At 36.7% G+C, this 144,179-nt stretch overlaps 7 protein-coding genes, 1 long non-coding RNA gene and 1 pseudogene across 10 annotated transcripts; 3 read left to right on the top strand and 6 right to left on the bottom strand.

The window, feature by feature from the left end:
• Nucleotides 1-60,377: 60,377 nt before the first annotated feature.
• Nucleotides 60,378-70,275, bottom strand: LOC122596741 (aspartate--tRNA ligase, chloroplastic/mitochondrial-like). 3 transcript variants are annotated; one of them, XM_043769381.1, is made up of 16 exons: nucleotides 69,484-70,275; nucleotides 68,739-68,882; nucleotides 68,545-68,654; nucleotides 67,973-68,084; nucleotides 67,785-67,856; nucleotides 65,967-66,058; nucleotides 65,738-65,858; nucleotides 64,984-65,106; nucleotides 64,698-64,893; nucleotides 63,976-64,163; nucleotides 63,818-63,889; nucleotides 63,618-63,716; nucleotides 63,112-63,192; nucleotides 62,956-63,013; nucleotides 62,572-62,743; nucleotides 60,378-60,670 (listed from the first exon to the last, which is right to left on the bottom strand). In XM_043769381.1, the coding sequence occupies exons 1-15, from the start codon at nucleotides 69,862-69,864 to the stop codon at nucleotides 62,574-62,576; spliced, it is 2,019 nt and encodes a 672-aa protein (XP_043625316.1). In that variant the 5' UTR covers nucleotides 69,865-70,275; the 3' UTR covers nucleotides 60,378-60,670; nucleotides 62,572-62,573. The 3 variants fall into 3 exon arrangements, 2 of the variants coding, with proteins under 2 accessions (XP_043625316.1, XP_043625308.1); XM_043769373.1 differs by having other exon boundaries at nucleotides 62,956-63,025; XR_006323372.1 differs by lacking the exons at nucleotides 60,378-60,670; nucleotides 62,572-62,743; nucleotides 62,956-63,013 and having other exon boundaries at nucleotides 63,818-63,861.
• A 13,128-nt stretch (nucleotides 70,276-83,403) lies between these two features.
• LOC122585493 lies at nucleotides 83,404-84,177 on the top strand. Its single transcript, XM_043757624.1, has 4 exons — nucleotides 83,404-83,488; nucleotides 83,594-83,844; nucleotides 83,936-84,085; nucleotides 84,172-84,177. Exons 1-4 carry the CDS (start codon nucleotides 83,404-83,406, stop codon nucleotides 84,175-84,177), a joined length of 492 nt encoding a protein of 163 aa, XP_043613559.1.
• A 35-nt stretch (nucleotides 84,178-84,212) lies between these two features.
• LOC122589609 lies at nucleotides 84,213-84,591 on the top strand. Its single transcript, XR_006322290.1, has 3 exons — nucleotides 84,213-84,277; nucleotides 84,349-84,441; nucleotides 84,519-84,591. It is a non-coding gene; the product is annotated as an uncharacterized LOC122589609 (long non-coding RNA).
• Nucleotides 84,592-85,274: 683 nt separating this feature from the next.
• Nucleotides 85,275-86,108, bottom strand: LOC122585504. The gene has a single exon (XM_043757633.1). The coding sequence runs from the start codon at nucleotides 86,106-86,108 to the stop codon at nucleotides 85,275-85,277; it is 834 nt and encodes a 277-aa protein (XP_043613568.1).
• Nucleotides 86,109-86,862: 754 nt separating this feature from the next.
• Nucleotides 86,863-88,564, bottom strand: LOC122585514 (protein FAR1-RELATED SEQUENCE 5-like). The gene is made up of 4 exons (XM_043757642.1): nucleotides 88,158-88,564; nucleotides 87,494-88,058; nucleotides 87,023-87,408; nucleotides 86,863-86,889 (listed from the first exon to the last, which is right to left on the bottom strand). The coding sequence occupies exons 1-4, from the start codon at nucleotides 88,161-88,163 to the stop codon at nucleotides 86,863-86,865; spliced, it is 984 nt and encodes a 327-aa protein (XP_043613577.1). The 5' UTR covers nucleotides 88,164-88,564.
• Nucleotides 88,565-94,314: 5,750 nt separating this feature from the next.
• Nucleotides 94,315-107,266, bottom strand: LOC122585523 (UDP-glucose:glycoprotein glucosyltransferase-like). Its single transcript, XM_043757652.1, is given in 28 exon segments — nucleotides 94,315-94,786; nucleotides 95,159-95,311; nucleotides 95,797-95,911; nucleotides 96,017-96,060; nucleotides 96,638-96,778; nucleotides 96,863-97,021; nucleotides 97,102-97,204; nucleotides 97,294-97,358; nucleotides 97,762-97,857; nucleotides 97,937-98,268; nucleotides 99,640-99,728; nucleotides 99,814-99,944; nucleotides 100,031-100,087; nucleotides 100,521-100,770; nucleotides 101,635-101,717; nucleotides 101,828-101,896; nucleotides 102,504-102,656; nucleotides 103,075-103,173; nucleotides 103,281-103,433; nucleotides 103,992-104,049; nucleotides 104,129-104,244; nucleotides 104,328-104,440; nucleotides 104,522-104,618; nucleotides 104,841-104,914; nucleotides 105,379-105,550; nucleotides 106,070-106,223; nucleotides 106,723-107,169; nucleotides 107,256-107,266. Coding segments are annotated over 28 exon segments (3,699 nt in total). The 3' UTR covers nucleotides 94,315-94,621.
• A 3,721-nt stretch (nucleotides 107,267-110,987) lies between these two features.
• On the top strand, nucleotides 110,988-112,388 carry LOC122585533. The gene is made up of 6 exons (XM_043757663.1): nucleotides 110,988-111,066; nucleotides 111,208-111,468; nucleotides 111,556-111,652; nucleotides 111,782-111,909; nucleotides 111,998-112,082; nucleotides 112,202-112,388. Exons 1-6 carry the CDS (start codon nucleotides 110,988-110,990, stop codon nucleotides 112,386-112,388), a joined length of 837 nt encoding a protein of 278 aa, XP_043613598.1.
• Nucleotides 112,389-121,485: 9,097 nt separating this feature from the next.
• On the bottom strand, nucleotides 121,486-128,780 carry LOC122606318 (annotated as a pseudogene).
• Nucleotides 128,781-133,497: 4,717 nt separating this feature from the next.
• Nucleotides 133,498-133,929, bottom strand: LOC122585543. The gene has a single exon (XM_043757675.1). The coding sequence runs from the start codon at nucleotides 133,927-133,929 to the stop codon at nucleotides 133,498-133,500; it is 432 nt and encodes a 143-aa protein (XP_043613610.1).
• Between the last annotated feature and the right edge of the window lie 10,250 nt (nucleotides 133,930-144,179).

Raw genomic sequence — 144,179 nt, forward strand, 5'->3', positions numbered from 1 at the left:
TTCCAGGTTATAGAGGACATACTGGTTTGGTAATACGTGATACGTATAAGCCGTCGATGTTTTGGGAGTTTGTCTCAGACAAGAATGCACCCAAGTACTTCTCAGTGATACAAAGTTGGATCTATGATCACAGAATCAAATTGTTTATTATCAAGAGAAAAGAAGGATGCCAGTACATGTCGATGAGTCAAAGACATTTCCACTTTCTCAGTGATTCCGACATGATAGATTTGGGAAAACGATGGTTTGTTAATCTTCAGAGTAATGGACTTGCAGATTTCTACTGGAATAGATTCAGAGATGAAAGAATTAGAAATTTCAGTGATAGAGGTCTGAAGCCAGAAGAAAGGTTGATTAAGCCAACACCTATGAAGAAGATTAAGAATCCAGATGGCACATTTCGGTTTGTCTAGAGAAGGATTAAATGTGTTAAGAAGGTTCCCGCTATCAGATGGGATCAAGATATGCTGACAGAGATGACATTTTGGCAAATAGATATCAAGTCAGGCGAAGCACAGATGTTCGTTGATGATTCATAAGAACAAATGTTGCTACGAAAGTGTGATCCAATGTAGGTTGTCAACTTGTCAAGAGGTGATAAGAGAAGACTTTTGAACACATCTTGCTCAGCAGTGGATTTTTGGAGAGTTGAAGAAAGGCGCTATCGCAACATTCTCGCACATTGCTTACAAGAGAGAATTCATGCGAATAGCACAAGACTTTTGTTTAATGGATAGCTTTGAAGTTAAAGTTTGAAGACTTTATAGAGATCTAGTTGCAATCGTCAAGGGGGAGTCTGTAGATGCAGATTCATTGTGACAATCGCAACATAGATTTGATTATCGTTTATGTTTTAGGAACTATGTTTGTAATCATTTAAATAAGAACTTGTGTTGATATTTAATGATTACGTTTGAACTTCAATATTATATCTGTTTATGTTTTGTATTGTGTTTGTGTGTTATATATTGTTTTACCGGTACAAGAACATAGAATCAAGGTTTATAAGTGTCATAGAATACTTAAACGATGATTGGATGTTATGTATGAGCCAAATGAAGCTAAACAAAGAGTCCAAGGTCGAACCTCGTGCTGACATCATAAGCATGTAGGAACAACCTCGTGCTGACGTCAGCACGAGGCAAGTCGATTGACTTATTGTTTCGGGCCTAATCTTCGATTAAGGCCTAAGCCCACACGATCCAATACATAAATAGTATAAATACAAGACCTAATCTATGAAATTAGGTGAATCTTTGTTAATTGTTTCTAATCATTTTAGATCATTTTGATTATACACGAATCAAGGTTATTTGCTCCTTCGTGTGACCTCCTACACGAACCACAAGCCTTGTGCATCACCTTGGGTTGGTTAATTGGTCATTAATCAGCAAAAGGCAATAGCAATCTAGTTATCTCAAGAGGATTCCGCACTCTTGACATAACGAATCACATCTTATTACGATCCATGCAACAATAGGGCACCTTACACTATACTACCCATTGGACACCGATTCTACGGGAGTGCTTGCCCCCTCCGACACCGGTGGAACCATACCTTGTGACATGAATTTTTCAGTTTCAGTAATATCTATTCCATCATCCATTACTTCCTCAAAAGGGTCACTTAAGGTAGAATTTGCCATCGGTTTTTTTTAATTTGATCTCATCTGTTTTTCATGTACCAGGCTCGGAAATTTGCTCACTATTATCATCAAGAACGCCAAAGGAATTACTAACTATAACATTGGAAGTGCTAGAAGAAGTCGTCCCCTCCTTATTCTTAGACACCGGTCTATATTCCACTTTGGATTTTGGCTTCGAAACATGAATCCCTTTCCTGTTATTAGCTTTCTTCTTTCCATTTACCATAGTAAAACCTTCCTCATCCATGAAATTATTCTGTTTTGGTTTCCGAACCTGCTTGGGGCAGTTGTCATTGGAATGAGCAAAAACACAGCAACAAGAACATCTTGGAGGGTTCCATTCATATTCCAGTTTAATATTTGAAGTAGATAAACCATCACCTTCCAAATTAGGTATCGCCACAGATAACTTTCCTTTAATCTCTTTTTCCGCATCTAATTAATTCAATCAAAGTTCGTGCAAAACTACTTCGACCCCAAGAATCAAGGCACATTGCACTAGTGTAACTATCTAACAGTTTTGGGTTACCCAATTTCGAGGCCAGCAAACTTAATCCATCATCGGTATAGGCTGCTAATGGAACATCATGAAGTTTAGCCCACACCGGCACCTTTTTAATGTCTTCCTTTTTAAGTGTCACATTGGGAGACCATTTATTTAGAAAAATAGGTGCATTACGAATTATCTAAGGACCATCAGCAAGTACCTTTTCTAGATCTCTTTAGTCGAGAACTTGAAAAAGAAAAAGTCCTTGACATTCATCATGATTTTTGTTAATCCATATTTCGCCCACAAATTCTTTGTAAAGTACTCAACAACAGGGTAAGCTAGTCGATCACCCAAGAAGTAACCATAGAGAACATTTTCATATCGACTTTGAATGTGTTTCACCGACTCCCTTGGGATAACCACATCAACATTATCAAGTACCTCATCAGATTCAAGCAATCTAAAGTTAACCTTTCTTTTATCAGAGATGGCATTCACCTTAGCTGCATATGAAGGGGGATGGGGATTTACTGGACTAGAAGTGCTTCCCAGGCCCGACGTATCTTCATTGACAACTTCCTTAACAGGTTCATCCACTGGTTCAGGAGCCGGTGGCATAGGTGGCATGTCAAAGCTTGGGTATCCATATTTTTCATACTCCTTTGGTTCAGTTATCTTCTTATTCACTTCATGCACATAATCTGATCCCTTAGTTGGACTTTGTCGACCTCCAGGACTAGAATGTGGAGCCTCCACATTCCTTTCAAGACCAGCACTCGAATTCGCAGGTGCTTTACTAGTGGAATCAATGCCACTAACTCTTGCTTCTGAATTATTTGAAGATTTTTTAGCTAGAGAATCAGCAATATTATCTTTCGAAACCCTATTGGGGTTTTTCAGAATAGATCGAGTCGGCTTAATCTTGCCATCAATATTTTTGATCTTTGATGCAAGACCAGAGGCGACCCCTTTAGTATCAACTCTCTCCATAACTTAAAAATCCATGCAGCACAAGAACAGGAAATCAAAAAACCAGGAAAAGCAGAAAACCCTAAAACCCTAGAAACCCTAATAGAATCTCAATCGCCTTAATCAATTAATAGGCTCAAGCGATCTAGCTAAACTACACTAGGTAGTCGCGACCATGAATCTGGTAATCAATCAGGGGAAAGAAGAAAACCAATTAGGGCTTATGGCGAAAAAAGAAAAAAGGACAAAAATCTAAACCGTAATATCTAACCAAAAATCAGTTAGATAGAACAGATTAGAGGATCGAAAGGAAGAGCAGGATGATCGCCATGGGTTGAGAGAGATTCATTTGGGATAACTCTATACGCACATACTCACTTTGCCTAGTTAGTACTTGCATTTTAGACTTACAAACATATATAGATAGAAGTCTAAAAATGCATGTTATATTTCAGAACAAATAGGAGGAATTTGTTAGGTCAGAAATCGACCAAGTGTAATTTGTTCAAAAATATTTGAAGTTCAGAGAAGATACTTGTACAGAAATTCTGAGGACTCTCTCAGAATTAGTTCTCTGAAGCTTCACTTCAGATCAAGATCAGCCCAACTGAAGCCATTCATTCTGAAGTCGAAGACTGAAGACTTTAGAAGAGAATCAACTAAGAAGCAGAGCTCTGAGGAGATTCTATCTGATTGAAGATCTAAAGCTGCTCAGTGTAAAGTACTTACACCACTTTGCACTGATGACGAAGAAGCCTTTTTTACTTTACCATGTTTTATCAGACAATAACCTTGTCTTTGGAAAGCTTTTTGGTTAAGTCAAATGGTTGGGAATAAAGTGTGAAATGTCACATCAAATGACTTTTACACTTAACCTTAAAATACACAAATTAAGGAATCTTATTGATTTCCTTAAATGTGTCCCAACAAAGTACTGTACGGCCTAGTCGACGTCATCATGGAGTTTTCCTATAGATACAAGGCTTCTCACACTTTGCAAACTGCTTGAAACTTTGGCATTGCAACTTGTGGGATATACTCTAAGTAATTCTTACAGAGTATTTCCTAGTTGATAGATCATTTGTAGTTCAAGGTTGTTTAGATATTTTCACAAGTGTGATTATCTTTGTTCCACAACAACCTTTGTATTTTGTTTATATCAATGAATAAAATACATTGAAAAGTACATCATGACTCTTTGCCTAATACTTGATCATACATATTATTTATATAGTTTCAAGCACTTGTTTCTCATATTTACTTCGTGTTCATATCCATATCTGGATCATAATTCTGAACTAGTCTTTATCTAGATCAGATATACTTGCTAGTCGGGTTACTTGTTACACTTGTATTATCTTGTTATATTCGACTAACATCTTGTGTAGGGACTCACAAGAAGTGTCCATTCTCAATTTCTCCCCGTCCTGCTGTGGAAGATGAAACTGCTCCTGTACTAGAAAGTGTACGTGAAAAGGAGTTTGTGTCTCATACATCGATGCCACCACAACCAAGAAGTTATACTGCCAGACATAATGATTTTTGTGCTAATGAGTTTGAGAAAAATGGTTATCGCAGTGGTCCTGCTTCATCAACACCTTTCCCATCAGATTCGCTGAATGGAAAAGAGTCAGAGGGATTTGCTGAACAAAAAGGTGGTGTTTCGACACCACAAACTTCGTCACAACCTCCTGGTAATCGACCATCATATGCGGCTAAACTTAAGAGTGGATCAATTAAGAGGGTTGTCAATTTCAGGAAACTTGAAGTACTGATGAATAAGAAAGGGGTAGATATTGTTTTACCTAAGGAATTTGTCCGTATTGTTCAAGATAGATTTGCAAATACGCTATTTGGCTATTTTTTGGAGATAGGCTTGATTTTCAGGTTGTCGAGTACTATGTTAAAAACAACTGGACAAAATTTGGTTTACAGAAGCTTAGGATGAATGCTGAGGGTTTCTTCTTCTTTAAGTTTGCAAAGAAGAAAGAGATGTGTGATGTGTTGGAGGGTGGTCCATGGCTTATTCGTAGTATACCAATTTTTCTTAACAGTTGGTCCCCAAAGGTTAAACTAAAAAAGGATGAAATTAAGGAAATTGCAGTATGGGTCAAAATTCATAACGTGCCAATGTTGCGTATATGGATGATGGGTTAAGCCTCCTTGCTTCTAAACTGGGTACTCCAAAACTTCTTGATTCTTACACCAGTACTATGTGTGTGGAGTCTTGGGAAAAAAGTAATTATGCTAGGGCATTGATCGAGATTTCAACATCTGATGTATTTATGGATGAATTAACGATCGCTATTCCCACTATGGATAGTGATCAATATATTAAAGAAACTATGCAAGTTGAATATGAGTGGAAACCCCCAAGATTTACTACTTGCTAGACATCAGTCTAATGCATGTCCGAAAGCAGTACGACCTGAACCAAAAAAAGCTACTAAGGTTGATGATGATGGGTTTACTGAGGTAAAGGGTAGAAAGAAAGGGCCTAATCGATCAGGGTTTCCTGTTAATAAGCAAAAACAAAGGTTTGAATATCGTCTCGTGGTTGCGTAGAAAACCCCCAAGGATATGCAAAGTACTTCAGGTTTGAAGGCTAGTATTTCACAAGGAAATGTTTCAATATATGATTCGTTTGGAGTATTAGCTGAGGAAACTTCTCAGAAGGAGAATGGTGCTGGGAATATAGGTACTAAAACAAAAAATGTTGAGAATTCTTTTTAAAGCAACAGTTGCATCAGATCGGGAATAAGGGGAAGGTCATGAACCAACAGGTAAACGAAAGGCTCCCTGGGATGATATGTCTGATGATGAGGGGGTGGAGGATGTGCATAATGAAACTATAAACTCAATGTCGGAAACAATTAATCCTAAAGGCGCTTCTGAGGGGGTAAGCACTCCCGGTTTTGGGGGTCTGATGGGTAGTCTGGCTACATGGAATATAAGAGAGTTGAACCACCCTCTCAAACAAAAGGAGGTTCGCCAGATGGTGTATGATAACCATTTGAATTTATGTGCTATCTTAGAATCACATATGGATGTATCTTGGCTGTATGATGTGTGTAAGAAAATATGTAGAACTTGGGATTGGACTTCGAATGGAATTCATTATGTAAAGGGTTCTAGAATTATCATTGGATGGGATACTGAAGTTGTTGATGCAATGGTGCTATCCCAATCAAGTCAAGTAATACATATGCGAGTTATTTTTAAAGTTGATCGAAAGGTTGTGTTTTGCTCTTTTGTATATGCCAATAACTATTATAAGAATCGGAGAGAGTTATGGGCTAATCTCTGTCAACACAAGACATTTGTAAGAGACAAACCTTGGGTAATTCTTAGAGACTTTAATTCATCGCTATACTTAGAAGATAATCTTTTGGTTCTTCGACAATTAGCATTGGGATGAGAGATTTCAAGGAGTGTGTGCAAGAGTTGGAAGTTTTTGATATAAATAGCTCCGGTATGCATTATACTTGGAACCAAAACCAGAGAAAGGAAGTAGGCATATGTAAGAAGATTGATTGAGTTTTGAGGAATATCCATATCATAGATGAGTTTCCTGCCTCATGTGCTATATTCCAACCTTATAGAATATCGGACCATTCTCCATGTGTTCTCAAGCTGCCATCTGAGGCTAGACCTCGTCCAAGACCTTTTAAGTTCGCAAATTTCCTGACTAATAAACAGGGATTCCGTGAGGCTGTTTTGACCGCATGGGACCAGGATTTTCAAGGCCACCATATGTTCCGTGTAGTCAAAAAGTTGCATTTTCTTAAGGTTCCCTCGCGCAAGCTATTATATAACCAAGGTAATCTTCACTTGAAGGTCACGAATGCAAGGAAGGAACTAGATGAAATTCAAGTTCAAATAGATAGTGATCCAGATAATATGACACTTCGGGAAATTGAAGTACAACATCTTAACTCTTTTAATGAAGCCGCTCTAGATGAAGAAAGATTCATTAAACAGAAGAGCAAAGTGTTTTGGCTTCAAGCTAGTGACTCCAATACGACATTTTTTCATAACTCAGTTAAATATAAAAATCATCGTAGTAGAATTGAGGTTATAAGGGATGCTGGTGGAATACTTCATGAGGCTCTGGTTCAGCATTATGAAAACTTTCTTGGCATTGAAGGCTGCTTATCTCAATTACCATTACTAGAACTTTATTCTAAGGTTTTGAATGAACAAAAGGCTGCCCATATGGTTCGAAATGTTTCTAATGATGACATTAAAGCTTCCATGTTCTCGATTGGGGATGATAAAGCCCCGGACCCTGATGGATTTACTTTAGCTTTCTTCAAGAGTGTGTGGGATATAGTGGGAAAGGATATTTGCCTTGTTGTTCATGAATTCTTTCGAAATGGAAAATTGTTGCAGGAGGTAAATCATACAATTATCGCCTTAATTCCAAAAGTTACAACCCCTTCCTTTGTTAATGATTATCGGCCTATCTCTTGTTGCAATACATTGTATAAATGCATCAGCAAAATAATCACTAATAGGATTAAAGAATGGTTAAAGGAGGTGGTTAGTATAAACCAATCAGCTTTTGTTCCAGGTAGACGTATTGCAGACAATATTATGCTTACTCAAGAACTAATGCATAATTACCACCGAAAAGTGGGTCCCTCGAGATGTGCCTTCAAAAAGATATTCAAAAGGCTTACGACACGGTTGACTGGCAATTTTTGGAGGCTACTCCTAGAGGATTCGGCTTTCACCGAAAAATGGTGAAATGGATTATGGTGTGTGTTTCTTCCACTTCTTTCTCGTTATGTATCAATGGGAGCGTGCATGGATATTTTAAGGGCAAGAGGGGACTTCGTCAAGGCGACCCTATGTCACCATATTTTTTTACTAAGGTTATGGAAGTACTAACATTAATTTTGCAAAAATCTATCTCTATTTCCTCTAATTTCAGGTTCCATAGTAATTGTGAGAAGCAAAAGCTAATCAACTTGTGCTTTGCCGATGATTTATTCTTATTCGCAAGGGGTGAAACTCAATCAGCAAAACTTATTATGGAGTCATTGGATACATTTAAGGAAATGTCGGGGTTAGTTCCTAGCATGCCTAAAAATACTGCCTTCTTTTGCAACGTTCCTGATCATACGAGACATGCTATTCTTTCTATAATGCCGTTTGAAGAAGGTAGACTACCGGTAAGATATCTTGGAGTTCCTCTTATTGCGTCTAGATTGTTGTATAAAGATTCTAAGGTGTTGATCGAGAAGATGGAGCAAAGGATCTCTAATTGGAGAAACAGGTTCCTCTCATTTGCGGGCAGGTTACAACTAATCTGGTCTGTTTTATATTCTTTTCAAATTTATTGGGCATCGGTATTTATCCTACCAATTCGGGTGATTAAAGAGCTCGAGAAAAAGATGCGAGACTTTTTGTGGTGTCAAGGACCAATGTTAAAAGGAAAAGCCAAAGTAGCATGGAAGTCAGTTTGTATTCCCAAATCAGAGGATGGTCTTGGTATTAAAAACATTGTTGAGGTTAATAAGGCCTTAATGGTGTCACATATTTAGAGCCTTCTCAATCATAGAGAGTCTTTATGGGTTCAATGGATACATCTATTTAAGCTAAAATAAAGAAGCTTTTGGGATGTTCTGGTCCAAAATGGATCTAGTTGGGGGTGGCGGAAGATACTCCATTTGAGAAATGAAATACAGCCTTTTATTTGGTCTAAAATAGGTGATGGTAGGAATACATCCGTTTGGTTTGACAAGTGGAATGTGTTGTGTCCGATTCGAGCTCTTGTAACACCAAGACAAATTTTTCAAGCTGGATACTCTCTTCAATCTTGCATTGCAGATATTTATTGAGATATTTCCTCTACGGTTCGACTTAGATTGTTGATGATATTTCGACTTAGATAACACCAACAATATGCTCTTCACCGGACCAGATTGCTGATGATATTTCCTCTACGGTTCGACTTAGATTGGCCACACTACGATTCAAAGATACTAATCAGGTGGCAAGGCTACTAAATGCTTGGAAACTACCCCGCAACTTCCTTGTCTATGATGTAAATCGGCAATGAAGTCGGTAGGTTGGTGGGATGATCCTTGCACGTTGTTTGCTGCTACGTTACATCACAACTTGCATGAATTACTTATAGTGTCGCGAGACTTTTACTTATTTTATTTGGCTTAATTTGTATGCTCCTTCTTGAGCTTGGTTAACACTCATATGGCATGTCATATGTGTGAACTAGTGTGACATTCAGTCACATTACTTGTATTTATTTGTTTTGGGTGTTGCTATAATATTCATCATTTACCCCAAAAAAACTGTGTATAGTTTTTCATTAGCTCTCAACTCTCAAGTAATATGTGAAATAATGTCACAAATTGTCATGTTTTTAAATTGCAAACTCTACAAGTTTTTTTGGTAAAAGACCGTGACCCTTGGTTCATATATTAAAATAAGTAAAATGAAGTTCTGACGCTCTATCTAAATGATAGAATGAAATAATACAACGACCTTGCAACATGCGACTCCGATGCTTACTGGAGATAGACTCCTATGCTAAGTTAAGTGTCTTTGTTTGGTTTTATTTGTTATGTTGTGTTTAGTTGTTTGGCTGGTCTATGTGTGTGTAAGCTTCCTATTGGATGTACTCCCATGTAACGAAATGCTTGTAGTGTTGGAATGAAAAAAAATCTGCTTTGTTCTAGTTCATTCTCTTTCCCTGTTTTGTGCAGAAAACAATACATAAATACTCCTAGTTCCCACCTAGACGTATAAAAATTACAAAAAAATACATAGGATATATATACAATACTTTTGAGCTCTAATGAGTAAAAAGTTAGAAGTTTACCATGTTTTGACTTTGTTCCTATGGATAGTATTTAAGAAGATTATTCTTGTTGTTCAAATCAAAGGATTTTTCATACTTTTCCATGAAGTCAAGTTGAATTAGCTTATTTGTCGAAGTAATTGCTCGACATTCATTAGACTTCATACATTTTGCAAAACTGATGGTTTAACCTTACATTTCTTCTATTTGTTGAGGTTTAAGCTCGACAAATATAACAAGATCTCAATTTGTTGCCAAAATCAATTTTTCCATAAAGTACTTTTCTGGGCAACATGTTTCTCCAAAACATGTTGTTTGCCGAGATTTTAGCTCGGCAAACACATGAAATCAAACATTTACTTTGTGTTTTCTTATGTCTTTCTTTACTTAGTATGTGTCAACTGTATTTCGCATAAGTACTTGTATATATGTGTTATATGTGTGTCTATTTATAGTTTTCATGAGTATTAGGGTAAGAAGCAAGGTATTGAATGCCTTTGTGTACTACCTTTGTTGTCTTATTTTTAATACTTATGAGATACTATAAATTGTCATGTTTCTTATATATATTAGGGTGAGAAGCAAGGTATTGAATGCCTTTGTGTACTACCTTTTTTGTCTCATACTTAATATGTGTATGAAACATAGTTTTTGTGAAAATAATGTGTCTAAGTTGTTCTAATGGTATATTTCTTTGTGCGGTATCTAAAGTTGTTTTTCTGGTCAAATGTTGGTCAATTTGTTTTTCTTTCAGGTTTTCTTATATTTATAAAAAGATGACAATATTTGAAGAAGGTGCCTCAATGAAGATGCAAGCTAATCAAGCTTTACATATTCCATTTGCATCTAAATTCCCGATCATAACCGAGATCCTTAATAATCATCCGTTGAATATAGCTCTCACTAATGGTGCTATAGTTCCAGAAAAGTATGTCTTCGATTTATGGGAATCCATTGAATATACAAAAGCTGATAAGAAAAAGAAATCTAAAGACTACTTTCAATACACCTTAGAATCAGAAGGAAAGTATTATCTGTGCAAGTTTAACTTGGAACAGTTCAGATCCATCTTGGGATTCCCTGAACGAGAAGAATATGAAGAACTGCCATCTGTAGAAGATATGTTGGCTGCAGTTCAAACCTTGGGCTATGAGTGAGAATTGGCATCTTTGAGAGATTTCAAGAGAATGAATGTGGCTACTTTATGGCATACAATGTATAATGTTTTGAGTACATGCTTGATGCCTTCTCAGAAAGGAATAGATGCTATGGCAAAACATTCTTTGTCATTATATTATGCAGTCACTTACAATATGGAGTGTGACTATGCTAAGATTGTCTGGGAGAAGATGGCTCAAGTTGTTAAAGCCAAAGACAAACAAGATAAGAAATACATCCCTTACATCAGATTCTTCACGTTGCTGATTGAAGATGTTCTTGATTTCACGGATGTAATTCACGGACGACAGCTTCAAATGTGTCATTGTCATGTACAAGTCAAACATCCGAGGCATAGGCAGTGAGATTGCTAAACCCTTTCCTATCCCACCATTTTTGTTGAACTTGGTACCAACCAATAGTCCCCACCTTAGGACTTATAGATAGTGGATAGACACAGTAATGGAGTCTGAAAGCCGACAGACTCCTACCCAAACTGTGCATAGGTCACCAAGTGAGGGCCTAGGAATATTAAAAGAAAAAGAGGGGTTAGCGGAGAGGGACTATTGAACCAAAGAGAAGGAAGCCTAAACGAGTATCTTTTGAAGACGAACATGTTCATGAATCTCCCATCACACCTATTATTCCATCTTCTCAAACAACACCACCACCATCTCAATCAACATCATCAATTCCATCAACACCTTCTACACCACTTCCATCTATTTCTTCTCCAATTCCACCAATTCTTTCTCCACCTCAATCATCAGCAATTCTTGCTACAACATCAAATATTCCTACTCCAATTCCTGGCAGAAGATTAAAAATGCGAGCTAGAAAGATCAAATCTAAACCTGGTTTGTTGAAGATCACAAAGAAGAAGCACAAAAAGAAACATTCTGCTTCTTCTAGCTTGCAAAGAGAGGAGTCGAGTATAGTTGATATTGATGAAACTTTTGGTACCTCGACGGATTTTGATGATGAACATATCACACAAACCATTGAAAGTGTGATATCTGACATTAATATTGAGGATCAGGGCATTGGAGATGCTGTTATGCCGGAGGAACAAGGAGGGAATGAGGGAGGAGTTGAAATTACCAGAGAGGTTGAGAGGTCCGGGCTAGGACAAGGGCAAAAAGAAAACGTTAGCCCTCCGATAGATGAAACTAATGAGTCTAGTCGGGATGACAACCCTAGGGTAGAAGTCGAGAGCTCCCCGCTCTTGCATGCACATAACTCTCCTAACCATTCTGACTCCTCATTTGGAGGATGAGAGTGTTAAAATAAGAGAGGACCAACCCTACCTCTCGCCTTCAGTTCGTGCACTTGAGTCTAGATCTCCTCGGGACACAAACCTGCAAGCTCAGTTGCGTACTGATGCCAGAACAAGCGAAGAGGGACCCACTTTGTGTGACCCTCTAGGACAGCTTAGAAGTCCTGCCTTAGCTAACATTATGCCAGCTCCGCAGGCAACAGTCCTCAAACAGAGACTGAGAGACAATATGAACGCCAAGGTGACACTACTGTTTCTCAGGATCAACCTGAGACTGTATTAACAGGCATTCTTAGTGACCCCGTTGTTTTTAGTGGTGTTGCCCAACAACAAGTCCCGGATAGTGATTTATCACAGTCTAGGACACAACCCGATTCTGGTTGCGAAGCCAATGAATCTGAAACTGCTGGTGAGGGTCTAACCCGAGGATCTTATAGAGAGTGGTTAGACACGGTTACGGGGTCTGAAAGCCGACAGACTCCTACCCAAACTGTGCATAGGTCGCCAAGTGAGGGTCCTAGGAGTTCAAAAAGAAAAAGAGGGGATAGTGGAGAGGGGACCGTTGTGCCACAGAGCAGGAAATCAAAAAGAGTATCTTTTGAATCTCCCATCACACCTATTATTCCATCTTCTCAAACACCACCACCACCATCACAATCAACACCATCAATTCCATCAACACCTTCTACACCACTTCCATCTATTTCTTCTCCAGTTCCACCAATTTTGAATCATCAACAATTGTTGCTACAACATCAAATATTCCTACTCCAATTTCTGGGAGAAGATTAAAAATGCGAGCTAGAAGGATTAAATCTAAATCTGGTTTGTTGAAGATCACAAAGAAGAAGCACAAAAAGAAACATTCTGCTTCATCTTCTAGCGTGCAGAAAGAGAAGTCAGGTACAATTGATATTGATCAAACTTTTGGTACCTCGATGGATTTTGATGATGAACATATCACACAAACCATTGAAAGTGTGATATCTGATGTTAATATTGAGGAACAGGGCACTGGAGATGATGTGGTGCCGGAGGAACAAGGAGGGAATGAGGGAGGAGTCGAAAATACCAGAGAGGTTGAGAGGTCCGGGCTAGGACAAGGGCATAAAGAAAACGTTAGCCCTCCAATAGTTGAAACACATGAGTCTAGCCGGGTTGACAACCCTAGGGTAGAAGTCGAGAGCTCCCCACTCTTGCATGCACATAACTCTCTTAACCATTCTGACTCCTCACAATAGGAGTTAGTCTCACAAATGCACGGGGAACAACCACGTTCACCACACTCTCCTCATTTGGAGGATGAGAGTGTTGAAATCAGAGAGGTGATGAGCGTCCAAATTGTGATAAAAACCCCTATTGAAAGGCTTCATTTCTATGTCTAAATGAGTTAATATTCAGGAACTTTTGGTACTTAATGAATTGCATGTTTATATAGGTTCACGGAAGATGCGAGAGAGGGTAAATGGCATCAAGTAACTCAGGAGGGAAGCCTATGATGATTACAAGACACAAGGAAGCAATTCGGAGCTGAACGAAGATGCGGGAGGTGCAGCAGGAGCCACCAGCGCCGCTGGCAACAACTAGCGTCACTGGCCAGTCATCTACTAGCGCCGCTGGAGAAATCCAGCGTCGCTCCCTCAAGCATCCCAGTGCCGCTGGTCCATCAGACCCACTCACCAGCGCCGCTGGTGAGCCCAGTTCAGGAGACCAACTCTGCTTCCTATTTAAGTCAAACTAACCCTCAAAAACCTAAGGAGAGAGCCGAAACAGCAGCCCTAGCCGCCCAGCAACACCCCTAGGTCGATTTTGCAGATTCCAAGAAGGTTTTGGAGCTTCTAACGCCTTTCGATCTTCATCCTCGGTCTGGATCTAGTTTTCTATTTATCTTTTATTTGTTTGAACTATGTCTTTCATATTTTCAGACTTTGTTATTCCATTAATAATGCTAGGCTAAGGGCTGGATACTTGTTTGGAATTGATGTGATCATGTAGACGTTTACTGTTTTATTGTGTTTGTTAGTTTACTGTTGGATTGTGATTTTTACTGTTCATCGTAGATTCATGTTTATTAGTAGGTCATGTTAATATTGGTTTTATATCTGAATATGTTAGTTTAATTCTAATGGTTGTCTATAATCATACACTAGGACTAACATGCTAGGACAGAAAACGACTAGTCGGTCTTTAACTAGAAGTAAAAAGTGATTCACTTGTAACCGAGGGATCCAGAACCATAATAACTAGATTGAATTGAACATGATGCTTAACAATGTCAGACAACATCCTTTGACTTGGAAACGAGCACTGTGGTCACCGGAGGGAATTATATCTGGTCATGGCTTAAGAGCCGGGTAACTAAAAGATGAACTAGTAACACATACTTTAGGTCGTTTAATGCTTAAACAATGAATCTAACGAGAATTTGTCTATAGAGTAGTGTGAGTCTAGCGACAGCACTAGTAACTTAGGTAAGGTGAATCTAATGAGAATCCGAGCCCTGACGAAGTTTCCAACAGTCTAACAAACCAGTAGAACTAGTATTTGGTCGTACCATGAGATCTGAGATGTCCAAACAATTATTTTAATTTAATTACTGTTATTTGCTTTTTCAATTCTATTTTCAGGTTAAGCCCCTCACTACTATTGTGTGGCTTAGAGTTAATTTTCTGCAATTAATTACTTAAAATAGGAAATCGTGACAAACCCCCAACCTTTAGGATTACACTTAGGTATAGATTTAAACAGTGCAACGCGTCCCTGCGAACGATCCTGTATCTTACCACTAGCCTATACTACATCAACCGGGTTCGCTGCCCGTAAGTGTGGTTTTGTTTAGTTTAGTTACTTGTACAACATATAAATTTAAAGACCCGTAAAACAAACGCACATCACAGTCTTTTGGCACCGCTGCCGGGGACGCGACGCATTGTTTTATTTAGTTTAAGAGATCAGCATCATCACCCGGCATTAACCTAGGAAACCTATTCGACTTAGAAGCCTCTTTAGGATCAACCAGCCTTAGATCAGAACCACCATCACCAGAACCGGAGATGAACGAATTCGATCGACCCATGATGGAAAGGACAAGAGCCGTTGCTCCAACACCGGGCTCGGCTATTGTCCTACCTAACCTTGGAGACTCGTTTTCGGTCAAAGGTCACCACCTGAAGCTCATTCAGGACCCACACAAGCATGTAAGCTGGTTCACCAGTTTGTGCAAAATGTTCAAATATGGAGATGTCACCGAAGACAACGTGAAGCTTAGCTTACTTCCGTAGTCTCTCACCGGAGAGGCACGTGCTTGGTTCGATGAGCTTGATGAAGGTACCATCACTACATGGAATCAACTTCGCGAGGAGTTTGTTTCGCGATTCTTTCCTCCGAGTTTGGCTAGGAAAATGCTTAGAGACATCAAAGCTTTCAAGCAAGACGAAGGAGAATCACTAGTTGATGCATGGAAAAGGCTTAGGGAGATTGTCAGGAACTATCACGGGAACGGGCTACCGAAGGACGAGATCATGGAAATCTTTTTCTATGGTCTAACCAAGACTTCCCAAAAGGACTTAGATCTAGCCGGCGGTGGTAACTTTTTGTACAAGACTACTAATGACGCGTACAAAATGATGGAGGATATGGTGCAAGCTAGCTTAGCCCGGGAGATGGACGACAAGGAACGAGATAGGAGACCAAGAAGGACCGTGGCTAGCATTGAGAGCAGCTCCGACAATGAGGTAATTCATGAACTTAAAGCTTTATCTAACCGATTTTCTAATTTTGAAGGTAGGTTGGAAGTTATGGACAAGGACCTCAAGGTGATTGCACACGGGTGCACCAAATGCGGAGGACTGCACTATACCAAAGATTGTGAAGACGAGGCTACTGAGCAAGTCAATTTTGTTCAATACCGAGGAGGAAGCTTTCAACGAGGACTATTTGCAAGAAACCCCGGTAATTCTAACTTTAATTCTAGTTATCCTAGAACTAACAATGGTTCTTTTCAAAATAGGTGGCAAAGGAGCAATGATCAACCGGAGAAGCCAAAGGTAGAAGGTGAAGCCAAGGAGGACCCCATTGCCAAGCTAACCCACATGATGGAGAGGTATATGGACATGAATGACAAGAGGCACGACTCTTTGGCAAGCTACACCAAGACCTTGAATGAGAAAATTAGCAATCTCAATCAAAAGGTCGATGAAGGATCAAGAAACCAACAAGCCGCATTTAAAGAGCTGGAGAGGAGGATTGATAGGTTCATAGAGCAAAATTCAAGGAAAAAAAGCAGCCCCTCTCTGAGGCAAGTAACTCAAGGCGGTTCAAGCTCAAACCCTAGTTCGAGTCAAAAGTACCAACCACCAATCGGGAGAAACTAGAGTGTGAACGCCGTGTTCACAGAAGGTAATGACTCAAATATGGTTTCTAATGATTCTTGTGAAGTGTCCAATCAGGTACAGGTCAAAGGGACGCAAAATGAAGACGAAATGGACAAAAACGCAATTCTGCATGCTGAACAGCAGGCACCAGCGTCGCTGGAACCTACCAGCGCCGCTGGTGACCCCCCAGGTAGCAACCAGTGCCGCTGGCTGCACAGGTAAGCGCCGCTGGGACCATCCCAGCGCTGCTGGCGAGCCCGGCAGAGATGATTCGCGCAATATTTCGTTCAGAGAAAGAGAACTGGACATCCAGCTCGCATCCAAATGCATAATAGAAGATGGAGGAGATCCGGACAGAAAGGAAGAAGTTGAAGATCCCGACAGACCGGATGACGAGAAGCCGGGAATGCAAGCATCTATATATCCAGGAAGTTTTCTAATCCCTTGCACTATTAATAATGAATATTTCTCGAGTGCATTAGCTGATTTAGGGTCAAGTATTAATGTTATGCCTACTGTGATTTTTGAGAAACTTACCCTTTGTTTGCTAAAACCCGCCAACATGAGTAGTCGGTTAGCCGATCAGACTTATCGACAACCCAAGGGGATTGTTGAACGAGTCCATGTTAGGGTTAAGGACTTGGAATTTTGGACTGAGTTTGTTGTGCTTGATTCGGTTAGTGAGTTAGTGACACCCCTAATCTTAGGACGACCATTTCTGCATGATGCAAATGCTACCATTGACGTGCTTAAGCGAGAGATATCATTGTCTTTTAATGGTTACAGGATTAAAGTGTCCAACTTAAAAAATGAGAAAACACCTCACCGAATTGAAGCCGAGAACGATGCCCTAAGTGAATTGAGGAATCTGGTAGAAATTAGGACAGATGCTTGGAATGATGGAGAGATAATCGAGTCAGAAGAAAAATTCGACAAGTGTAGTATGAATAGCTCTGTTGTATTTGACTTTGAACAAATTGAAGATGAAACCATTGGGGAAGCTTGGGATCGTATAATGGACTTGGCCAATTGTTTTCCGCAAGGAACGTTTTGGGATGAAGATATAATCAACTCATTTTATTACGGTCTAGGAGATGTAGAGAAGGGCACGTTAGATAAAGTAGCAAAAGCAAATTTTCTAAGCATCTTAATGACGGAGCAATTTCGCATTCTAGAAGAAGAAGATTATGAGAAGTTGAATTTGAAGGAATTGGTGGAACTTACAAGAAACCTAAAGTCAAATTTCAAGGTAAAGAGGTTCAAGCAAAAGGAAGAAGAAGATGTCATAGAAGCATGGAAACGAATGGGAGATTTATTAAGAGACTGCCCGGAGGGGACATTTGATGAAGAAGAAATTCTAGAAATCTTCCATTCCGGACTTAAGGAAGAAAGTAGGAATTGTTTCTATAAAAGCAAGCTTGAACCACACTTCTGTCCATCAAAAGGTATAGCAGCAATATTTAAGTTGACTCTGGAAGAAGAAACTGCTCAAAAGAAGGAAGAAGTCGAATTGTGCAAGAATCAGAGAACTGCACCTGCTGTGGAGCAACCAACACTGCTGGTACCATGCCTGGAGGAAACCAGCGCTGTTGGACCACCACCAGGGCCGCTGGTACCCCCTGCAGCCCAGTTTTTCGCGAATCTGAACCCATTTCCGTCCAATCCAGCCCTAAAAGTCAAACACCGATCGACGTGGAGATGGTTGAAGCTACTGGAGCACAAAGTAACTCAGAAGAAGTGGAGGAGAAGCAAGGAACGAACGTCAAGGAAGCCGTAAGCAACTTTGAGCGTTACTCCACGGGTGCCGGCCCTAGGCGTAACCCACATTCCTCACCTTAGTTCCTTGGCCGAGTCCGACTGAAGACTCGTTAAACTTAGCGCTTATTGGGAGGCAACCCAAGCTGTATTTTCATTTTTATTTTTATTTTTAGCTTTTTAGGAAACGATGTGACTAATTGCCATTAAGGAATTGTTTTAAATTTTATAATTTGTGATATTTTATGAGTTTGTTTTGAGTATCACAGATTCAAGCTTCAAGGATCAAAGAAACAAGTAACTTATATCAATCGTCATTTGGTCTTCATTTTTAGTTTTCATTTTTATTTTGTTTTAGCTCGTACTTTTCCATTTTGATATTTTGATTGAAGTGTGTAGGAGTATTTTGCTTTGTAGTCTGAAGGAAACCATGCATTTAACAAAAAGCTAAGTGTGCGGGAGTTCGAGCATCAAATCACTGAAGAAATCAGACTCTGGAACACGTACAGGAACTACAAGCGCCGCTGGAGAGCATCAGCGATGCTGGTAGTGCAACCTGGGCACCACCAGCGCCGCTACACACACACTAGTGCCGCTACCCACCTTTCAGCGCCGCTCAAGGCCCCGTCCCGCACACCAGATCGCCAAAAAATCCAAAAAAAATCAGAAAAACCCAAAAATCTAAAAAAATTAAAAAATCTAGAAAAGACCAAAAAGAAAAGGAGGTGGAAACGCATCAATGGATCGCCATTAAACGGAGAAACTCAAAGCATTTGAAGATTCAAGATCATTCAAGTATCTCCACAATTGCCACCTTCAACAAATTCATGCAACTTTAGACCCGGGAAGTTTCGTTAATCCTATTTATCTTTCATTTTTACGTGTTTTTCCTATTACCCTTATTATTCATTGTCTAGTACAACAAGGGCGTTGTACAACTTAAGTGTGGGGGGATGGAATAGGAAAAACCCTTGGTCTAAATGTTGATTCATTTTAAGTTTTCTACTAATTTCATGCAATTTCAAGTTTTTATGTGTCTGAAAACTGTTTTTGAGAGCATAAGCTTTGCAAGTAGACAAAAGATGATGATAATTAAGCAACATTAGCTTTGGTAGGATGAACGGTTAGTTAGGATTATTAGTTTAACTATAGATTTGTGGCTGTTCATGCTTCCAACTGAATTAGAGCTTAGACTGAAACTGTATGCGATTATGTTTGCCATAGCACACTTAACCGGACTTTAATATGCCTAGCAATTAGAGCTTTCTAGTCATTAGTATAGGTATGTTAATTGGACTTAATATACGTGCTTATGTAGGAACTAGTTTAGACGTATGGTTCGCCTTAATTCTTACACTATTTAATGTAAACTAGTTGCATGCGGAGTAAGAATATGAGTCATCTGGGATCTCTGATAAATGTCTATGCATGAATAATGTAGTATCTTAAAGAAAAGGCAATCAGTAGATTAATTAAAGTTCAAAGAACTATTAATGAGTAAAATCAATATACATCAAGTTATGTCGCTTTGCGCGTGGGGAACCACCGACCTGTCACCGCTGTCTTGATGTGAACTTTTAGTTGAGTTATGTCGCTCTGCGAGTGAGGAATCACCGACCTGTCACCGCTGTCTCAACTATTAAAGATGATAATATCATGTAATTGCTTTTGTATCTAGCTAGTTAGCATGACTGTAGTGTAGGAGTATGTCTAAGTAGTGACTCACAAGTACACAAACCTTGAAATGTGAAATGCCTTGCTAGTAGCTAGTAGTTCTGATTGCTATACAAACCTTAATTAAGTGCTTAACTAGTCAGCAGAAAGTAGTAAGATTAAGCTGTAAGACATGTGGATGTATGAACTGTTTTAGAGGTATTAACACAAGTACAAAGTTAGTTTTTAGTTCTAATTGACCAATTATCTCGCCTCTAGCTATAGCTTACTGATTTTGTCTAAAGCTTTCTCAAAACACTTTGCATGACCATTCTTTCAAATGAATTCAATATAGTAGATTACTTTTTACTTCTTATGGGACTATTTGCTTGGGGACAAGCAAAGACTTAAGTGTGGGGGTATATGATGAGCGTCCAAATTGTGATAAAAACCCCTATTGAAAGGCTTCATTTCTATGTCTAAATGAGTTAATATTCCGGAACTCTTGGTACTTAATGAATTGCATGTTTATATAGGTTCACGGAAGATGCGAGAGAGGTTAAATGGCATCAAGTAACTCAGGAGGGAAGCCTATGATGATTACAAGACACAAAGAAGCGATTCGGAGCTGAACAAAGATGCGGGAGGTGCAGCAGGAACCACCAGCGCCGCTGGCCAGTCATCTACTAGCGCCGCTGGAGAAATCCAGCGCTGCTCCCTCAAGCATCCCAGCGCCGCTGGTCCATCAGGCCCACTCACCAGTGCCGCTGGTAAGCCCACCAGCGCCGCTGGTGAGCCCAGTTCAAGAGACCGACTCTGCTTCCTATTTAAGTCAAACTAACCCTCAAAACCCTAAAAAGAGAGCCGAAACAGCAGCCCTAACCGCCCAACAACACCCCTAGGTCGATTTTGCAGATTCCAAGAAGGTTTTGGAGCTTCTAACGCCTTCCGATCTTCATCCTCGGTCTAGATCTAGTTTTCTATTTATCTTTTATTCGTTTGAACTATGTCTTTCATATTTTCAGACTTTGTTATTCCATTAATAATGCTAGGCTAGGGCTGGATCCATGTTTATTAGTAGGTCATGTTATTATTGGTTTAATTCTGATGGTTGTCTATGATCATACACTAGGACTAACATGCTAGGACAGAAAACGACTAGTCGGTCTTTAACTAGAAGTAAAAAGTGATTCACTTGTAACCGAGGGATCCAGAACCATAATAACTAGATTGAATTGAACATGATGCTTAACAATGTCAGACAAGATCCTTTGACTTGGAAACAAGCACTGTGGTCACTGGAGGGAATTATATCTGGTCATGGCTTAAGAGCCGGGTAACTAAAAGATGAACTTGTAACACAAACTTTAGGCCGTTTAATGCTTAGACAATGAATCTAACGAGAATTTGTCTATAGAGTAGTGTGAGTCTAGCGACAACACTAGTAACTTAGGTAAGGTGAATCTAACGAGAATCTGAGCCCTGACGAAGTTTCCAATAGTATAACAAACCAGTAGAACTAGTATTTGGTCGTACCATGAGATCTGAGATGTCCAAACAAGTATTTTAATTTAATTACTGTTATTTGTTTTTTCAATTCTATTTTCAGGTTAAGCCCCTCACTACTAGTATGTGGCTTAGAGTTTATTTTCTGCAATTAATTACTTAAAATAGGAAATCGTGACAAACCCCCAACCTTTAGGATTACACTTAGGTATAGATTAAACAGTGCAACGCGTCCCTGCGAACGATCCTGTAGCTTACCACTAGTCTATACTACATCAACCGGGTTCGCTGCCCGTAAGTGTGGTTTTGTTTAGTTTAGTTACTTGTACAACATATAAATTTAAAGACCCGTAAAACAAACGCATATCAAGAGGACCAGCCCCACCTCTCGCCTTCAGTTCGTGCACTTGAGTCTAGATCTCCTAGGGACACGAACTTGGAAGCTCAGTTAAGTACTTATGCCAGAACAAGCGGAGAGGGACCCACTTTGTATGACCTTCTAGGACAGCTTGGAAGTCCTGCCTTAGCTAACATCATGCCAGCTTTAGCCGCAGGCAATAGTCCTTAAACAGAGACTGAGAGATAGTATGAACGCTAAGGTAACACTGTTGTTTCTCAGGATCAACCTGAGACTGTATTAACGGGCATTCTTAGTGACCCCGATGTTGTTAGTGGTGTTGCCCTACAACAACTTCCGGACAGTGATTTATCACAGTCTAGGACACAACTCGATTCTGGTTGTGAAGCCAATGAATCTGAAACTGCTGGTGACGGTCTATCCCGAGGATCTGCAGGAAATCCTAAAACAGCTTCAGCTGGTTTAGTTCACACCACAAGTGTGCCTACAACCTCCGGGTTGGTTTCACCATCTTCTCAAACACCAACACCAATTCAAACAACACAAACACTCCAACAAACTTCATCCACTTCCCACCAACAACAAAAAGACAACACTTGCAATCATCTATTACAAATCTTGAGGTCTAAAGGTGATATGATTAACATGATTGACAGGGGAGTGTTGAATGCCTTGGAGTTAAGAGGTAGAGAACTTGATCATGCGCATCAAGTCAAAGCTTTGAAAGAGCAAGTACAAAGTCAGAAGGCTGAATATGATGCTAAACTTGCTGCTTTTGAGCTGAGGTTGATTGCTCTAGAGTCTTGCCGACCGGCCTCGGTTTCTATAAGACGGGATGATCCTTATTCTGATGATCACCCCGAGGGGGAGAACCAAGGAGATGGTCAAGCCAATGATGTTAATACTTCGGCAAGAGTTGAAGGTATTAGTGGTGATGTAGAAATGGGGGAAAGAAATGAAGGTGCAAATCAAGAAGTGATTGAAGATCAAGCAGAACTGGATAGATTAGCTTAATGTAGAGCTAAGTCTGATGAAATGTGGATAGAGCTTCGTTTAAATGTTAAAAAGGTTGAAAATGTTGAAAGCAGGGCTGAAATAAGAAGAAGATTAGAAGAAGTGTTTGGTATGGGAGAGATAGAAGGAGAAGAAGAAGAAGAAGAAGAGATATTTGATGAAGATATTGTGGATGAGGCGTTAGAAGGAGAGGCAGACGCAGAAGCAATTAAAGACAACATTGTGTTGAGTGTTCCGGAATTTGTAGAGACTCGAAGACCTACTGAAGAACCAGTGTTTGAAGAATTTGATGATCTTGATTATTTTACAACTGGTCCTTCATGTAGAAATGAAGCCAAAGAGTCAACAAATCCGTCTGTGTCAACTCCAAAGCAATATTCCTTCAATAATTTTGAAGGGTTTGATAAGTTGAGAAAAACTCCTAAAGCCGTTTCTCAAGATTTCAAGAAGTCTACTTTCAAGCAAGTGTTAAGAGAAGCAATCATTTCTGAAGAAGAACCACTTCCTGACTACTTCCCTATAGAACTGACTGAAGAACAATGGAACTTCGTGAATAGAGGGTACTTCCTAAGAGATCAAACAAGAATGGTTGCACTTGGTATTAAGCCAAAGCAAGCTGCAATCAAGTTAAGATTTTTGGAAGAAAGAGCATTTCCGATCTTCTGCGGAGCTACTAAGGTTGTCAAAGTAGAAAGACCAGAATTTGCTGCTATGTATAAGTTTAAGGATCCAAAGCAAGTTGAAGAATACAGATCTCTCCTTAAACTTACAGATAGCTACAATCCAAATATTCTTGATATCAAAGGAAGTTCAGGATCGTGGTGCTTATCAGAGTGATTTTGATAAGGAAAACTCACATCTCTATACCTTGTTTTCATGTAAAGAGAGAAAATGGCTTGATCTACAAATTCAATGAAGCTCACTTCAAACTTTTGCCTGTTGATGACATAATTTTTCTCTACAACCACTACGTCAATGCCATTCAAAGGTATCATGAGGATCTTATTGCTTTTGATGCAGTGAAGAGATACATGTCCAGTGTTGTTCAACATGCATCATTAAAAGATTTTCAGATCAGATTTGAATTGGTTAAAAGGAAGATTAATGTTCCGTACCCAGATCAAAGTCTTTATACAGAAGATATAGAAAAGCTTAATATTGGTCATGTTCTGGAGAAACCAACACTTGGAGTTTTTTTTCTTAACAACAGAAAGAAGAAGATATTTGTTAAAATGAGTGACCTTGCTTCTTACTCTGATGGAACCTTAGAATTTTGCAAGAATGTACTGTTATGCTTATATGAAGATGAAGAATTTGATTAAAAGAAAGCACTACTTGATAGGGTAATCAACAAGATTGATAAGAGACTGGGTTTCAGAGAAAGTATCAGAATGATAAGGGAAGCAAAGAATGTTAAGAAGTCCAAGTATGTTGAGAGAAGAAAGGGAAGATGTTGGATCAAGTATGAACCTAGTAATGTTTTGGGACCACATAATCTTCCTCCAAAAGACTATGAAGCAAACATGGTGGTCCCCGACGATAAACCAGAAGGTGACAACTGGTTCTGGCATACAAACAAGAACATACCAAATACTCGAGCTTAAAGACTGTTGATTCTCGGATACATTTTGGCAAATCACTACTAAGGGGGAGATTGTTAGAAATATTATTTCTAGTAGTTGATTTGTATTTGATCATATTTTGTACTTGTTTGTAATTTTCATAAGTATGGAAGGGGGTCTAATGTAAATTGTATAGAGGTATATAAAACCCCCTCCATAGCTTAGTATTGTAACCTTTAACATCAAGCAATCCAGTCTTTCAACACACACTCTTTCTCTCTCGGCACCTACACACACTTACACACACACAACCTCCATTAACACACACTAAAACACATACTTAAGCTCAATTATCATCATTACACGTTCTTTTGTAAGTCAACATCTTCACTCAGGAATGCCTTTGTGCTTCCTTCTGGGGAACTTTGTCACACCCCAACTAAGGCGGAAAACACAGGATGCGACGCATAGTACACGCGTCATGGATATTACGTAGAGTAGCTACATGGAGACAATAAAGCACCAGGTCCAGATGGTTTCTCTTCAGTTTTCTTCAAGAATGATTGGGATTTAGTGGGAAAAGATGTTTGTCCTGCAATTAAAGATTTCTTTCGTAATGGTAGACTGCCAAAAGGTACTAACCATACTAGTATTGCTCTTATCCCAAAGAAAACATCCCCAACTCTTATTACTGATTACAGGCCAATTTCATGCTGCAATTTTATTTATAAATGTATCAGTAAAATCCTTACTAACAGGTTGAAGGATGTTTTAGACGATATTGTGAGTACCTCCCAATCTGCGTTTGTTCCAGGTAGGAGCATCTCAGATAATATTCTTCTTACATAGAAATTGATGCACAACTACCATTTGAATAGAGGAGCTGCGAGGTGTGCTTTTAAAATTGATATTCAGAAAGCCTATGACACTGTAGATTGGAAATTCTTGCGAAATATTATGCTCAAATTTGGATTTCATCCAAAGATGGTTGCATGGGTCATGGCTTGTGTTACTACTCCTACGTATTCCATCAGTGTTAATGGTAATTTACATGGTTTCTTTGAGGGGAAAAGAGGACTCAGGCAGGGGGATTCTATGTCACCATATCTATTTACACTAGTTATGGAGGTCCTCTCTCTCCTCCTAAAACAGGCTGCCAAAGACACTAATGGGTTTCGGTTCCATAAAAAGTGTGAAGAACAGCATATCATCAATGTCTGCTTTGCGGATGATTTATTCCTATTTGCCCATGGTGATATCATATCAGCTAGAATGATTATGGAAACCATGAACAATTTCAAGAACATGTCAGGTCTGGTTCCTAGCATTCCTAAAAGCACCATATTTTTTTTTTTGTAACGTTTCGGATCAGGTGAAACAAGATATTCTTGATATTATGCCATTCGAAGAAGGTAGTTTACCAATTAAGTATTTGGGTGTTCCCCATATATCATCTCGGCTGCTATACCAAGATTGCAAAGTCTTATTGGAAAGAATGGAGAACAAAATAAATGATTGGAGAAACAAGTCGTTATCATTTGCAGGTAGGCTTCAATTAATTATTTCTATCCTTTCATCGTTATATAACTACTGGGCCTCTGTTTTTGTTCTTCCAACACGTCTTATGGCGGAACTAGAACAAAAAATGAGAAAGTTCCTGTGGAGTCATGATTCGATCCATAAAGGGAAAGCTAGAGTAGCCTGGAAAGCTATTTGTGTACCGAAATATGAAGGTAGATTGGGAATACGGAGGGTGGCTGATGTCAACAAATCACTTATGACAAAACACATTGTTAGCATCCTATCTAAGCATAATTCCTTATGGGTTCAATGGATCCATACACACAAGCTTAGAGGAGCTCATTATTGGCAAGTGCAACCGAAGGGTACTATGAGCTGGGGATGGAGGAAGATTCTGCAACAAAGACATACTATTCGACCACTCTTAAAACATAAAATTGGTGATGGCAGATCCACGTCTATGTGGTACGATAACTAGAGTGATATTGGTCCTTTAATCAATTGTATATCTACACGAGAGATCTATAGGGCAGGTTTCTCCTTGACTGATAAAGTTGCTGACCTCATTGATAACGGTGTTTGGAGGTGGCCTATTGCTTGGTATGATTTATTTCCTGTGTTAATAGATTGTACAGTTCCGACTCTTAACAACAACAAAAACGATAGGCTTATACTGCGCACTCTTGAGGGCGTGGAATTGGATTATTCAGCTGCTAATGTTTGGGAGCTGATGAGGTATAAAAGAGATCCTGTATTATGGGTTGAGTTGGTGTGGTTTTCGAGTTGTATACCTAGGCACTCGTTACTCCTATGGATGGTTATGAATAAGAAACTAAAGACCCATGACAGGCTCAAACCGTGGGAGGTAGGGGGAGCTGTTAACCTTAATCTTGTTTGTTGTTCTATTTGTAAAACAGGTAGAGACTCCCACGGCCATCTCTTCTTTGAATGCGCTTTTGCTACTCAAGTGTGGAATCTGGTTCGCGATATGGCAAATATGCATGACATCCCTGCTAAATTAAAAGATATATCTGATCACTTGATTCCCCTGGCAAGAAGTAAATCAGCAAACAGCATCATTGGTAAGCTGATCTTTGCAGCTACCACTTATTTTGTATGGCAAGAGCGGAATAATCGGATGTTTATAAATGATACTCGCTCTCCTGCTCAGTTGAAGAATACTATTCTTGATACGGTTCGCTATAAGATAGCGAGTATCCATGTGTTAGAGAAATGGAATTTGGCAAGTCAAGATAGATGAGCTTAAGAAATCCATGTGTAACCTATTAGTGCTTTTACGTGTAGTAATAGGCTGATAACTTTGTAGTTGTTTTGTTTCTTTTCGTTAAACCAAGATGTGGCATGTCACGTCTTGGATTTAATTTGGCATTCAGCCATATTACTTGTTATATTTGTTTGATGATGATATAAAAGTTGAAACGGGGTAACCCTTTACCCATAATAAGCAGAGAGAAAAGAGTAATTGTTGATGATTGGAATTAAATGAAGGAATGTGAAATGAAAGTGAATAAGTGAAAGTAAATACAGGGTATTTATAAGCTGGATTCACAATCCCAAAGAATAAACAAGAATATTTTATTATCAAAAATCAAAACTTTTAGATATTTTGTAAAAAATGAGTTTGAATTTTGATCCAAAACATTCAATTCCTAATGTCAGCATTAAATGCTACGACGGCTTATATATCCACTCGCCCACTAACTTTTCACAATCCCAATAAAAGTGCATCTTTTTACAACATGGTAATGACACGTCATGTGACAGTTGTGAGTGGGTTAAAACACTCGAGTATTATCATGTGTCACACAATTGACCAAGTATTCTTACCGTTATGAAAATCTGGTTAACCTCTAGTTTGAAGATGAGACAAAACATTTACACTGGAGGAACAGTCCAGTGCCAGTTTCAACTGGAGAACTCTCCAGTTGCAAAAGCAATTTTTTTGTTAGAAAAATGTTTTGAGTCTTTTCCCCCTAAACACGAGATCCATTTGATCAAGGACTGGTTTTTGAGTACATCAAGGCGTTCAATCTCCAACCAATCAAGGATCACCTGAACCATCCTCAACTGGAGGGTCTCACCAGTTTAATGAGGATTTAACATGCCCAGTTCGCTGATGAGATGTTTAAAAGTTTTCTCATCAAGAGGTTTTGTAAAAACATCAGCTAACTGTTTGTCAGTGGGAATGAAGTGTATTTCAATATCTCCTTTCATAACATGGTCACGAATGAAATGATACCTGATGTCAATGTGTTTTGTTCTGGAGTGCATCACTGGGTTGTGAGATATAGCAATTGCACTGGTGTTGTCACAAAAAATTGGGGTTCTTGAGTATTTCATACCATAATCAAGTAACTGGTTTTTGATCCAAAGAATCTAGGCACAACAACTGGCTGCAAAAATGTACTCTGCCTCAACAGTTGACATTGAGACTGAAGTCTGCTTCTTACTGGTCCAACTCACCAGTTTTCCCCCTAGGAAGTGACATCCACCAGTTGTTGACTTTCTATCAATCTTACACCCTGCATGATCTGACTTTGAATAACCCATTAGATCTAACCCTAAGCCTTTGGGATACCAAAGACCAAGGCTAGGGCACCCTTTCAGGTACCTGAAAATGCGCTTAACAGCATGCAAATGTGATTCTTTTGGGTTAGCCTGAAATCTGGCACATAAACATGTTGCAAACATTATATCTGGTCGACTTGCAGTTAAATACATCAGTGAACCAACCATTCCACGATATTCTTTTTGGTCCACTGGTTTTCCATTTGGGTCAGAATCCAAATTTAAAGGAGCTGCAATGGGTATGGTTTTTGATGGGATTGAATCAAATTTGTATTTTCTAACAAATTTCTGACATATTTTTCTTGGTTAATAAAGATACCATCCATGGTTTGTTTAATTTGCAGACCTAAGAAAAACGTTAATTCTCCCATTAAACTCATTTCATATTCAGTAGACATGATTTTTGAAAACTTTTCACACATTGCATCATCAGTTGACCCAAATATAATGTCGTCAACATAAATTTGTACCAGTAAGATATTACCTTTTTCTTTCAAGATAAACAAGGTATTATCTATTGCACCTCTTAGAAAACCATGTTTAAGAAGATGTTTGGTTAAAGTGTCATACCAGGCTCTGGGAGCTTGTCTAAGACCATACAATGCTTTGTTCAGTCTATATACCCAGTGAGGATGCTTCTCATTAATGAAGCCTGGAGTCTGTTTAACATACACTTCTTCTTCCAATGTTCCATTGAGGAACGCACTTTTGACATCCATCTGGTAGACTTTGAATTGTAGATGGGCTGCATAAGCCAAAAAAATTCGTATGGCTTCAAGTCTAACTGGAGCAAAAGTCTCATCAAAATCAACACCTTCTGCTTGACAGTAACCCTTGGCAACCAATTTGGCTTTGTTTCTTACCACATTACCATCTTCATCCATCTTGTTTCTGTAAACCCATCTAGTTCCAATAGGTTCCTTCTTCAACCCTGGTGGACAAGGAACAAGTTCCCATACATTGTTCCTTTCAAACTGGATAAGCTCTTCTTGCATTGCTTCTACCCAGCTTGGGTCTTCTAAAGCCTCGTCAATCTACTTTGGTTTAATTACAGATAAGAAGGTGACGTTCAAGCATTGTTCACTTGTGGCTCTTCTAGTCTGAACCCCACTACTTGGATCTCCAATTATCTGCTCAATTGGATGCGCTTGTGTCCATTTAGTGTATTGACTAGGCTGATGTACAACAATATCAGTGCAAGTAACCTGAGGAACCTCCACAGTTGTTGAAACTGGAGGAGGATCAGTCCAAACTTCTTCAACATCATCATCAGAGTCAATGAGATCACGATTTGCATCGTGGAATTCTTCAGTTGAAGGCACATCTTGAACAACTGGAGAACTTAGAGTCTGAACTGGTTCTGATATTGGAGTGGCACGAACATCAGATCCAATCACCAGTTTTTGTGGTAAATTAAAACTGATGGAGGGATAGAATGAAGTGTCACTAGAGCTTTTCTTCTGTGCAACTGGTTCCAAGTCTTGGTGACTGGAAACATCTTCTGGTGTAGAAACTGATTGATGAACTTGATCAGATACACCAAAATCAACTGGAATAACTGGAGATAAATCAAGGCTTGGTCGTTTATTGATTGCTTTATTTGATTCATCAAATGTGACATGAATTGTCTCATGCACCTTTTGGAGTCTATAATTATAAACTCTATAGGCCTTTCTGATATCTGAATAACCCACAAAGACACCTTCGTCAGCCTTTGCATCAAACTTACCCAACTGACTAGAATCGTTAAGAATATAAACTGGACAACCAAATACATGGAAATAACCAATATTTGGTTTACGATTCCATAGGACTTCATAGGCAGTCTTCCTATGTCTCTTGACATAAAGTGACCGATTCTGGGTATGGCAAGCAGTTGCTACAGCTTCAGCCCAAAAACTGGTTGGAAGACCTGATTCAGATAACAAACTTCTTGCAGATTCAATCAATGTGCGATTCTTTCTTTCAACCACACCATTTTGCTCTGGAGAACGAGCTGAAGAGAAGTTTTGGGAAATGCTAGTGTCATTGCAAAATGATTCCAATTCTTTATTTATAAATTATGTACCATTATCACTTCGCAATTGACGCACTTTCTTGGTATACTTGAGCTCAATTCTTTTGATGAGAGAGATGATTTCACCAGGTGCATCACTTTTTGATCTGATGAACACCACCCAACAGTATCTGGTGTATTCATCAACCACGACTAAAGTGTATCTCTTACCAGCTTTAGTTTGAACATTCACTGGACCAAAGAGATCCATATGTAACATGTGAAGAGGTTCAGTGATGCTGAAGTTTTGCCTGGTTTTGAAACTGGCCCTTTTCTTCTTGCCCATCTCACATCCTGGACATGGCCTCTCCTTTTTAAAAGAGATTAAAGGTTTCCCATCCACCAGTTGCTTTCTCGATAATTTATTAATGTTTTTGAAATTTAGGTAGGATAACCTCTTATGCCATAGCCAGTTGGTGTCCTCATCAGCTTTTGCATAGAAACAATGCTCTTTTGGAGCTGGTTCCTTGTCCATTATGTACACATTTCCCTTTCTTGGAGCAATCATTACCACTTGCCAATCCTTGTTAAAAATGGTGCCTTGTGCAACATCGAACAAAACTCTGAAGCCATCATCACATAGTTGACTTACACTGATCAGGTTATATATCAAACCATTTACAAATGCAACTTTAGTGAATTTGACTTGTCCATTGTTAAGCACACCATATCCTTCAGTTTTTCCACTACCATCATTACCAAAAGTCATTGTCGGTCCATCTTGGACAATGAACTCTTCCAGCAGGGGCTTACATCCTGTCATAGTCCGTCCAGCTGAGCTGTTCAGATACCAGATATGCTTCTTTCGATCGCCCTGCACACCCACAAAATTCTTAGTTGTTTTTGTGAACCCATCTTTTCTTGATGGGTTCACTGGACTTCACTTGAGAAGTCACAGTTGATTGTTGAGGGGTGGAACTAGAGGCTGAATCTGTAGCTTGTTCAATTGCTTCAGATCCATGAGTAACAACAATTGGTATTTGGTATTTGCTTCCCTTTCCTTTTTCAGTTTTGGTTCTAGATGGAGCCTTTTGTTTTTGTTTAGACTTAGAAAGGGTTTTGACATTCAGTTTTTCAACTGAAGGAGAAGAGGCTCCTTCCAGATTTTTGATTCTGGCAGTACAACTCTAAACCTGCCTAGACAAAAGTTGGAGTTGACTGTCCAGTTTCAGTAAAATGTCATTTTCTCCAGACACCTGACCCTTGGACTTAGGTTCAGTTTGATTCTTGGTCTTAGGATTCTTGGGCTCCTTTGACTTTTGAGGTAAAGGCTTTTCACAATCAACCTTTTTAACTGGAGCTTTAGCCTGATTGGCTCCAGTTTTAACCTCAACAGAGGTGATTTTAATAGATTCAGTTTTGAAATTCTTAGGTTGATCATAAGGTGTTTCAACCTGAAGAGATGAAGGCAATGCATGGAGATCTAGTATGGCAGCTGCCATTTGAAGATCTCCAGATTTCCATGCATTCTTTCGGGCATCAATTATTCTTGAAAAGACATCATAATTTTTCTCAGATGCATTAACCCAGGACTTGATAATCTTTTTCTCTTTCTCAAGATCAGATTTTAAACTTTGATTTTCAAGTTTTAAAGCTTCAATCTTCAAAATCGATTCTTTTAAAGCCAATTGGACACTCTGCAAGTCATTCAACTGGGGTTTCACATTGTTTAATTCAGTTAAGATTGTTTCCAGATATCTTTCACTGTCAGTTCTTACAATTTCAACAAACAATAAATCACCATTGAGTGATTCAACAATGTCCAGTTTCAATTCAGGGTCATTTGGCTTATCATAATCACATACCTTTTTCAGAATGATGTCCACCCATCTTCAAGTGCCATAAAACACATATCCCTAATCTCTTCTTCATCATCAGATGAATCATCAGAGAGTTCCCACTTCCCTTCAGGGTTTGCCATCATGCATTTATTCTTTTCTTTTTCTTTTTCAAGGGACAAGAGGGCAATTTGTGCCTTAAGCTTCTTATATTTAGCTTTATATTTATCATCAGGCACATCATAAGTTGGGATAAGGGGACCAGATTGATTGTTCATTTGACTAGACCTGCAATCCTTCAAAAGTGACCTTTCTTACCACACTTATAGCAGGTAAGATTGGCCTTGTCCAGAGAGTTGGTGCTGGAAGCATTGTTGGTACCATTAAATCGATTAGATTTGTGCTTAAACCTATTATAGGTTTTGGCAATCATGGCTACCAGATCATCATCGTCAGTTTCATCACAACCAACACTGGTCTCAGTGGTTAACCCAGGGTTCAGTATGTTGCTTAACATCTCCTTCATAGAATGTAACTGGACATTCTCAGTAGAAGTTAAGGTAGCACAAGGTTGTCCAGTGAAACTGGTTCCCTTGGAACTTTGAGCATGGTTTATGGCATCCTGTTCAGCCACAAGTCTTGCAGCATTGTTATCCTGTGAATCTAAAAGCTCCATAGAGAGATGCAAGAGTGTGACTGTACACGGTTTTACCTTGTCTTAGGACAAGAATCATGTTTTCCCATTCGGATGGAAGAACATCACAAAATTTCTCAAGAAGAATGTCCTTGTCTTTTTCAACACCCAACCCTCTTAACTGATTAATAAGACTAGTAAATATGGTATAAGTACCAGTTAGACTTTCATTGGGTAGAGCAAAGAAAGATTCATACTTCTTATTTACAGCAACCTTTCTAGTTACAATGGTGTCCTCACCTCCTTCAAACTGAATGACCAATTCATCCCACATAGCCTTGGCACTTGGAAACAACACAAATGTTGGAATTAAGTCTTCAGGGACAGCAGCAAGGATCATGTTTTTCAGTCTGGTATCCAAGTCTACCAGTCTGCGATCCTCATCTGACCAGTGGTCTTCTGGTTTTTCTCTAAACCCTCTTCTTCCAGTTGGATCAAGAAGAAGACTTACCCCGAGAGACATGGGTATATAGGGTCCATCCTTAAGGATTTTTAACATATACCTTTCTATCCCACCAAAATGCAGCAGCATTCTGGCCTTCCATGTCCCAAATGTTTCACCATTCCCATCAAATTTGGGAACAAGAGTATTTGAATAATGGACATCTAGTATTGTTATTAGCAGGAGGTGGAGGAGGATTGTTATTAGCAGTTTGGGGCATTAGGAGGAGGTGGAGGAGGATTGTTATTAGCAGTTTGATTAACATTTTGATTAGGTATAGTATTGTTAACATTAGTGTTTTCATCATTACCAGGACCATTCTCACCTTCAGTAGTAGACATCTTAGCAGATCTAGGCAATTATGTTAGCCTTCTGCTCTGATACCACTTATAAGTCCCAACTCAAGAGATGGTACTAACTAAAGACATCTCTATGTCAATGGTGAGAGTTCTTTGCAATATAAACGCTGACCTGGAGACTACCAATTACAGTGATTGTATACCAAGTCCTTGAATAGATTACTTAGCAGGTGACTAAAGGAAAGACAATGCAATAAGTAAATATAACAAAGTAAAATGGTGAGACCAAGTTGTAATTTTCAAATGTATTTTATTTATTGATGCTAAATAAAATACAAGGTTGTTGCGGAACCAAGATAATACATAAGTGTAAATATCCTAACAACCTATGAAATACAAATGATCTATACTCGAAAATTCTCTTTAACAATCGAAACACTTAAAGTTGTGAAGTGTTCCCTTTTATGATTGAGAGAATATTGCACAAGTACACCAAGAATATTGCAAAAGTCTGAATATGCAAAGTTATATTCTTGTTGTGCAAAGACCTCTATTTATAGACAAAGTTGGCATTGGGAATCTAACTTTGTCGTATAGATATGGTTGACAGCATTTAAGGAAACTAAGTGAGTTCCTTTGAAATGCTTGATAAGGTAAGTCAAGACATTACTTTATCTAACCTCCTTTATGCACTTTTGTACTTTAATCATAGACAAATGATATTGTCTTGTATAAAGCTGCATAAAGCAAAAAGGTCTTCTTCGTAAACAGTGTAAAGCATTGTAAAGGCTTTAAACTGATATTCTCCTGTTTTAATCTGTGTAGAATGCCAACTGGGCTTCGCTGCCATTGTCATTCTCTATCTTCCATTTGTTGTCTTCGACGTCAATTGGAATGTCTTCAGTTACATTAACTGTACGTTGCAACTGGACTTCAATATATTTTTGGACAAATCTTCTGGTCTCCAGATGCAACTGGAGACTGGCCAGTTTGGACGAAACTGGTTCTAATAGGCTTTACCAAAGGCACAATTGACCCTCCGTTGTTCATTCGCAAACAAGGTAAGCATGTTCTACTTGTCCAAATATATGTTGATGGCATTATCTTTGGGTCGACCAGTCAAACTTTTTGCCGAAACTTTTCATCCCTTATGGTTATTTATTTTGAAATGAGCATGATTGGTTCCATAAACTACTTTTTGGGTCTTCAAATCAAACAATCACCAAATGGTATTTTATATCAAAAGGTAAATACATACATGACATGTTGAAAAAGTTCGATATAACTTCATGTTCTTCAATTTCTACCCCAATGGCTGCTCGAACAAACATAAATGCTGATATAAATGGGAAACCATTTGACCAAAAGAGATATCGAAGTATGATTGGTTCATTGTTGTATCTAACAGCATCTCGCCCAGATATAATGTTTGCAACATGTATGTGTCCTAGATTCAAGCTGCTCCAACTGATTTACATTATCAAGCTGTGAAACTAATCTTTCGTTATCTGAAGGGTTCACCCAATTTAGATTTCTGGTATCCTAGGGATTCAGATTCAATCTAACTCCTAATTCAGATGCAGATCATGCAGGCTGTAAGCTTGATCGCAAGAGCACTTCCGGTACTTTACAATATTTAGGTGATAAAATTGTGAGTTGGTCTTCCAAGAAATAGAATTGTGTGTCACTATCAACGGCCGAAGCTGAATATGTGGCTGCGGCTAGTTGTTGTGCTCAAGTTTTATGGATGAAGACACAACTAACTGATTATGGTCTGAAATATGATCATATCCCTATCTATTGTGATTTTCAGAGTTTGTGATTTCAAAAACTTCCAAAAACTTCCAAAACTTCAAATGTATTTTAAACTTCCAAAACTTCAATATGCTCAAGTTTGTGATTTCAAAAACTTCCAAAACTTCAAATGTATTTTAAATATTTTCATACACACGTTTGATGATTTTCCAATGATTTTCAATCAATTGAAGTTCGGTGATTAGTTTGCACATGAGCGATTAATTCACTCCATGAACTTCATTATCGCCGATGAGTTTTAACCCCGGAGTATTCACTTCTTTCATTAGATAGTGAGGGTATTTTGTGTGATGATGTTTTCGTGCAAACACTTTTGAAGAAAAAAATAAAGAAGATCTTTTTGTTATTTTTCAAAATTTTATATTTTTGTATTTGATTTTGTCTTTTCAAATTTTGTATTTTTGTTTTTCAAGAATTTATTAAGTACAAAATAAGTTAAGGTTCAAGATTTAACATGCCAAGCTTGGAGATAAGAAAGTTAAACCTCTTTTCGTCCAATGGTTTGGTGAACAAATCTGCAAGCTGATAGTCAGTGCCCACAAAGTAGAGCTCGATGTCACCTTTCTCAATATGATCTTTGAGAAAATGATATCTAACATCAATATGCTTTGATCGAGAGTGGTTTACAGAGTTGACAGCAATAGCAATGGCATTCTGAGAATCACAATAGATAGAGATATGATCATATTTCAAACGATAATCAGTTAGTTGCGTTTTCATTCATAACACTTGAGCACAACAACTAGCCGTAGCCACATATTCAGCTTCAGCTGTTGATAGTGACATACAATTCTGTTTCTTGGAAGACCAACTCACAATTTTATCACATAAATATTGTAAAGTACCGGAAGTGCTCTTGCGATCAAGTTTACAACCTGCATGATCTGCATCTGAATAGGCAGTTAGATTGAATCCAGTATCCCTTGGATACTAGAGACCTAAATTGGGTGTACCCTTCAGATAACGAAATATTCGTTTCAGGGCTTGAAAATGTAAATCAGTTGGAGCAGCTTAATACCTAGCACACATACATGTTGCAAACATTATATCTGGGCGAGATGCTGTGAGATACAACAATGAACCAATCATACTTCGATATCTCTTTTGGTCAAATGGTTTCCCATTTTTATCAGCATTTATATTTGTTCGAGCAGCCATTGGGGTAGAATTTGAAGAACATGAAGTCATATCAAACTTTTTCAACATATCATTTATGTATTTACCTTGTGATATAAAAATACCATTTGGTAATTGTTTGATTTGAAGACCCAAAAAGTAGTTCATTTCCCTAATCATACTCATTTCAAAATGATTAACCATCAGAGATGAAAAGTTTCGACAAAATGTTTGACTGGTTGACCCAAAGATAATGTCATCAACATATATTTGGACAAGAAGAACATGCTTACCTTGTTTGCGAATGAACAGGGTAGGGTCAATTGTGCCTTTGGTAAAGCCACCTCTTAATAAGAAAGTAGTTAAGGAATCATACCATGCGCGGGGTGCTTGCTTAAGACCGTAGAGAGCCTTGTCTAACCTGTAGACATGGTTTGGCCTTTTAGGATCAACAAAACCTTCTGGTTGTTCAACGTAAACTTCTTCTTTGAGGTCACCATTCAAGAAAGCTGTCTTCACATCCATTTGAAACACAGTGAAGTTTCGGAATGCGGAATAAGCTAAGAAAATCCGAATGGCTTCCATTCTTGCAACTAGAGCAAAAGTTTCGTCGAAGTTAACACCAAGTTGTTGGCAATAACCCTTTGCAACAAGTCGAGCTTTGTTCCTTACTACCACTCCATTTTCATCCTTTTTGTTCTTGAAAATCCACTTTGTTCCGATTGGTTCATCTTTTCTCGGATTTGGAACTAATCTCCATACTTTCAGTCTTTCAAACTGAGCGAGTTCTTCTTGCATCGCTTTCACCCATTCTGGATCACGAAGAGCTTCAGAGACAGTTTTGGGTTCGATGTTGCTGAGAGAAAGTGCAACAAGACACTCGTTTACTGAAGTACGAGTAGTTACTCCGGCTTGTGGATCTCCAATAATTTGATCAATAGGATGATTTTTCAGCATACGTGACCATTTGCGATCATGAGGAATAGGATCTTGTTGTTGAACATCAACATCATCATCATTAAAACCTGAGTTTTGTTGAGAGATGGATTCATAGCTTGGTAGAACAGCTTCCTCATAGGATGGATGATCGAAGTCAAGTGGCACATACACATTTGGAGTGTTCATCGGGTTTGTTGTCTGAGTAAATTGGGTAGGTTGTTCTTGAATATTTACTTGAGAAGAATTATCAGGAGAGGGTGGTGAAGAAGAATCATTAGAAGAGGATGAAGAACTACTACTAGAAGATGTAGCACCTTGCTCAGAAGAACTTGATGATGATTCATGATTGTTGTCAGGAACTGGATTATTTGTCTAAATTGGTTCAATGATGACTCGAGGTTCTTCATCATGAATCGGTTTGGAATTGTAGAATTCTTCAAAAAGAATATCTAATTCATCACTTGTTGGAGTTGGAAACTTCTTGAATTTGGATGCTAAAGTAGAAGTCCTTGATGAAGTACTTGAAGCACTTGGATCATTACTTGTTGGTAGCAAACTTTCTTGTTCAAATATCATGCCCGACATCTCATCAAACCAAACATTCATTGTTTCTTGAATTGTATTTATTCGGCGATTGTAGATTCGGTAGGCAATCAATGTCTTGGAATAACCAACAAAGTAACCTTCATCACCTTTCTTCTCGAACTTTCCAATATTCTCCCGATCATTCAAAGTATAACAAACACACCCAAAGATATGAAAATAGTTGATGTTGGGTTTGCGTTTGTTAACAACCTCATAAGGAGTCTTCTCGAAATGCTGATTGACAATGGACCGATTCTGAGTGTGACAAGCAGTGTCAACAGCTTCAGCCCACATATTGGAAGACAACTTGGAATAAGCAAGCATTGTTCTTGCAGCTTCCACTAGCGTTCGATTTCTCCTTTCAACGACACCGTTTTGTTGTGGGGTACGAACTGCAGAGAATTGGTGAGTAATACCCTTGGATTTACAAAACTCATCAAAAACGGCATTTTTGAACTCAGTTCCGTTATCCAAACGGATGTAACGAACTGGAAGTTGAAGATTTACTTGAGTAGAGGTGATGAAATCAATCAAAATCTGTGTTGTTTCATCTTTGGATGCGAGAAACTTGACCCAAGTATATCTTGAATAATCATCAACAAAAACCAAGATGTATTTCTTCCCATTTCGCCTTTGTACTTTCATTGGCCCACAAAGTGTAAGGTGCCCTATTGTTGCGTGGATCGTAATAAGACGCGATTCGTTATGTCAAGAGTGCAGAATCCTCTTGAGATAACTAGATTGCTATTGCCTTTTGTTGATTAATAAGTAATTAACCAACCCAAGGAGATGCACAAGGCTTGTGGTTCGTGTAGGAGATCACACGAAGAAACAAATAACCTTGACTCGTAAATTCGTGAATAATTCGAAAACAATTAACAAGGATTAACCTAATTCCGTAGATTAGGTCTTGTATTTATACTAGTTAAGTATTGGATCGTGTGGGCTTAGGCCTTAATTGAAGATTAGACCCGAAACAATAAGTCAATCGACTGCCTCGTGCTGATGTCAGCACGAGGTTGTTCCTACATGCTGATGATGTCAGCACGAGGGACGACCTTTGACTCTTTGTTTAGCTTTGTTTGGCTCGTACATAACATCCAATCATCGTTTAAGTGTTCTACGACACTTATCAACTTTGATTCTATGTTCTTGTACCTGCAAAACAATATATAACACACAAACACAATATAAAACATAAACAGATATAATATTGAAGTTCAAACGTAATCATTAAATATCAACATTAGTTCTTATTTAAATGATTACAAACAAGTTCCTAAAAACATAAACGATAATCAAATCTATGTTGCGATTGTCACAACGAATCTGCATCTACAGACTCCCCCTTGACGATTGCAACTAGATATCTTTAAAGTCTTCGAACTTGAACTTCAAAGCTATCCATTAAACAAAAGTCTGGTGCTATTCGCATGAATTCTCTCTTGTAAACAATGAGCGAGAATGTTGCGATAGTGCCTTTCCTCCACTCTCTAAAAATCCACTGCTGAGCAAGGTATATCCAAAAGTCTTCTTTGATCAACTCTTGACAAGTTGACAACCTGCATCGGATCATACATGCGTAGCAACATCTGTTTCTGTGAATCATCAACAAACATCTGTGCTTCGCCTGACTTGATATCTATCTGCCAAAATGTCATTTCTGTCAGCATATCTTGATCCCATCTGATAGCAAGAACCTTTTTAACACATTTAATCCTTCGTTGTTTAAAACGAAATGTGCCGTCTAGATTCTTAATCTTCTTCAAGGGTGTTGGCTTTATCAACCTTTCTTCTTCAAGGGTGTTGGCTTTATCACTGAAATACTTAATTCTTTCATCTCTGAATCTATTCTAGTAGAAATCTGCAAGTCCATTGCTCTGAAGATTAACGAACCAGCGTCTTCCCAAATCTATCATGTCAGAATCACTGAGAGAGTGGAAGTGTCTTTGACTTTTGACATGTACTGGCATCCCTCCTTTCTCTTGATAATAAACAATTTGATTCTGTGATCATAGAACCAACTTTGTATCACTGAGAAATATTTGGGTGCATCCTTGTCTGAGATATACTCTCAAAACATTGATGGTTTATACGTATTACGTATCATCAAACCAGTATGTCCTCTATAACCTGGAATTAGTCTATTAATAATAAACTCAAGATCTTGCTGCACCGAAGGTATATTAAATCTTCCAAGATCAACCTCTCGCGTAGCATCTATTTTCCAGTATAGATCAAAAATATTGTCATGTCCTTCATCAACTATATTTGCATATACAGCAAATCTCATACTTGCAGCATTCTTAGGTTCATCTGGACTATCTCTGATTGGATTGAGATTGAGATGTTCCACTTTAGCTATTGGTTCAACTTGAATGACTTCATCTTCATTAAAGACACGATCAAAGTCATAAGGTGTCTCAAGCAACCTTTTTCAATCAGCTTGTGAAGTAATGAACTCTCCTTCTTCCAAATCTTCATCATTGATACTTTCTAAATCTTCTTCAGCATCAAGATCGTCCAATGCACCTATCCTTTGAAGCTTATCTGCAATTCAAACAATTCGCATATACAAAGATAAAGAACATGAATTCATAAGTCAAGACATAATAAAATAGTATAAATACATAAAATAAATAATACTATATCATAAATATAATGCAACAAGTACATTAATATTTATCTTATAATCTTTATTTATTTTAACTTACAACAATAATATTATATCATAAATATAATGTAACAAATACATTCATATTTATCTTATAATCATTACAAAAACAAAAATAAAAATCATTAGCACTAAGGTTCATAATCCGAATCTAAATCCGAATCTGACTCTGACTCTGAAGATGTATGAGTTAACCCTAACTGTTCTTTCATTTGATCCCTAAGTGATCCTCGATCATAATAATCATCATAATCCATAATCTATGCTCTAGCTCCCATATGAGCTTGTGGATCATATCCCAATCTCTTTTTTAGTCTATGCACAATTAAAGGGTACAAATCTGACTCTGTAGAGGCATTGGTAGTAGAATCAGTCTTAGTTGACTCACTATCCTGAGTAGATTTTCCTTTGCTAAGATTTTCTTTTTCTATATGATTATGAGGATCATTCACTATCTTTTCTCGAATCTCCCTTTCTATTCTATCAGAATTAGAATCAGAGTTACCTGAATTGGAATCTTCCTCATCATCATTGTTAGGATCATCAGGATCTGCATCTGGAGCGGTCATCACATCTTTTCCTTTATCTTGAGTCCTAGAAGTACTAGTTGTACCAGCAATCTCTAACTCTCTTTGTCTTGATGACTCCCCCTGAACATCTGCAGTCTGTGTATCCATAGCATCATCATCAGCATCTTGACCTTGAACTTGATCTCTATTCTCTGGCTCACCAACAGATGGTTGTGCTTGATTTGGACCTTGAGCTGGATCTTGATCTTCATGATCATCATCTCTTGACTTCCTTGCTAGCTCATCATCCTTACAACCACTCTTATCTCCCCCATGAACCAAGAATTGGTCAAGTCTAGAACCAAGAGAATGAACAAGAGCTGTCATTATGTCCATCTCTTCTTGACGGTTAGCAGTTTGGAGCTTTAGCTGACTCTCCAAAGCTGTGACCCTCATCTCCAACATCTTCTTCTCTGAAAACAAATGACTCAGTTGCACTTGAACTGGAGCAACTAGACGTGACGTAGAAGCAACATCAGATGTAGAGGCCTGAGGTGGCATCGTAGCTTCAAATGAAGGCATACGAGCACTAAAAGTCCCTGTGGGAGGCATCTGTAGTCTTTGAAGAGGAGCCAACAGACGTCCCATGATTGTAGAAACAGGAACTGTAGCCTGAATAGGAGCAGACGAAGGCCTAGGAGCAACAAGAGTCGGCTCTGGCTCTTGACGAACTGTAGACTCCGGAGCAGTAGGAATCGTAACAGTTGTAGCCTCAGTGACAACTTGTGCGCGAGAACCAATTCCTCTTATTATAAACTTTGGTCTCGACCTTCTCTCCCCAACAACAACACCAGCAGCAGAAGGAGCAGACACGAAAACAGGAATCTTAGAGATAGAAGCTCTTAAAGCAGCAACCAATGGAGTATCACCAACAGTAGGTGCATGAGACCTCTCCATGACTTCATTATAAGCAGCGAATTCTCTATCAACTTCAGCTTGAGATCTTGCATGTCTTCTTCTTCGCTTCGGCAGTCTTTCTTCCTCTTCTTCATCTTCCGAATCCTCAACATTAACCGGGACTTCAGAAGGACCAACATCAACATCAACTAGAGTAGAGGTAGAAGCAGAAACTCCAGTAGATGATGGTACAAGATTTGTAGGATCATCAATATCCTTCATGAGAGCATCCATATCTGAATCATGCTCTAGATCTCCAGCATACAGAGGAACATCATTTAGTCCCTCAAACTGATCAGCTCGCTCTTCTTGAGGATCTTCTTGAGCCTGATCATCAGCAGCAGCAGCAACAGGTGTTTCATCTTCCCAACCTTGTCGAGGAGCAAAATAGTCAGGATTTATGAGATGTCCGAACAATGGTGGATTGGCAACATTATTAGGAACACCATGACCAGCAAAGCGTTTCATACTCTCAACAAACACCTTATGAGTCAGACGAACCAAATTGAAAGTAGGACCATCAAATGGCAAATCTGCTATTCTGTGCCGAATGATTATCATCACAAATCTTGGAAATAAGAAGAATTTCTTATCATTTCCAAATGCTCTCAACTGCTTTACAAAATTGTTATAGATGTACTGGGAAAAGCTGTAGGGCTTGTTCAGCACAAGAGCAACCACCTGAGAAGCAGTAAAAATGTTCAACTAATCATGACCTGCACTCCGATGACTAAGAGACCTCAATAAGTAGTAGGCAAGCAATCTCCATTTGCCTAGAAGACGATTTTTGCGATAAGGATGAGAAATATCACAAACATATCCCATACGCCTGAGAGCACGGTCACAAAAGCTTTCTTCAACAGGACCTTGCTCCATATCATCAGTTCGTAAGTCCAAAAATAGTCCTTAAGTCTCCAGCAGTAAACTGAATGTTACGTCCAGCAACAGTAGTGCGAATCATAGTGTGATCACCAACTTGCACCAATCTGGCTGAGTTCCAAAATTCAGTAATAAGACTTATGACCAGCAGAGGATTCTCGGTTAAAGCAAAACGAATACGAGATCGTGCTAAGTACTGGAGGACACCATGAAACTCTGGTGTGCATCCCGACTACGTAATGCTGAGGTCAATTGCAGCATTATGTTCCTTGACGAACACGCGAGCACCTTGTCCTGCCATACCTGCATAAAAACAAACAAAAACGACAAGAAAACGAAAAGTTAGAATAAGCGAAAAACAAAAGTTAGGGTTTTGACATTCTGCTTCGTGATGATGTCATCACGAGGAGGATCTCCTTCGTCGTGACGTCAACACGAACCAAGCAAAAACCCAGAACACGAAATACAAAACATCTCCATATGATGTTAAAATTAATCTAAAACATCATCGTGGACTTGTTTATGGTTTGTGTATGCCCAGAAAAACTAAAAATCGAAACGAATTCAATTTAGATGAACATGAAGTGGATGTTCGTCGTGTTCTTCATCTGCTTCGTGTGAATAGTAAACGAGCCATAGATTCTTCGATTAATCTTGATTTTAAACATGTTAATGTGAACTTTTAATAGATTTAAAGTGTATAAACATCAGTTAATCTAATTTTATGTCCAATTTCAGTCCAAATCATCAAAAAAATCAAAGATTCAATCCTTAGTTCGTTCGTGGTACTGTTCACGCGAAGAACAAGTCAATCATTGGGCATTATAACGACTTGTAATCGTCAAACTTCATAGTCAAAACATCAATAATCTATCCTAGATCATGAATTTAACAACAAATCTGGATAAGAAACACGAAAAGTAGATGAAATTGATCGAAAAGGGAACGGATGAATAGTGTGCACGAGGAAGACGAAGTTCGTATGGTTATTTAGGGTTAATTTTCGATTAATGGTAATTAATGAATAGTAATAACCCATATATATATTCGAATCCACATGGGCCGGGCCGAACACTCAGTTCGTGGGCTTCTTGATGACGTCAGCATCACGTCAACACGAGGTGATTTCGAATTTTCAAATTTTAATCCACATAAACTTCATTCCTTAGCCAAATTTCGCGAATTTTCCAGAAATTTAAACAAGGAAAAATTCCATAAATTCCAGAAACATAAACCTGTAGATACTCGTTACTAAAAACAAAAATCATCCGTACTAACTTGTCATCACAATAATGTATCAAATAAATCTTACATTATTATCTTGACATAAAATCGATCATTTCTTCATTGATGTTTAACTCAACAATGCAAACTTACATTAAAACATATTTAATGTATAATGCATTACAATACATCAAAAATATCATATCAACAACCTATCACATTACATCTTAGGTTGTGATCTTGATAATAAAACTATAACCTATCACACTAAGTCTTAGGTTAAAAAATAGGCAATGATACATTCCGCATGTAGATTAATCGTGATATATCCAATCCAACTTGTTTCAACATGGTATTCAAATGAAATTTGATATCTGTAACCTGCACACTTAACAAACTTCATCAATGCATCAAAAACAATAAAAATATTATAAATATGCAAAACAACCAAAATCTTAACCTAGCAATCATTACAAGATCTAAGGCAAGTCCAATCGTTGTCAAGCATACTTAGCAACCAAAAACAATTGAAATTTCAAGAATTTACTCAAAACATATTCAAAAATATTTGACTTTTCAATTTCAAAAACATTTCATTTTCTAAATTTAACTTATGTATTAATTAGAAAATCCATTTTTTTTAAACATTTATACCGTAAGCAACAAGACTTATATAATTCACAAAGAATTATAACTTTTAATGCTTATCAAATCTCTCGTGCAATAAGAACTAGTTTGACACACAAACTGACACTTATTACAAAAATAAAAAATAAAAAATAAAAATGAAAACAAAACAAAATAAACTATAAAAAAAAATAAAATAAAATAAAAACTAAACTACTTTATTTATGTACAAGAAATTCTAAGTTTCTGCAGATTAGATCAGATTAGCATTTACATAAGTCTGCAAGTGAGAAATAATTCTCTTATTATTAGTTATGAATAGTGATTCAACCACCATTACCGGTATATTTGTCCTCTTAAACACTCGGTACTTCCAGTTTCCTTTGAGTTATGACACTTTCGACATACCCTGGCCAAGAACAGTCACCATGTAACCCGAGTAGCCTAATATGCCATTGAATAGTTTGCGAACTTATGTGACCCACATTCAGATATACTTTCGTAATCGATACGAGCACTAAGATAACAAATATTCAATATATATTTTAAAAACATCCTTAAACAAATCATGAGACACTTTCTAAATAACTGAATTTAAGTACTTTGTGATTTAACTGAATTGCTTTTGCATTTCATTATTTATAAGGAACCCGTGATTTTCTATGAGAACCATGTAGCGAACTTTCTGACAACCTATCCCAAGTTGGAAGCTTTAGGTAGGCTAGGTATACAAAGACACCCCGAGGACATACTTGTCCGAATCTCAAAGACCACATTAGCCCCTTAATTGACATTCATTTCATTTGCATAAACAATATCACATTTAACTTTCATGCTCATGATTGGTAGAGGTTTTTGCCTACATATTGAACAAATCTTATAGTAATGCTAGATCTTTCACAAAATTTAAGGACTAGATCAATTCATTACTGAAAAGCAAGCATTCTCAGCCATATATCTGAATATGTTTCCCACAAGAACCTTGTATAAATTAAGTTCAGATTAAGGAAACCTTGCTACTTTGTGTCTACCAATATATCCCAAATTGTAAATACTGAACTAAGCAGTTATATTACGATTAAGCAGACTTAAAAGTTAAGTATCCTCACTTCTAACCATCTGACAGCATTAACTTAAATCTCCCCCATATTTTTGTCATTTTCTCATTTTTCACATTTTTATGATTTTCATGACACTAAGAACTCTTTTTGTATTTTTATGACTCTAGCTCTTTTACAGACACAAACTTACAAAATTAGTTCTTTGAGAGATTTAATATGAATCAGCATTCTTCATCCCATTGAGAAGAATTAACTTCTCAAGTCGAGTCTTATCAAATGCTTTGGTATACAAATCAGCTAAATTATCATCGGTTATAACCTTTTCCAAATGAATTAACTTCTTTTGGGCACAATCACGCAAGAAATGATGTCTAATATCAATATACTTGGTGACCTTATGCATGACAGGGTTATTTGTAATGTCTATAGCTGACTTATTGTCTATTCTAATAGGAGTATCAAGAAAATCCATACCGTAGTCACGAAGTTGTTGCTGAATCCACAATACCTGGGAACAGCAGCTACCAGCAGCCATATACTCTGCCTCACATGAAGACTGAGCAACACATGTCTGCTTCTTGCATTGCCACGATACTAATCTTCCTCCTAACAACTGACAACCTCCAGTCGTAGACTTTCTGTCATTGTTACAACCGCCAAAGTCCGAATCAGTATATGCAACAAAGTCAAACGTTCCTCCCATTGGATACCATAGACCAAGCCCTTGGTTTCCCTTAAGATAACGTAGAATACGTTTTGTTGCAGTCAAATGCGACTCTTTCGGACTAGCTTGAAATCTAGCACAAAGACAAACAGCGAACATAATATCTGGACGCGAAGTAGTCAGATACATCAATGAGCCAATAATAGCACGATAATAAGTTGCATCTACAAGTTCATCTTTCGGATCAAGAACTCCTAAACCATGATTTTGCTGAATAGGAGTACCATATATCTTGGACTCTAACATTTGAAACCTCTCCAAGATGTCATCGACATACTTAGACTGGTGATTAAAGAATCCATCTTTCCTTTGATCTACTTGTAGTCCGAGGAAAAATTGTAATTCTCCAATAGCACTCATTTTAAATACATTTTTCATGCTCATTTCAAACTCTTTGCACATCTTTATATTAGATGAACCAAAAATGATATCATCCACGTAAACTTGTACAATTAGATAATCTCGCTTCTTCCGCTTAATAAACAATGTGCTGTCTATCGATCCTCTTGTAAATCCATTTGTCAACAAATGTGTCGACAACTTTTCATACCACACTCTGGGTGCTTGATGCAATCCATAAAGAGCCTTATCCAATCGATATGCTCTTCTTGGATAATTCGGATCTTCAAACCCCGGTGGTTGGTGAACATACACTTCTTCTTGGACTTCACCGTATAAGAAGGCACTCTTAACGTCTAACTGATACACCTTTATACCTTTGAAACTGGCATAGGCTAAAAATGACCTTATAGCTTCAATCCTAGCAACTGGTGCAAAAGTTTCATTATAGTCATATCCTTCTCGTTGTGCAAACCCCTGAACAACCAAACGTGCTTTATTTCTAGTAACGATCCCTTTGTCATCTCATTTGCATTTATATACCCAACGAGTTCCAATCGGTTTTTTACCTCTAGGCACATCTACTAACTCCCAAACTCCAATTTTTTCAAATTGAGCTAATTCTTCTTGCATAGCTTCAACCCAACATGGATCTTGAAGTGCTGCCTTAACATTCTTAGGTTCTACTTGTGAAATGAAACCAGAATATAAACACTCAGTTATCAATCCAGTGTCTTTCACTTCACAGAACAAACTAGTCAGGTCCTTATTCAACTGATTTCTAGTTCAAACAGGTTCTGTAGCATTTCCAAGAATATTTTCAACTGGATGATCCTTATTAATTCGATATTGAGGAACCGAATCAACATTCAGACTTTCTCCTAAATTTGTTCTAATCTGAAACTCAGGAGAGCTAAAATCATCTTCCGATTCTTTAGAAATAGGATCATCATCAGGCAGTGTAACCTTCGATGGAGTAAGTGGTGTAGTGTTCTCGGGTTCATTATTATCTGAATCTGGTGTCTTATTCTCGTCCTTACCACTTTCATCAACATCAGTAGTAGATTGAACTTTGGTTGAAGTAGTATCGACATTTCGAGTAGGCGGAAATGTAGGAGTATTATCCATGTGATCTCTTAAAATAATCACATCATCAACTGTTTCAGGATCTGAATAAGAATCAGGACCATGTAGTGAACTAAACACACTATCGTAATCGAAGTTTTTGCCACTTCCAGAATGAATAGCGGGCTTATGACTGACAATCTTGACATTTGTTCCCAAATCAACTTTGCCGGTCTGTTTGTTGTAAACTTGTCGAATTGATGTTCCTGGTTTATAACCCATGAGAAATCCCTCTTCAACCTTTGAATCAAACTTTGACTGAGGTAGATACTTCAAGAAAGTACACGGTACACCAAATGGTTCAACATTCTGTAAATTTGGTTTCTTCTTATGTAGAAGCTCATAACATGTCTTATTATGACGCTTAACTACAGTAACCCTATTTAAAATATGACAAGCTGTATTCACCGCCTCCGCCCAAAACATAGTAGGAAGCCCTGAATCTGCAAGCATAGTTCTGGCTATCTCGATTAGAGTCCTATTTTTTCTTTCAGCAACTCCATTCTGTTGTGGTTCATACGAAGAATTATATTGATGTTGGATTCCCTTTGACAAACAAAAGACATCCATCACATTATCCTTGAATTCAGTTCCGTTGTCACTCCTGATTCTCTTAACACGAACTCCATAAATGTTTTCAGTTTCGACAAAGAAATTTATCAAAATCTGCGGAGTTTCATCTTTCGATTTAAGAAAGAAAACCCATGAGAATCTCGAGTAGTCATCAGTAACCACCAAACAGTAATACATCCCACCGATACTTCTTACATTTACTGGACCAAATAAATCCATGTGAAGTAACTTGAAAGAATTGGCAATAGAATTTTCTTGTTTCGGTTTATGTGCAGACTTTTGTTGTTTACCTTTCAGACAAGGTACACATTTGTCTTCCATTCCCAACCACTTCATGGGAACGTCATCAACCAAACCATGTTTGACAATGTCATTCATCTTTCGGAAATTGATATGTCCCATTCTTCTATGACATAGTAACGATTCAGATTCGTTTGCTTTTGATAACAAGCAACCATTCTTCCTAGGAGCTTTTAGCAGGATCCAGTCTTCAGGAATAACATATCCTGGTTTCAAAATAAGTGCTTCTTTCTCATTAAAATGGACGGTGTTACCCTTGTCACAAATCTGAGAAACACTTAATAAATTATGTGATAACTGTTCCACATAATTGACTTTTTCCAGTGTAATCTTCCCATTGACAACATCACCTTGGCCCGAGATGTTGCCGCCTTTGGGACCTGCGAAACTAACATACGAACCATTTACATCTTCATAATTGGACAAAACGTTCTTGTCCCCTGTCATGTGCCGAGAGCATCCACTGTCAACATACCAAAGACAGATAGGCTTCCTTGGTTCTCCCTGCACATCAGACAATAAGATGGTTAGTTTCTGAAGGGAACCCAAACCTTTTGAGGTTTAGGTTTGCCGAATTCATCTCTAATGATCAATTCGGTCCAATATCCATCGCTCTGTAATGGAGCCTTGGATGAAGATGGTGTCACAGACTGTTTCTTAGGTAAAGTAAAACGAGTCTTAGGAGGTGAATTTCTTGGTGAGTGAGTACCAAATCTAGGTTGACTCCCTAATCGATCATAGAATTTAGACGAACTATTAATTCTAGAAGGAGGAGATCGATTTTGTTGAGCCATCTTCCTAGGTGATTTACTCCTTTGAGGTGTACGAGAACGACTCGGACTTACACTACTAGAAGTAGTATTCTGTGAAGGTCCCTGTCGTTTTGGAGTCTTAGATCTATTATTATGAGCAACAATATCTGAGTCACTAGATCCTCCAGAAGACATACCCTTTTCAGGACATCTCCGTTTCCTATTTGGACAACAACTATAAACATGTCCTACTTCATAACAATAGAAACAAGATTTTTTAGCTCTTGCTTTCTTAGCTTTAACATCAAACTCAGCTGAAGTCATGCCCAATCATTCCTAGTTCAATTGTGGCTGACTCCTCTTTTGATAAACTAGTTGACTCATTTTTATCCGAAAAATGTACCTTCTTCTGAGAATTCTTATGAGTCTTATATGGAGTTAAGGGAACTCCACTAGACGTAGATTCATCCTTATTCCATACTTTATCAATCTTGTCATGATCTATCTTTTCAAAATCAATTTCAGTGGATGTAAAAACTGTATCACATCCTTTCATTGTAAAACATTTAATGTTCTTATCTACAGGACAAGTTGACTTTACTTGACTAGATCCTTTAGAAGCACTAGCATCATAAAATCCATTCTTAGGATCCACTGGTTTAACAAATGAACTTTCAAGCTTATGTTTCTTGTTAAGCTCTTTAATTTTATCAATTGAGCTTTTAGAGCTTTTAGGGGTCTTAGGATCAACATTTTGTTTTTCTGAATCAATTGGACCAACTTCACCAATATCGATCTTTTTAGTAAGCTGTGTTAGAGACTCAGTATAATTATCATTGAACGGACCTCTAACCTCATTGTAACTCATACCCAAACCACTTTTATCTTTTGAATCCCGTGGTACAGGTTTTTGCATCTGCATTGATCTTATTAAATCAGATCCCCTAATTTGATCTAGTCTTATATTAAGTTTAACTATCTCCAACTTTGCGTCAACTAATTCTTTCTCTTTTTTAGAAAAGTCTTCAGTTAGTTGAGCATATTGTTCATTTCCCACTTTTTCCATCAGAACTGACTCCTTTAGTTTTTCTTTTAATGCAAGAATATCCTTATCAGATGCACGAATCTTATCTTGATAAAGACTTTCTTGTTTTACCAAACCAGAATTTTTGGCAAACAAAGAGTCGTTTTCCTTTTTAAACATGTTGTTCTGACTAGTTAAGTTAATAACTGACTTATTCAAAATAAACACCTCAAGTTTTAAATCTGACAACATTTTACACACGTCAATTATAGAAGATAAAGAACAAGATACCTTCTGATCTGCAGCCTTGCAATCTGCCATGTATGCAACAAAGTCCTCATTTGTCATACCTTCAGGTATCATGAAGTTCTTCATCTGTTCTTCAATGCTCTTCATGGATATGTCATCAACAGGACTTGATGACTCTTCCTTTTCTTCAGATGCTTTTACTGCTGTCATTTGTTCACTCTCAGATCTTACGCTCTCAGCAACATTACATATATTCTTCTGAACTATCTCAGATGCACTTTCTTCACTTGAGTACACAACATAATCAATTGTTGCAGCTACCTCATCATATAATTCTACCATGTAGGCATGATTCGAGGTATCATCAGATTGTGTATCCCATTGATAAGTACCATCTGGATTTTGAACAACAACAGCCTTTGACTCCGAAAATGGTGACGAAACTGGCTGTTGTGGAGTAGCAGGATATGTAATCATTGCTTGCGTCTTATGATTACTCGGAGTAATACCGCCTTGATTGTAATTTTGACGACCAGCAACGGTATTATCAATCCTCTTAGGTCGTTGACACTCTCTTGCAAAATGACCAAATCCATCGCAGTTATAGCATTTCACCTTGGATTTGTCAAAGCCTTTAGTGCCATTACCTGTCTCCCAGTTCTCTGAGTGAATCTTCTGACCTTAATAGTAAGCATAGCTAGCTGCCATTGTAGATCCATTTCCTCCAAATCATCAGGATCTATTTGATTGTAATCCTCATCAATTACTGCAGGATCAGTAATCTTTCCTCCAATAAATGCTTCATGAGCATTACAAAAGGCTGAGTAAACACTCATTCTACCTTCTGCAGAACTCATACTCATTGGCATAGAGTGGAAAGATTGTACATTGCTCTTGACATTCGAATGTGTATTGTCATAAGCATCATATCCAGCAATACCTTCAGCATCTACTATTGGTGTAGCTTCTGCACCACTTAGAAAAGCATTGTTTCCCGAGCTGGAACTTGCTAAATGAACAGACTTAGCATGATAAAAGATGGATCTTGTGTAAAATCCGAGTGAGTATCTTTAATCCTTCTCTTCATGTCTCTGTTCTTCAGCTTGGAGTCTACCTTTTCAAAGTCCCATGTACTGTATTCTTGATCATCTTGAAGTTGATGAACATAATCAGTCCATGTCTTAGGCAGTGAGTCCTAAAACTTATCAACTAACTCAGTTTGAGGATAAACAACCTCAAAGTACGACAACTCAGTGGTCAAATGACTGAATCGAATAATAATCTCGTCAAGAGATTCTCCTTTCAGTCCATTAAAGGCTTCATACTGGCGCTTCAGAAGCTTGATACGATTCTTCTTCAAAGTTACATCGCCCTCACAATATCTTTCAAGAGCGTCCCATAAATCCTTTGAAGTAGTGTACTTTTTGAACAGATGTACACTATCTTGAGGCAAGGCCATAGTAAGAGTGGACAATGCCTTTCCCTCAACAACGTATCTTTTACGTTCTTCAATAGGCATATCAGCATAAGTATACCTACCGATCACTCCATTCTTCTCATATGAAGGCCAATCAAAACCTTGAGTTATCACAAGCCACATCTCCATGTCAGTGAGACGAATGTAGTCTTCAAAACGTCTCTTCCACATCCAATAATTTTCCATATGGAAAAGCTTTGGAGGTGTATTGCCCCGACCAACCTCATGATCGTGCATGATCATCTGGCTGATAAGTAGGGCATTAGGTGAGTTTGCGGCAGCTGGTATAGTCGTCATTTCGAATCTTTTGAATTCAAATAAAATGAAATACTACTTAGTTCATGTGGCACGAAGCACGAAGTCATGTGGCACAAAGCTGTATGACTTCCACGAAGTACATGTCGCACGAAGCACGAAGAATACGTGGCACGAAGTATACGAAACACTAGTCACGACCTAAGTCACGAAGAGTGGTTCGCGCTGACATGGCACGAAGCTAACACGAAGTTGACAGATGACTTGAACACGAACACGAAGTTCAATTAGTGCTGACGTATGCACGAAGTAACACGAAGAAGAGCACAAAAATGCAAATTAACACGAATTTCAAACGAAATTACAATCAATAGCTAATCAAACGATCTTAAACCTTCTGGTAATCAATCTTAGGGCTCTGATACCACTTGTAAGGTGCCCTATTGTTGCGTGGATCATAATAAGTGCGAAATCCTCTTGAGATAACTAGATTGCTATTAGCTTTTGTTGATTAATAAGTAATTAACCAACCCAAGGAGATGCAAAAGGCTTGTGGTTCGTATAGGAGATCACACGAAGGAACAAATAACCTTGACTCGTAAATTCGTGAATAATTCGAAAACAATTAACAAGGATTAACCTAATTCCGTAGATTAGGTCTTGTATTTATACTAGTTAAGTATTGGATCGTGTGGGCTTAGGCCTTAAATGAAGATTAGGCCCGAAACAATAAGTCAATCGACTGCCTCGTGCTGATGTCAGCACGAGGTTGTTCCTACATGCTGATGATGTCAGCACGAGGGACGACCTTTGACTCTTTGTTTAGCTTTGTTTGGCTCGTACATAACATCCAATCATCGTTTAAGTGTTCTACGACACTTATAAACATTGATTCTATGTTCTTGTACCAGCAAAACAATATATAACACACAAACACAATATAAAACATAAACAGATATAATATTGAAGTTCAAACGTAATCATTAAATATCAACACTAGTTCTTATTTAAATGATTACAAACAAGTTCCTAAAAACATAAACAATAATCAAATCTATGTTGCGATTGTCACAACGAATCTGCATCTACACAAAGATCCATGTGAAGCAAATGAAGAGGTGCCAACGAATTTGGAGATTACTTAAGTTTATGAGAAGCTTGCTTAATCTTCCCAACAGCACAAAAAGGACAGACATGCTCACTTTCATACTTATAGTCTGGTAAGCCTTCAACAAGATGCTTGTTGATTAAAGTATTGATTGTTGGAAAATTTAGATGAGAAAGCCTTCTATGCCATAACCACGAATTCTTTGACGTAGCCTTTGAAATGAGACAAATATTATCAGTTGGTTGGTTATTATCGAGATTAACGGTAAAAAGGTTATCATCACGGTCGCCACAAAGAATGTCAACTCCATCTAGAGTTTGGACTTCGCAAAGAGATTGTCGAAAGAGAACTTGAAGATTGTTGTCACAGAATTGTCCAACACTGAACAAGTTATGACTTAATCCTTCAACATAATGAACTTTCTTGATGACAATTTCATTGCGTTCAATGTCTCCATAACCTAAGATAGGAGTGAAATTGTTGTTTCCAAATTGAACAGTTCCCATGAATCGTTCGATAAAGTTCTTGAGCAATGCTTTATTGCCAGTCATGTGTTTTGAACACCCGGAATCAAGTATCCAAACACAGATGGTTATTTCCTGCAATCAAAGAAATTTAACCGACTTTAGGTACCCACTTGAAGACGGGTCCTTTGTGGTTAGTTAACACAGGCAGGGTATATAACTTAGGAAATGCATACAAACATGCTTTAGAATCAACATAAGCATTAACAAACACATCATCAATAAGCACATTTGGATAAAAGGTACGTACATTCACATTAGAATTAAAAGTAACATGTCTATCAGCATTCAAATCATTCACACAAGCAAGAGAATTAAAATTGTTTACAGACCCACAAGGCATTGCCTTAGTATTATTAACATTGTTTTTCAAAGATGTATTGTTCAGATCAATAGGAACTCTCTTCTTCCTATTATGACTCTTTCTCCTCCTCCTCTTCTTCTTTTCCTCAACATGCTTACTAGTGATCTTAGGTTCTAATGACTTAGCAACCCATTTAGTATCACTAATTAAGCTCTTTCCACCTGTTGAATTGACACTAAGAAGATTAGAACGAGGGTTTTTGAACACTTTCATCTTTTTAGAGTCTTTTGTAGGTGCGGAAACCTCTTGTTTCTTTGGTTTATCGTGAGAAAACCACCCATATCTATCCTTATTTCTAGTTGCACCATTTGAAGTATCCCTAGTTAGCGAAACTGAGCTAGACTTAGATATCTTAGGTAATGAGCTAGATTGAGAGTTAGATGAAGAAACATTAGGATTGTCTTTCGGAAGTTTCACTTTGGTGTACTTTGTTCTGGGAATGGTCTCAACTTGTTTGGTTTTGACATGATTATCCGGGGTAAGACACTTTGGTTTTAACTTATTGATTTTTGTGATGGTCTTTGGTTCAGTCTTGACGAGTTTGGAAATAACTCGTTTCTTTGAATAACATGAAGTTGGAGCTTTGCAAAATGGGTTTTGAGATTCCTCATTTGTTTCAACTTTGATTTTGGTAGATTCAATCTTTTTCTCAGTTTCTAAATCAAATACATATTCTCCCTCCATGAATTTATCAAAATCATCTTTTGTGAAGAGATTCACCGGAGGTTGATTGGTAGTCTCAGAATTTAGTTCAACTTGAACTGACACATCTTTGGTTTCACAAAAAATTTGAGTAGAAGTATCAACACCTATACTAGAACTAAGCTTAGGGTGAACAACTAACTCATCAAGAGTATTACAAGTGAAAAACCTATAGAAGTACCATATCAAAACTAAACTATGCGCAAGTTCGTCATTAGATAAATCAGATTGCACATAATCATCAGCTATAACAGTAGCAACATTTTGACATGAACATTCAAGAGGATCAGTCAAGGTCTGAGTGGAGGAATTTGTAGATGAAACACAAGTAGTTTGGGTTGAATGTTCTACTAAATCAATTAGGTCAGTTTGAGTAGAAGCATTCTCACAAACTTTCTTAGCATGTACAACAACTAATTTATCCTCTGAATATGGACTTTGAGACTTGAGATGATCAATGACTTTTTGTTGAGAATCCACCTTTTGTTGTAAACCTTCTATTTGTTTTTCCAAAAATGTTGATGGAATATACATTTTAGTTGGTTTAGGTAAAGGACAAACAGATTCTTGGTTTTGAAAATTCAATGCAATTTCTTCCAATTTAAAAATTGAAGACTCTTTTGTTTCGTAAGAAGCATTTAGAGCATCAAATTAACGAAAAATTCATCTTTTGGTTTCTCAACTTCATCAGTCTCAAATTCGTTATCCAATGGACGAATAAATTGTTATACCATACCAAGTCGAAGAAATTTTTCATCATACAAAGGTTCTATTTCATCCTTGGCTTTTTGCAATGGTGTGATGTTGGTAGACTCTATGCCTAGATTTAGACCAGCCTCTTGATTCATATAAGACTTCTGCGGGTACCAAACTTGCTTTTCTTCTGTTTGATAGCTCCAACTCTTGGTTGGGATCTAGCTGACTTTCTATGGTCCTGTTGTAACTTCTGCTTCTTAAGGATCTTGGGATCCTCATTTGGAGTTGGTGATTGAGGCGACTTGACTGCCGGTAGTCACGAATTTGATCTTCTTGGTTGGATATAGGGTTTATTGTATTTCTTCCACTAGCAGCCCTTACTGCTAAAGATTTTGACCTATTCATTTTGAGGCCTTAGCAGATTTCTCTTTCTCCCTTTTTAGTATCTTGTAGGGGTCTTCAAATACGTAGAACGGGCTTTGCTTCTTTTCAACTAGTAGCTTACTAGTTTCTCCTGGCTTCCAATTCTCCAACTTTTTTACAACGTCTTCAAGTACTTCTATACTTTTACCTTGATCAAGGAGCTTTGTTAGTCCCCTTTTTACTTCACCAAGTTCTTCTTTTGTTCTATAAGTTACTCCTGCTTTGGAATTACCCTAGGTTTTCTTCCCCGTTTAGCAGGCATCCTTCCTTATATCTCCTGATAAGACGGAAAATATGAACTCGATTACGTTTCGAACAAATCTATAGCTCCAAGCACGTAGTACGTTAATAAATGATCGTCTTTAGCACATAATATGAACAAGAACAGTCGTCGGTCGTACGATAAGGACCTATAGTCGTATAAGCTCTAAGGGCTATAATCGAAGCACAAGCACGTATGTCTTAAGAGAACGAATGAACTAGAACTGATATGATCACGAACGAGATTGCACGGAGTTCTTAATAGAGCTCTATGAAGTGGATGACGCCTTTAACAACACACCTTGAGTACTAGGTACTTTTACCGTAATTAGACGTAGTTGATCAAGTTACGTCTAATTATGGTAAGAGTACTTACTACTCAAACCGGTCGTATGAAGGTTCACCTCGGAGTGGATTCAAGTTATAGCTTGAGTTTTCCCCTAAGAAAAGCTCGGTGTTCACTATAACCATGGCTACTGATACCAACTGTAACACCCCGCTAAAGCGGAATATACGGGATGCACAGATAAGTACAATTGCACACAGTACAAGTTCCAACACAACCATTATATTAATAAAGAACAGAAGTACGATAGTTAATACAGAACGTAAGAGTACTCAGAATAGTCAATGAACAGAAGACAGAACAAATTGTCTTTAAGTACCAAGTCTTGAACAGAACAAGCAAAGGGAGGTCTTCACAGCTCCTGAACTTGTACGCTTGAACAATCGCCAAAGGAGATGAGCTTAAGAGGAAGACTCCTATGCTAAAGATCTATGAACCTAGCCTGAAAAACATGTAAGTTCAAAAGGTCAACTACAAAAGTAGTTGGTGAGATTCACATAAAGTACGTTCAGTTTACATATACGTATATATGTATAATAAGAACAAGATCACAAGTTTTGTACGTTGAACCAAAGCACTTTGTAATAATAAGACCTAGATCAGGATCTGCACGTTAAACATAAGTACTTTGTAATAGTAAGAACTAGGTCAAGATCTGCACGTTGAACATAAGTACTTTGTAATAATAAGAACTAGGTCAAGATCTGCACGTTGAACATAAGTACTTTGTAATAATAAGAACTAGGTCAAGATCTGCACGTTGAACATAAGTACTTTGTAATAATAAGAACTAGGTCAAGATCTGCACGTTGAACATATAATGAACTTTAGATATAAGTTGTCACTGCTAAACCGATTGGCCAGAACTGATCTCTAATGTGATAATATGCTCATATAGCTCAAGTACTTCAAATAAGATCTTTGTCAGAACAATGACAAGAACAAGAACAAGTAATATGCATTCTCCTGAACTGTGGAGAATGAGGGTGGGCCTACCATAAACAGCGATGTCCATAATTACCTACGGTTCATTCCCTGACTGTGGGATATGAATTGATAGCAGTGAACAAAAACTTGTACAAGAACAATTTAGCACTAGAACATAGTAATCCCTGAACTGTGGGATGTACATTAATAGTGGTGGACAAGTACTGAACAAGAACGAATAAGAACTAGAACATGTTAAAGATCAAGTACAGTAGTATATTTGTATTTAAGATCATGCCCATTCAAGACTTAAATACTCCTTAAAATAGTTTAAGAATCATTTCATAAGTAGTTCAAGATCAAGCTCATAGTATAGTACGTAAAATAGTTCAAGAACATATGTACTAGTACAAAATAGTTTTCATGCTTTTCAGTCCCCGATAAAGAACTTTGAACAAATGTACGAAAGGGGGAACTAGTGAACTCACCGTGATCTGGTACAAGCACAGAGAACAAGTACAGGGATAGATAAGTTATATATATCACAATCCAAGCACGTCTTGATGAAAGCCTAAGTACATATCATTGATCACACACAAGTACGCATATTAGTTCATGTGATTATTCAATCACTGAAATGTCCTTGATGAACTGATGATTTGGTCCTTTGAAGATCTTTGAACGTTTTGACTCAAAAGAGTTTAAATGAACTTTAAGCATTTCCTCTAGCATCTAGCAACTTTAGCCAATATTATAAACACATTCATATCACTTACTAAAGTAAGGTAAAGAATCCAAATTTTTGTGAATTGGCACAAGATATTATTTCTTCATAACCCTACTTAGAATTATCTTTATGTAACTTATAACATATCATCATCATGCACAAAGAATATGATACAAATTACAATACGTCAAAAACCTGTTAATAACATATTTAAACCTTGTCGCAACGCACTGATAATAGTTCATTACTAATGTTTAGTTCATACAGCCTCGTTTTTGAAGAACTTCAATTTTAAATCTTATTCAATCATGAAAAATGTGAACATGACATTGAGAATGTGAAGCTGTAGAGTACCTGCCAAATAAGAAATGTACCTACTGCAAACTGAACATTCGTAAAACGTATGGTCACTTATTCAAAGATGTACGGCCTCGCTATCAGAGTATGTACAATAATTTACTTCCCTCCGGTTTAGAAGGTACAGATGAATTTAAGTATGGATTTGATAAACATTAATCATTTGCTATGTTTAATTTGTAAAAATATGCATAAACATGTTGCACATGAAACGTAACCAACTCCTGAAAATATGTATACTTATTTTCAGGGTGTTTGAGATTACTTTTTGAAAATAGATTATGCGTTTTGAATAATCATTATCAGATAATCAGCTTTTACAAAACGTACTATTGAAACATAATGTTTGAATTTGATTATGTTGTTTGATATCACATTAATTAGATAATCAGTTATTCAAGTGTTTGGCAAATATATATATATTCCTAAAAGTAAACAAGTAAAATGACCAAAAAGAACAGTAATCACATGGGTATTTTAACCATGTCAACTTATGGTTTTCTTAAGTTCAAGTGATAAGCATTTAGCAAAGCCTACTGTTCTTACATGTGAGGTTAAAACAAAATGCAATTCTTTTAGTATTCATTCACTGCTGTTTTGCTATGCATAACTTGGATCTCAAGATCAACCCTTCACCTTTTGGAATGACTTATATACAAAAGTGTGATGCTGTGTAATGCCTATACTACTTTTATTAGTGAGTCAGGTACAAAAACTTATGTTGTACCATTTGCCTTTTGGAATGAAAAGTTCAGCAATAGAACTCATAAACAGAATCTAACAACCTTTCGAATGGAATGTACTTTATTAAGACGAGTTCATAAGACGCGATAGGCACAACGCACCAATTATTAACCATCCCCAAAAAAAATTTAAAGAAAAGGGAAATAAACCAAGCTTTCTCTACACATTTGCAGCTAACTAAACTGGAAACAACCCATAAAAAATACTCCCAGCAGATTTCTAAATGCAAGAATGCCTAGTCACATATGTCATATTCTGCCGAAGAGACCAGCAGCTAATTCCAACTTGCTCTGAACCATGCCTACCACCTATGTGATGCTACCTGCAGCCAAATTGCATTTTCCATTGAAAAGGCAGATATGTAAAAAATTCCTAGCAATCTAGCATCAATCTGTATGATGCCAAAATAACTGACAGACACACCTCAACCAACCTACAATAAACATACATCTAAGACCTGCAACAGAAAGATGCAAAGGACAAATGAATTTAGTATAGCAATGCCAATTTAGTACCGAAGGAGGGATTGCAAAGGCAACGTATTGATGAATTTCAAAACATAATCTTTGTAATTATGGATTGCAACGATAACTATGTACTAAAAACCTTCACTTGAATTGCATTAGATATCTCACAATTTTCTCTCTTACTTAACTCATATATAGATCGTCATTCTAGCGATGTGTAGGATGGCCAACACGTCTAAAATTCCTAGTATACCTAGCTAATATAATACTACTCGTAAACAAACTTAACAGACAAAATATAACAATAACATCAACATGATTTGGGATTTTGTATAACTCTACTATTGATTATACCTATAAATCATCTGACGGAATATTTAAAAAAATTATACCTATAACAATAACATCAACATGAGTTGGGACTCATATAAAAAATTCTAATGGAATATTTAAATATTATACTCATAAATCAATCTGATGGAGTAATACAATAATCCTAAATTTTTTTGTTTATTATTGCTTTGAATAAACATATAAGCTAAGGATAATATAAAATAAGTATTGAATACATTACCTTAGTTCGATTATTACTTGAAGATCTTTTTTGATTAGTGGAAAGGAGAACAGGGATGAAAAACTATGAATTAGGTGATGATAAATTGTGGAGACGGTGGCTTTATAAGGGTATATAGGGTAAATAATATGGCGGGAGAACTAATATCATAAATCATGTTTTGGTGCAGTAAGGGGGGAGCCACTTTTAGATTTCTGCGTTTTCATCACACCAAAACGTGAAAAATTAATTTTCAATATTTTTTTACCAAACACTTAAAATAGATTATTTGTGATATCAAAACACAATAATCAAAAAATCAATCCCAAACACCCCCTAAGTATCAGAGTACAACGATTTTTGCATATGCTCTTTCAAATTTACTATTACGAATTTTCAGAAACCCGAAATTAGACAAAATGTTTTGCATCTTGCTAAAGCATAGATAGACAGATAGTATTGCATTAAAGCTTCAAGAAAACAAAACAACTCATCAATTTAAGTACACAATAAACTCCAACCACAACAAATTAATAATGTAAAGCAGAAAGCCAGCCATGCTTTCAGACAAACATTTTGGCAGATTTGGGCTTGAGCTAGTGTAGATCTGCCCCCACAGTCCCACACCAATAACTATCAATAATTTCCAATACACAAGTTATGTAAAATGGACCATTTATCAGTAAAGTTTTTGATAATAATGAACTGCTATGGGTTAAACGTAGAGAAATAGAAAGCTGTTCCAAATCATACTTTATTTGAGATGATACCTTTCTTGGCACTAAATGACATAATGTGACCAAAGTGACCACTTACCCTCTTCAAAATTTCAAATATATATCACCACTTGAGGATATAACATTTCACAAGGATACTAAACTAATTTGAAATGCTAAAGAAATTTGCAGATAACCAACTTTCAATGTCTTCTTTAAGAAAATCCTGAATCAAATCTATTTCTAGAATTAATGGTTTATAACTTTATATACAGCTAATATGAATTCCTAGATTAATTAAAGGTGAATTTAAATTCATTCAAAAATTCAATTATTAGCATATTTTTATTACTAAGATAAATAAGGGTCTCATTTAGATGTATACAAACTTTTTGCCGGTAACTATACTAGAATGAAATATAAAATTACAAATGATGCATGCTTGTAAAATGTATGATTTTCCTTTTAAAATAACAAAATGTCGTACCTCTACTGAAGACGATAAGAGAGGTCTCGGAGTTGTTGAGGATCAACCTCTGAAGGTGAATGAGTAAGAGCACATTGTGCCGTGGTGGTTTTGGGAAAGGCTATCACGTCCCTTATTGAACTGCTACCACTCAGTAGCATCACCAGTCGATCTAACCCAAAAGCAATTCCTCCTGGAAACCCACGAAACTGGATCAGCTCAGAATTCCCATAGCAAATAATAAATAGTTTACACAGTGATCCTACAACATGACTCTTAGTCAAGCATGTTTGATCGACAAGTTTCAGACGGGAAAATCGACCAATTCTTGAAGGCTCTTCAAATTATCTAAATGCCAAAAAGTAGTCATTTGACCCTAAAAGTCAAAGTGAAAGCCTTTCTTACCATGTGGGGGAGCACCCATGTCCAAAGCCTCTAGTAGATATCCAAACTTTGCTTCAGCCTGATATAACACCTAATAGTTAAAAGCGCTTCTTTCATTAAAAGACAGTAACTTTATCAGGTTCAATCAGCATGCCATTATAAGTTGTATCTCCTCACCTGCTCAGGGGCAATGCCAACGATCTCTAGAACCCTTTGCTGGACATCGCGCCTAAAAATTCTTAAACTTCCTCCACCGATCTAGAAGCAGAAATAAAACTAGTTAAAAGAAAACTTTCTTATTTAAGTGAGACTGTGGTTCCTGTTTATCATCTAGGGATCATATCTAAGGGAATAGTACATTACTTATTTACCACTTTCCCTTGGCCACATTTTTAAGACTTTAAACAACGTTTCACGAAACATCTCCGTTTTTTTATAACATGTCCTTGGCCATCTTTTCTATTATATAATCAAAAAGTTCCAAAGACTCATCTAATCATCCGAGTATTATAAGTTCAACAGAAGCACACTCGGAAACTGTTTTCTACATCCTGTTTTATCAAAACTGATTATCTGATTCTGGTTATTTACTGTCATATAATCACCCTCAAATCCTCAATACACACATTCAAACACCTCTTCAAACCTCATGCTACAGAAACATTTCCAACGTTAAAAATTACCTCGACTCCATTGTAGACCATGTCATAAGCTAAAGCACGAGCAGAAGCAAGATCGTTCATGTCTTCCGGATTTGGCGCAGTAAATGGGTGATGAAGTGCCTGAAAAGTTAATATGACCATGTTTTATAAGCATTAAATTAAACCTTTATGTTACTATTATATTTATATATTGACCAACACTTGTTCGCTATAGTACAAACCTCAAGCCTCTGCTCAATGTCATTCCATTCAAACATGGGGAAATCTGTTACCCACAAGATAGAGTGCTTAGACTGCATATGAAAATAACAGTTTACTACAATATTCACACATAAAAAAAGTATGAAGAGTGAGTCAGTGGATTAGCTTAAGAACTCACATTGTCAACCAAGCCCAACATGGTAGCTACATACATCCTGAGCCGGTCTAAAGTTTTGTTAACCAATACACTAGGACCCACGGCAAACAAAATAAGATCACCCGGTCCAGCCTCACATCTTTTTAGAAATAGTTCTTTTTTCGTGGGATCCAAGCTTGATGTTAGTGCAGGAACCCCTTCAAGTTGACCTACAAGAAAAAAACGTTAACCAATAAGCCAAAATATCCATCAATCCTCGTCTGTGTGACTTATAAGATTAGTATCCATATCCAGGGATGTGGGTATGGATGTTATCAATTTCGTCTCCAAATACATATAATGTATTTACCAAACATAATCTATTTGTATAAACTAAAGGTTATTAACAATACAATTTATTAGACTGACTTAGATTATAGTTTATCTCAAACAAGTCAAATAGGTAAAACTTCTTTTAAATGCCATGCTTTTCCAAAAAAAGATCAAATCTATCTAACAGGTGAAATGCAGTCCAAAGTGTACTTCAAATGCATTAAATCTCCTAACTCGATTAGTTCATATTATATCTTACACTGTAGCAATGATAGTAAAGTTTTTGACATACTTAAACAGAAATGTTTGAAAACAATCAGAATTCACCTGATTTAACCCCGGCTATAAAATAACCCCTAGGACCCAAACACCTTGACCCATTACCCAACCAACTTTCGCTGGAGCATAAATTACATAATATTAGCTATTACCATCTTCCAAGATCTTCAAAAATGGCAAACCCTTTGCCCCAGATTTGATTGCTTCACTTACAATGTCACCTTTCTTCAGAGCAGTGTTAGAAAAAGCTTTGGCTCCTGAAGGCACACAGATTACTTTGACAATTCCACCATCATTTATAGCATCTGTGAAAACTTTGAAAGAAGAATCTGAGAAAATATCAGATACCTGTAATTGTAACAATAACGGAAGGGGTTACATGAATATTTCTACAACAAAGCAGAAAACAAGTTTGTACAAAGAACTCGGTATTATTACATCTTTGAGTTCAAGATCAAAACGGGTGTCTGGCCTGTCAGAACCATAACGACTCATTGCTTCAGCATATGTAAGCCTTGGGAAAGGATTTGGTAGCTCAACACCTTTTATATCCAGAAAAACCTGAAACATTCCACGAGTTTATCCCTTAAGATAAAAGTAAAGTAGCAAATTACTAAAGAACAAGAGGTTTTTGGATGTGCATATTTTTAAGTAACTAGGTGATTTTGAAACATCAGTTGTAATAAAAGGGCTACCAGAAATGGTAATTGGATGTGCATTTTGTAATTTGAAGTCGTAACAATCAGCTAATCAATTGTTTGAATTTTTAACAGTTTCTGGAAATAAAGCATAAAATGACCAAAAAATAAGGAGAGTTGCATCTTGTGAGTAGAAGTCTCTGAAACTATATTACATGAAGGGGTAATTCGCTAATTTTATTTTTCTCTTAGGAGATAAGTTTTGTTGCAGCTAAGATGGAACCGCTTGTTTCAATATAACCAAATTAAACAGACAGAATCTGCGTATTGGTTTATCCAAACGTTAGAAACCCGTTAAGGCGACTAAGTCATAATAATCAGATAATCAGATTCAATATGAAACGGTAAGTGGGTTATGAACTGTTTGCTATTTTTACATTTCCTTCACATTTACAAAAAAAAAAGGAGAATCCCGTCTAACTTTGAGTAAATAATGGACAGGAAAAAAGGTCAGCTTCAAATCCATCTTTCATAGCATATAAAGTGTTCCTAACCTTTCTAATCAGATCTTCGTTGAGGCTTAACATGTCCTCAAGAGGAGTGAAAGCTAACTCCATATCCAGTTGTGTGAATTCAGGTTGTCTATCTGCCCTTAAATCTTCATCCCTAAAACACCTGTCATAAAACGATGGTGAATTAGTTGAACAATCAGAGTGGAGTAAAGTATGGGCACTGTCAACGAAAAGCTTATAATAAACAGAAATAAAGAAGATAAAAAGAGACCTTGCTATTTGATAGTATTTGTCAAAACCAGAGACCATAAGCATTTGCTTGAACAGCTGTGGACTTTGAGGCAAAGCATAGAACGTTCCTGGCTTCATAAAGTGAGCAAGTGTGATTCAGAATATAATTACCATAACAATCCTGAATAGATACAAATATCTAAAGATTTCTAACCGATAGTTCCAAGAAATAGAACATTTATAATTGTTCCCCTCTATCTTGATTGTACATTTTCAATCATTTTAAGCCCTTTGTGCAAAACAGAAAAGAACCTTTAATAATAGTGACCCCCGTGGACTTCCTTACAACTTTTTTTTTTTTGGGTAAGGGGGCATGGAATAACCCCGGTTAGTATTTTCCTTACTTACAACTTACTAACCTCTATTTTACCAACATTCACTAAATACGAAAACCTGGTAACTAAAACATCAAGAGATACTTTCTACTTTGTTCTTTCATTAAACCCCAAATTAGATGTTTCATTTGATGAAAAATTAGCCTTTTATATAAGCCATAAGTACCTAACTTACATCAAAATGATTTTCTATATTGGTGATTCACCAAGCACAGCCATTAGGTATGTTGTAAGCAAATAGATGAAGTCATCCTGGTAGAAAGAGCTAATGATAACTTCTTAGTAGCAAGAATAGAGTGCTTGACTAAAACTCTAAAGCAACAGCCAGGCAGATAGATTTTTCTTATACTTTTATAGTCAACCTTATAGCATGTGCCTTCTGGAGTAAGGGTGAAGACTACAGAGTGAGTGTAACCCAATGGACGATGTATAATAACACTAGAATGCAACTGTGTAAACTTATGGTATTTTGTAATCGAAAATGTTACACCAGTTTTGTTAAAGTTAAGTTCCTATTTGTGATGTATAATAACACTATAATGCAAACTGTGTAAACTTACAGTATTTTGTAATCCAAACTGTTACACCAGTTTCGTCAAAGTTAAATTTGGCAAACCCTATGTGCTCTAAGCTTTTATATAAGTAGCACTGTCTTTAACATATAAAACTTTAACCAAGCTGAAAGCTTTTCGTAAATCAAATAAGTTGGTTGAAAGATAAATGTCCATTGAAAATGCAAATATCGCCTATTGTGAATTTTAAGATGTAGTCACTTCATAGACATATATCCAAGACAAATAGTGCATTCTCTTCGGAGACACATTAAAAGGAAGAAATGTTTGGAATGCATCAAACAGACTGCTGAGTGAAAACCAATGACACGATTTCCAGGGGCGGGGCTTTATCGTGACTCGGGTTTCTATAATTGGCACGAGTTTTTTGACCTTCTTACAGTCTTCGCGGTTAAAGCCTCAGGAGAGATCTAGGATGAGTGGATTTGTTTTAGTTCTAGATTGTATTTGCGCACTTTTGCTTCTAGACTCTTGCTAGTGGCGTTTACTTGATATAATTTCAGTTAAAAAAAAAAGGAAGAATTGTTAATCATCTCGAAAATGGGTCTTCTGTTAGACACTCAACTGGTAATATATTATTGAAATGTTCTGTAATTTATCAAAGCATGTAGAAGCAATAATCTGTTAGACAATTATGTCAAGTCATTTATCATGAATTATAGCCTTTACGCTCCAAATGTTATACATGCTTTCAATAAAAAGCTGGAAGGCAGCGAGTCGTATAACATCAGTAACCACGACACTAGATAGACTTAACTCGTATGTTTTCATGAAATTCTTTTATCATATACCTAGTTGAATGGACATATAGAATAACAAATTAATCAGTTCACATCATATGCAAAATTAGCTGCAAAAAGTGCATGATGAATGTTTAATACAATGTAATACCTGAACTCTTGACGGAACCAAATAATCCCGAGCACCTTCAGGAGTTGACCTAGAGAGTATTGGAGTCTCAATCTACCTTACACCCATGAAAAAGTCAAGATCAAAACAAAGTGGATAAACACCTTTTTTTTATAAAAAAAAATGGTTTGTGTTTGAAGAGCTCAAACTTGAGGTTATCAGTAAAGTACCTCCACAAAACCATGCACATCTTCTAAATACCGTCGGATAAGCTTCACTACTTGATGTCGCAGCATGATGTTGGAATTCATTTGTGGTCGACGTAAATCAAGGCAACGGTATCTACAAAATTGATTTTAAAACCTTTAACCAAAAGAGTATCCCAAAAACAAGAATCCATCTTTAATATAATTTTGTCCAGATATTAAAAATATTGACTAGAAGGCATAGTCTGATTTGTCCATTCATGCTAAGTTTAGTTGGCTAAAAACAAAATTTTTCGAATGGGTGGAACAGTACAAATGCACAAGAATACCTTCATGTATAAAATCTCCTAGAAATGATGTTTATTAGAGTGTTATGAACATAATAAAGTCTTTGTAATCATATTTGATGCCGCTCGACTGGTACCAAAAGGTTCGTTGCTTTCACCAGTTACTCAATCAACCCCATATGCAACCTCCAGTAATCAGAATTACAAAGGACAGTGTATGAATGTAAATGAGACTAGCAAAAGATGCATGCTTTCTAACAATTATAAACAAGATATTCATGTGGACTTATAAAGATCTGTGATATATACCTCAAGCGAATCTCCTCTTTTATAGAATCTTTAGCATCATCTGAGCTGGTAACCAAAAACGGTAATTTAGCCCTCACCGAATTCAACACCTGGACTTGCTCTGCAGTGACCTGAAGCATATACCTACTATTAAGTTACAGCAAACAATTACAGAGATACTGATTTTACAGACCCTACATCACACATGAACCCACCTCTATCATGCCAGTCTTCATGTTTACATTAACCGAATCACTAGGACGCAGCCGTACAACACCTTCTATAGAAACTACATACTCAAGTCTCAAGTCATTCACCATAGAATGAGCTTCAGGGAATTCGTTCGGAAGTGTAGTGACCTGATGTTAACCAATCCAACAACATAAATAAATTCATGGAAATCTATATGAAACAAAAATTACGAGGCAAATAACTTATAAATTCAACGAAGTTTCATTTTTTACCGACTAATACAACTGAGTGGATTGGTATCAAATTATCAATTATGCAGCCATGTTTCAACTTGATAACGATTAATGCAAAAAAATGAAATTTGTTCTCGCAAAAACGTTGCACGTTCCACCCTGTCAATTTACAAATGCAGTATAAACAAGCTTTTACCAAAATTTTCACTTTACTTATCGAAAAAGTTTACCTTTTGATGTAATATATTTTAATTGTAAGTAACATTCTTCTTTTTTTAAAGCACATATCTAAAATGGGACTTCTATAGCAATTTAAATGGTGAGGTGTGGCAATTTGAATTCATTGCTAAAGCTATATAAATTTGTTACATTAAAAGAGAAAATTTGGTAAAATGTGTGTTTCCGTGATTTAGTTTTTCACTAAAAATGATTACAAACACATCATTTTAACTATCATATATATATAAACAACAAAATCAATACAGAAACAAAAACTATATTTAAGAAAATGTATCAAAAAAGAAAAACATGAAACCTGAACAATCCCAGAATGGTCTCTAAGACTAACAAAAGTAAGTCCACCATGACCTCTATGAAGTGCAACCCACCCACATAATCTGACCCGTTTACCCACATCATTTTCACACAGTTCCCCACACAGCCCATTTCGGTTGACCCATTCAAGATTACTGGTTTCATGAATGGATCTGGGTACGGATTCTCGTCTTTGTTCTTTGGCAGCTGTGGGCTGATTAGTGACCACAGGTTCCGTTATTGAAGCAGAAACAGAAGTAAAAGATTTTGTGAAAAGGGGTTTAAGGATTATGCTGTTGAGGCGAAATAGAGGTCGGGTTTGGGTTGAAAGATGTCTGGTTAGGATTGCTATGTCGGGTAAGACCCGGAGAATAACAGACATGTTTTGATTTGATTGGGTTTTTGCAGAGAATAAAGGGCTTATCTACTTTTTTTTTTTTTTTTGTATATATGTTTACAAGAGAGTATGAAAGGGTTTTGTGGATTGCAAAGTTAGAGCATGGGGTATGGGCTCTCGACGCCGACCCCGAATCCTACCTGTACAATCGGCGCCGACCCCTCAACCATACCGGAATCTTGGTTCTTGGTTCGTGGTTCGTGATGCGGCAATCAAACCCCGATGTCCGGCGTTCAGCTATTCTATTGTTTTCTTCCTTTTTATTACTATTCTATATATTTGGATTAAATGGTTATGGTTTTTATATCTACCTGCATATATGATTATTATTATTATTATTATAGAAAATTATAGAGATAGAAAGTTCTATGTATATGTAAAGAGAGGGAGATAAAGGGGTTGTTTTGGATGGCAGTGGTTCAACGAAAGAGATAAACATATTATCCCTTTACTGTACAAATTTATAAATTCAACCCTATACTACTAATATTTATAAAAATGGTATTTTAGTTTGTAATTTTAGATAATACATACGTTGTTAACTTTCGTTTATTCCTTATTTCTATACTTCTATATAGAAATTATAACCCCTATGTTGAAAGTTTACATAAATGGGACATACAAATTGACTATAATACCCTTAATGAATTAAATCACTATAAACCCTTAATATTAAATTACACTATTAGTCTATTATTTTACAAAAGATCTCTATTAACCATTTTAAATTAAATACTTTTACGTTTTACTTACACCAATAGATGTCGCCACCACTGTTATCGCCGACTCGCCGCCGCATTGCACGAGTACCATGCTCGTTAATAATTAATTGATATTACAAGCTAAGTGACTTTATTATTCATAGAATCATAGATTACTTTGTTTTCATTATTAATACTTTTTTATATGTATTTTTGAATAAAAAGTTACTTATAAATAATTTAAGTAATTTTTATAAGTAAAATAAAATAATAGAAAAAATAGTGTTATGTGTTCTGTTTCGTTCTGCGTCCATAATGACCTAAAAGTGGTGAAATAATGAAAGCTGATGTGGCATTGAGGTGGCGTTCTAGATGGTTCTGGGTCCATGAACCATACCTGATGCTCTTAAGGCCGTTTGTTTTTCATCATTCGATCAGACGTTTCTTGACGTTAAAATACGACGAGCCGCAAAGAGTAATTACGCAAACTGTAAAGTGGTCATCGTTCAAACATATATACATTGATTTATATAATTTCATTAACTTTTTTGGTGATTAGTTTCTATTTAACGTAATCATACTAATGATTTTAAGTTATCTTATTTTGATTTGTCAATTTTCATCTAAGTTTTTTTTAAAAAAAGTTTTGTTATTATGCGATGCATTAAAATTTATACTTTGTCAGGCAAAAATTAAGGAAGTAATTTTTAATGTATAAAGTACTATTTATTATGCGAGTAATAGCCTACTAATGACAACCTTTAATTACAAAATATGACTTAGACAACTTAGAGTATTTAAGAATAAGTTGAAAGAACTTTGAATGGTAATGGGGGAACCGTAGCCCCGGTACCACAATTGGATATCCATTGACTCACCCCGTATGAGCCATATGATGCCGGTAAAATACCTCCATCCTAATCCCCACATGATTTGGGCACCCCGAAGGATCGAACCCGCGTATTTAAACTTCACATATGGGTCTAGGCTTCATTGGTAACAGGTACCTTAAAGGAATTATTTTTTTGTGTCCAGTGGGGATCAAACCTGAGACCTCAAGGTCACAAAGTTGAAGGAACTTTGCTATAGTATTAGTTTTTTTTAAAACCACATTATTGTTACTATTGGTTTGATATAACTACTTACTATTTTTTATTTATTTTTAGTGACAATTTTTGGTGTATAATTGACATTATTTATATATTATCGAGTCAGACACCTAAATCCATGAAATGGGCCTGACTTCACTCCGTTAGTGCAGCGGCGCCGTGGGATCCGACGAAACACTTCTTCCGCCTTTCAACATCATCACTTTTTTCCTCACACATTAAACTTCAAGCTTTCCCAAACACATTAAACTTCAAAACTTTAGCATGTAAGAAATTTTAAGCATCGGAAGCTTTAAGAATTAGATATGGGAAAGAAAGAAAAAAATATAGTTAAAAACTGAAAGAAAGATACGTATATATAAACTTGAGAAGGTGGAAATGTGGTAAGTCACTACTCACTGTCACAAAGATTTGACATTTGTTACTAATTGAATCGACACATGTATGGATATATTGCATGGTACCCCTGCAATGCGGCGTGGTGGTCGTAACGGCGGTTTGGTGGTGTCGGGGACAGGTGATAATGGCGCGACTATCGGTGGTAATGGTGATATCAAGTGATGTAGGATGATGTAAATGTAATTGATATAGAGGTAATTGAGATAAAAAAACTAATAATATATATTAATTTATTAAAGGTATAATGCTCATTTCGTATATCTTCTTTTTCTAAGTAATCAGTTAAGAATTGGAAAACAAGTAAGAGAGAGATTCTCTCTTAAAAAGGGAGATTTTTTGCCTTTTGAGCTGAAACTCATTTCCGGCCAGACCTAGACCATAACACCGGCCAATTCAACTTTCTGAAATACAATTCCCACTCTACTTTCAATTCTCTTTTCATCTAAAAAAAAAGAAAGAAAAATTGGTGTTATGGTGACCTGGGTTTATGAAGTCTGCTGATTTCAACTTTTCTTTGTTGTGTGAACGTTTTAAAAGAATCAAAACTATGACCAATCTTAAAAAACCAATTAGGGTGGTGTCGATTGAGAATCATCCTGAAGAACAAACAAATCAGGAAGAGAGTGATGCACCTAAGAAGGAAAGTTATGCTCATTCTGTTGTGGATCCTGCTAGTGTAGAGAAACAGCAAAAGGGGTCGATCTCATATGCATCGGCTCTCAAGACTGAGGGTCCAAAGATAAAGCCCAAATTTCGTCGTCTTTCTAGTGAATCTGTTGAGGGTGCTGATATGGTTATTCCGAAAGCTGTTGTAGAAGAGGTAAATGGTCGATTTCTTAACACTCTTTATGGATACTTTCTTGGCAAAAGATTAGCTTATCCAATTGTTGAGAACTTTGTGACCAATACATGGGGTAAGTTTGGGTTACAAAAGGTTATGATGAACCAAGCAGGATATTTTTTCTTTAAATTTGCTACTGCAAAAGGCATGGAACAGGTCTTGGAGAAGGGCCCCTGGATGATCCGTTCAGTCCCGATTATGTTGAATCAATGGTCTCCAGATACTTGTTTAACTAAGCAGGAAATTACAAATGTTCCTGTTTGGGTTAAATTGCATAATATCCCTTTAGCTGCGTATACGGAAGATGGTTTGAGTATGATGGACACGATAATAGGGGTTAAATTGCATAATATCCCTTTAGCTGCGTATACGGAAGATGGTTTGATAATTGGTGCAATCAAGGTCCTCTAATAAACGCTATATCTACAAGGAACATTGCCTCAGGAGGGTTTTCTTTGAATGCAAAAGTTTCTGATATTGTTCAAGATGGTACATGGAAATGGCCGCTGGAATGGAATGCTATATTTCCTTTAGCATCGGTTCCTGCCATGGATGTTAATAAACCTGATAATTTGCAATGGAAGGATAGGAATGGAATTTGTCATGACTTCTCAGTTGCTGTTGCTTGGAATGATATTCGACCACGTGACTCAATTGTTAATTGGTACGACTTGGTATGGCACCCAATGCGCATACCAAAACACGCTTTCTTTCTATGGCTTGTAATAAAACGTAAACTTAAGACTCAAGATCTTTTAGCTCAATGGGATGTTACGACTCACAATATTCCATTGGTTTGCCCATTCTGTGAGGCACAACCTGATTCACACAATCACTTATTCTTTGAATGTGCTTTTTCGACTCAAGTATGGTTTGGGGTGACTAGCAAAACTGGTAACAAGCACTCGTCCTCATCTTGGGATGTTATAATGTCTGATGCACTCTTGTTGGCAAAGAAGAAGACCTTTAAAGCTGTTTCTTTTAAACTCTTATTTGCTGCAACGATCTACTTTATTTGGAGTGAAAGGAATGCTCGGCTCTTTAATAAACAGAAGAGGTCGAAGGAACAGGTTGTTGAGGAAGTCATATCTACTGTTCGTATGAAGTTGGCTACTCTCAGATTCAAGAAAAAGATTAATGTCGAAGCTGCTTTGGAGATTTGGAAGCTTCCTAGAGCACTCATGATTAACACGTAACTCATAGTTCAAATATGCTATCTACTTGGTTAGTTAGGTAGTATGCATGGTATTGGTATATTATTACCATTTGTTTATTATTTGAAGCACGGTGGTGCGTTGTATTTGTAATTGTCGATGTGATACTTTATCATATATCGCCTGAACAAATTGACAGGGTATACCTTTTACCTAAAAAAAAAAAAAATTTTTATCAAATATGGGTGTGTAATCTTTATATAGTAATATATAGAAGTAGAGATAAAAGTATAGAAGTATAGATATAAAAGTATAGAGGGTTTTTTTTTTTTTTTAACTGTAAAAATATTTTGTTTTGGGTATATTGAAAAACTAAAATCAAATAGACATGATCTGTTAAATATGTCAAAACATTTTACTAAAGATAATTAAAAAAATGATCAATTAAAAAAGTCACAACTTTTTACATAAAATAATCAATATAACTATAGTTAGAATAATTATGCTTTGCTTTTTGGAACGAAAAATAAAAATCATGTTTTACTGGAGTAAAAATTCACGTTACTCATAGAGTTTAGCATGATATAAGTATTTTTTAGGCAGTATACATTGTTATTTTATGAATTTAATCCTTTTTTTAGTGTGTTTTAAATAATATGTGAATGGTTGTGTAGAGAGGTAGTTTGCATTTAAAATGGACATTATAATTTACGGATAAAGTTCATGTAAAAACTATTTACATATGAAAAAGGTAATTTTATGTATAACTTGATGGTTTATACGTGAACGAATATGTTCACATATACCATTCACATATACATCAAGTTATATTATATAAGTTCTCATGGTTCTACAATTCAAGTGGTCATCACATGAACCTTTTCCGTAATGTACAAGCAAGTTTTTTTGGTTTCAAACACGTCTTGACTCAGTTTTTGTTAAATCGTTGGCTGTATCAAACTGTTCGGTTGTCTTGCTCAGAACTTCAACAAGCTCCTCTAGGCCCGCATCTACAACTGTATCTAGGATCTGGGAAAGCTGCATCGAGCAAGTGCCCATAGTACTTTCCATTTCCTCAGGACTTGATATCATTTGCTCCATCACGAGTGTTTGTCGAAGAACTAAGATACTGGAATGTAAATGTGAATTTCATTAGAGAATGCATATTGCTTTCGTCAAAGATACTTCAGATTATAATGAAAAAAGACCAGCGGAAAGCAGTGTGTGCAAATGCATATCAGCACATTAGCGATGTCAAAAAAGGTGGGAGGAGGGTGAGTTGGGCAATTGAGCTAAAACTGGTAACTTTTGTATGCCCACCCGCCTGGGTTGAGTTGGCCAAAAGCACTTCTTGACTGAAACTTTCAATAATTTCTATAAAAAGTAGTATGTCAAATACAATTACAACTCTCGTATTATGCAAATGATAATCAAACTTTTGAAGAGGGACGTGAAATGCACATTAAATCAGCCATACCCAATGTTGGACACCATTCAAGAAAACAACAATTTTATTGAAGATACATTCGAATTACAATAATTAAATTACAAGTAAATTAAGTAGTACTAAACAATACAAGAATACAAATAAAGAACATAACAGAAATAGAAAGAAAGGCAAAAAAACGGGCTGAGGATATGGTTAAACCAAGGTCCCTTAAAACTGATTTCGGGCCACCCAAGTGAACCCGACAGTTTCCCAGGGTACAACAGCCAAAGCAGATTGTACTGCCGGAGTTAACCACAACCCGGAATTATACCTTCAAGAACAAAACGAAATGAAGAAAATGAAAGAAAATCTGGTTGATGATCCAGTTTGAGAGAGTGTTTTTTATTGTAGCTGAACTACCAAAACACCACTAAGTATAGTTTATATACATATAAACTGGTTAGTGGATGTTTTAGTGGGACACATGTTGGTTTGCATGATTAAACAACATGTGTTACACTTAAGGCTAAGTCAAGTGTCCTGCCAGGTGCAAGGCCTGGAATAAGACCACCCACTGAGCCATAGACAACTACCCACTGAGCCATAATCAAGTCATGTAAGCCATAACCGAGCCATACAACTACCTGGAATAAGTGCAAAGTGCGCCACTAAAACGCCACATTACGCCTCATAGCCCATGCCCACGCCCACGCCCCCGATCCCGGGCACAGGCGCGTCGGGTGCTTCGTACCCTCCTAGCTCACTTGGGGTGTAGCCCCTTATAAGGAATTATAATTTCTCCAACACTCCTCCTTATAAACATACTTAATATTTATTCTTCTACCAATGTGGGACACACTCACATTAGTTAATTATTCTTCCAACTCCTTTTAACATATCTATTAACTTGGATATTCTATGTATTACATAAAATTTCCAACACACAATAGGTACAAAATTGTATACCCTGCAATATAGAACTGTGTAAAACATGAAAGTTTTGTTGTATACATAATTGAATAGGATGAGTCGAGAGATTTTATGCATTAAAAGTAAACTTTTGGCTGACCTTTAACTCGTTCATCCGGTTTCCTTTTAGCTAAAATTTTCATGTTTACACATTCGACCAGTTAGAGATCAAACGTCCTCAGCCAGAGAAACTTTTACTACCAGGTAGAAGACTCAGGGATATTTTTTTTTAGAACGGCGGAAAGACTCAGGGATATTAAACTTTTACTATCTGGTAGTAATAGACTGATACTCAAAGACTTGATGATATAAAACTTTTACTACCTGGTAGCAATTACGATTATCTTCTGAAGTTGGTTCTGTAGAGACCGCAGCCGGAGAAAGTCGAGTTTTAGAGTTTCGGGCAACTCCTCCTGTATCACTCCATTAACATTGCTCACCAGCTTAACCAGGCCCAGTCTCACTAGTAAATCACCTTTTTCTCCCTTGCACTCTGTATATCCATCATCTACTGTAGAAAATAATAAAGGAATCCAAGTCTCCCTTGGCATAAGTATCATAACCAGAATTAGTAATGGCAAAATGAACAATTTTCAGTGCGGGTTAAAATGGGTTGGACGGGTTAGGTTGAACCATGACCATTTTTTGTCCATTTTTAAAGAAATAGTTATACATATTGAAGGTGTAAATGTGATCAAAAAAATATATATGTTACTACAAAAGAATTTGAATAAAGCGATTTTAGGGGATAAATTTATCTAAAATACAATATGGTCCACTTTAAATCCATTTAACCATTCGACTCGGTCCCTGTCCCATTTTAACTTGAGATTTGACCAGTTAAGAATGATCTCTTTCATAACCAGACATTAACCCATAACAATCGGTTGTAACTAAACCTGTGGTATTAGTGAGAGACATGTTGGGTGAAGTTTGCGATTTACTAAGAAAGTGTCCACCAGTCCTAAGAGCAGTGGAGGGAAGAGCATGCCTTTCTAAAGATGAATCTTCTTGCAACCCTAAAAGCATTCTCTTATATTCACTCCATTCCTGATCTTTGGAAGGACCCGCGAATGAAAGCCACTGCATAGTCAGTGGAAGTTGATGCAAGGCATCTGATGGTGGACCGTAGAGCTTTGTGAAAGCTTTTCCCAAGTACTCCAAACCAGAGGGTCCTTTTAGTAACGGTTCAAGGATCTTAATACGTGCCATGCTGATTTCTTGCTTAAGCACCTAACGTAGAAACGATATTTTATATTGAATATGTATTGGGTAGTGTAAAGTAGAGATGAGTAGATGACGGATGACAGGTTCTAGTAGGTCAAAAGTCGAAACAAGCAAAACTTTCCGACTAATAAACAGTTATATTATACAACATTTACTAGACTTATTAATAGTATATGCGTTCATTATGGTTACAAATAGCAGATACAATATAGATGGGTAAACAGAGGAGTTTTGCCAGTTTGGGTTACCCGGGGATGGCGAGCCTTTTTGACTCGAATCTAAAAGGCCTATTGGGGATATCCCTATGACGGTTTCCAACCATTTCCCTGGCCACCCCCAAAATGTTTGCCTAGGGACGTTTCAAACTTGGACAACTTTTTAGGGAACATGACGCCTAACCACTAGGCCACCTTGGTGGTGGTTAAATTACAAATACAATAGTATTACAAATTTACAGTAATTATCCCACTTCGTTTATTTGCCATGGTGAAGCTATTACACATGAATACCCTATAGACCCATTTGACATGTTTCATTCTAAGTTAAATCTTTTAGTTGAACCCATCTGACTTGTTATCAAAACAATAACATAAACCGACCTCTAGTGTACGGTGATGGGGGCGACGATGGTGATGAATATAAAAATAATTAATGTTAAAGGTTGTATTGTAGTCATTTTGAATGTTAGGGTAATTATTTCATTAAGGATATTATAAATATATATATTTGACGCCCTACTAATGTTGGTATTTTTGGTTTTCAAATATATTAAGTTTAAGAAAAAAAGAATAGTTTGTTTATTACATAGTATAAATATGGATGTCACAAAAAGTTAATTAAGTTTATATGGTTAACAAGCTAATTAACGATGTATTAACACCATATATATATATACTATAGTGTATATGATATATTTGGTTTTTCATATATGTTGGTGATTTTGATGCTTTAGATAACTAGTTTTTTTTCTGAATTATCTGTACCAATTTATAATCTACAAATCTAATTTAGAATATGTGCAAAACTTCATTGTATGATAAGCGTCTACTAATGTTGAAGATCAGCTGAGTAAGTTAAAAAAAATTGACATAACAACTTTTCCATCAGGAAGCAGATGTATGGTTGGTTGGTAAAAAGCTTGAAAAAAGTATTAAAAAATTTTATACTCACCGACTTAGTTGATCTAACAAGAGTCGGTTGGTCAAAATGCTTGATAAAATGATGTGACAACGCTTTACAATGTACTGCATTTTTTAGTTTTTTTCTACCAATCCAATTTCTAATTTAATTTACTTTCAACTTTCATTTTTATCTAAAAAATAACATATATAACCTTTTAAAAATATTTAATATATATATGTTTTCTTTTTAAGCATTGAAAGTATTTTTAAAATACAATCATTTCATATAAGTTTCATCAAATAGTATTTTAACATAAACAAAATTATTTACGGTTAAAGTTGAAAATGTTAGACTTTGAAAATTAAAAAAAAATGACATTTTGAATAAAACAGGTGAGTATTTATCTATAATTATTGTCGTTCTAAAAAAAAATTATTTATCTATGATTATAAATAATTTAATGTTTTTAATTGAGAAATGTATTTAAAGTATAACTATTAAATATTATAATTTTATATATAAAAATAGTTGGTTAAGTTGTTAATAAGAGTATAAAATTTGAGCTTGGTTGGGTTTGACAGATATAGGAGAGGGAAATTCGTTTTTTAATAAATAATATGATTGGGTTGGTTTAAATTGGTCTGTGAATACAGAACAAAATGTGTAATTAATTTTTATTTTTTTCTAAAATTTGAAAAACAAGACAAACTTTTAAATATTTTAAAACATCCCTAATGTTAAATCTTTTCTTATATATAATCATTTTATGTTATCATGAATCTCATATCCATTGAAAGTTTAATTTGTAAATCTCACTACTTATACCATTATATAAAATTATTCATCCAACTCAAAATATCTCAATAGAAGATAATCATTTTGTTCTTAATAAATTAATTTCATATTAAATTATTATCTTATCAATTTACACCCTAAACTTTTATTTTTTTAAAATTTCTCCATTACCATTTTTAGACAAATTACATTTACATCAAATTACATCACTCAATCCCGTCACCACCATCAATCGTCGTCGTTGCCAACAAACTGACCGACGTCATCATCACCAACGTCTCATTACGCGAGTATCGTGCTAGTAATTCCTTATAAATTTTTTTCAAGACCTTAGGAATATAGATGAATTTCATTAGTAAAGTTTGAGATCTTAACTTTTAGACAAAATTAAAACTCAATATTTTGAGATAATTTTTTAGTTTTGACTTTTGATTTAAACCTAAGGTGAAAATGTTTATTACTTTACTAATAAAACTGAAAATAAGTTTAAAGAATTTCCAATACTTTAAAGATGGGTAGAAATAAGTTTAATCTCAATTTTTTGTCATCAAGAGCTCAACATGAAACATAAGATTCAATAAGTAAATTTAACAATAATTGTTTGTGAAAATTATTACTCCGTAATAGTTTCAATTCAATTATGTATACTTTTTGATTTTCATGAGATAACCGATTGTAGTTAAAGAAAAAAAATACGAAAAAATGACAGTTTTCGATATTCTTACAGTTCATCCTCACCTACGAATGAAAGTTGCATTGAAAAAAATGCATTCATTTAAAAAAGTTGTTTTTGAAAAATAACCCTTTAAATGATGACATCAAAAGAATTTGATCAATCGATGGTGATCTCGTATTGCCATTAGTAGGCCTTCGGGCTTGTAGATTTTTTTCAGGAATTGTGTCAGTTTGTGCATAGCTTTAGCAATTGGGACGTCACGTACGTAGTATCCAACATGGAGACATTATCATAGTTGTTCATTAAAATTTAATAGAAAAGTGTTCTTTTTAAATATCAATTTGTAAATTAAACTGTTCTCACATATTTAACAAGCTACTCTAAATAGAAGTCCACTCTCTTGGTTAGTTGGTGGGTTGGGAGTTTGGGGTATGCACGTAATCATAATTTAGCAAAAGAAAATCTAAGAGAGGCTCTTAATTCAATGATGCTACATTATGTTTCTTGGGTTGTAAAAAGTTTGAACACAAATTTTGACCCAGATTTCCTTCTCATTCTTCCATTTTGATTTGCTTTCCCCTTTGGAATTGAGTGCTTTTTTTTAACCTTTTCATAAACTCAACTTTCTATACATTCCCTAATATTAAAAGACCCAAAACTATATCATATTTAATTACAGCTACAAGTGTTAAAAAGGCAGGTTGGGAAATTAGGTGTATCAGGTCAAAAACATGTGTTTTTGGATATAAGAAAAGGTTTATGTTGTAGTACACCACTACATGTCATTTAAGATCGTGTCTGTTATGCCAAGCAGATTTTTAGTAATTCGATCGAAATGTTTTACATGTAAAATATTACTTTATTTTCACTTTTACTCTTAAACTATCCCAATATATTATTAAATTTACTAATGTCAAGTATTGAATTTTGATATTATCCAAAATAAAAAAACTAACAGTTTTTATCACAATTATCACCCACCTAATGTATGAATGACGGATAACCCAAGCGTATAACTTCAAATTTACTTGTATCCATGAAGTAAGTCAGATTGTTCTTTGTAACTATATTTTTTGGCAACTAGCGGCTTGCCAATTGTCTTCTCAATAATACTTTTATCGTTCAAAAGATATATGTATATAAAATTTAATCCAATTTTCTATATCTTTTTTGAGCCATCTGACTTGTTTCCTTTTCCTTTAAATGTGCAATATATTGAACATACGGTAAGTTGATATTTATTAGGTACTACACTCCATGAAATTTAAAAATCACCCACATAAAGTTTATTTCAAGCTAAATAACATATGCTAGACGAGTCCCATTAGTAAGAGATTGAAATGAATGATGTCAATGAATATCATTGTATATATGCTAATTATAACTATTATTGAGTAAGCTATTCTTTTTATATAAAAAAAGTTGGTATTGAATCTTCATGGTACAATGTTCCCATGAAGCATGGGGCATTTAATAATAATATTTTGTTTGCTTATATAAAGGAGATATGCATGATGAGGTTCCTATTGTGGTAATTATAACAGGCCACATACCCCGACCACGGAATATTCTGTAACCCGACCACCCCTCTTTAGGAGCGACTGTCACTCCTAAAGGGTCGATACATTTATTGCTCGCGGATACCTATGCATATACCGGTTGTATCGTTGACCCGTCCAACCCCCTCTTTAGGAGCGACAGTCGCTCCTAAAGGGGTGCATCGAATAAATAAAAACCGATCGATCCCCCTGCTTCTTCATCCGTCTTCTCCATTCCAATCTCCTTTTCTCTTCTCCATTCCAACCGATCCAACCCCCCTCTCCCCCATATTTTCCGGCCAAGATATTCCGGTGAGACTTTAGGAGCGACATAGTTTTTCAGTGAGGCTTTAGGAGCGACCCGTCGTTACCCCTTTCGTAAACCCCAACCGATCCAACCCCCCTCTCCCCTATTTTTTCCGGCCAGATATTCCGGTGAGGCTTTAGGAGCGACCCAGTTTTTCAGTGAGGCTTTAGGAGCGACCCTTCGTTACCCCTTTCGTAAACCCAACGTTGAAGTAAGTTTTTATTTTTTTTTTTATTTCGTATCTATTAATTTGCTATATAGTATATGTATTAGTTTGATGTTATTCTTGTTATGCATAGATGTATTAGGATCGATCTTATATGCCCATAGATTTAACGTATTGTATACGCCCATAAATTTAATGTATTGTTGTTCTTGTGTTCTTGTTGTTGTTCTTGTTTTTGTTATGTAAAAATGTTTGTAAAAAAGTGTAAAAAATATAAAATGTAAAAAAAGTGTATATTGAAAAAGTAGTAGTACAAAAGTCATATAAAAAATTAAGTTCAAAAAAAAGTTGTTAAAAAAGTTGATATAAAAAGTATTATAATACGTGTATTATTTATGTAGATATAAGAAAAATGCTAGGAAAATGTATAAGTAAAAAAGGTATTAAAACATAAGTATAAAAAGATATTAAAACATATATTGAAAAAGTAGTAGTACAAAAGTCATATAAAAAATTAAGTTAAAAAAAAAGTGCTAGGAAAATGCTAGGAAAATGTAGATATAAGAAAAATGCTAGGAAAATGTATACGTAAAAAAGGTATTAAAACATAAGTATAAAAAGATATTAAAACATATATTGAAAAAGTAGTAGTACAAAAGTCATATAAAAAATTAAGTTAAAAAAAAAGTGCTAGGAAAATGCTAGGAAAATGTAGATATAAGAAAAATGCTAGGAAAATGTATACGTAAAAAAGGTATTAAAACATAAGTATAAAAAGATATTAAAACATATATTGAAAAAGTAGTAGTACAAAAGTCATATAAAAAATTAAGTTAAAAAAAAGTAATTAAAAAAGTTGATATAAAAAGTATTATAATACGTGTATTATTTATGTAGATATAAGAAAAATGCTAGGAAAATGTATAAATAAAAAAGGTATTAAAACATAAGTATAAAAAGATATTAAAACATATATTGAAAAAGTAGTAGTACAAAAGTCATATAAAAAATTAAGTTAAAAAAAAAGTAATTAAAAAAGTTGATATAAAAAGTATTATAATACGTGTATTATTTATGTAGATATAAGAAAAATGCTAGGAGCTCACGGCGGCGACGGCGATGGGAGGGATCCGCACCGATCGTGGTGGAAGAAAATATCAGGCTGCAAAAACAGCGGTAAGAAAATTGACTTCACATTAAATTTAGTTATGCATTGAAATAATTGTATTCTTATCGTTTAAAGTAACTTATTTATGTTATTGTTACTTATTGGTTTTGTAGGCTCAAAGAAAACACCACCACCACCAAGAGGGGCAGCCAAAAATCTAAAACTTGAGGCTGCCTTGAAGAAAAATGGAGGCCCGTTACCCATGTACTTCGACTACAAATCAAAGACCTTTCAGTCGATCGGGGACTACGGGGCTATGTACAAATCTTTGTTAGGCTCGTTGATCGGAGATGTCCCCCAGTACTACGAGTCATGGGACGATGTGCCTGAGTCTATGAGGGACCATATCTTGGAGGAAGTACAGGTTAGAATATGTTTCTTTTTATATTTTTTTACTTAATATGTTTTACAATGATAACCCCGAAAATGCTAACTTGTATTTTTAAACAATGTAGCGCTATTTTGCGATGGACCAGTACTTAGAGCTTGATGAGGACGACCCCACCCGGAAGGCAGCAAAACTGGCTTTCCGTGCTGATGCAGCTAGCATATATAGGCAGAGAAAGTCAAAATTCAAATCTCAGCATTTTACAGCACGGAGGGGTGTAGGCTCAGCAGATACCCTGCAGACAGCACCGCCAGCTGGTATGGACCCGGAAGAGTGGAGAAAACTATTGCGTTTCTATACGAGGGATGACCGGGTCAAGCGGGCCGAGACAAACAAGACAAACTGGTCCAAACAGGCGGTGGGGACTCAGGGTCGGCGATCTATTTCTCTTGCCCACGATCGGGCGTTGGTACGTTTGGTTTTAACAAAAGTATACAATTCTTGTGTTTTTTTAATGCTAATTATTTGACTTGTTTGCAGGCCAAGCACCATAACGAAAAGAAGGAGGGGCCACCGCCCACGTGGGAGTCGACTTGGGCGGCAACCCACAGACTACAACCTCCGGAAGTTGCGGTATATACATAACTTTAAGTTAAATTACTTTTAATTACTGCTCCATTTATTAAACTTACCTTACTATTTATATGCAGTCCCGTCTGGAAGCTGCGCAGGAGAGACATTCACAGGATCCTGCACCGACACCTCCAACCCAGTTGTTCCCGGAAGCGTTTGGATCGCGATCGAGACATCAGCGCGGACTAGGGAGGATTCTCAGGGGTTTCGGATCCCATGATTTCCCTGTTGAGTTGCCGCAGCCACATTATGGACCTCCGGAAGGATCCTCCTCCGGCCCGTCTGGATCCTATTCTGGCCCCTCTGGATCCCAACCTTCCGGCGACCATGTTGACTTGAACCAGCCTGGTGATGCGTATTTCGACCCCAGGCAGTTATGGGGTGGGACATCGGCGCATTATGGACCTCCATCAGGGGAATTTGGTAGCTTGTCGGATATGAGTGGATTTTTTAGTGGGACAGGCTCTGTATCCGGACCAGGTGTGGGTGATGATAATGCCGGTGAGGACGACGACGATTCCGATGATTAGACTTTTTTTATTTGTACGAAGTATGGACAATTTTATAAATACAGTTTCTTACGTACATTTTTATTATTTGTGTTTGATATGGACATTTTTATTATTTGTGTACTGTTTGTTTATAATGATGGTGGACTATCCGGTTTGCAAAAATGTAACCCCCCAAATTTCGTAGTATTATTATATTATTAACAGTAATATAGCAAGTAAAAAGATGATAAAGTTACGAAGTAACACCCCAAGTTTTCTTTGATAAAAAAAAAGGAAACAAAAAAACGGGCATAACAAAAAACCAATAACTTTATTACAATCTTAATCAGATGAGTCCACTGTTCCCATATAGATGGGAGGAGGTTTTGTTGCATCTATATATCTATTGTAGGCTAACTGGCGGTGTCGGTACAAATCTTTCCATTTGCTCACGGGAGGCCTTACACGATCCTGTACCCAATATGCGATCTCCGGGGCCATCAGGTAGTCACCTTCCAACTGCACCATGATATAGTGACCGTGACCATGTACTAATGCTATTGATATGGGCTCTCTCCTAGGCATCTCATCAGGACCATAGGTAAATGGGAACGAAGTCCAACTGGAGGCAGTAGATAAACAGTGAATTACTATACCCATCCTGTTGGACAACAACATGGCCCCCATAGTCATGTGCATCCAGTAGCCAGTTGGTCTAAACACCCCTACATAAGACCTTGATAACCCCTCAAAAAACCTCGCTTCAACCTGTCCCCATCTTGTTAGTTCATCGTAGAATTGTTTGTTGTTTTCATACTCGGCCAACATATGTAGTCGGATCCACTCGTAACCTTCGTTTTCATCGTACCCCAATGCAACAGCAAGTGCCCGGAATCCACAGTTGCCATCACCACTGACATTAATAATCCCCTTGACGTATGGTCTAAATACATTCGGTATGTCATCAAGGTAACCCTTTATACCCGTCGTCTGCAGTGGGCGAGTGTTAGGTGGTGGTACTGGTAGAGCAGCCAATTGCTGCTCAGCTGATATGGGAGATATTGGTGATGGTGCTGGTGCTGGTGCTGGTGGCATCGGAGGTGATGGTGCTGGTGGCATCGAAGGTTGTGTGGGCGTACTGAAAAAATCAAAGTACGATGATGGTGCAGCTGGCATCGGAGTGCTAGGACCTGCAGGAAAATAAGTATCGGCACTGAAGAACTGATCCACTACGCCTGTTGGTGCTGTTGGTGGCACAGGATAGTACGCGGGTTCGGCTGCGCCGAACAACTGATCTAAGAATGAGGGTTCGGTTGTAGGCTCATTACTCGGCCCTGCTGCTGAAAATTGTGACGATCGGATCAACTCATCAATATAATCACGGGTGTCCTCCCGTAATTCGGTGTCAGGCTCCGCGAAACGTGACTGCGTGGGCACATGGTCACTGTGTCTCGCCGCCTGAAAGTCTCTGTAGCATGAGCCTGAGTCTGGTGCGGTATCCGGATACTTAGGTGTTGTTACGTGCACGGACCTCGACTTTTTCATCTTTGGTGGTGGTGGCATCGGAGGTGATACGTTCAAGTCTGGCATCTGCAATGAATGAATGAATAATTAAGTTAGATGTATACCCGTATAGTATTTAACAATTAATAATTTGCTAGACTATAATAATATACCTTTTTCTTTGACCCAACAGGTCTACCACGTGTTTTCTTTTGGACCTCTGGATCCTTGATTTTGGACCGACCCGGATAGATGAGGTCCTTTATTTTTGACATCAAGCTTTTCCTTTGTTTTATGGGTTGTCGTTCCAAGGCAGCAATAACCTCGCCACAAAAGGCCTCAACAGGCTCGTCATCATCCGAGTCTTTCTTCACATTTCCAGGCAGGCAGGTCGACGGGGTTATATCGAGCCTGCACCAAAATGCATCTATCTCATATTCTTGTACACGCCTTCCTGTGGGAATAAAAATATTACATTAAGTATTTTTAAGTAAAATGGACCATTTGTATCTGAATGAACTGTACTTACGTTCCTGCATGTATGTTAGAAGTCGACAACTACATGGCAAGCCACAACTAGCCCATACCGTACACCCGCACTTTGACACGTCCCCTTTTACTGTATTTTTCAATCGATCAATTTCGTCAACCATAATTTGCAAGGCTACATGGGAGGCTTTACCGAGCAAATCCTTTAAACAGGGATAGTTGTGTTTATTTTGATTGTACTGCCTGCAATGTTCCAGTGACCCCTTTATTTCGGTGTATTGCCCGCTGACAACAGAGTTAACACATTCAACGATTCTGTGGAACGTAAGCCGCTTTTGATGCATAACTGACTTCAGCAAAGAATGCTCGCTCTCAACCCTGTTGGTAGTGTAGTTACGATAGTTGCGGTGTTGGTCGACCCAACATGACACAAATAACTCCTTGTACGAGGCAAGCCACTGTATTTGTAGATACTTATAAAGATCTGCAGGAAAATAAAAAGTGATTTAGCTACATGGTTACATCGTAAGCGTTATCATAAAAACAGTATGGGGACGGGATGTATATACTTGGTTTATCTGCCAATAATACTTTTAGCCGCTGCTCATTCTCTGCGTATTCTTTAACCGTGATTGAGTTTACGAGTTTATCCCACCGGTGTCTAAACGAACCATAATCTTTTTTTGACCCAAACGATGGGTTGGCATGTAACTCAATATTCCTCCAAATGTGTATTCTACACAGTATCAGCTTCGTTTCCGGCATCACATCCTTAACCGCTTTCATGAGGGCCAGATCCCGATCAGTGAGTGCCACACGCACGACGAACCCTTCTTCGAGCGTCGACCTCAAGCACTGTAACACCCATGTGTATGCCGCATGTTGCTCATTTTCAATAAGTGCGTGCGCAATGCTGAATGTCTTGCCAGTTGGAGTGACACCCACAATCTCAACAAGCGGCATGTTGTAAACGTTGGTTTTATACGTGGCGTCTATTTCAATGATCCAAGGAAATGCACGCCATATGTCAAGTGATGTAGGATGTACGAAAAAAAGATTGGTCAAACATCCGGTTTTGCTATCCGTCGTGTACTGATACGTGTACTGATGGTCAGATAGTAATTGGAGCACGATCTGCAACGGGTAAACAACCAAAGTATAAGGAAGTCGTATTTTTTAAAAAAATAAACATATAGTTATATGATCCACATGCAGGTATGTTTCTTATTTCACCTGCATTCGAGTTTCCCCTCGTTGTTGGGCGTGCTTTAGCCGGTGTTGCCGCAGGTAGTTAGAAATGTCTTGTGAACGGGTCAAGATGCCGGGAAATGCATCCTTCAATTGGTCCCTTATGCTATTTGGCCCAAAACCTAGCAACGCCTTTTCGTCCACAAATTCTTTTTGAACATCGGTTAGTCGTCTTGCGTACACAATACCTTCCAAATTACGAGCTGATGGATGGTTATGTCGGTGATCTATAACTTCAACCCACCAACTATGGTCCTTTGTCAGACGGCCTACCAATTTGAATGGACAGTCAATTTTGGTACTCCCTTTGGGTGCCCCGGTTGACCGCTTATCTTTTTTTCCACCACGGTTGCAAATAAGGACCACCTTTTTAACTTCTCCGCCTTTTGTGACATTTGATCTTCGTGTAACTAACACATAACCAAGCTCCTTTGCCGTTCTTTGAGCCCAGTCTACCAAATCTATGTGTGTGTCAAACACCTGAAATATTTTATGCACTTTTTTTTAATACACTTTTTATGCACTTTTTTATAATACATTTTTTTTAATACACTATTTTATATACTTTTTTATAATCCACTTTCTTATACACTTTTTTATAATACACTTTTTATACACTTTTTTATAATACACTTTTTTATACACTTTTTTTTTTAACAATTTTTTAATAGCTTTTGTTAATCTACATTTTTACGTACATTTTTTAATATGTTTTTATAAACAATTTTTTATCCGTAGTTTTAATAATTAGTTTTCTTACATACTTTTATAGCAACTAATCTAATGAATAATAACAAAATACAATTACTCACAAAATAACAACACAAAAAATGAAAATGTTGGATTATATACATACCTCCTTGGTATAAAAAACATCGTGATCGTAATCAAATTCATCACGGACATCTGGGGATTCAAATTCGTCATCGGGCTCTTCGTACACAAACTCGTCATTTACACCTTCCGGCGCATTTGGATTTAAGAAAATTTCCTCCAAGCAATCCATCTAAAATAATAAAAACACTTAACAATATTAAATGAAAACGAATAAATCAAAATGAATGAATATGAAAACGATCGAATATCAAAACGATTGAATAATGATCAAAACGATTGAATAATGAGATTGAACTTATAAAGAATGAAGATTGAACTTATTGAACTTATAAAGAATGAACTTATATGAGAGTTATTACATTATGTAAGAGTACGTTTTAGAAGGTTTGGGCTCTTGTTCGTGATTGGTGGATGATATCAAATCCCGCAATCCCCTTGGTTATCGACCATTTGACGTGGGCGGACAAACTGGGTGCCCCTAACATTATGCAGTCCCACTTTGATGTAGTGATACAAACTGTTTTTTTGGATGCTATGGAAGAATCGCAATCTCAAATGTTTCCATCTCAAAGAAACTAAACCTGAAGCCATCTTCGACGATGTAGTTCTTTTATCTTTTAATTGGATATGTAATAGGCGCAAGAATTGTAAACTCGTTTGGCTTGATTGGCAAATCAATCCTTCAGCTTGCTATGTATAAACTCTGTAAATTTCTAGCACCTTGCTAGATTATGCAATGAAAATTTCTAATTTGCTGTTCAAAAAAAGAAAAAAAAAAAAAGAGTACGGTTTAGAATTTTTCAATAACTGTTATATACTTTCCTATTTAGACATGTATATATTTTGTCTCTTTTCATTTATAAGAAAATGAAATATGTGAGCAGCGTATGCAAATTGAAAATGTATTAGTCCAATTTTTCTAATGTAACGCTTAATTATTGTTTTTTGGCATCTTGCTAAAAGATTTATTAATTCAATTTTCTTTTTAAAAATAAAAGTACATCTACATGGTAATTCTAGTTTTAGTGTTGATTTTAAGAGCATATGACCAAAAAATAATATTAGGCATAATGAGGTAAATCCAAATATAAATGGAAAAAACTTGGCCACATTCGCCAAGTCCTTTCACTAGGATAAAAAAAAGTGCTACGAGCTTGAGAGTTGACTAAAAAGTTCTTGTATGTTGGCAACCTCTATTGTGTCTTTATATTAAACCATCACCAAATTGATTCAATAGTCAAATGTCTCCTACTCTCCTTGATGACTTGATGTTCTCATATGATATGATCTTGGACCCAAATATTTGTATCTAATTAAATATTCGTTGTACCAGCTGATAATCTGAATAGAAAAATCTTATTTTTTTTGAGAAGTAAAGTTCTATTATCACTTACCCCGACAAAACTACCGGCAGTATAAATAATTACAATAATTTAGTTGTCCCTCAATGTCATGAGTCTAGAATTTGTTCTCTCCGTTTCTTTTCTAGATTGTAATTTTAATTGTAACTTCTGCAGCTAGCATCTTGCTAGTTGTTCCTTTTATTAATATTTACTTCTGCCGTTCGAAAAAAAAATAAAAATAATTACAATAATTTACATAAGTTTGAAATTACACCAATCCTCCCAAGTAATACTTTTATTTTTTGATCTCGTACTAAACCATAGATATCCTAACGATTTTATATCTTAAACGATCTTCAAAACATTCTTTTTACCACTTTCGAATTTGATCTCGTTCCTCGCTTTCCAAATTCTCCAACAGCTAATCGTAATAATCCCTTTAATAAACTGTTTTTCTTCCTTGTTCCATGCCCGTTGCTTGTGAAAATCCATGAGATCATTGATATTGAAGATGTAGAAAGGTGGCAGCTTGCACCACCTACTGATGGCGTGCCACACCTTTGCTGCCACTTCACATTCGCAAAAAAGGTGATCCACATCTTCATTCCTTTCCTTGCAGTGGACACACACCTGGTTCTCCACACAACAGTTTCGTGCTTGAAGAGCAGCCATGGTAAGGATTCGGTCCATCGCAACTCTCCACATAAAAATATTGCATTTTTTGGGTACCCATTTGCACCCCTCAAACTTTTTTCTACTTCCAACATCCAAATTTCTCCAAAAAAACTCTTTCACATCTAATATCTGCTTACCATGTGTTATACATTAATGTTTCCATATCCATTATTTATGATTTGCCCAGCCCAGTGAAATTTGTTGTAGATTAATTAGATAATGGTGTTAACGTATTTAGCATTCTGCCTACTTCTAGCGATTTAATTGAAAATGAGTTCGAAAAGTGCAACGAAAATAACGTTTCACAATCAAAGATTATAAGTTCCTCCTAATTCCTTGATATATGTTCAATCGCTATATGATGCAAGCAAAAGTCAATATGATGTCATTAAACTACTTAATCTATATTTTGGTGAAATAGCTACATGATGTGTTGCAAAATGCAATGAAATTCTCACAATCAATGGAATTATGGGAAAAGGCAAATTAAGGAGCACTACTCATATTTTGAGATCGCCGAATTTGCGTCTTTGCTCATTCGAGGTCTTAATTATTTGTGTGATTTTTGGTAAAAAATTGTTTGTAATTTGTTTGACAAATATATAGTTAGCGGTCCTCAAACATAAATTATATTTCAAAATAGCCATTATTTATATTATACAAACACGGTAATTGACGGAATTTCATAGGGACCAAGGGGGGTTGTGACCCCTCCAAAATTTGTTTTATTAGGTCTAAATTTAAACAACAAATTACAAATTATTATAGAAAATCAAATAAAAACATAGTTTTAACCCCTCCAAATAAAAATCTTCATTCGTTAGCCCCTCTAATACAAGAGTTCAAGTTCTGCCAACAGAAAAAGTGTCTAAAAAAGTGATTATTTATATTGAATCACATGCTTTTTTTTTCCCATTTATATGTGAAATGATATAAAAAAAGTATGTTGTAAGAGAAACTTTTTAAAAAATCCTTCAAAATAGTCTTTTATGAACTTGTGAATAAATATGTTCACGTTTTCGTTCACATGTAAACAAACGACGACTATATATAAGGTTTTGAAAAATAATTCTTCTGCAACATATCCAATACATAATTTAAGAGTTCTCAAGTTTCTTTAAAAAACGGATTTTCAAAATAAGGCTCATTAGATATATAGGGGTGAGATAATTTGAGACCACCTCTTATTTTAGGACCAACTAGGACCATTGATTTTTGTACACCATCATGATCTACTACGATATACAAGACTTTTTTGTAAAAACACTAAGACTTTCCGGCGATGGATCCATAGAAAAATCATGTGTAAGTTACTTACACATGTGTAAATGTGTAAATAAACACTAAGACTTTCCGGCGATGGATCCATAGAAAAATCATGTGTAAGTTTTACACATGTGTAAGTGTGTAAGTTAACTTACACATGATTTTTCTGTGGGCCCGTCGCTTAAAAGTCTTAGTGTTTTTACAAAAAAGTCTTGTATATCATAGTAGATCATGAGGGTGGTGTGTAACTTACGAAAATCAATGATCCTTTTTTGGACTTTTTTTAGTTGGTCTCAAATTATCTTTCCCATATATATATAATTGAAGATATAAAAAAGAAAGGAACACAAGAAAGTGCCCATAAATCAAAAAGATAGTAGAAATATAATGACAACAACGAAAGGAACAATATATTCTTCTTTCCCGTTGTATCTTAACAATACAATTGTTAAGCATATACAAGTACAAGAGTTCTAAAAAAAGTTGTTCTTTTTTATGCACAAAAGGTTGCTTTCCTCAATGATGGGCGATAAAGAAGAGGGTAAGAAGGTGAATCTCATGATATTTCATTATAGCAACTAGATATAGTGAAATCTCTTAGCCTCTCATTATAACTTGGTTGAACCAAAGCCTTTCTTTCTTTCTTTCTTTCACATGTTTCAAAGTCTTTTTAAGTAGCAATTGGTTTTCCATTTCTTGCATGGTTGCAACTCAACTTCCATATTGCATATTTGATGATTAGTCTCATTTAGCTCTTTTAAGCATACCAATTAGGTCCCACTTATATACACTCACCATATATGCTTTCACATCATATGACCGGCCTTATGGAAATGAAACCATGGCCAAGAATGTCACCACCGTTTGTAAATGGTAACTCTAACAATCTATGAGAGAGATGTTACATTGGTTAGTTAGATAGAAGGTTGGCTCATTTATAACGGTCATTTAACGGTTATATATCACGCCATCACGGTGTTAACAACTTATTACCATCATTTAATAATAGAGAAAGTAACCTCAATACATAACAAATAATGAATAATATACCATTTTATCAACTTTTTGAGTTTTTACAAAATACAAGGAGCTTAATTACGAATTTGACTTTGGATGCTGGAGGAAACATAGGAGGAGGTGAAAATAAGGTTTAAAAAAATAAGATTTGCAACTTGCAAGGCTGCTTGCAATTCTGATGGGCATTTCCCACAAGTATTTGTACGATATGGTATATTGAGATTAATTTCTTTTATATATGTATATAGATTTCACATCAGTATTGTCAGTAATAATCGGACTATCTGTATGAAGCATAAGATGTCTGAAACATATCATTATTTTTAGCAGCATATGAAACATATAATGATGGTTAAGATTTTGACATTCACTCTGTACTATACTACTACTATATGCTTTTTAAGTCCACATGTACAAAGTTTACTATTCATAGAAAGAAACTAGTAAAATTTATTTTTTTAAATAATAGAAAAGAGGAAAAAGAAATAAGATAATGATTAGACTATAGGTGTATCTAAGTGGTCAGAGCATTAGAGGTCAAAAGTTCGATTCTCATATCTTTTCTTACCATTTAGTAAAATCTGAAAGTTGTTTCCCTACCTTTTAGACTATTAGCGTAAGCTTACTAAAAAACAAAGATTAAATAAAATTCAAGTTAAAATATTGACTTTCTTTTCTAAACATTGATATTGATATTACTATTAACATTAATATTATCATGAACATTCTGCAGTTTAATAATGGAAATGATACGTACAACTAGTGTTTTAGTGTTGCCTTTCACAATAAACTTCATCACGTGAATAAATAGGAAAAAAGAAAAAAGAAAAAAGAAAAAAGAAAAGAGCAAGTAGCACCATGCCGTTAGTTGAAGCATCTATGTTAACCCTTCTAATAATAAAGTTTAAAAAGTAATCAAAAACTCACTTGTCATATCATAGAAAAAGCAGTAGCAGAATAATAGAACTGCATGGTACCATACAATAAGATCAATGTACAAATAATTAGTACAACCTCAATAAAGCTGTCTTATTCTATCATAAAACATTAAAACATGACATACATTCAATTCTACATTTGGGTATACAATCCAATGCCACCAAAACTGATCAAGTTTTGTTTTTTGTAATCTAATAATATCTAAATTCTTAATTAGATTTCTGGGTGACAGAAAATCATTCCTGCATTTAGAAACGAAATCTTGTCTAAATGTCCTGTTAGAACATGAAGACCACCAAATGTGTTCTTCTTAATGAAATGGGTTGACAGTTTCAAAACACCTTTTAAGCTAAACACCTGACGGTTAAGTATTCACAACTCGGCTCTTGTTTCTAGGTCCTCTTCGGGTACTTGTGGTTGAGCCTCAGGGATAACAACCTTCTCTACTTGGCTCACCTCTTCGCCTAATATTTTTGAGGTGAAATGTCTTGCTTCCTGATCAAGATCTGGCCACTCTGTAACAATCCTTCTGGCACCCTGAGTTCATAAAAAATGCATTTAGATCCAAGAGTATTTGAGAAAACAAACATGTAAGATGTTCAAAATTTTGATGATAAGACAGTTACTTATTAATGTGTGGAAAACTCTAATTATTAAAGGAACCAACGAACAAAATTAGAAAAAATGATGCTTTTTGTGAGAGAACTAATATCCCTAATGCATGAAGTTTCTCAACTCTGGTCTTAAGTAAGGGCAAACCATAAATAGGTTTCTATTTTTCCCTTTGAGAATCAATACTTCGGTAAATATTTATATATTTGAAATGAAGGATCGAATGTGCTAATTCAAACTGAGACTTCACGTCATAATAACAAATTCCGAGATTCATACTCAAACATGAAGACTGACCTGCAGTTTTGGTTCCTTGGTCATTGGATTGTTGCAAAGATCGATGGTTTTAGCACGGGATTTTGTGGCGTTGCCACACCATGACTCGCACCATAGCCATTCTTGCGGAAGAGAAAAGATGGGTACAGTGTGTTGTGCGTAGTTCGGCAGATCCTGAAATATAGATTATCATTCTATAATAAGAGATTCTCAGGGGAAAAAAATCTATTAATCTCTATAGCAAAAAACTCCAATTTTTTACTCCTATACTAATACTTCGGTAATTATAGTAAAATGGCTGGGTTGGACAGATTGGATACATTCAACACAGGTAAACAAGTAAATCTGAGTACAGGTTGAAGTAGGTTAGGTTAGGTTGAGCATAAACACTTCTGTTTCCAATACTATGCTTACCCTTATTATTATATGTCGCTAGTGTTTCAAGTACAATAACAAAATACATATTATGATACATCGCTTCGGACTTTAACCCATTTGACCTGTTCCCTTCTAAGCAAACTTGTTGCAGTTTACACGTTTGACCGGTTAGAAGTAAAAAGTAGACTGAATTGACCCATTACAACTAAATGGGTCAAAATAGGCAATTATTAAATAAACTACTACAAAACATGTACAATTGTTCGTGGAGTTGCCCTTGCCTGATCAAGGTTAGAGAGACTGTTTGGATCTTTGCTAAGTGTTTCATAGAACACCCTCAGATTGTCTCCAGCTGCAGTTTCCCGAAACTTGATCAAATCGACTACATACAATGCACTGCAAGTCATAGAATATATGTTAAAAAATAGATTCAAGCTTTTCAATGGAAGTAAAGTTATAGGTATGTCACTGTGATTTTTGAAGAATAAATGCGGGTCTTACCTAATATGATATGCTCTTCCTCGTAAGTGTTCCTTCCAAAAACCCTATTTCAAAATTCCAAGGCATTATTGCATTGTAAACATTGGAAAATATAAGTGGATGATTATATGACTTTGAATAATCAGAAAAAGATAATCCGTTCTAGTAAAACAGGGGGTGTAATTTTGCTGTTGCAACAACAAAATAATCAGCAGTTTCAGAGTTTAACAAATATGGATTTTTTATTTGAATTATTCAATACATAAATTCCCAGACAATGGTGGGATTGGGTATCGTTGTTGTAATCAATACATAAAATTGTTCATAAAAGACATTTATGTGAAGAAATGAAACGATGAGGGATACTTATAAGTTATGTTCCGAGAATAGTAATTAGGCTTTTTTAAAATGTCCTTTTGATTCACTTCTACTGAGTTTCCAAAACTGACAATCAGAGGCATACTATATTTATTTTAACATGAGAATTGAATATGACAACCACTAATCCTACAATTAAATCAGTTTCACGCATTAAATCTGACCACTAATCCTACAATTAAAAAATCAGTTTCACACTTGCAGACCACATAGCCAACACCCATCCTCCAAAGAGATAATACCAGGAAACATAAGAAAACATACTTGCTTCCAAAATCAGAAACCATCCATATCCCGATTGTTGTCACAAAATGGAGTATAAGCAAGAGGTCTTCCTTTCAAATTCATGTCATAAAGTTCTCCCATGTCAGCTCTAATAATCTGATCCGCGTCAACAAATATATCCTGTAAAAAAAATACATACATTTTAAAATGCCGATAGTATTCCTTGGTTTTGAATAGAAGTTAACACAATTTTTCCTCAACTACCTTCTCGACAGAAAGGGGGAAAATGACGTCAAGAAAAAGAATTTTATATGCCCAAATAATTCGTTGTTTTTCTTTCTGTTTATGCAACCAACTAGGCCCTTTATATGTAACCAATTCATACTCAAAACCATATTCTCGTGCCATATGTGGAATCACATCCTGCATGAAAACAATTTAAAGATCTCAGTGTTTAGAAAAGTTTCGTAAACTGAAAGATAAAAACTTCGAGAAATAACAACCTTAAACTGTGGTGAAAGGTAATTCTTTATAAACCAGAATTTCACTGGGCGTTCTGTGTTCTTCAGAACACTTAGAATCATGATTTTCAGAAACTGCTCATATCTGCATATTCACACAACAAATGCATAAGAAAAATAGAAGGACCGTTCAAGAGCACATCAAGGAATCAAGATCAAGAATGAGTTACTTACAAGTGTCCAGAAGCAATAGAGAATATATTTATTGTTTTATCCTTTCGCCCACTGTTTATATTATCCTACAGAAAAAAAATACAGATCAGCTCACAAATTCAAAGATAGAAACCATACCATTTCCTATGAATGGTGATTTGCGTCATAACATTAGCGGTCAAATGGGTAAAGTTTATAATGATGGTGTCGAATCAAACAAGTCAAATCGGTTGAATGATTTGTAAGTGGTTAGAAGCATTTGAAAATTCAAAACTTCTAAGATCGCTTTAATCTACATACAAAGATTAGAATACTCATAATTATATAGTTAAGGAATCCACTATATATCTAAAGAGGGGGAAGGGGGGGGGGGGGGGTCATTTGTGGGCCAACCAGATCCTGCCCGGTACAAAATCACCCGTTCTACCATAAATTCACAACCAGCCCATTACCCCACCTCTAGTGTGACACTTAGAACCAAATATTTACCACTTTAGCGCTTCCACTGTTCTTTGACTGCACATTGCCACCAATAAGCGAAGATGCCCATTTCAAAATATTAGAATTCCAGGTATCCTTTTCACCCTGCAAATATCATGCAAACCTGCTTTGAAAAACACATAAACAAAAATGATTATCAACTAATAAATAGATGAAACTCAACTTGTTTTCTTGGAGAATCATCATCAGAAGGAACCAGTAGTTGTTCATGTTCTTTTCCTTTTTTCTTCACAACTCCAAGATGAACGGGTTTTCCTCGCAAGTAGTCTATGGTGATGCGCTTTGTTGGGCGCATTTCTGATCCATCTTGCAGAGTGTAAAGATCAGAGCTTCGACCAGGTGCCAGCTGAAGGTACCAAATTCCGGGTGACACTTTCATTTGCCAATAACCCAAATTGGCCATCACAAGAGTGTCAACCAAATGGGGATTATTTTTAGTTCCAAGTATCATTTGCAGGCCACGTGGAGGTTCATGATCCTTCTCTGAACAGTGGCCTGGATAAATAGTTCATTGGTCAGAAGAACATGTTTCAGGTCGTACATATAACGGAAAAAGGTGTGAAGATAAGTGAACTGGGTAGCAGGTCAAACGATTTTAATGCATGTCAAAAAGGATTGAGTTGGTCACAAGCAATTTTCATGTTTCTTGACAAGTTAAATGCAGCTTAAAAACCATGTAATGACAATGATACTGCTATACTTTTTAAAAAAAAAAGGGATTCAAACGTTCATTTGTATTCAAGTACACTTTGAGCAATTCTAAACCCATTTGACCAGCTCCCTATTTAGCTATATATTTCAATTTGATCCACTGTAAATAATACACAGGGGGATCAACCATTCATAAGCAAAAGACGTGAAATTGCCATTGCTACTACCATAAGGTTGTAACTTGTATGACACGTTGGGGTGTAATTGAGCAAGTCTAAAGTTCAAACTATCAAAAAACCAAATCAGATGGAACTTAATCAAACGGGTCAAATCGGTTCCTGGTTCACAAAAATTCAAAACCAAACCAAACAGTCCAAAATAGGTTAAACTTGAATTAATTGGACACTTACTGATATAGCTTACTTACTGATTCCAAAAGGGATTATAATTTAACTAATAACTAGAACGGTACCCGCGCATTGCGGCGGTGGTGGAAGTGGCGGCGGCGGTGGTGACGTAATGGTGGCGGCAGTGATTGGTGGTGGTGCCGGTGGCGCCGGGACGGCGGCGAGTAGTGTAGATTATTGATGTAATTTGATTTTGATGAATAGTTGAAACTTAAAATGTTAAACAAAGGCTATTTGATTTATAATATAGTATAGCTGAAATGTTGAAACTTAAAATGTTAAACAAGGCTATTTACTTTATAATATAGTATAATATAATAATACAGTATAGATATAGATAAAGAACAAGATAAAAAGTAAGGTCTAAGGTGGCAAGTTCAAACCAATCTTAAGTAATCAACTTATTTATAAAATCAAAAGGGCATTGTATGAAAGTAGCTTAACTATTATGCCACTGGTTTGTTTTTTTTTATGTACTTTTGGGTTCCAAAATTCAATTCCTATGTTTCAAAATAGCAAATATGGCAATTTCATCCACTTATCTACGAACTGGTAGATTTGGGAGTTGGTTTTGATCACTAATAAATCAAATGGGTTAAGCTATAAGCTTTAGCTATACATGAAACAGGTGATTTGGATCGATAGTCATCCAATAGGTGTTAAATGCATAATGCCTCTGGCCTCCCTCAACGCTTTACTAGATTACTATCGTAAAAATGTAGGGTTTTCTTAACCGCACTTAACACCTTTATCATTTATAAAATACGAACAATATAAAGAAATATAAATGAGAGATGGTTTGCATTACCAGTAAGAACAAGAGCTTCAAGTTCAAAAACCGCCTGCAGGGTCCTTGTGTCACCAAGATTCTCGAGCAATATATTGTCAAGATCATGACTAAAATCCATGGAACAAGCAACTAATAAGGGAAAAAGCCATGGGGAGTGACACTGAAAGATTGCACAGAATGGTAGAAACTTACACTGCAATCAGCGGTTCAACAAGCCACGATTCAGGAACATCGAGATTCATGGTTAGGGTTTTTGAAAGTGGCATATTTGCAAAAAATGCTTTAGGGCCATGTACTGTTAAGTCATGGTTGCTGAAATCTTCCTGGAATTTATATCTAATAACTTTAATTCCAACTAAATATAGATAAAATCAAAGCGTCATGAGCGATAATTGTTGGCAGATTATACCATTGTAGGAGTTACAAATCTGTAGTAATTCTTCAATGGAAGATCAACAAGGGAACTCTGTCAACAAAATATTTAATACATTCATTAGTTGGAGATTTGAATAGTCAAACAAATTCAAAGTTTTTCAAATACTTGCCAAGTCGGTTGATGAAAGGGAGGAATTTTAATGTTTGAAGTCGGAGTAGTAAAGTTAGCTATTTACTCGATAATTTTAATCTATATTGGGAGACTTTCACTTCCATTTGACGAAAACCTTTTTAGTTTTGTAAAATGCCCACTTTGATCAATGTATCTATTGAATCCTAGTAAAAAAAATATGGCAAACATTTTAACATCTGAGTATTACAACTTCAAATAATAAAAGCACACAAACACTACCTTCCATGACATGCTATGTTACAAACTATTACCTGAGTAAACATACATGTTAACCTTTCGACAAAAAATATATAGGTTTCTAAATGATTATTAAGCCACATAAGAAGCTGACCATTGGGTTGAACACAAGCCTCATGCTTGGTTGAGTGCATTTCCACAGTATCCGTAGAAGCGAAGATACTTTTTGACCAGAAGAGCTCAGAGGATCAATAACAGCATCTATATGAATGGTAGACTTCTCACTACCAATAACAACGGCACTGTGTTCTGAACTCAGCATTTCAAACCGGGCACTCTCGGAGCTTTGATCCCGTGTAGAAAGTGAAGATGTGACAGACATTATTATATCACTCAAGAACTTGCTGAACAAAGCATTAAGAAATAAAAAATTTTCAACTTCCCATGCATATAAAAATACGGTTGAGAATAAAAATACGTACGCGTAAAAGAGAACTGAGAAAAAACAAGGTAAATGGGTGGGAACCCTCTGGTCCCATGTACCATATTAGTATAAAAAAAGGTTGAGAGTTGTGCGAATTGTACTTTTGAAGTTTGCACCATTAAACCCTATAATTTATTAAAAAACTTGATTATTATCATTGTGTTACGATCGCACATCAACCAAGTATGGGATTGGTTAGTTGGTTGTTTATAAGCCTAGGTGTCCCCTCCTTTGAGCTAGCTTTCGGAAGTGAATTCTATACTTAGCTTATGGCTTGATGCGAGCCTATTACGGAATGGGTTTGTATCAATTGGTATCAGAGCCAGCCCTACCTTTCGAGGTTCCAACACTCGGAGTGGTGGCTTGGACCCGAAAAAAAAACTGCCAACCTTGATCAACATAGCTGTGACCCACAATCTCGAAGTGATGGCCTATGGAGTGGTGGCTTGGACCCAAAAGAAGAAGGGTGCAAAACCGTAACCAACGAGGAAGTTGGCACTTTAAAGGGTGGGGTATTGTTACAATCCCACATCGACCAAGTATAGGATTGGTTGGTAGTTTATAAGCCTAGGTGTCCCCTCATCCTTTGAGCTAGCTTTTGGGAGTCGATTCATACTTAGCTTATGGCTTGATGCGGGCCTATTATGGGATGGGTTCGTATCATATTGATAAGCACAAGAACTTATAAAGTTCATAACTGTTAGAGCAAGAAGTGCTTGGGTCAAACCAACCAAACCACAAGTGTTTCTTAAAGCCACCTCTAAAAATAATCTTCAAGACTTACAATAGTGTTTCTACAAATGCCCCCTCTACATGGTGCAACACGGGTTCATCTTCCTCCCCTGACTCCAAGCGCAATGTGTTTACCTATTAAAATTAAACCATTATTATATATATAGCTATGTAATAATTAAGAAATATAAACACACTGCGTATCTGTTGAAAAAAGAATGTATATCATACTAACAAAACCATACGTTGCTGAGAAATTCAAAAGCCTTCAGCATCCCATGACTTTCTTTGATATGATGGAAAAGGCGTATAGTCTGGAATACATTAGAATACACAGTTATACATTATTGTTTAGCAATATCACTGTCACAGAGTATAACCAAAAAGCATACAGACAATGAAACTGGAGGATGTTTTTCAGATACACAAATCATAGTTGTCAAATTCATACAATTCGGATTAGATTCTTATTAAGCTATACAATCCAGAAGGTACATAATCCAGTTAGTAAACTTGATATCCATGTGTATCATCAAACAAAAAGGATTTGCCCGTCCATAGTTTATCCAAAACTTATTTGCACAGCCATGAGACATGTAAGAGCATGATTATTTCTCCATGATTAAGACATAACAATTAAACGGACAAGACAGAGAATTACATTCTACACCAGCAGAATGCTTAACATTTGTGTTGCACTTTTCTTTTTACATACATACCCACATACCCACATACATATAGGGATGGGTTATTGTAAAAAAAAAAAAATATGGTAAAGCAGGTAGAAAACGAGATGATGGCATGTTGCAGTTACCTTAAATATAAACTTTGAAAAAAATCTCTAGTTCCAGACTATCCATACAAATCTGCCTATTGGATGAACGAAATCCATCTCATAAAAGAAAGGAAAGAATATATTACCAAGCTAGAGAGATCCTCATGACCATCACTTTCAAGAGAAGAAGGTTCTCCACCATTTGTTTCAAGTGTCTCAATCGACTTTTTAGAATACATTATCACTCCAAACCTTACTGGAAGACTATTCTCAAACAAAGTGACAATGGTATCAATTGTCTGCAAAATGTAGCACGATTAGTATTTATGACACATTCAGCAAACTCAATATCGATATAATCAATGGTGGCAAAATGGAGGCCAAGGCAGGTAACATGTAATTTTGTGTATGGGCGTAGTCAGAATGGACCCAAAATGCTCTATCTCCAAAACTAATTAAATTTATGAAAAACATGAATTTCATATGATAAAAAAATACTATGCAATTACAATACTACTCTGAACTTTTGAGAAGAACAGCTTCACACATGCATTAATAATACAGGTTGGTAAGTTTTGACCCGTTCAACCCAATTCCCTTTAAGCTTTTCTTCATTATACCCACATGAGCCATCAGTTATAAATCAGCAACCAACCAGATCAGTTCATGCTTATAAATAAAGGGACATATTGCCATCTCTAGATACAATTGCATCACCTCAAGTCCACAAATGGAGGCAGGATCCAACACATAGACTGCATGGAACAGGTTCTTGCGAATATAGCGTTGTTGTCCAGGGAAGACGGGCATTAAAAGCTATAGCATTAGAGCAGAATATGTTACACCATCATAGTAGATTATAAAATTTTATTTACTTCTAAGAAATAAAATAAAAAAAACTCTGATGCAAACATGACCTATACCTCATTTAGGTTACTCCGCCACTGCTTGCACCGGCTATCCACCTCTAAGTTATTGATGTGCTGAACGTGGTCTGAACGGAAATCAACACGAAATGCATTGGATTCAGGAGGAGGCAGAGTTGAAAGAAGCTTCCGAACTGTGGCTGAAGGAATCTAAAATATATAACAAATGTTAAAACAGATTTCACCATATAACGGATCAAAACGCATTGGTGCATGTCAATATGAGTCAGGTTGGGTTGATCAAAATTCAAAATGTAACTTTACAAACTACTTATTAAATATTAATGGTTTAAAATTTAAATTCTGAAAATAAACTGATTTTTGATGTTCATGGATTAAAAATACACTTTGGGTACCTTTTGGTCCATTTAACCTATTCTCTTTTAGCTAACTATTAAGAACATTAAAGTTTACCCTTTTAACAGTTAGACATAAAGCATAGCCGAATAGACCTATCATTAGAAAATGATTACAAAATCCATATTATTCCATTAATTATTAACTTTAAAAAATGATTTATAAGGTTTCATACATTAAAAAAGTACACTTTGGATGTCATGTGACCGCTTTACATGTAACTATTTTTTATGTTTGCCAGTTGACCCACTTGGGATAGAAGATCACTTGAATCACCCATTAACGAGTAATGAGTGATACCCATCAACTCTAATTTTGGTAATAGTTGTAAAGTATTAGAATCCCCGTTACCTTCAGTTTTGTATATTGATCAGCTAAAGATAACTCCTGGTGGACCATGTCGAGTAAGCTAAGAGAGAAATAACACCAATTTATAAGCTAACAGAAGACTTGCTCAGAATTATTATTAGAAAGGGAAAAGGCATTACAGAAAAAGGTCTAAATCGTCAATGTCAATTAAAGCCCCATTTAGAGCCATCAAGGATTTGCCAGGTGGGATCATTCGCTGATTTGCAAGTATTTCACCCTTGATCGAATCATTGAGCTGCATGAATTATCAACAAGTTAAATTGTTCGTCAAAACCACAAACTAGAGTGAAATGGTAAAAGAAAAAGAAAAAAACTTACCTTCATACGAGACAAGTAAGAGACAACACTAGGGAAATTTTGATTAATTTCTTGCATTGAGTGGAGAGGATCTGATGCATATACAATCTTCTGTACAGTTTGATGTCCTAAATCTGTTAAGAACATAAGGATAAGTAAATGACAAACATGAGAAATAAATGCACTTATTTGCTTTAAAGAAACCATATGGTTACCCTTCAGTTCCCACACATTAAGTGTATCAGATACTGTTGATGACAAGAGAGAATCCCTAAAAGCCATTATCTCAGATGTTAGTTCCTGTTTCCTTTCCTGCATTAAGAAAACATGATGATAAGCTCCAAAATTCAATAATGGGAATTTAATTTTAATTCACATAACAAAGCCTACATGTTCTCTAAATTGCCGATTAAAAGAGAAAGAATTACTAAAAATAATATGTTAGAATTCAACATTAACTCCACATGTAAAGCGACTATATAGAGCATAAGAATTGAAGATTAGTGAAAATAAAGGAAAAATATGGATCGATACCAGAATTTTAGAAAAGATGAACCCTCTAACTTCTTGGCTTAAATCTTCAGTATGAGGATCTTCTAGAGTCACACCTGCATTTTGGATTTAACTGTTTAGATACTACCTTTTAATAGAATGGTTTGACATTCACCCCTAGCATATCCAATTGTTTGCAATATCCAAAACTGTGCAACTTAAAGTAACGGACAGTTCTTTCTATAAAGAAATTTTATAATCATATATTATATAGCAGCTATATGAAACTAAGGAAAGGACAACAAACAGGGTGAACCATTCCCCTATTTTCCCCACCCAGAAACTGAAAGTCACACTTTCTGACCCATTAACCAACGATTCTGGCTAGTCCATTTTGTCACACCACCCTTATGGTTTATATTAAACTCTAAAGTAACGACTACACTAAATGATCACATTTCCAATTTGACATGAAATTAAATAGAACAAAAGTAATAAACATGTGCACTATTTTTAATCACCAGAGGAGTTCACTTTCAAGACAATCTACTTTGGTAAACAAAAACAATTTTACGCTGACCTTTTTTTATTTCACTGTCATCCATGGCCTTATATTCCATGTTCTTTAATGCAAGTTCTACACCATAACCACCCAAATTCAAGGGGTCTTTTGTCCCGGTTGCTCCACAATAACCAGTTTTTGATTCACACCCTGAAGGCAACACAGGCCTCACAACATACTTAACTTTTCCCTGTCAGTTTTATCAGCAGCAAATTAATCAACATCTTCATCAAGAATTCAAATATCAGTAAATACAGGACAGAAGGCCTACAGCCGACATGAATTGAAAAATTGAAGGAATGCACCAAAATTAATAGTAAAATTAGAGATAGCAATCACAACCGACATAAATATGTATGGGGCGATTGGGTTGTGGTTTATCTCTAGCGAGTCACAGGAGCTAACAAAAATGCATAAAAGTCATGCCAAATGGGTCTCATGCGTCAAATGCATAAAACCTTCTAAATAACTTTACTGCAGAAACTAGATTCTTATTGAAGCAATATATAGGTTGTAATCATACTTGACACACTAGTCATGTATAAAAACTAAAACAATTTTTAACGGAAAGTATTTCAGGTCAATTCAATCAGACCCATACAAAAATAGTGCCCAACTTGAACCAGACCTGTTAGACTCATTACTCAATCAAAACATTTTGCCACATCTTAGTAAAAGTAGTATCAAGCAAAAGATAATATTGACTGACCTCTTTGGCTGCTTCCACCAAGCTCCTATGAAATTCCCTAAAGCAGTCTGTCCCAAGAGCTCCATATAAGATAGCAACTGGACTTCCAATAGATGATTCAAAGTAAAGATGATCAAAACCAAAAAGTTCGGGTTGCTGAAATGTATCTCCATCCCTGCAATGGTAGAAGTCATCAGAAACTTGAAACGATCAAAAATGTGTCCATCCCAAATTATTTGACACATTATCTTTTTTTCATGATGTGGCAACTTTGTTTTCACAAACACTACATATTCCGCATAGCAAATACAAAGGGTGTCCGAATGTGTATTGTGAAATTTACAATGAAAGCTAAAATACAGTACCTAAATAACACTTATTCCAGCACAATTTGAATTTTTTATATTCTTGTTACACACAAACCATTTACTTGTTTTCCATAAGATCTGTCTCTGTTTTCACAAGGATAGCATATTAGTCAGTTTTTCACTCAAACAATTGATTTAATCATTACGGCTTCAAACAGCATAAGCACATTCAACCATGATATCCAATATCAAATAATCACCTTCAAAACAGTCATCCAAAGAACCCTTAAATCTTACAAGATTTTTGCATTAACAAACAGTTGAAATGTTCTTTAAAGTATTTGCATAACGGTTAGAATGACATACTTTTGGGGATTATGTAGCCATGATGAAAGCTCCTGGACATCAAAAAACAGGGCCCCGCCAGTGTCTACCCAACAGCACTTCCCTCCAGGACTTCTCGGATTGACACCTACAAGCAAAGAATCAGCCTTTTTGTCTTCTTTCACTTCATTTACTTCAGATACACCTCCATCCATATAACTGCTGCTAACGTCATCAGATAATGGATGTGAAGAAAGAGACTCTTCTGCTAATTGCTGATAAAGTACTAATCTTGGAGATGAAGATCGAAGAGTAAGAGACAATTCAAACAATGATGTCAATGGTCCGGTCACAAGTGATTTGCCATAATTAGTAATTTTCAGCAAGCAATCTCTGGCAGTGTATGCATCTGCATTTCCACTTTCATTATTCAGCCATGCCTCTATGAACTCCCAGTAAAGGTCTTTCCATTCTTTAGAGAATAATTCCCTGTGAAGCACAATTCATGATAGTGTACTAATATTGAGTACAATTTATAACACAACTACAGTTCAGGAATTATGTATGATACGTACTTAACGACCATCACTCACGGCCACCTGGATTAGATCATTTACGCTAAAGTATTGCATTTTCAGGCAAGACATATTACAATCAGTGTATTTGACTATGTTTTGTCTGTCCTCTCTAACAAGTCAAATATAAAATTTGGTTTATGTGTATTTAAAATGGGAAGGGACATTCTTACTACCTAACTTTATCAATTTATCACTATTATGCATTAACTGTTTGTACAATACGTTGTAATACTTATACTGTATGGTAAATTAATCAAGTTTGGTGATACAAATATCACTTCCCATTTAAAATGCATACAACCTCCTAAATTGCTTTAAGAAATATATTAACATTATCAAAGCATAGTCTCTCAGAACATAAAACACAGTAACCATAAAAAGCTAAAACAAAAGTGTTTCGGATCACCCTTACCCACCCTCGTTTGGAACCGTACTAAAAGTACTTATTCAAAAATTGGCAAGAGTGAAGCTTGCATAAATCACTATTCCTTTCTATTTTATCCTGCCTAAATCTAAATCCAAATCTATTTTCCAACGTAAGGAAAGGGACAAAATGAAACCACAGTTTCCAGTTTCATCGCTACGGGGACGCGGGTTGGGATCGCAGTTCGTGAGGCGCGATGAATCAGATCCGTGGGGGTAGGTTCATTTCTGTTCTCTATGGCACAATGTTTGTCTAGTTTGATAGGACGTACTCTATTAATAATAGTATAAGTTTTTTATTTTCAAATGTAATATATATTTCATTCATTTTAAAGAATTAAATTAATACTTGATATCATCTCATGCTTGGTTTTATGCATGTGATTATGTTTAATATGTTTTATGTTGTTTAATATGTTCAAATAGATTCTTGTATGTTCAACACCAATTCCCTTTTTTCCCCTGCCTCGTTATGTTTTATTGGATATGCTCTAAGGTGTGCCATGTTGTATGTTATGTTATTCTACTATATTCTTAATGTAGCCAGGTACTTGGCCGACAGGTATGGATACCAATCTCTTACACTCAGTGGTTCTTTCCTCGTTTGGCCGGAGGCCCTTATACTCTTATAGTAGGAGTCTCTTTACCTTTGGGTAGAGGCAAGACTGTCCACATCTCACCTCCCCAAACCCCGTTTATGCAAGAGTTGGGTTCTGTATACTTTAGTCTCATAATGATAGTCCAATATTCCAACATAATACTCAAAAGACAACAAAAAGGTATACTGAAACTTAATGACATTGCTCACATCAAAAGATCCTGATGCAATACTTTGAGAAAAAATAAAATCTAAGATTGTAAGTTTTCCCATTGCATATCTCCCAAACGAGTTTGAACCTGATGCAATAGTCTGATTTAAATATTAAATATTAAACATGATTATGATGCAATAGTGTGATTTTCAATTAATCATATGGAGCATCAATCTGTATTTAAACAATTTTATGAGAGATTTTAAGTATTAAATTAGATATAAATCGTAAAGATTTAGTTGCTGACTTTTGGTTTCCCCATAATAATTTTATTGAGCCTTCTTTTTACTAGTTAAAAGATGTTGAGTTGCTTTGTTGAACTAATTAGGAGATACATTTTAAAAAATAATTGCAAAAATTCGAAGTAATTCTTGCTGAATCGCCGATTCTGACAGTTGAAAACACCGTCGTTCGAAGTTGAGTTCGCGTACCCAGAATAACTCGGAACAGATAAGAAAGAACTTGGGAATGTTAACTTGGAACCACAATTTGCGATTCCAACTATTCCTGATTTGGTTTGGAACCGCGAATCGGTTAGGCTAAACCTGGAACGTGGTCCGTGGCAAGATGAGCGAATCTAATATTGGAGAAATGAAACTATCAGGTCCAAAAAATGCATTACACCACCATAAGATGAGTCAGGCACCAGTGAAGCTACATGATTGATGATAGATCTGAGTCATGACCTTAGTTTGGGTACCCGGATTGTCCCAAAACACCGTCTTTCAGAATTGCATGAGCAGATGCACATTACAAAACTTACTAGCTAGGACTGGTTCTTAAAGAGTAATAATAGCAAGCTAATGGTCAATGACAAGTATTTGTTTTTGCTAAAATCAAACCTATTAACAACTCCTCAATTAGGCCAGACATTCCTCAAAGTCAAATTGTCCACATTCAGCTACAACTACTAAGATCTACTCGAATACACGACAATATGATTATTAGGTCAGTTACTCTTCCTGCAAGTTTCATGTAATTGGTGCTCATAAGGGCCCGTGTTATCTAGTTAACTCCATACACCACTAGCGGCGGATCTAGAAATTTAGTTTGTCCCAAAATAAGTCTACTGTCGTAAGTAACATATTAACTTTCCCATTCTACCCTTAATACAATTTAAAAAAAGTTAGAATCCTAAGGTCCTGTGCAAAGAGTCAGTAACCGAAAATAAAAAATATGTGCAAAACCTAAGAATATTACAGTCATCTAGCTAATGCAATAATAATGTTTCCCAAAACGGCATGCCTTTGTCTAGTTAACCTTCATTTTTGGACGAAAAGAGCATCCGTTTTCTCATCCAATACTCTAATAAAATAGTAAAATATTGCTACAATTCATCAGGATACTCACTTACATCCTATACTAAATCTACAAAAATATTTACCGAATGGGTCAGTCCCTGTAAAGATCATCAAATAACTTAGTTCAAACTCACAATATGCAAGTTTAAAATAAAAACAAACATATGTGACACAGTTTCTACCTTTTATAACACATCAAATTCATAATCAATTAAAGTATCTCTTTACTACTCACTATCACTATCATGGCATCAACTTGTACAACAAAATCAAAATCACAGCCCACTAAATATTATACAACAAACTGCAATCAAAATCACTAAATATTATACAGCAAACTGCAATCAAAATCACAGCCCAAAACCCAGATCTTATCCGGGTCTCCATTACTTCTATTCTTTCTCTTTATTATATTATTTTTTAGATCACAAATTTTCAAGAATCTTACACATTCGATAAAGATTGCAACTTTATTTCTGGGTTTTTTATTATTGTTTTGTGTGTTAATTTTTGTAGTGAGATTTTGGGTTTTAAGTCAAGTGTTGAAGTGATTTTGATTAGGGTTCTTGTTATCTAACTATTCTATTAAAGGAGATTATCTGATGACCTCACAACGTGTTGTTGTCAAGCTTCTACATAGGCCACGTTAGTGTTTTTGGCTTAAAGTTAGTGTTTTGTGACATAATGTTTAGGTAAGCATCTTAGTTAGACGACTTAGTTTGCTCCTAATTATGTAGTTAGCACTTGGTTTTTTTTTGCAGGAACAATTGGGAGGAGAGCTTGGTCAAGCCGAAGGAGTTGCAAGAGTTTTATACCCATTTCCCATGCACAAAAGTTGGGCAAGCTGAATTAGTCTTCCCAATAATTGAAGATTTAACCTCTTTTCCTTAAACTAATACATAATGTTAGATTTAAATGGTACTATTAACCTGCAAAAGTTTGTATATCAAATCATAAGTTCAAACAATATTTCAAAATTTGAATCTTTCCCTTAAACCAATACATAAGATGGACTATCAAATCATAAGGTCAAACAATGCAAATGCATTCTGGTGGTTTTCAAGACAATCCTTGTGAAATAAGCTAATCAAATACTACATTGTTGTTTCCCTATAAATTGGGCCATAAACAAGAGGTTTTACAACACATCTTCTCTTGCTTATTTCTTTTTAATCTGAATTTATACTCTAATCATGGCAAACGATGGTTTTAGTTTTGTCGAAGATCTCAGTGTGGCTAGCGACTTTTTCAACATGAAGGCCCGAATAATACGTAAATGGGAACAAACCTTCAAGATTGACATGGTAATTAAGCCTAATGTTGTTATTGTTTCTTGATAACATGTATCCTTGGCAATCCCTTTTTTTAAATAACCAGCTACATAAAATTACTATTTTTTCTTTTTTTTTCAAGGTAAGAAAATACAAGCACAATGTAAGAACATGTTGTTGTCTGATTTTGGGCAATATCTTAAAGAAGACTCCACCATTGTCATTCGAAGGTTCGGTGTGGCTGAGCAAAGAGATCGTGTGCTTCCTCTGAATCATAAGATAAACTTATTCAAGTGTTCCTCCATCCAATCAGTAACTTCCTTCCAAGGCCATCTCTATGACTTTGATTTTGTTCCTTTTGAAGAAATCAATGACAACAGGGCACGTGACAGATTCACTATTGGTTAGTAGTCTCTCTTTGCTAGCTTACGCATCTTTTTTTATTATAATTTATGAACTGACAACCGGTATTTATCTTCCTATGTTGTAGATGTGATTGGAAGGATTGCTTCGTGTGGTGACCTTGACATCTTCAAGAATAAAGAAAAGGAAAGCAAAAGGATGAACTTTGAGTTGCAAGACTTAAAGTATGTATTTTTTCCTAATATGTTGCCTTTAAAAAATATGAACCTTAAATTTTAGATTATTTCATTATTAATACTGCATGGGAAACACCATATGGGGGATTTATATTAGTTTAATTCAAATAATTTTAGTAGCCAAATTATCAAGTGTATTCTATGGGGAAAGTATGCTGAGCAAATGAACAAGTTCATTTGCAACAACAAGTCAACCGAGATGGTGATTGCTATCCTTCAACATGCTAAATTGAAGAGATTTAACAGTAAGTTTGTTGAAGACATACACATACAATATATGACAGCAGCCTATATACTCACCTGAATGCTGCTGTATAATTTCTTTTTATTTAGGAGAGCTCAGTGTCCAGAATGACATGTATGGAACTAGACTATTCCTTAATGAAGACATCCAAGAAGCAAATGACTTGAGGAGGGGGTACACTGCTCTCTCTATAACTTATTTTTTTCAGGAAGTAAATCAAATGTATGGAACCATGTTTTGTATTATAAGAATTAGGTCATGTATTTATATTATTCAATGATTTTTTGTTTCAGCCTGATATTGAGAGATGGTGTTGGTGCTGCTTCACAAACAATCCTTGAGTCCCAGACTGTTTATCCTTTACATAAAGAGTTTGTTATCAACACTATCAAAAAGAATGTGGATGAGATTGGGGAGTGTCATGAGGTATGCGTTATTGTATTTGTCAATAAAGATGGCATTTTTGTGTTTCCATACTGATAGTGAGACTTGTTTCTTTGCTAAGTCAGCATCCGAGTTGAATTGGTTATGGCACAAGCGTATGTCGCATGTGAATTTCAAAACCATAAACTCACTGGCCAAAAAGAACCTTGTTCGTGGCCTTCCTCCTCTGTCTTTTGAAAAGGATAGGCTTTGTGGTGCTTGTGAAAAAGGCAAATGCCATAGAGCTACTTTCAAAACTAAACAAGCCAACTCTGTTAAGGGTTGCTTTCACCTTCTTCACATGGACCTTTTTGGACCAGTGAATGTCCAAAGTCTAAAGGGTAGTAGATACACTTTAGTGATTGTGGATGAATATTCACGATATACTTAGACAATCTTTCTTAATTCTAAGAGTGATGCTGCTAATGAAATCATTAAATTCATTAAGAAAATGGAAAATCTCAACAGCATAAGGGTCAAAGAACTCAGAAGTGATCACGACACTGAGTTTAGAAACCATACTCTTGAAACTTTTTGTGCTGATCAAGGGATCGCACAAAACTTCTCTTCCACTAGAACTCCTAAGCAAAATGGCGTTGCTGAAAGGAGAAATAGAACTCTTATAGAGGCAGCACGTACTATGCTCAGTGAGTCCTCTCTTCCCAGTAGGTTTTGGGCTGAAGCAGTCAACACTGCTTGTCACACTCAAAATAGATGTCTCATTGTCAAAAGACATGACAAAACTGCATATGAAGTTTTAAGAGGAAAGAAACCTCAAATCAAATACTTTCATGTATTTGGATGTCCTGTCTTTATTCTTAATAATAAGGATCATTTAGGGAAATTTGATCCTAAAGCTGATGATGGTTACTTTGTTGGAAACTCTTCTATTAGCACAGCTTTTAGAGTATTCAATACTCGTCTTCAAAAAGTGGATGAATCCATTCACGTCACTTTTGATGAAAGCTCATCTACTCTTAAAGACATCCAGCCATCTTCTACTGAAGAGATCTTCAATGAGTTCATTAACCCTCCTGTGGAGGATGCTGACTCATTTGTTGATGCCTCTTGCTCACCTCCTATTGATCAGCAACTCACTGAGGATAGTTCAGCAGACCCTGAGTTAGAGCAAGTCGCTGCTCATATCTATACGATTGAGCCAGTTGAGCCTATCTTAAGGTCAATCCATGCAGCATCAGCCAAACCTAGATCACTGGCTGATGATGTGCAAGTTGATGACTCTGCTGATGAAGAGTTTCATGATGCTTCAGCTAACACTGAAGACATGGTGTCTGCTGATGACCCCATCATTGATAACTTAAATCAGTCAAATGGCTCCACTGATCAAACTCCTCTTGATCCTTCCATTACCATTGATTTCTCCTCTTATTCTTCTCCTGCTGATCCCATGCAAATATCTTCCGCTGCCACTCTAGGTTCATCAAGTGTCCCATCACTTAAATGGACTTCAAGTCATCCTGCTCACCAAATTATTGGTGATCCTCAGCAGGGCATTATGACTAGATCAGCGACGAGAAACACATGTCTATATGTTAACTTCTTGTCAATGATCACTCCTAAGAATATTGGAGAGGCCATGGTTGACCCATCGTGGGTAGCTGCCATGCAAGAAGAACTAACACAATTCCAAAGACAGCATGTCTGGTACTTAGTTCCTCTTCCTCTTGGGAAATAACCCATTGGAACTAAATGGGTTTATAGAAATAAGATGGACGAAGATGGTGTTGTTATACGCAACAAGGCTAGGTTAGTAGCTCAAGGCTACCTTCAAGAAGAAGGTGTCGATTATGACGAGACCTTTGCTCCAGTGGCTAGACTTGAAGCAATACGCTTATTCCTGGCACATGCTGCTTATCAAAACTTCATTGTATATCAAATGGATGTCAAGAGTGCTTTCCTAAATGGAAAACTCGAAGAAGAAGTTTATGTGGAGCAGCCACCTGGTTTTGAAGATCTAACCAAGCCAAACCACGTCTTTCGTCTTAATAAAGCATTATATGGTCTTAAACAAGCTCCCAGAGCTTGGTATGACACTCTCTCTGAATTTCTTCTTTCTCATGAGTTTCAGCGAGGATCTATTGATAGCACCCTCTTTATCTATAGAAAGGGTGCTCATGTTCTCTATGTACAAATATATGTCGATGACATCATATTTAGATCCTCTAGTAAGAAACTTTGCAATAAATTTAGCTCACTAATGTCTTCTCATTTTGAAATGAGCATGATGGGTGACCTAACCTTCTTCCTTGGTTTACAAATTCGCCAGCTCACTGATGGCAACTTTATAAACCAAGAAAAATATATACGAGACATGCTGGCCAAATTTGATATGTCTAATATCACCACCAAGTCTACTCCCATGTCTCCTCCAAACAATCTTCATGCTGACCCTGATGGTAAACATGTAAACCCCGCTCTCTATTGTGGAATGATTGGCTCACTGATGTATCTCACAGCGAGTCGCCCTGATATTATGTTTGCTACTTGCCTTTGTGCAAGGTATCAAGCATCTCCCAAGGAGTCTCACCTTCTCGTTGTCAAGCGTATATTCAAATACCTCAAAGGGACTTCCTCCTTAGGTCTCTGGTATCCCAAGGAGTCTACCTTTGACTTAGTTGCATACTCTGACTCTGACTATGCTGGTTGCATGTTAGATAGAAAAAGTACCAGTGGTGGATGTCAACTGTTGGGGGGAAGGCTGACTAGTTGGTCTAGTAAGAAACAACATACAATATCCATCTCCACTGCTGAAGCAGAGTATGTGTCTGCAGCAAGTTGTTGTGCACAAGTCCTTTGGATGAAAAACCAACTTGCTGACTATGACCTAAATTTTTCCAAGATCCCCATCATGTGTGATAACACTAGTGCTATTGTCATCACACATAATCCTGTTCAACATTCCAAAACTAAACATATTGACATTAGGTATCACTTCATTCGTGATCATGTCATGAAGGGAGATGTTGAAATTTACTTCATTCCCACTGATGACCAACTTGCTGACATCTTCACTAAACCTTTAGATGAAAAGAGATTCAAGGATCTCGTCAGCAGGTTGGGAATGTTAAATGGTGATTTTACAAGTTCAACATGATCACTCATGTTTTGCTGCCCATATTCCTCTTATGAAAATGAGCAGCGACTTCTTAAGTCAAAGTCATCAGCGAGCTCTTCCTTTTACTCGCTGATCCCTGATGCTTTGGGAAAAAGCATAACAAAAGTAATAGGGTGCTAAAAGTCCCTATCTAGTCCAGCAGCAAACGGCTGCTGGTAAAGACATCTAAAATCCGTTGATCCCTGATGCTTTGGGAAAAAGCATAACAAAAGTAATAGGGTGCTAAAAGTCCCTATCTAGTCCAGCAGCAAACGGCTGCTGGTAAAGACATCTAAAATCCGTTGATTCCTGATGCTTTGGGAAAAAGCATAACAAAAATAATAGGGTGCTGAAAGTCCCTATCTAGTCCAACAGCAAACGGCTGCTGGTAAAGACTGCTAAAATCCGTTGATGGCTGACAATTTGCCAAAAATTGTTTAATGCTCATCAGCATCTACCCTTTCTGTTTTTGTGGTGCTGATTAAAACTTGGTAACTATTATTTTTTTTTAAAAATAATACAACTCTTCAGTGAATACCTCAAGCCATCTGAGTGTATTCCACTACATGTTTTATTAATATTATATTATGTATGTCTCAAACAGTTACCTCGATTTCCTCCCAAATGGGCTACTTGTACACTATACAGCCGTATACACTCGAGTGTATTCGGCGTATTGGTACATGTCTCATCAAACTATTTATTTACGTTACTCACATAAGTATTTTTGATTAATAAATAAAAACGTTTATTTGCACTACCATTGGTACAACATAAGCGTTATTTCTAGTTTTATTCATCAAATATCTTCATACTACGTATGTGAGAGAAAAAGTGACGGTTCACTTTTGCATACGTAGGGCCCACTCCCATACCATATATATATATCCAATCATGTCTATATCCAACCTTTTACGTTTCATTCTCTCTAAACTCATATCTTTCTAAACTGCTAAAATCTCACAACTTCTTAAAGTTCTTTCAAATTCTCTTCAATTTCCTCTAATCTTTCATTCTCTCTAAAGTTCTTTCATTCTCTCTAAACTCCTCATATCATCTAATCACTCCTTTCAAATCCTCACTTATAATATCTCAAATGGCTTCTTCATCTACACAATCTCCTCATGCTGAAAACATTGTTTCTGAAAGTGTTCCTGCCTATCTCACTTCCAAAGTATATGATCTTGAAGGGATTTCATCTTCTCCTCTCGTTTTTTTTCAAGCTTCAAAGCTGACAGTCAAAGCAAATAACTATCTTGGATCTCATGGAGTACCCAAGAATGTAGAAGGGTACTACTCTATGATGGATTTCATCATGGGGTGTGACGTCAGAAGGGCTCTGTACAGAGACCCTGGTGAGATGCCTCTTCATCTTTTAAGAGAGTTTTGGTGGACGTGCACATATGATAAGGTGAATGATACCATTACTGGCACGGTACTGAAGAGAAAGTACAGTATTGACATCATTGTTAACTCACTGAGGAGGGCTCTTCGCCTCCCTCAGCAATCTGAAGAGCGTCCATTCGTTGGTGGTGTTCCAAACCAAGTATGGAAGGATTGGCTAGCCTCCATTGGATATGGTACAAATATGGAGCCAGTGCAAGCTGTGCACAGCAATCCTCAAAAGAAGTTTCTGCCGGGGATATGGAGGTTGCTGTTCACCTATGTCATACAATGTCTCGGTGGGAACAGTGGCTCATTCGATCAAGCCACTGCTGGCCAGATGCAGATTATCTATGCTCTGGCACATGGACGTTTCTTGGACTTTGCTGCAGTTATTTTTGAAGATCTTAAAGGCACGGTCACTATTAAAAACAGATGGAGTTCAGTGCCTTTTGCTCGATTTCTCTCACTTATCTTCAAAATTGAGTTGGGAAATGAATATATCATTGGTGGATCTAACTACATCAACTCTCCAAGGATCGCCAACACTGTCTATAAGACTCCAGCATGCGATCCTGAACTATTTGAAGCAAGATATGCTGAGCTCACTCCTGCAATGTATCAGGTAGTACTCACTGTCTATCCTGAGCAGTATGCCCCTAACCCTGCTGGAGCTAGTGTGCTGGTAATCCCCCCAGCAGCCTCCAAAGCTCCCAAGAAAACCAAAAAGAAATTGAAAAAACTCTCTTCCATCTCACCTCCTGCTGTTGTCCCAACACAGCAGCAGCGAGTATCAAAGGGCCCAACCACTAAGGTTAAGAAGTCCTCATGGCCCAAGGACATTAGAAACCCAGCCAACCCATCAGCAGTCTCCCAACAGACTGCTGACGAGAATATGGGAAACAGTGAACAGCCACCTCAAACTTCTGTAGGCGAGGTTGGTGTAGATATTGGGTCAACCCAGCCCACTAGAGTTGAGTCAACCACTCCTATAATTCCTCCCTCTTCTCAACCTTCTGAGTCGCTGACAGCAGCCAGATCACAGGTGTTGCTAGAGTCAGCAAATTCTACGGCCAATGATGAGTTGGTGTAACAACACACTGACTCTGAGGCACCCGGTTCCCCTAACCCCTTAAATTTCTCTATTGAAGAAAGGTTGGTTGAAGGTGAAGGTGGTGCTGAAGTTGTTGAAGGTGAGAATGTTGTTGAAGGTGGTGTTGGTGTTGGTACAAATAATGAAGAGACAATTGCTGGTGAAAACCCTAAAGGCACAAATGACTATATGGATGAAGGTGTAGAAAGTGTTGGATTTGATGTGGCGGATGATGAGATGTTTGATGATGAGGAGAGTGAGTTTGAACTAGAAGAGTTCACCATTGATGAATTCCAGCTGGACTCCTCCACCCATGCTGATGAACAACTTGCTAGTGACTTGGAGGAGGATGCTGACGAGGACACTGCTGCTGCTGCTAATGATAATGCAGTAGTTGTCTCTCCTGAACTGGCTGCTGCTGATGACAATGCAGCAACCCCTATTGAAACTCAAACTGAAGTAGCTGTTGGAATAAGCACGGAGGTTATGATTGATGCACCTGCTGGTGGGGCAAAACCAGCAGTGATGGCATTTGACAATATGCCTGCACTAAGGATGCCTTCCTTCAGCATGCCCTCTTCCTTCCCTAGCATGTTTGAAAGTCAACCTGCTAGCAAGTCTGCCAATATTCCATTGACTGCCAAAGAATTGAGCCTTGCTTACAATACCCATTCTTCTGAAAGGCTTGCCAGGATTGAAGAAACGTTGAATGACATATCCAAGGTTGCTCATCTAGCTATTGAAATAAAAGATCATGAAGATGGCGCCTTGGTACGTACACTAAAGAGCTGGTATGTCAGGCAGCAGGAAAACAGTTCCAGCATCGAAAGCATCAAAGAAAAATCTATCTCCCTAGCTGCTGATCAAGAAAAACTGCCCACTTCTCTCTCTTCTATCAAAAAAGATCAGCAGATTATTCTGGGGACAACTCGATCGCTGTGCAAATCAGGGAATGCCACCAAAGTTATGGCTATGAAGGCATCCACAAACAGCACCTCAGCAGCTGCTGAAGTTGAAAAGCTTGCTGACCGGTCTCTCCACTTATCTCCCAAGTTGAAGACAACACCAAGGCCATCCATGCCTTGGATACTCGTGTGGCCAGTCTTCCTCCTCCTCAAGCTTCATTCACTGAGCATGATCGTAAGTGCCAGCAAAAGTTGGAAACAGAGGTTGCTAAAATAAAGAACCTGCTGACCTAACTTCTGAATAAGAAAGATGCACCAGCAGCAGTAGTGGAGGTAGTTATCAATGATACTACCTCCAAGGGGGAGAAACTTGATGCTGCTCTCTATGATCTTGTCTCTGAAGCAGTTAAGAAGGCTGCTAATGATTTTATTGAAGAAACTGTTGACAAGATCATCGATGAAGATGACAATACTTGTACAGCCACCGAAACTACCAATAATGAAAGGGCAATAGTGGTTGTACAAGACGTGGAAAGTGATGTTGTTCCCCCTGCTGGTGCTGAGGGGGAGCAACAATTAATGGTGATTAATGCTCCCCAAGATGATACAGCTGCTGAAGAAGTGCTCAGCCCTCGTACTATCGCAGCAGGTCAGGAAGCTGCCAGACAACAAATGTTAGAAAGAATGGGGGCTGAAGCAACAAGGGTTCCAGCCAGTATGAGACTGGAATATTATCTCAATGCTGACAATCTCTCCATCATCTCCCCAGCAGGTAATCAATTCCAAGTGATTGACATTCTTGCTCTAACTGCTGAGGGAAAAACTCAACAAGAGGCACTGGAGGAGCTTGATAGAAAGAAAGTGAATGAAGAAAATGAAAAGAAAAATTTGGAGCTCATTGCCAGGATGGCCCTTGCTGAAAGAGATGAGATGGATGGTGAGCAGAGAATGCTACTACTCACTGGTGGGCCTGAGGCTTTGTACAGACAAAAACAAGCCTATGTTGAACAGCAGGTCAAGGAAAAGAGGGAAAATTTTGAAAGAGAAAAAGCCAGGTGGTTGGGAATCATGGAAGAAAGGAAAAGGCCTGAAAAAATTGTTGCTGTGGAGGTTAGAAAAGCTGCTATGGGAACACAGACAAATCTCAAGTTCAGGAGGGAAGGTCTTCCCACTCCAGTAAAACTAATGAATGTGAAGCTGAAGAACCTTGGGGTGTCTGAATGGTTTGAAGTATATATGTTGATCAAAGATAAGAAGGCTGCTAGCTATGATCACCTTCAAGACATGCTTAAGAGATTTTTCGAAAGGGTACTGGAGTATGAAACTAAATTCAAGGAAGATCTTCCCTTTCTGAGAACTATATTCGGCACTCCAGCAGCTGTTTCTCAGACAGTAGGCAGAAGGGCACCCAAAAGGAAGCATGCTAACAGACCCCTGTCTGCTGACCTCCCTCCAATTCCCACCGATGCTGGCTTGAACCTAAGGCTTCCCCCGAGAGCTTATTTTGAAGAAGGAAGGGTATTGGAGCAACCTGCTGGCATCTTCTTCAACAATTTTGCAAATGATCAACTATTTTTTCGCCTTGAAGAGATGGAAAGGGCTTCTACTGGATTTCTGGTTGGATTAAGGAAAAGATTTGCAAAAATGGCTTGTGCCAGACCAGTAGTCAGCAGAATAGATGAAGAGCTGATGAAGCCCCACAGGTTGAGTGATCCAGTGCTGAGGATAGCAAAGCAAGAAGAAGCATTTGAGATTGAAGCTGCTATGGCGTCCTCGAGTACTTTTCATATGTAAATTATAAATGATGTAACATTACTTTTGTATGAAATAAAGATCCTTCCTCTTCCACTATATGTTTTCTTAAGTAATTTCCATCCAGCAAGTCTCCTCAGCTAATAGGGGGAGATTGTTAAGTCTGGGATTCGTTGAAGAAGACTTGCTCGCTGACACATGTCGTCAGCAAGTCTTTAGCAAGTCATTAGCAGGTGAAGTGACGCCTTCAGCAAGTTGAATACCACAACATGGTCATGGCGGGAAAAATTCAAATCAAATGAAGACAATAAGTCACATGGTGGTTAACCAACTGTAATTTGCCTTGAATGGCAAAGGTACATGTTGGGACCAAAGCAAGGGTTCTCTCTCTCTCATACCCGATTTGGTATAGAAGACAAGAGCACATGATTCAAGTACCATGAGCCAATTGGATGTCGACAAACCACCATCAAGTCACCATCAAAGAAGGCTGTGTTGCCCTTATTCTTCTCTATATAAAGCAACACAGGCACATTGTATCAAGCGTGTTAGTCACCTTGAAAGTGTGTGTCACTTGTAATTGCTTAAGTTTTTAGTGTGTCTAGATTTAGCAATTATCTTTGTTCTTTTGTATTCTTGTAAGTCAAGTGTTTAAGATCAACCATGTATTCATCGTTTAATCAATGATACATATGATTATCCTTGCATTGATGTACTACAATTGAACTTCGCATTGTTCTTGTTATTTACTTGCTTACTTACTTTCTTGTCTAATTAATTAAAACCATAAGTTGTGCATTCGTGGACCATTACATATTGAATCGAATCGATTTCTACAAATGTCTTTACTAAGGCTCATGTAAAGCTAATACCAATTCGTAAAGTAATTGAAGGTGAATTCAGATATATCCAAATACTCAACGATTGACATATTTTTATTTTCCAAGATAAATATGATCTCATTCAGATGTATACAAACTTTTTGCCGATAACTATACTATAATGAAGGATAAAATTACAAATGACGTGTGCTTCTAAAATGTACGATTTTCCGTTTAAAAAAATGAGCAAAATGTCGTACATCTATTGAAGACGATAAGAGAGGTCTCGGAGTTGTTGAGGATCAACCTCTGAAGGTGAACGAGTAAGAGCACATTGTGCTGTGGTGGTTTTGGGAAAAGCTATCACGTCCCTTATTGAACTGCTACCACTCAGTAGCATCACCAGTCAATCTAAACCAAAAGCAATTCCTCCTGGAAACCAGTGCAACTAGATCAGTTCAAACTTCCCATACCATATAATAGGTGATATATGCAGTGATTCTACAATATGACTCTCGAAGTCAAGCATATTTGATCGACAAGTTTCAGACTGGAATATCAACATATCCTTGAAGCCTTTTCAAGTTATTCTAAATGCAAAAATATAGTCATTTGACCTTTAGAAGTCTTTCTTACCGTGTGGAGGCACACCCATGTCCAAAGCCTCTAGTAGATATCCAAACTTTGCTTCAGCCTACAAATAAATAATTAAATATAACATGTAGTAGTTAAATAATAGACAGTAAATTTATCAGGTTCAATCAGCATGCCATTATAAGTCATATCTCCTCACCTGCTCAGGGGAAATGCCAACAATTTCTAGAACCTTTTGCTGGACATCGCGCCTAAAAACTCTCAAACTTCCTCCACCGATCTAGAAACAGAAATATAACTAGTTAAAAGAAAACTTTCACATTTTAATGAGACTGTGGTTCCTGTTTATCATCTATAGATCATATCTAAGGGAATAGTACATTACTTATTTACTACTTCCCTTGACCACATTGTAAATAGTGTTTAACAAAACGTCTCTGTTTTCTCACAACATGTCCTTGGCCATCTTTTCTGTTATATAATCAGAAAGCTCCAAAGACTCATCTAACTATCCAATTATTATAGCTTGAACAGAAGCACACTCGGAAACTATTTTCTACATCCTGTTTTAGCCAAAACTGATTATCTGAAACTGGTTATTTAGTGTCATACAATCACCCTCAATATACACATTCAAACACCTCCTCAAACCTCATACTACACAAACATCTCCAACGTTAAAAATTACCTCAACTCCATTGTAGACCATGTCATAAGCCAAGGCACGAGCAGAAGCAAGATCATTCATGTCTTCAGGATTTGGCGCAGCAAATGGGTGATGAAGTGCCTGCAAAGTTAATATGATCATGTTTTATAAGCACTAAAAATAAACCTTTATGTTACTATTATATATCTATATATATTTACCAACACTTATTCGTTATAGTACAAACCTCAAGCCTCTGCTCAATGTCATTCCATTCAAACATGGGGAAATCTGTTACCCACAAGATAGAGTGCTTAGACTGCATATGAAAATAACAGTTTACTACAATATTCACACATACGAAAAGTATGAAGATGAGTGAGTCAGTGGATTAGCTTAAGAACTCACATTGTCAACCAAGCCCAACATGTTGGCTACATACATCCTGAGCCGGTCTAACGTTTTGTTAACCAATACACTAGGACCCACAACAAACAAAATAAGATCACCCGGTCCAGCCTCACATCTTTTTAGAAATAGCTCTTTTTTCGTGGGATCCAAACTTGATGTTAGTGCAGGAACCCCTTCAAGTTGACCTACAAGGAAAAAACGTTAAAATATCCATCAATCCTTGTCTGTGTGACTTAAAAAGGAGTATCCACATCCAGGAATGTGGATATGGATGTGATAAATTTCGTCTCCAAATACATATAATGTATATAGCATACATCATCTATTTGTATATACTAAAGGTTATTAATAGTACAACTTATTAGACTGACTTGGATTATAGTTTATCTAAAACAAGTCAAACAGGGAAAAAATTTTTAAATGCCATGGTTTTCCAAAAGAAAATGATCAAATCTGTCGAGCAGGTGAAATGCAGTCCAAAGTGTACTTCAAATGCATTAAACCTCCTGACTCGATTAATTCACATTATATCTTACGCTTTAGCAATGATAGTAAAGTTTTTGACATAAGTAAGGTTTGCGAACAACCAGAATTTACCCGATTTGACCCCCACTATAAAACAATCCCTTTGACCCAAACACCTTGACCCATTACCCAACCAACTTGTGCTGGAACATAAATCACATAATATTAGCTATTACCATCTTCCAAGATCTTCAAAAATGGCAAACCCTTTGCCCCAGATTTGATTGCTTCACTGACAATGTCACCTTTCTTCAGAGCAGTGTTAGAAAAAGCTTTGGCTCCTGAAGGCACACGGATTACTTTGACAATTCCACCATCACTTATAGCATCTGTGAAAACTTTGAACGAAGAATCTGAGAAGATATCAGATACCTGTAATTGTAACAATAACAAAAGGGGTTACATGAATCTTCTACAACAAAGCAGAAAGCAAGTTTGTACTAAGAACTCAGTATTATTACATCTTTGAGTTCAAGATCAAAACGGGTGTCTGGCCTGTCGGAAAGCAGAAAGCAAGTTTGTACTAAGAACTCAGTACTATTACATCTTTGAGTTCAAGATCAAAACGGGTGTCTGGCCTGTCAGAACCATAACGACTCATTGCTTCAGCATATGTAAGCTTTGGGAAAGGATTTGGTAGCTCAACACCTTTTATATCCAGAAAAACCTGAAATATGCCACGAGTTTATCCCTTAAGATAAAAGTAAACTAGCAAATTACTGAAGAACAAGAGGTTTTTGGATGTGCATATTTTGAAGTAATGAGGTGATTTTGAAACATTAGTTATAATAATCAGATAATCAGATTCAATATGAAACGGTAAAGTGGGTTATGAACTGTTTCCTATTTTTACATTTCCTTCACATTTACAAAAAATTTTAAAAAAAAAGGAGAATCCAGTCTAACTTTGAGTAAACAATGGAAAGGGAAAAAAGCTTAAAATCCATCTTCTTTCATAGCATATAAAGTGTTCATAACCTTTCTAATCAAGTCTTCGTTGAGGCTTAACATGTCCTCATGAGGAGTGAAAGCCAACTCCATATCCAGTTGTGTAAATTCAGGTTGTCTATCTGCCCTTAAATCTTCATCCCTAAAACACCTGTCATAAAACTATAGTGAATTAGTTGAATAAGCACAGTGGAGTAAAGTATGGGCACTGTCAACGAACAGCTTATAATAAACAGAAAAAAGAAGATAAAAAGAGACCTTGCTATTTGATAGTATTTGTCGAAACCAGAGACCATAAGCATTTGCTTGAACAGCTGTGGACTCTGAGGCAAAGCATAGAACGTTCCTGGCTTCATAAAGTAAGCAAGTGTGATTCAGAATATAATATAACAATCCTGAATAGATACAAATATCTAAAGATTTTCTATCTGATAGTTCCAAGAAATAAAACATTTATAATTGTTCCCCTCTATCTTGATTGTACATTTTCAATCATTTTAAGCACTTTGTGCAAACAGAAAAGAACCTTTAATAATAGCGACCCCCGTTGACTTCCTTACAACTTACTAACCTCTACTTTTACCAACATTCCACTAAATACGAAAACCTGGTCACCAAAACATCAAGAGATACTTTCTACTTTGCTCTTCCATTAAACCCCAAATTTGATGTTTCATTTGATGAAAAATTAGCCTTTTATATAAGCCATAAGTACCTAATTTACATCAAAATGATTTTCTATATTGGTGATTCACCAAGCACAGCCATTAGGTATGTTGTAAGCAAATAGATGAAGTCATCCTCATAGAAAGAGCTAATGATAACTTCTTAGTAGCAAGAATAGAGTGCTTGACTAAAACTCTAAAGCAACGGCCAGGCAGATAGAATTTTCTTATACATTTATAGTCAACCTTATAGAATGTGCCTTCTGGAGTAAGGGTGAAGACTACAGAGTGAGTTCTTCAATGATGTATAATAACACTCGAATGCAACTGTGTAAAATTATGGTATTTTGTAATCCAAAATGTTACACCAGTTTTGTCGAAGTTCAATTCCTATTTGTGATGTATAATAACACTAGAATGCGGCTGTGTAAACTTACAGTATTTTGTAATCCAAAATGTTACACCAATTTTGTCAAAGTTAAATTCCTATATGGCAAACCCTATGTGCTCTAAGCTTTTATATAAGTAGACTGTCTTTAACATATAAAACTTTAACCAAGCTGAAAGCTTTTCGTAAACCAAATAATGTTGGTTGAAAAATAAATGTCCGTTGAAGATGCAAATATCGCGTATTGTAAATTTTAAGATGTAGTCACTTCATAGACATATATCCAAGAAAAACAGTGCATTCTCTTCGGAGACACAATAAAAGGAAGAAATGTTTGGAATGCATCAAACACGCTGCGGAGTGAAAACCAATGACACGATTTCCAGGGGCGGGGCTTTCTCGTGCCTCGGGTTTCTATACTTGGCACGAGTTTTTTGACCTTTTTACAGTCCTCGCGGTTAAAGCTACAAGAGAGATCTAGGATGAGTGGATTTGTTTTAGTTCTTGTATTTGCAAACTTTTGCTTCTAGACTCTTGCTAGTGGCGTTTACTTGATAGAATCTTAAGTTAAAAAAAAAAGGAAGAAATGTAAATCATCTCGAAAATGGGTCTTCTGTTAGACAATCAACTGGTAAAATATTATTGAAATGTTCTATAATTTATCTAAGCATGTAGAAGCAATAATCTGTTAGACAATTATGTCAAGTCATTTATCGTGATTTATAGCCTTTACGCTCCAAATGTTATACATGCATTCAAAAAAAATCTGGAAGGCAGCGAGTCTTATATCATCAGTAATCACGACAGTAGATAGACTTAACTCGTATGTTTTTATGAAATTCTTTTATCATATTCCTAGTTGAATGTAGCTTTAGACTAATTAGATGAGCCTCAGAAATGCCCTTATTTTAAGTAATTGAGGTTAAAATGTAGTGTTAAACTAGCATCATGTCACTTATAACTGACTTTTTCCAACTCACATAATATAACATATAGCTCAAGTAATGTGGAGTCCACAATGAGGAAACGTATGAATACAAGAGTATATGGACATATGGAATAACAAATTAATCAGTTCACATCATATGCAAAATTAGCTACAAAAAATGCATGATGAATGTTTAATACAATGTTATACCTGAACTCTTGATGGAACCAAATAATCCTGAGCACCTTCAGGAGTTGAACTAGAGAGTATTGGAGTCTCAATCTACCTTACACCCATGAAAAAGTCAAGATCAAAACAAAGTGGATAAACACCTTTTTTTTAAAAAAAAATGGTTTGTGTTTGAAGGGCTGAAACTTGAGGTTATCAGTAAAGTACCTCCACAAAACCATGCACATCTTCTAAATACCGTCGGATAAGCTTCACCACTTGATGTCGCAGCATGATGTTGGAATTCATTTGTGGTCGACGTAAATCAAGGCAACGGTACCTACAAAATTGATTTTAAAACCTTTAACCAAAAGAGTGTCCCGAAAACAAGAATCCATCTTTAATATAATTTTTTCCAAATATTAACAATATTGACTAGAAGGCATAGCCTGATTTGTCCATTCATGCTATGTTTAGTTGGCTAAAAACAGAATTTGTCTGATGGGTGGAACAGTACAAATGCATAAGAATACCTTAATGTATAAAACCTTCTAAAAATGTTGTTTATGATATTAGAGTGTTATGAACATGGTAAAGTCTTTGTAATCATATTTGATGCTGACTGGTACCAAAAAGGAAGTTGCTATCACCAGTTACCCAATCAACCCAATAAGCAATCTCTGGTAATCAGAATTACAAAGGACAGTATGTGAATGTAATGTGGGAGTGGCAAAAGATGCATGCTTTCTAACAACTTTAAACAAGATATTCATGTGGAATTATAAAGATATGTGATATATACCTCAAGCGAATCTCCTCTTTTATAGAATCTTTAGCATCATCTGAACTGGTAACCAAAAACGGTAACTTAGCCCTCACTGAATTCAACACTTGGACTTGCTCTGCAGTGACCTGAAGCATATACCTACCATTAAATTTCAACACAGATTGACAGAGCTACTGATTTTAAAGACCCTAAATCACACATGAACTCACCTCTATCATGCCAGTCTCCATGTTTTTATTAACCGAATCACTAGGACGCAACCGTACAACACCTTCTATAGAAACCACATACTCAAGTCTCAAGTCATTCACCATAGAATGAGCTTCAGGGAATTCGTTCGGAAGTGTAGTAACCTGATTTTAACCAATCCAACAACATAAATAAATTGACGGAATTCTATATGAAACAAAAATTACGAAGCAAAAAACGTATTAGTTCAACCAAGTTTCATTTTTACCAACTAATACAACTGAGTTGATTGGTATCAAATAATCAAATATGCAGCCATATTTCAACTTAATAACGATTAATGTAGAAGAATGAACTTGGTCTCGCAAAAACGCTACCACGTTCCACCCTGTCAATTTACAAATGCAGTATAAACAAGCATCTACCAAAACTTTCATTTTACTTATCGAAAAAGTTTTTACCTTTTGATGCAATATATTTAATTGTGACAATTTAAATTCATTGCTAAAGCTATAAAATTTTGTTACAATAAAAGAGAAAATTCGGTAAAATGTGTGTTTCAGTGCTTCAGTTTTTCACATAAAATGATTAGATACACTTGCAATCATTTTGATTATTGTATATAAACAACAAAATCAATACATACAGAAACAAAAAACAAAATTTAAGAAAATGTATCAAAAAAAAAAAAAAAAAAAACCTGAACATACCCAGAATGGTCTCTAAGACTAACAAAAGTAAGTCCACCATGACCTCTATGAAGTGCAACCCACCCACATAATCTGACCCGTTTACCCACATCATTTTCACACAATTCCCCACATAGCCCATTTCGGTTGACCCATTCAGGAGTACTGGTTTCATGAATTGATCCGGGTACGGATTCTCGTCTTTGTTCTTTGGCAGTTGTGGGCTGATTAGTGACAACAGGTTCAGTAACTGAAGCAGAAATAGAGGTAAAAGATTTTGTGAAAAGGGGTTTAAGGATTATGTTGTTGAGCCGAAACAGAGGTCGGGTTTGGGTTGAAAGGTGTCTGGTTCGGATTGCTATTTCGGGTAAGACCCGGAGAATAACAGACATGTTTTGGTTTGGTTTTTGCAGAGAATAAAGGGCTTATCTGTTTCTGTTTTGTATATATGTTGAGAAGAGAGTAAGAAGGGTTTTGGCTTTTCTTTTGCTACTAACTATGCATTCTCGAATTTTTTTTTTTAAGGATAAAAAAGGGAAAGATTAGATTAGGAAAGAAAAGAAAAAAATTATATATAAAAAAGGCATTGTCGAGTTACTTGGAAAATTAATGAAAAGAAAACAAAATATAAAGTTAATAGCGTTCTTGAGTTAGAAAGAAAAGAAAAGAAAGGGAAAAAAGTTATAACTTTACAATTATGTCCTTTCATCCTTAAGGTTGTCTTTAGGTAATAAGGGTAAATTGATAATTATACACTTAAGTTAAAAGTTTTTCCATCCGAATCCTCCCAAAAATGGGAGGAAAGTTTTTACATCCAAAACACCTTTGTTTTCTTTTCTTCCCCGAATGCAAAATGAGAGAATTTTCTAATCTTTTCTTTTCCTATCCTTTATAAAAAAAACTCAAGAATGGAGTGTAAAAGGTCATTACAAAATAGATTATGTGTTTTCAAAATAAAATATGCGTTCGTTTTAAAAAAGCAGGTACGTGCATGCTTTTTTAAAACTGCGTTTCCATAGTAGATAGTCACTTTTTACACAAACACTTTTTTAGATTATTTGCGTTTTACGAATGTAATAATCAAATAATTACTTCAAAACGCATTCTCAAACACCCTTCAAAGGGGTCTTTGAAATTTCCTCATACAAATAAGATATGTGTTTTCAATAATTATAATCAGATAATCAATAACTTACCAGAACAATAATGTTGTTACAAAAATAATAATGTTTGAATTTGATTAGATAGTTTGATATCTGTTAGAAAGTATTGATCTTGGATCACTAATAGCCACGAACAATGATAATATACAAGATTAAAAGATGATAAAGAAGATGATGGTAATGACACAATAGAGAAGGAAGGAGAAAGGTTTCTGTATGTCTATTCTCATTAACAAGAGTTACAATATATAGAGTATTGATAGGTACATATAAGGTAAATAGAGGGAAATTAGGGATTTCCCTTTGACTACAAGATAAGGATAGTATCGGAGTATATTCATATATATTTGTTACATAACACTCCCCCTCAAATATATATGAGTAATCATACACTAGTTATGTTGCCTTGTTAAAACCTTACTAAGGAAACCCAGTGGGATAAAACTTAGTTAAGAGAAAAAGAGTACAACGTGTATAATGCTCCCCCTGAATTCAGCATAGGTCTTTGAATCTTCAAAGCCCGATCTTGTGTGACAACTGCTTGAAACTGCTTGTAGCTACTGACTTTGTCCCTCATTTGATGTAGCTTGCTAGAGTTTGTTCTTGCTCCCTTGATGTAGCTTTCTCTAATATGATTCGTGCAGCCAGCAACATTGTCTTCATAAATGGTCTTCAAGGTCTTCTTGATTGATTCAATTTCGCATGTATCAAATATCATCAACCACTTATCGAATATGTGTTTTATTAGATTACTTGGGACTTGTTATTTTGATAGAGTAGATCTAAGTCTTATGTCCCATAATAATGTAAAAGCTTTATATTGATCACATGCACCTCTTTCATGTTTCAACTCAGGCCCAAAACTGTAACACCCCGCTAAAGCGGAATATACGGGATGCACAGATAAGCACAATTGCACACAGTACAAGCTCAAACACAGCCATTGATAAATCAAAGAACAGAAGTACGATTGTTATTATAGAACATAAATGAACTTAAAATAGTCAATATCTGAAAGACAAAACAATTGTCTTAATGGACCAAAGTCTTGAACTGAACTAGCAAGGAAAGTCTTCATAGCTCCAGAACTTGTACGCTTGAACGATCACCAATAGGATGAGCTTAGAAGGGAAGACTCCTATGCTAACAAGATCTTACTTAACCTATCCTGAAAAGCATGTAAGTTCAAAAGGTCAACTATGAAAGTAGTTGGTGAGATTCACATAAAGTAATTTTAGCTTACATATAAGTATATATGTGTAATAAGAACAAGATCGTAAGAACAAGATCATAAGTTTTGTAAGTTGAACCAAAGTACTTTCGTAATAATAAGAACTAGGTCAAGATCTGCACGTTGAACATAAGTACTTCATAATAATAAGAACTAGGTCAAGATCTGCACGTTGAACATAAGTACTTCATAATAATAAGAACTAGGTCAAGATCTGCACGTTGAACATATAATGAACTTTAGATATAGGTTGTTACTGCTAAACCGATTGGCCAGAACTGAACTTTAATGTGATAATATGCTCATATAGCTCAAGCACTTCAAGTAAGATCTTTGTCAGAACAATGACAAGAACAAGAACAAGTAATATGCATTCTCCTGAACTTTGGAGAATGAGGGTGGGCCTACCTTAAACAGCGCTGTCCATTATTACCTACGGTTCATTCCCTGAACTGTGGGATGTACATTAGCAGTGGTGAACAAGTACTGAACAAGAACGAGTAAGAACTAGAACATGCTAAAGATCAAGTACAGTAGTATAATTGTATTTAAGATCTTGCCCATTCAAGACTTAAATACTCCTTAAAACAGTTTAAGAATCATTTCATAAGTAGTTCAAGATCAAGCTCATAGTATAGTACGTAAAATAGTTCAAGAACATATGTACTAGTACAAAATAGTTTTCATGCTTTTCAGTCCCCGATAAAGAACTTTGAACAAATGTACGAATGGGGGATTAGTGAACTCACAGTGATCTGGTACAAGCAAAGAGAACAAGCACAGAGAACAAGTACAGGGATAGATAAGTTATATCTATCACAATCCAAGCACGTCTTGATGAAAGCCTAAGTACATATCATTGATCACACACAAATACGTATATTAGTTCATGTGATTATTCAATCACTGAAATTTCCTTGATGAACTGATGATTTGGTCCTTTGAAGATCTTTGAACGTTTTGACTCAAAAGAGTTTAAATGAACTTTAAGTACATGAACTGGACTCGAACTGAACGTCTTTGAACTCACACATAAGTACTTATCGTGTTAATGAGTTAAACTTGTCTTTAATAATGGACTTTAGCATTTAGAACTCAATTTGGTTGTTCATAGAACTCGTAGTTTAGTATTTTAGATAGAACATTCCTTATGTGTACTCAATTAGGGTTTGCACTTTGTACGTCGTTTTAGATCGATTCGTGAACTAGTCTTGATGTTAATAAGTAGCCTTTAATATGTTTCATCAAGTGATAATGATGTTATGAACTGATTTGGTGATTAGGGATCAAGTGTGGTATGATATAGAACAAGTACATGTTGTTTTATGATTGAACCAAGTCGTCCTAGGGTTTGGAAGTACTCAAGACCACCCCTCTGGCTAGCAATATCGTCCCATTGGCTTTGAAATTCAAGATCGTTCTAGCTGTAGTATATAAGATCATCCTAGTGACTAGGTAGCTCAAGATCGTCCTAGTGATTAATTAGTTCAGAATCGTTTCAAAGTAATGGCTCAAGATCGTTTTGAATTCAATCAGGTTTAGGATCGTTTCAAGGTACACAAGCCCAAACTCATTTTAAGTACATTGAACAAGATCGTCCTAAAGGACTGGGAACAAAATCGTCTTAGTAGACAACTGAAAATCGTCCTAGGTTTTCAAGGGTAATGAACAAGTACAAGATCACTTTAAGAACAAGTGTTTGAGCAAAACCGATCCAAAGGATCAGTTACCCATTAATGTACCAACAACATTCCAACACCACACAAGATCGAACAAGCAAGTACGAGGAACCAAAGATGGCAGCCTAGGACGATGTTGGGGACCAAGATCGTCCCATTTCAAGACCGTCCCACTGTCCAAACGGGCTGGAACAAGAACTGAACATAGCACGAAGATTTAGATCGATTCCGGGACATGTTAGAACATAGAACTTGTACATATATGCACAATAACATTTACCATTAACACTTGTAATGCTTTTCAAGATCAAATAACACATGAACAAGTCATAACCTCAAGAACAAGTTTACTTTCACTTTCACAAAATGGGTTTTGTAAATTAAAGCATGTTATGACCCAAATTTGTTCACACAAATGTTATTAAACACCTTTAGACACAAACCCATTAATCATTAACACGATTTCATAACAAAATTGGACCAAATCATCAAGAACATAAACTTGAAAAAGTTTAATTTTATTTTGATCAAAAACTCATAAAATGTTGTTGTTAACTGAGATTTGATTCCGGAAATATGCTTTGATTATCACAAGGATGCTAAAAGTACAAATGATTTTGATTTAACAATCCAAAATCAAAGGGTGAATTTTGTGTGAAAATGGTGGCTGCAACTATGTGTTTTAGTGAGAGAAAGAAAAGAGATGAAGAAGATGGAATGTGTTTTCTTCTTTTACAAGGGTTCTCATCCTTTTCTATATAAACCTTTCCCATATTAATGAACTTCAATAAATGCAATGACCATTTGCGAACATTTTGAACTAGAACTTTTATGAACACGAACGTTTATGAACCAAACTTTAATATCTCATTGAACATAATCATGAACTCGTCTACTAAATCAAGATTTAAGATCAAATTGACATTCATATAAGCACATAATTTAGGTCTAAAGTACGTCAGGAACTTAGGTAAATTGAACTGTCTGGCTGATCAAGTGGCAAATGTACATTTTTAAGAACTTATTAAGAACATTTCTAAGACGGTTGTTACATTCTCCCCCACGTGGAGGATTTCGTCCTCGAAATTAAGAGTCTTGCCAATCGAAAAGATGAGGGTACTTCTTCTTAATGAAGTCCTCACGTTCCCAGGTATCATTATACCCGTGTCTAGCGCTCCAACGTACACGAACTAGTGGTATGCTGGTCTGTCTAGTCTGTTTAGCATCCTTATCAATGATCTCGATGGGCTCTTCAATGAACTCGAGCCCTTCGTTTATATGAACATCCTTAACAGGAATGACAGTCGTGTCGTCAGCCATGCACTTCTTGAGATTGGACACGTGAAAGGTGTCATGAACATTGCCAAGTTCTAACGGTAGTTCCAGTTTGTACGCTACTGGTCTCACACGTTTAATGATCTTATAAGGTCCAATGTATCGAGGCGCCAATTTGCCCTTCTTGCCGAACTGGGCAGTACCTTTCCATGGGGAAACTTTTAATAGAACTTTATCGCCCATCTCGAACTCTAGAGGTTTACGGCGTTTGTCCGCATAGGACTTTTGTCTGTCTTAAGCAGCCTTAAGCTTTTCTTTGATAACAACTATTTTGTCTATATTGAACTATACGACCTGGAGCTTCATCCAGAATCTTTCACCGGCGTCTAGCCAGCAAAGTGTTGATCTGCACTTACGACCGTATAAGGCCTCGAATGGTGCACACTGGATACTAGTGTGATAGCTGTTATTGTACGAGAACTCGATCAATAGAAGATCTTTATCCCAACTTCCTCTGAACTCTAATGCACAAGAACGGAGCATGTCCTCCAAGGTCTGAATAGTGCGTTCGCTCTGTCCATCCGACTAAGGATGATAAGCGGTGCTCAAGTTAAGTCTAGTACCTAACGCTTCTTGAAGTGACTGCCAAAAGTCAGACGTGAAGCGTGGATCTGGATCGGACACAATTGATAAAGGGACACCGTTCATGGTCACAATATCGTCTATATTGATCTCAGCGAGTCTCTCCAGTGAGTAGTCATCACGAATTGGAAGAAAACGTGCTGATTTAGTCAGTCTGTCTACGATAACCCAAATGGAGTTGTGGTTATCTTTTGTACGAGGTAATTTCATAATGAATACACCGGGACTTTTAACTGTTTCAACAAGCAGGAAGGTTTCTGATGTTCGATCTTTACTTTAGAACATGTCAGACATCTGCTGACGTACTCAAAGGCCACCAATAGTCTAGTTTCGAGTTCTTATACATCTTGTCTGCGCCCGGATGAATCGAGTACCTTGAACTATGAGCTTTCTGCATGATGATCTCTCGAACACCATTGACAGCTTCCTGACTCCTTCATCATCAATTTCAAGCTCTTGAGCGATTGGGCCTAACCGCTCTGCCTTTATGCTCTCATTTGACCTTAAGCCGATCTCTTGGCTTTCGATCACACGTTGTCTTAAGTCTGTACGATCTGCTTCTCGGATAGATAAGATTTTGACTCGTTCTTTTCTTCTTAAAGCATCGGCTACCACATTCGCCTTTCCGGGATGGTACTTGATATCACAATCATAATCACTTAGTAATTCCACCCAGCGCCTTTGCCTCATGTTTAGTTCTTTCTGATTGTACACGTGCTGCAAGCTCTTATGATCGATGAAGATAGTACATTTAGTTCCTTACAAGTAGTGCCTCCAAATCTTTAAGGCGAACACAACTGCCCCAAGTTCTAGATCATGGGTGGTATAGTTCTAGATGCGTAGGCGATCACTTTGCCTCTTTGCATCAATACGCAGCCTAGACCTTGATGTGAAGCGTCACAGTACACGACAAAGTCTTCGGTGCCTTCTGGTAAAGCTAGAACAGGTGCTTTACACAGTCGATCTTTTAGGGTTTGGAAGGCTCGTTCTTGTTGTTCACCCCAAATAAAGTCTTTAGTCTTTTGAGTTAGTTGAGTCAAAGGTAATGCGATCTTATAAAAGTTCTTGATAAAACGACGATAATAACCAGCTAATCCGAGAAAACTGCAAACTTCAGTAGGAGCCTTCGGGGCCTTCCACTTTTCAATGGCTTCAATCTTGGCCGGGTCGACATGAATGCCTTTTTCGTTTACGACGTGGCCGAGGAACTGTACTTGGCGAAGCCAGAACTCGCACTTAGAGAACTTAGCGTACAACTTTTCTTCTCGAAGAAGTTGAAGGATAGAACGTAAATGTTGCTCATGATCAGTCTTGTTTCGAGAGTACACGAGTATGTCGTCAATGAACACGATCACAAATTTGTCTAAGAACGGACGACAGACACGATTCATTAAGTCCATAAAGATCGCTGGAGCATTAGTTAGACCAAATGCCATAACGAGAAATTCGTAATGACCATAACGAGTACGAAAGGCTGTCTTTGGGACGTCACCATCCTGAACATGGATCTGGTGGTAACCCGAACGTAGGTCGATCTTAGAGAAGTACGAAGCACCTTGCAATTGATCAAACAGATCGTCTATGCGAGGCAGGGGATACCGGTTCTTAACGGTTAATTTGTTCAGTTCACGATAGTCTATGCACATTCTCATGGAACCATCTTTCTTTTTAACGAACAAGATCGGTGCTCCCCAAGGGGAAGAACTAGGACGAATAAAGCCTTTGCTCAAAAGTTCTTGCAATTGGTTGGACAGTTCTTGCATTTCAGGAGGAGCTAAACGATACGGTGCCTTAGCGACTGGTGCTGCACCGGGAACAAGATCTATATTGAACTCGACTTGTCTAACAGGCGGGATGCTTGGTAAGTCGTCAGCAAAGACATCTGGATAGTCCCGAACAATGGGATGTCTTGGACTTTCAGTTCTTTAGCACTTTTATCAATGACATGAGCTAGGTACACAAGATGATCTTTCTTGTCTAAGTACTTACGGAACTTCATGGCTGTGACGATTTTAAGCTCGTTCGTGGACTTATCGCCTTGTACGATCAAGATCTCGCCATTCGGAAGCGGTATATGAACTGATTTCTCGTGGCAACAAATCATCGCGTGGTGTTTGGATAGCCAATCCATTCCCACGATAATGTCGAAGCTACTAATCTCGACAGGGATTAGATCAATAGTAAAGTTCTTGTCTACTAAGATCATAGGACAGTCTAGAGCAATTTCGTTAGTGTCGTACTTATGGCCATTTGCGTACTCTACCACATACTTATCATTCAGTTTGCCAGTTATCATGTCAGTCTTAGCTTTAAAGTCTAATGCAACAAAGCTACGTTTAGCACCGGAGTCAAATAGTACGGAAGCATAATGATCGTTCAGAAGAAAAGTACCAGTCACAACCCGAGGGTTCTAACGAGCTTCCTCAGCGTGCAAAGCAAAAACACAGGCGTTAGCAGGGCCTTGTTGGTTTTGCTGTTGCTGATGGTTTTGGTTCTGGTTTCTTGGCCCGCGTGGATAAGCAACACGCTGAACATGGGCGTTCTGGATCTGGTTCTGATTTCTTTGAACTGGTACAGCAGGTGGTAGTGGAGGTCTAACATTCCTCATTGGAGGGTTTCTGTTCACTGGCGGTGGGTTAGTTCTGATCAAGTTCGCTGAAACAGCATTGCAGTACTTAGCCATGTGCCCAACTCCTTGGCACTTATAGCAGACAGGACAAGTACCGGTGTGATAAAGGTTGCAACGAGTGCACCTTGGATAATTCCAGAATATCTTGTAGGTTCAGGCACTGCGGTCACCGCATAGTTCTTCAAGGTCTTCCGGTTCTTAGTCGGGGGCTCAACTTTCTTTTCTATAACTTCTTCGGTCTTTCTCTTCCCCTTCTCAACAATCTCAGCCAACCCTCCAGATCTGATGATATCTTTGGTCAAGGTCTTAGCCAGTACAGTGGCTCTTGACATAGTCTTGGGGCCTTTACTGGTGAGGTCACGGCGGATCTCAGGAATCAAGCCCCAGATGAAACGATCGATCTTCTTCTTCTCAGGGGAAGCCAAGTGTGGTACAAGTCTAGCAAGCTCGTTAAACCTCAAAATATACTTCTCAATCTCTACACCTTCCATCTTCAATAGTTCAGCAGCGCCTTTCTCCCCTGTGTATACTGGGGGTTTGCACTGAGTAAAGGTCTTGAACAAACAACCCCTACTTCGGGTGACTCTGCCCTCAGTAGCAGCTTGGGTGTTAATCTGACTAGCACCTTCAGAATCACTGGTAGCCTCTTGATTCTGTTCAGGTCCTTCTTGAGTCTTCTTGCTCTGGGTAACTCTAGTACCTTCAGTCAGGGGGATTTCTAGTATCTGAGCAACTTGAGTAGCAAGGTTCGGCATCATCGCATTCATGCGGTCTGTGATGAGGTTCGCTACGTCATCCAAGGTGAAGTTGACGGTAGCGTTAGCACTTAGTTCAGGTTCAGCCGGTTCAACAGCGGGTGCAACCCTAGGTTTTCTTCCCCGTTTAGTAGGCATCCTTCCTTATATCTCCTGATAAGACGGAAAATATGAACTCGATTACGTTTCGAACAAGTCTATAGCTCCATGCACGTAGTACGTTAATAAATGATCGTTTTTAGCACATAATATGAACAAGAACAGTCATCGATCGTACGATAAGGACCTATAGTCGTATAAGCTCTAAGGCCTATAATCGAAGCACAAGCACGTATGTCTTAACAGAACGAATGAACTAGAACTGATATAATCAAGAACAAGATTGCACGAAGTTCTTAGTAGAGCTCTATGAAGTGGGTGACGCCTTTAACAACACACTTTGAGTACTAGGTACTTTTACCGTAATTAGACGTAGTTGATCAAGTTACGTCTAATTATGGTAAGAGTACTTACTACTCAAACCGGTCGTTTGAAGGTTCATGTCAGAGTGGATTCAAGTTATAGCTCGAGTTTTCCCTTAGGAAAAGCTCGGTGTTCACTATAACCATGGCTACTGATACCAACTGTAACACCCCGCTAAAGCGGAATATACGGGATGCACAGATAAGCACAATTGCACACAGTACAAGTTTAAACACAACCATTGATATAATCAAAGAACAGAAGTACGATTGTTATTACAGAACATAAATGAACTTAAAATAGTCAATATCTGAAAGACAGAACAATTGTCTTAATGGACCAAAGTCTTGAACTGAACTAGCTAGGAAAGTCTTCATAGCTCCAGAACTTGTACGCTTGAACGATCACCAATAGGATGAGCTTAGAAGGGAAGACTCCTATGCTAACAAGATCTTACTTAACCTAGCCTGAAAAGCATGTAAGTTCAAAAGGTCAACTACGAAAGTAGTTGGTGAGATTCACATAAAGTACTTTTAGCTTACATATAAGTATATATGTGTAATAAGAACAAGATCGTAAGAACAAGATCATAAGTTTTGTACGTTGAACCCAAGTACTATCCTAATAATAAGAATTAGGTCAAGATCTGCACGTTGAACATAAGTACTTCATAATAATAAGAACTAGGTCAAGATCTGCACGTTGCACATAAGTACTTCATAATAATAAGAACTGGGTCAAGATTTGCACGTTGAACATACGTACTTCATAATAATAAGAACTAGGTCAAGATTTGCACGTTGAACATAAGTACTTAATAATAATAAGAACTAGGTCAAGATCTGCACGTTGAACATATAATGAACTTTAGATATAGGTTGTTACTGCTAAACCGATTGGCCAGAATTGAACTTTAATGTGATAATATGCTCATATAGCTCAAGCACTTCAAGTAAGATCTTTGTCAGAACAATGACAAGAACAAGAACAAGTAATACGCATTCTCCTGAACTGTGGAGAATGAGAATGGGCCTACTCTAAACAGCGCTGTCCATGATTACCTACGGTTCATTCCCTGAACTGTGGGAAATGAATTGATAGCAGTGAACAAGAACTTGTACAAGAACAATTAAGTACTAGAACATAGTAATCCCTGAACTGTGGGATGTACATTAGCAGTGGTGAACAAGTACTGAACAAGAACGAGTAAGAACTAGAACATGCTAAAGATCAAGTACAGTAGTATAATTGTATTTAAGATCTTGCCCATTCAAGACTTAAATACTCCTTAAAACAGTTTAAGAATCATTTCATAAGTAGTTCAAGATCAAGCTCATAGTATAGTACGTAAAATAGTTCAAGAACATATGTACTAGTACAAAATAGTTTTCATGCTTTTCAGTCCCCGATAAAGAACTTTGAACAAATGTACGAAAGGGGGGTTAGTGAACTCACAGTGATCTGGTACAAGCACAGATAACAAGTACATGGATAGATAAGTTATATCTATCACGTCTTGATGAAAGCATAAGTATATCATTGATCACACACAAGTACATATATTAGTTCATGTGATTATTCAATCACTGAAATGTCCTTGATGAACTGATGATTTGGTTCTTTGAAGATCTTTGAACGTTTTGACTCAAAAGAGTTTAAATGAACTTTAAGTACATGAACTGGACTCGAACTGAACGTCTTTGAACTCACACATATGTACTTCTCGTGTTAATGAGTTGAACTTGTCTTTAATAATGAACTTTAGCCTTTAGAACTCAATTTGGTTGTTCATAGAACTCGTACTTTAGTATTTTAGATAGAACATGCCTTATGTGTACTCAATTAGGGTTTGCACTTTGTACGTTGTTTTAGATCGTTTCGTGAACTAGTCTTGATGTTAATAAGTAGCCTTTAATGTGTTTCATCAAGTGATAATGATGTTATGAACTGATTTGGTGATTAGGGATCAAGTGTGGTATGATATAGAACAAGTACATGTTGTTTTATGATTGAACCAAGTCGTCAAACGGAAGTACTCAAGACCGCCCCTCTGGCTAGCAAGATCGTCCCGTTGGCTTTGAAGTTCAGGATCGTTCTAGGTGTAGTATATAAGATCGTCCTAGTGACTAGGTAGCTCAAGATCGTCCTAGTGATTAAGTAGTTAAAGATCGTTTCAAAGTAATGGCTCAAGATCGTTTTGAATTCAATCAGGTTTAGGATCGTTTGAAGGTACACAAGCCCAAAATCATTTTAAGTACACTGAACAAGATCGTCCTAAAGGACAGGGAACAAAATCGTGTTAGTAGACAACTCAAAATCGTCCTGGGTTTTCAAGGGTAACGAACAAGTACAAGATCACTTTAAGAACAAGTGTTTGAGCAAAACTGATCCAAAGGATCAGTTACCCATTAACGTTTTCAAGTTTACTTTCACTTTCACAAAATGGGTTTTGTAAATTAAAGCATGTTATGACCCAAATATGTTCACACAAATGTTATTAAACACCTTTAGACACAAACCCATTAATCATTAACACGATTTCATAACAAAATTGGACCAAATCATCAAGAACATAAACTTGAAAAAGTTTACTTTTAATTTGATCAAAAACTCATAAAATGTTGTTGTTACCTGAGATTTGATTCCGGTAATATGCTTTGATTATCACAAGGATGCTAAAAGTACAAATGATTTTGATTTAACAATCCAAAATAAAAGGGTGAATTTTGTGTGAAAATGGTGGCTGCAACTATGTGTTTTAGTAAGAGAAAGAAGAGAGATCAAGAAGATGGAATATATTTTCTTCTTTTACAAGGGTTCTCATCCTTTTCTATATAAACCTTTCCCATATTAATGAACTTCAATAAATGCAAGGACCATTTGCGAACATTTTGAACTAGAACTTTTATGAACATGAACGTTTATGAACCGAACTTTAATAGTTCATTGAACATAATCATGAACTCGTCTAATAAATCAAGATTTAAGATCAAATTGACCTTCATATAAGCACATAATTTAGGTCTAAAGTACGTTAGGAACTTAGGTCTAAAGCACATAATCATGGTTTCGTGCAAATAGGATGGATGGAGTAAAGTCAAAAAGTGAGAGGTTAAGGTTTTATGTTGTGAGAAAAGGGTTAAAAGAAATGATACCCTTCCCTAAATTTTCAAATCGCCGGGTAAAACACGTTTCTATCGGATGTTATTTGCTGATATCTCGATATTGAAGAAGTCTTCATGGACCTAGTGAAGCGATGCACATCTTTACCTCACCACTCAAGTGTTTCTTAACAAATACTTGTTTCATTTCTCACGGAGATTTTCACATTCCTATCAACTCTTCATTTGGAAGATGTTAATATTGAAAAAGGGTGACACTCTGCTCCAGTCCCCGACTTCATTTAATCACTTTGTGTCTAGAGCTATCTTGGTTGGTCATTAATTTGATCATTATTCATTTATTTAGGACACATTTTTGTCATATCTTTATGACATAATTGCTTATCTTTGTGATATAGCAGGAACATTTGTAGTAATATCTTAATAGATATTCCACGATGATCAAATAGAAATCCTATCAATGCTAATATCTTTTCCAACGTTGAACGTAGGTCTCATAATTACATTTATTTGATTATTGAGTGAACGAGAAGTCTAACAGTGACCTCGAATTTTTCCTAAAAGTCTTTAAGGATAATAGATTGTGGTTATCGAACGCCTCGGCTGTACTAACCATGATTTATATTCTTTGAAGCAATCTCGTGGTTGAAAAGCCGCAGACCGAACTATGTTAGAACATTGCTTTGTGCATGTCTCAATGATACATAGGAAATCCGAAAAATATTATACATTTCTATCGGTCATTTCATTAATCCTGTTGATTTTTGAACATGTTAACGAATCATTGTTATTCGGTTTCATTTCTCATCTCACAAACACAAAAAACACCAACACCATACTATAACGTTTGTACCAACAACTTCAACCTTACATTTAAGTCACCTTTAGGATTCTTTAGGGTGGGCTAATGGTTTGGGTTGCTGTTTTGATGGTCGACATTTCTCCATGTGCAATACATCTAGTTTCGGATTGTGTTATTTCTTTTAGCATTTTATCAATCAATGTTTACATAATGACATTGGTTCCCTACTTTGTCATTATGAGGGGGAGAAAAAGATTATGATTGATTAGGAAAGAAATAAGAATAATTGATGGAGAAAAGTTTATGTTTGAAACTGAAGTGAAAGAATTAAAATTGAAATTTGGAAATTTTGTACTTCAGGTCTCTTCAAGTTTCCTCCAAATTTTTGCCGCCGAAATATGTTCTCATGAAAATCGAGCTATGGATTGTTCAGATTAACTTGTCAAAGATTTTCAAAACATTATGTTCTTATGAAAATCGAGCTATGGATTGTTCAAATTAACTTGTCAAAGATTTTCAAAACATTTCAGTTGAGCTCAAATTTTCACTAAATTTTATTTGATTGAGTTCTTGATTTTGAAAAAGAGGAAATCTAAATTGATTCCAAAGATAAGATTGAGACTGAAGATGAAAGGATATTCTCTCAAGATGGAACAAATGTTTAAAGATGCTCCAATATGGTTATATTCATGTATTGAGGGGGAGCATGATTACTTCATAAGAGACTTATCCAAACTTCATTCAAATGTTTACTCTCCAAAGTGTTCAAGTCAATGTGACAAAGATCAAAGCTACAAAAAGTTGAAAGATTGGTTAGAAGATTCATGACAAAGAAGTAAAGCTTCAAAAGAGTATTCATCAACATGTTTCATTCAAGATCTTCAAGTCATACAATAACACTTGTTCAAGAAGCTCCAATGCATACATCAAGGGGGAGAGTACAAGTTCATGATACTTCATGTCAAAAGTTGAAATTCCCTCAAGAATCAAAGATTGAAGAATCAAACCCAAGTTTATACCTTCCTCATTTCAAAAGACAACTCTGATTCATGATTCAACAATCTTCAAAGATTCAAGACACACACACACTCTTTATTCTCTGTTCAAAACGAACATTGAGAATCGCCTCATGATTTAACTTCAAGAAGTCCAAGACCAAGAATTGTTTCAACATACTCATTGTCTTCACCACCGGGCTCATCAAATACATTCCTACAAGACAACACGTACATCATTCATTATAATATATCACTAAGGGGGAGAATGTTAGAAATCCAAAAATAGTAACAAATTATAATTTAAGTTAGTGGACTTACTTGTTGTTAAGTCATAGATTAATAATCACTAAGGTTGAGGGACTAGATGTGATAAGTTGCATATGTATAGGGATAGACTATAAATACCCTCATACCTTAGAGATTATTAAGCCCTAGAACAACATTTCATTTATTCCTGTAACCATTTTTCACACACACTTAATTCCAATCATTCCACTCTCTCTCTCTCTATCTAAAACACACACTAAAACACCAAGAACATACACACATCCAATCCGCCGTTGAATCTGTGAATTCGGTGCTGAAATCGTGTTACTTACAGGTTTAATGATCCTGAGAAGGTTGGTCAAACCATTGCTGAAGCTGTGTCTGAATCTGATAGGGTAATTGAATTAAAACCTGAGGAAACTCTTGATTTATCAAAACTGTCAATTACCCAATCTGTGTCAAATTCAAAATTTAAGTCAAACAATGGTGAATCAAAAAGAAATAAAAGGAAAATTAGAGATCATAGTGTTCCAGAAGAAAAGAGCAAAATTCTGAAGAATGAGAAGTCTGTTTCAAATGGAAATGTTTTACCAACCAAATCTGTGTCTAATCCAAACCACCTCAAATCTGACTCTGACAAAATAATTTCTAAATATGTTGAGTCCAGAAAAGGTAAGATTTCTAATGACACTAATTTACTTGCATGTGTGTCTGATTCAAATATTGTTGATCAAAGTAAATTAAGGTCTGAATGTAAGAAATCTGGAATAGGCTAAGGTTTTGTTCAAAAGGAAACTCTAAATGTTGCAAGAAAGA

Source organism: Erigeron canadensis, chromosome 1 (assembly GCF_010389155.1).
Source record: "Erigeron canadensis isolate Cc75 chromosome 1, C_canadensis_v1, whole genome shotgun sequence".
NCBI lineage: Eukaryota > Viridiplantae > Streptophyta > Magnoliopsida > Asterales > Asteraceae > Erigeron > Erigeron canadensis.

Excerpts from the sequence above, each read along its gene's own strand:
- LOC122596741 (XM_043769373.1), bottom strand. The coding sequence starts at position 69,864 with ATGTCTGTTATTCTCCGGGTCTTACCCGACATAGCAATCCTAACCAGA. Across the intron at positions 64,164-64,697 it reads TTTGAAGATCTTGGAAGATG|GTCAACTTGAAGGGGTTCCT; the intron begins GTAATAGCTAAT and ends TTTTTCTTGTAG. Across the intron at positions 63,026-63,111 it reads TTGGCATTGCCCCTGAGCAG|GTGTTATATCAGGCTGAAGC; the intron begins GTGAGGAGATAC and ends TTTAACTATTAG.
- LOC122585493 (XM_043757624.1), top strand. The coding sequence starts at position 83,404 with ATGCTAGGAGCTCACGGCGGCGACGGCGATGGGAGGGATCCGCACCGA. Across the intron at positions 83,489-83,593 it reads ATCAGGCTGCAAAAACAGCG|GCTCAAAGAAAACACCACCA; the intron begins GTAAGAAAATTG and ends TTGGTTTTGTAG. Across the intron at positions 83,845-83,935 it reads ATATCTTGGAGGAAGTACAG|CGCTATTTTGCGATGGACCA; the intron begins GTTAGAATATGT and ends TAAACAATGTAG.
- LOC122585504 (XM_043757633.1), bottom strand. The coding sequence starts at position 86,108 with ATGCCAGCTGCACCATCATCGTACTTTGATTTTTTCAGTACGCCCACA.
- LOC122585514 (XM_043757642.1), bottom strand. Across the intron at positions 87,409-87,493 it reads ATTATTGGCAGATAAACCAA|ATCTTTATAAGTATCTACAA; the intron begins GTATATACATCC and ends ATTTTCCTGCAG. Across the intron at positions 86,890-87,022 it reads TGTCAAAGTGCGGGTGTACG|GAAGGCGTGTACAAGAATAT; the intron begins GTATGGGCTAGT and ends TTATTCCCACAG.
- LOC122585533 (XM_043757663.1), top strand. The coding sequence starts at position 110,988 with ATGGCAAACGATGGTTTTAGTTTTGTCGAAGATCTCAGTGTGGCTAGC. Across the intron at positions 111,653-111,781 it reads TTTGAGTTGCAAGACTTAAA|TAGCCAAATTATCAAGTGTA; the intron begins GTATGTATTTTT and ends AAATAATTTTAG. Across the intron at positions 112,083-112,201 it reads GCAAATGACTTGAGGAGGGG|CCTGATATTGAGAGATGGTG; the intron begins GTACACTGCTCT and ends TTTTTGTTTCAG.
- LOC122585543 (XM_043757675.1), bottom strand. The coding sequence starts at position 133,929 with ATGGGCGATAAAGTTCTATTAAAAGTTTCCCCATGGAAAGGTACTGCC.